Source organism: Dendrobates tinctorius, unplaced genomic scaffold (genome assembly GCF_039654945.1).
Source record: "Dendrobates tinctorius isolate UK_male_01 unplaced genomic scaffold, ASM3965494v1 ptg000181l, whole genome shotgun sequence".
Lineage (NCBI taxonomy): Eukaryota > Metazoa > Chordata > Amphibia > Anura > Dendrobatidae > Dendrobates > Dendrobates tinctorius.
In genome coordinates, this window is record NW_027361848.1 from 4,725,974 (window position 1) to 4,842,063 (window position 116,090).

The 116,090-nt window shown below is 45.7% G+C and overlaps 1 long non-coding RNA gene across 1 annotated transcript; it reads left to right on the forward strand.

Annotated features, from left to right (window-relative positions):
• Positions 1–4,146: 4,146 nt before the first annotated feature.
• Positions 4,147–53,708, forward strand: LOC141054943 (uncharacterized). The gene is made up of 2 exons (XR_012221439.1): positions 4,147–4,547; positions 52,391–53,708. It is a non-coding gene; the product is annotated as an uncharacterized lncRNA (long non-coding RNA).
• Positions 53,709–116,090: the final 62,382 nt, after the last annotated feature.

Genomic DNA, 116,090 nt, shown 5'->3' on the forward strand with positions numbered 1-116,090 from the left:
TTAAGATACATTCCATGTTGCCACGATCTCACAGCTATACGATCTCTTCATGTAGAGAGAAAATGTATATACAAAGCTGGCAATTCAACCAGTGTAGCACAGGATAGAGTATAGTGTCCCATTATTAAATCCATTAACATCCCAATAACAAAATAAACACAGAGCTGCGACAGAGATACTCATCTGTGTTTATCGCCACCAGCCATCAAATGGTTAATGCCTCAACGCGTTTCGCCTGAGTAGGCTCATCAGGAGGCCCGATAGTACAATATCTTGTGTCCCATAATGGTGCAGAAGCCAACCGATGCTCATCCCAGTTCCTCTTTTTAAACCCACCGCTAAGGCCGCATATGCTCCGCCCACTCACGTGACATAGCAACGCTAAGCGCCTATTACGGTGTCCCTACTACATTATCAAACAGCACTAGCCAGACCCAGGTGTTCCGATTGGCTGTCAGGACTAACATACAACGTCACTCATGGATAACCAATCAGGTCTCTTCAAGCATCACAGCACTATCCAATCACTGGAGCTGAGACAAATTGCAAGGTCTGACATGCGCAGCGTCACTCCTGGAGAACAAACAGGCAGTCTCACAGCTCTCTCCAATCGCTGCGGCTGAGACAAACTGCCAAGTCTGACGTGCAGCGCCCGCACATGCGATCCATAGAGAATGTTGCACTCCCCCATCTTGAAAAGATGCGCCACAAATGATACAGCATCAGGTGTACAGTTCACCATTATGTACATATATTATATTCAGTGGCCAAATTGCACTCTTCAGTAGCGCAGCAGTTGCATCTTATCACACAATGAATAAACACTGTGCACTAACAGTTCAGATGTGCATACAAATAAACCGCAGCTGACGCTGACTAGTGTGAACAAGCGTCAGAATGCGTCTTCATTGTCAAATACATATGATTAAAAGACGCTTTTTTGTATATATCAACTGGTATTATAAATTAACTGAGGTTGCTCAGAGTCCAGTGGGGAGTGAGTTAGCGTAGGGCAGTAAGAAGGGAACATTTATATATATAATGATCCATGACAATACATGGGAATCCCAAATATACGGGAAACAAAAGACAAAATCTAGAAGGTCAATATCCTCAAAAGAGGAGGTCACATTTTTCAATTATGGCTTATAAGAAACAGGCAAACGACAATTGGTCATTCAGCCCCCTCGGCTCCAGGGACTCCATCCTGAATATCCATTCACATTCTCTCTTGAGAATATTCTTATCCACATTCCCTCCTCTGGGGTTCACATTCACAACTTCTATAATACAGAATTTGATTTCACCGGGGTCACCTTTGTGACACATCCACATGTGTTTAGCAAGTGGGGTCTCTCTTTGATTTCTAATATCTCCCATGTGTTCCCCTACTCTCCTTCTGAATTCTCTCCTATTCTTCCCTATATAATTTTTAGGGCATGAGCAAGTGGCCATATAAATAACCCCTGTGGTCTTACAGTTAGAAAAGTCTCGTTGATAAAACGTCTTGCCAGTGCTTGCACTACAGAAGGACTTTCCCGGTCTCATATGGGTCTGGCTAGTGCTGTTTGATAATGTAGTAGGGACACCGTAATAGGCGCTTAGCGTTGCTATGTCACGTGAGTGGGCGGAGCATATGCGGCCTTAGCGGTGGGTTTAAAAAGAGGAACTGGGATGAGCATCGGTTGGCTTCTGCACCGTTATGGGACACAAGATATTGTACTATCGGGCCTCCTGATGAGCCTACTCAGGCGAAACGCGTTGAGGCATTAACCATTTGATGGCTGGTGGCGATAAACACAGATGAGTATCTCTGTCGCAGCTCTGTGTTTATTTTGTTATTGGGATGTTAATGGATTTAATAATGGGACACTATCCTCTATCCTGTGCTACACTGGTTGAATTGCCAGCTTTGTATATACATTTTCTCTCTATATGAAGAGATCGTATAGCTGTGAGATCGTGGCAACATGGAATGTATCTAAAGTGTCCGGTTTATGACTCCCATTAATGTGTATATGATACCTCACTGTTGATATTGGATGTGGGGCATCATTATGCAAATGAGTATCTAATTACACCACCTGATGCCATGTGTGTTCTCTATTTTTAACCTCTTTCTTTGGGACACTGGGCCCTCTTTAGAGCAGATTGGTCTATGTCTAGCAATAGAGGTTCCCTTTATTATCGGGTAGAGGTGACCACTAGTGGCTGTAGGGTATACTAGGGCCCCTAGGGATAGTCATCGTTGAGCAGGGGCGCCACAACGTTCCCCCTAGGGTGCCAACCTCCGCGGACAGGTAGACTCAAGCTCAGGATTACATCAGGGATTCCTAGGTGTCACCTTAGAGTGGTCTCTGCTTGAACACTTTTCTATTTTTGTTTATTTCGTGTCACTTTTTTCGGTGTGTTTACCACACTTGTGGTTTTTAACTAATAAAGTATCATTTTTAGGGGATATATATACATGAGATCCCCGGGTCATAACCTCAGGTAACTATACCATGTGTATACCTATGTTCACTATATGTTTTCCCTTGTGTTATGCTATGGCTCATATAACTATATACATCACCCTTATATGGGTTTGACTATATTATTCTGCTTTGCAACTAGACACACATCCTTATGCACTCCATATATAGATGCAACTTTGCCTTACAGGAGAGAGTGATTCATGTGTTTGGATGTGTTCTCTTCTTGCACAAGGACCCTTTCTTGTTGGTTACTACTTGGCATGCTGTTAGGCTATGTGCACACGTATTTTTTGGTGCTGCGGATTTGTCCCTGTGGATTTTGTAAAAATCCGCAGGTAAATTTCAGGTCAAAAGACCTGCGGTTTACCTGCGGATTAGCCTGCGGTTTTCCCCTGCGGTTTATCACCTCTACAATGGAGGAGATGGTAAACTGCAGCGGAATCCGCAGAAAAGAAGTGACATGTCATTTCTTTCTGCGGATTTGAAACCGCAGCAAAACCGCGTGGAAAATTCCACAGCATGTGCACTGCGGTTTCCATTTTACATAGAGTACAATGCAGCAGACTCTGCTGCGGACCCGCAGGGCCAGAAGCGCTGTGGATCCGCAGCAGAATCCGCAACATGTGCACATAGCCTTAACCTGCTATTTGTCTATGACTAATCGTGCTGATTTTTTTGTATGTGCATAACAGTATAAAACAATCAAATTTGTGTGAGGTTTATTGTCCTGGACATAACCACCTTTTTTGTATCTGTGGCAATTGTCTCATATATTACATTATTTTAGCAAATTTCCCAATAAAGATTACTATTTTTTAATTTATGAGTGTGTGTAAAACCTCTCTTTTGGTGTAAAATAGTGTCATGCACCCCCATAGGAGCATAATGCAGCCCCATATGAGCATAGTGCAGCCCATAGTATAATACAGCCCCATAATAGTGCAGGGTGGGCAATGTATATGGATACACCTAGATAAAATGGGAATGGTTGGTGATATCAACTTACCCTTTGTGGCACATTAGTATATGGGAGGGGGAAACTTTTCAAGATGGGTGGTGACCATGGTGGCCATTTTGAAGTTGGCCATATTGGATTGCATCTTTGTAAATGGCCCACCCTGTAGATTGTGATCCCCATCGGACACAGCAATGATAACGTGTGCAAAAACTGTAAAGCACTGCAGAATATATTAGCGCTATATAAAATTAAAGATTATTATTATTACAGGGACATTTGGTTTACTTCATCTACCATAGATAGATACAGTTGTGGCCAAAAGTATTGACACCCCTGCAATTTTGTCAGATAATACTCAGTTTCTTCCTGAAAATGATTGCAAACACAAATTCTTTGGTATTATTATCTTCATTTAATTTGTCTTAAATGAAAAACACAAAAGAGAAAAACATTGATCATTTCACACAAAACTCCAAAAATGGGCCAGAAAAAAGTATTGGCACCCTCAGCCTAATACTTGGTTGCACAACCTTTAGCCAAAATAACTGCGACCAACCGCTTCCGGTAACCATCAATGAGTTTCTTACAATGCTCTGCTGGAATTTTAGACCATTCTTCTTTGGCAAACTGCTCCAGGTTCCTGATATTTGAAGGGTGCCTTCTCCAAACTGCCATTTTTTAGATCTCTCCACAGGTGTTCTATGGGCTCATTGCTGGCCACCTAAGAAGTCTCCAGTGCTTTCTCTCAAACCATTTTCTAGTGCTTTTTGAAGTGTGTTTTGGGTCATTGTCCTGCTGGAAGACCCATGACCTCTGAGGGAGACCCAGCTTTCTCACACTGGGCCCTACATTATGCTGCAAAATTTGTTGGTAGTCTTCTGACTTCATAATGCCAAGCACACGGTCAAGCAGTCCAGTGCCAGAGGCAGCAACGCAACCCTAAAACATCAGGGAACCGCCGCCATGTTTGACTGTAGGGACCGTGTTCTTTTCTTTGAATGCCTCTTTTTTTTTTTCCTGTAAACTCTAGGTTGATGCCTTTGCCCAAAAAGCTCTACTTTTGTCTCATCTGACCAGAGAACATTCTTCTAAAACGTTTTAGGCTTTTTCAGGTAAGTTTTGGCAAACTCCAGCCTGGCTTTTTTATGTCTCGGGGTAAGAAGTTTGGTCTTCCTGGGTCTCCTGCCATACAGTCCCTTTTCATTCAGACACCGACGGATAGTACGGGTTGACACTGTTGTACCCTCGGACTGCAGGGCAGCTTGAACTTGTTTGGATGTTAGTCGAGGTTCCTTATCCAACATCCGCACAATCTTGCGTTGAAATCTCTTGTCAATTTTTCTTTTTCGTCCCCATCTAGGGAGGTTAGCCACATTGCCATGGGCTTTAAACTTCTTGATGACACTGCGCACGGTAGACACAGGAACATTCAGGTCTTTGGAAATGGACTTGTAGCCTTGAGATTGCTCATGCTTCCTCACAATTTGGTTTCTCAAGTCCTCAGACAGTTCTTTGGTCTTCTTTCTTTTCTCCATGCTCAATGTGGTACACACAAGGAGCAAAATCATCTTAATTAGATTTATACAACCAGCGACAGATAGCGGGAGTTTACTCCAAGATGCAAATTTAAGCTAGATCCAATAGTGGAAGAATATTAAGTTGTAAGTCAAGTTCACTATTTTTGGGGATATTAATTCCTAAGTATTTAAAATGTGACACTATAGGCAATGAAGACAGAGTACTAAGATGGGCTCCTGAGCTGTGAGAGAGGTTCAATAGGGCAGATTTCTCGCAGTTAATATATAGACCCGAGTATTTACTGAATTTATCAATAGTATCAATTACATATGGCAGCGTCTCCTCTGTTTTATCCATTAATATCACCATGTCATTAGCATAAAGGCTGATTAGTATCTAGGCGATCTGCTATATGTATGCCCTGATATTCAAAGAGGACCTTACATAGTAACATAGTTTTGAAGGCTGAAGGAAGACCTTATGTCCATCTAGTTCAGCCTATTTTTAGTGCAGCTGTTCTGCATTGTTGATCCTGGGGAAGGCAAAAAACCCACAGAGTAGAAGTCAATTTTCTCCATAGGGAAAAAAATTCCTTCCCCTAAGCTGGGTCAACCATCTACCTATAATATTCTGTTATTCGTAACCGTCTATACTGTTACTCACAAGAAAAGCATCCATTCCTTTCTTAAATTCATTCAGTGAGTTGGCCATCACCACTTCCTCAGGAAGAGAATTCAAGAGCCTCACTGCTCTTACCATGAAGAACCATCTTCTATGCTGGTGCAGAAATTGTCTTTTCTCCAAACGAAGAGAATGCCCCCTTGTTCTTGTCACAGTCCTTGGTACAAACAGTTCATTGGAGAGATCTCTGTATTGCCCTCTGATATACTTGTACATATATATATTAAGCTCCCCTAAGTCTTCTCTTTTCTAGAGTAAATAGACCTAATTTTGATAACCTTTCTGGGTATTGTAGTGAACCAACTCCATTTATCATTTTAGTAGCCCGCCTTTGAACCCTTTCAAGTTCAATAATGTCTTTCTTGAGCACTGGCGTCCAAAATTGCACACAATATTCCAAGTGTGGTCTGACGAGTGATTTGTACAGAGGGAGAATTATGTTTTCATCTCGTGTCCCCAGACCTCTTCTATTGCATCCCATGACCCTATTTGCTATGGTGGCAACTGCCTGACACTGGGCACTCCAATTTAGCTTCTTATTGACTAAGATGCCTAAGTCTTTTTCCATGTCTGATTTCCCCAGCAGTTTCCCATTTAGTAAGTAATTATAGCATCTGTTTCTCCTTCCCATGTGCATAATCTTACACTTATCTGTGTTAAACCTCATTTGCCATTTTTCAGCCCAATTCTCCAATTTACTCAAATCTGTCTGTAGTTGCAAACTGTCCTCCTTTGTGTTAACTACCTTACATAGTTTTGTATCATCTGCAAATACTGATATTTTACTGTGTAAGCCATCCACTAGATCATTAATAAATATATTAAATAGTAGGGGGCCCAATACAGAACCCTGTGGTACCCCACTAGTAACCCTGGCCTAATCTGAGAATGCACCATTAATAACCACTCTTAAGCGTATTGCCAAGGTCTCAATCGCGAGGGCAAAGAGGGCCAGGAAGAGGAGGCACCCCTGTCGCGTCCCCCTAGACAGAGAGAATGGTTCCGATATAGTTATTTATAATTATACGAGCCTTAGGATTTGCGTATATTGTGCTAATCCATTTTTGAAATCTATCACCAAAATCATATTTCTGCAAACACGCAAGTAGGAAAGGCCATTCAAGGAAGTCAAAGGCCTTGGCAGCGTCTAACGACGCCAAAGCCCAAGAATTATCCGACACAAAAGAACTCTACTGACCAGCCTAATATTAATGGAAGTGCTTTTGCCAGGCATGAAACCAGTTTGGTCAGGGTGTATGAGATCCAATATAACCGAGTTCAGTCTAGTGGCCAGAACCGTAGTGAAAATTTTATAATCTACATTCATCAGAGATAGGGGGCAGTACGACCCACATTCAAGGGGGTCCTTCCCTTTTTTAAGTACAATAATGTTTGCTTCATAAAAGGAACCACGCATACACCCCCCTCAAAATCCCCTGAAACACCTCTAAAAGAAGTGGCGTTAATACAGCTTTATACTTCCAGTATAGTTCAATAGGGAACCCATCCAGTCCAGGAGCCTTCCCAGAGGCCATGTCCATTATAGCACTTTCTATTTCTTCTATAGTGAAGTCAACGTCCAAAAGGGCTTGCTGAATAGAGTCCAAGGTGGGTAATTTTTTATCTAATAGTCCAGACATTCCAGGATACCAAGACCACCCCCAGAAGTATACAATGCATTATAATAGTCAGAGAAACACTGTAGTATATCCTCAGTTGAGGTTGCTATTGAATTATCTGGGTTTCGAATTTGAAGTATCGTGTTAGATGTGTTATGTTGGTGTACCAAGAAGGCCAAAAATTTACTTGCTTGGTTTCACAATTCAAAGTAAGACTGACTGGTAAAAAATAGTTTGCGTTTAGATTTGTTATCCATGTATTGGGAATATAACCTACGGGAAGTCAATCATGCAATCTATTCTCGATAGTTTGATTAGATATATAAGCTGCTTCTGAGTCCCTTAGTCGTCACTCCATTTCATCATCCTCCCGCAAGGTCAACCTTTTAATATGGGAGATTGTAGATGATAGGCATCCTCTCAAGTACGCCTTAAGGGCATCCCAAAATAGGTTAATATTTTTGGGTTCAGGATGGGATAAGACAAAACTATTTATTTGATCCACAGTTCTATCATTAAAGTCCATTAGCTTTAGCCAGAATGGATTTAATTTCCAGAATATAGTGTGGTTTAACTGACCAATGCTAAGGCTATTTACAGACTTGCGTTAGGAGGCGCAGCGCAGGGACGCCACTAAGCTCCACCCCCGGCTGCGCCTCCTCCGGTCAGCTCCTCCTATGGGCGCATGACGCTGCATGTGATCAGCATACCCTATATTTAGCGTTAGGTACGCTGGCCGTGAGCTGGTATGTTTTTGCCGGCGCATGCGCCTTTTTGCGCTGCGCCAACGTGCGCCAAACGCACTATGTTGCATTTTTGTGCACTCGGCGCAGCACAAAAAGGGCGCATGTTCTTTGTCACCCACCCACATCGCCAGACTGCTGGAGACAAATATGTAATCTATGCAAGATAATGTGCGTTTAGTAGATGAGTGACAAGTGTATTCCTGTGTCGTGGGGTGACGCATCCTCCACAGATCAAGCCAACCACTATCTTCCATGAACAGTGCTAATTGGGATGAAGACAAAGAGGGGGTCCCCCCGGAAATCCCCCCATCCAATCTAATTCTATCAAGGCCATTGTCCATAACCAGGTTAAAGTCTCCCATACATATAACGTGTGCATCTGGGAAATTTAAAGCAAAACTCAATGCCTTTTGAAGAAGGGACACATTAGCTGGGGGAGGATTATAAATACAAAGTATCACATAACCTCTAGAATTTATCAATGCGTATACAGATATGAAACGACCTTCAGGGTCCCTTCGAGCCTCTGACCTATCTGACGTCTCTGTGAATCAGGAGTGAAACTCCCCTTGAATAACTAGTATGGAATACATGAGCGAACCATTGTACCCATGACTTTTGTATATACCGAGCGGAATCTCTGGTTAAGTGTGTCTCAACTAGGGCTACAATATGAGGATAGTATCGTCTAATTTGGGAAAATACCTTGACGCTTTTACGAGGGGACTTAAGACCCCTCACATTCCAGGTCATACAGTTGTGGCCAAAAGTATTGACACCCCTGCAATTCTGTCAGATAATACTCAGTTTCTTCCTGAAAATGATTGCAAACACAAATTCTTTCGTATTATTATCTTCATTTAATTTGCCTTAAATGAAAAAATGCAAAAAGAATTGTCCTAAAGCCAAATTTGATATAATTCCACACCAAACATAAAAAAGAGGGTGGACAAAAGTAATGGCACTGTTCGAAAAATCATGTGATGGTTCTCTAATTTGTGTAATTAACAGCACCTGTAACTTACCTGTGGCACCTAACAGGTGTTGGCAATAACTAAATCACACTTGCAGCCAGTTGACATTGATTAAAGTTGACTCAACCTCTGTCCTGTGTCCTTGTGTGTACCACATTGAGCATGGAGAAAAGAAAGAAGACCAAAGAACTGTCTGAGGACTTGAGAAACCAAATTGTGAGGAAGCATGAGCAATCTCAAAGCTACAAGTCCATCTCCAAAGACCTGAATGTTCCTGTGTCTACCGTGCGCAGTGTCATCAAGAAGTTTAAAGCCCATAGCACTGTGGCTAACCTCCCTAGATGTGAACGGAAAAGAAAAATTGACAAGAGATTTCAACGCAAAATTGTGCGGATGTTGGATAAAGAACCTCGACTAACATCCAAACAAGTTCAAGCTGCCCTGCAGTCTGAGGGTACAACAGTGTCAACCCGTACTATCCGTCGGCGTCTGAATGAAAAGGGACTGTATGGTAGGAGACCCAGGAAGACCCCACTTCTTACCCCGAGACATAAAAAAGCCAGGCTGGAGTTTGCCAAAACTTACCTGAAAAAGCCAAAAACGTTTTGAAAGTATGTTCTCTGGTCAGATGAGGCAAAAGTAGAGCTTTTTGGGCAAAGTCATCACCATAGAGTTTACAGGAGAAAAAGAGGCATTCAAAGAAAAGAACACGGTCCCTACAGTCAAACATGGCGGAGGTTCCCTGATGTTTTGGGGTTGCTTTGCTGCCTCTGGCACTGGACTGCTTGACGGTGTGCATGGCATTATGAAGTCTGAAGACTACCAACAAATTTTGCAGCATAATGTAGGGCCCAGTGTGAGAAAGCTGGGTCTCCCTCAGAGGTTATGGGTCTTCCAGCAAGACAATGACCCAAAACACACTTCAAAAAGCACTAGGAAATGGTTTGAGAGAAAGCACTGGAGACTTCTAAGGTGGCCAGCAATCAGTCCAGACCTGAATCCCATAGAACAACTGTGGAGAGATCTAAAAATGGCAGTTTGGAGAAGGCACCCTTCAAATATCAGGAACCTGGAGCAGTTTGCCAAAGAAGAATGGTCTAAAATTCCAGCAGAGCATTGTAAGAAACTCATTGATGGTTACCGGAAGCGGTTGGTCGCAGTTATTTTGGCTAAAGGTTGTGCAACCAAGTATTAGGCTGAGGGTGCCAATACTTTTTTTCTGGCCCATTTTTGGAGTTTTGTGTGAAATGATCAATGTTTTGCTTTTTGCTTCATTCTCTTTTGTGTTTTTTCATTTAAGACAAATTAAATGAAGATAATACCAAAGAAATTGTGTTTGCAATCATTTTCAGGAAGAAACTGAGTATTATCTGACAGAATTGCATGGGTGTGACTACTTTTGGCCACAACTGTACATATAATATCAGAACCCATATCACCCATCTAGATATGATATACATTCCCACATTGGCAGAATTTATAGGCATCATGTAGTGATTCTTGGCAGTTACATCTACATAACATCAAACCGATTTAATACAAAAAAAGAAAAAACAAAGAAGAGTTAAAAAATAAAGGAGCAAAGTCCTATGCTCCTATCCTGAGTTAAACAAGGGGATACCCTCACTGAAAACAGCATCCGGTATTGTTGTCGATTTGGATGCTAGTGGAAAGAGCTCCATTCTTAAATCTAGTAGGAAAATTCCAAGTGACCGCACACATATCAGGACTTCTTTTCATGGGATCCCATGTGGGACTGTAGCCACTCAGGTGCCTCTGCCAGATCTGTAAAAAATACAGAAAAACCTTCATATACAAATTGGAGTCGGGCTGGATAAATCATGGAGTATAGAACATTCTTTTCTCTAAGCCGTTTCTTGATCTCTGTGAATTGTGCTCTCTGCTTCTGGAGTTCCACAGAAAAATCATGGCATATCAAAATCTTGGCATTGTTAAATTTGATGGGACTTTTTTGCCATGCCATGCACAGTATAGCATCTCTGTCCTTGCAAGTAAGGAGCCTCGCCAGAAAGGGTCTAGGTAGACCGCCCGGAGGAAGTGGTTTTGCAGGGACCCTATGAGCCCTCTCCACAGAAAATGTAGTGGAAAATTCATCTCCTAGAGTGTCTTTAAGACAGCTTTCAAGGAATTGCTCAGGGTGCTGGCCTTCAGAGCGCTCCGGCAACCCAATGATTCGGATGTTGTTTCGGTGCAGTCTATCTTCTAGATCACCCTCCTTCTGTTTCCAGGCATTTATAGAGCCAGACACTTTTGTTAGCTTAAAACTCCATAGGTGGAAGGTTATCCTCCAGGTGGGACACCCTTGATTCCACCTCTGTAAAGCGCCCCCTCATGGCCTGCATGTTCCGCCGGAGACGCCTCACCTCTTCGATTTTCCCGGTCAGAGATGTTCTAGTCAGGGAAATGCCCTGCATTAACTGCTCGGATGCCTGTCTAAGAGTTAGATCTCCCCTCTCACCACCCTCCTCACTATCAGAGGTACGGTTTTACGTTGATCCCCAGTCTTAGAATTATTCCTAAGATGTCGTGCACTATTGGATGGATCAATCCTTGTGATTTCTTTTAGCTTGTCTGTCACTTCTGACCCCCTTGAGCGATTCATAGTTAATAATGATGAAGTATGGAAAGTTTAACGACCATATAATGATAGAGTCCCCTCTTCCAGGAGCAGAAGCACTGTTGCAAAAGGGTATATATATATTTGCTCGACTCCGTAGTTTGCAGGAATATAGATGGCTATAGATAGCTTAATGAAAGTAAATATTAAGTGCTGCAGCAGGTTAAAAGTATCATACAAGTCCTGTGAGTCAGGCTAGGTTGTTGTGTCACAGCCCCTGCAGGGGCAGCGGTAAAAGATCATAGATCCTTAAGATGGCGGGGGGGGGCACAAGCACCAGGGGCAGCTAAAGTGTCAGTGAGGGAGCTCAGGACTCATTTTCCAGAGCTCACACCGCGTTTCCCCTTCCTGTACCTCCAGTGAATTAGTCGCGATGCTCCAGCAGTCCCCCCGAGACTGAGATCTTCAGCCCTGTGCCTCCTTCCTGTCGGAGCGCACAGCAAAAGATGGCCACCGCCTTCCTCAAGCCCCGCATTCCCGCCGGTGTCTCCTCAGCGTCCCACTCACAGGAGCCGCAAATCACGTCTCACGGGCACTGGATGACTCCCGGGGTCCAGTGGAGTATGCTATGTGCGGGTAAATGCCAGTTAAGGTAGAAGGGAGTCAGGATAAATGTCAGGATGCGGGGAGCTCTGTCTCAGCGCGGCTCTCTGGCTCCACTACATCGCCACCCCCCCCCCCCCGATCTGACCTTTTTATTGATACCATTTTGGTGTGTATACGATCTTTTGATCACCCGTTATTGCATTTTGTTGCAATGTTGCAGCGACCAAAAAAAGTAATACTGGCGTTTCGATTTTTTTTTTCGCTACGCCATTTACCGATTGGATTAATTCTTTTTATACACTGATCGGGTGATTCTGAACATGGCGATGCCAAATATGTGTATACTTGATTTTTTTTATTTTATTTTGAAAGGGGGTGATATTAACTTTTATATTTTTTAAAAACATTTTTTTTTTACTTTTTACTTGCTTCAATAGTCTTCTTGAAGCTGAAATTGTCCAAACGTCTCTGCTACATATAGCAGGGCTGCAGCCCTGCTCTATGTAGCAGAAATGCTCACTTGCTATGAGCGCTGACCACCAGACGGCGCTCATAGCGATCAAACAATGACAACCACAGGGGTCTTCTTCTGACCCTGGGTTGTCATGTCAACCCGTCGGCGACCTGCGGTCACGTGTCACGGGCGACGATGGGAGGAGGTAACGAGGTGCTTCCTAAGCGTGCATGTTAAATGCCGCTGTCAGAGTTTGACAGTGTCATTTAACATGTTAACAGCCGTGGGTGAATCGCGATTTTACCCGCAGCTGTTCCGGGCACATGTCAGCTGTCATGTCCCAGAAAAGGTGCGTGCTCATAACCAGAGCCTGCACCAAACAGAGGGGATGCGTCCAATGACGGAATGTTAGTCATTGGACGTTAAGGGGTTAAGCAGAATTATGATCAGCCGATTGATTTGGCCCTCACAACTGTCCCAATGTCTTATTTGGTCCCTTGGAAAAATGAACTGCCCATCATTACTCTTCGCTATTTCTCGCTTGCTCTCTGACTGCTCTGAAACCCAAGGTATTGAAAAGTACTACTTTTAAACCTGATATAGAAATAGCATAAGGCTTCTTTTACACTTGCCGTGTTTTTTGCGGGCTTTTTTGCCGTAATTTTCACGGTCTGCTGCAAAAACGCGCTGCAAAAATCTTCTCGGATTGCCGTTTTTATGGTTTGGAATAGGTTTTGAAAAGTAGGGGGATAAAAGGGAATTGTAAATAAAACTGAAAAAAAAAGCAGGAAATTGTCAATAATGGAACTCTGCAGGCCTTTGAAGTGATAAACAGGAAGTACATGGGAGTGTCCTAGTAAAAATATGACGTTCTGCAAATACGGTCATCACGGTGTACTGCAAAATCAACGCACTGGGCAAGCTTCCGTTCTTTCTGCGGCCCCATTGATTTCAATGGGGGCCGTGTCTGTAAGCCGTGAAAAATTTTGAGCAGGCTCGATATTTTTTCACGGCCGTAAATATGGCCCTCATGGCCATACGGCATACGGTGCTCTGACGAATTTTTGCGGCCCGTTTGTGAGGCCCCTTAGAAATCTGAGTTCAGTCCGCTAAATGAGTGTGATCGACAATATTGAAGTCGTTCAACACTTGCTTCCCGGCCTCTTTCCACCATCTGAGAAAGAATGATGGGGACAGAACAATCACTAATGGATCACTAGCAGATCACCATACAGTATCATGTTATCAGCAGCACATCTACAGTTAACACCCCATAGTCCTCCATATAATATAATGTGCCCCATAGTCCTCCATATAGTATAATGTGCCCCATAGTCCTCCATATAGTATAATACACTCCTCCATATATAAAAAAGAAACTCCAACATCATTAATTCATAATTGTGAATACAGGAATTATGCCTCAAAGTCTCAATCGATAGAGACGACTCACACTAAACTGAGAAAAACAAAAGAATGCTTGAGTCCAGATCTATCTTAAAAATGCAAATTTTTATTTGTAATAAACAGGCACATATAAGAGAAACACGACAATAATTGGTGAAGTAGGCAATAAGTTGATAGCCAGGAGCCTAAAGGCCCCGAGCAAGCTGGTTTCCAATGTAAACAGTGGGTATTTAAGAGCCGCGCAGCTCTTAGTTACCCGATGTTTACAATGGAAACCAGCGTCGCTAATCGCTGGTCTCTCGCTGCCACATGCAGCGATGTGCGCTGGCCAGCGGGAGACCAACAATCAAAAAATGGCCCAGGACGATCGTGCACGATCAGTGATACCCTGCAGGGGGGGCGGTCGCTGATCCCCGTCACACACAGCGATATTGCTGGAGAGATCGCTGATGCGTCACAAAATCAGCGATCTCGCTAGTGATCTCGCTATGTGCGATGGGCCCTAAGAAGAAACAAGCCAACAGCCACATAGATATCATATTACCACAAAGGACTGCTGTAGGGAAAACATTTGATGGTGCATATAAGTGATGGCAGGGAATGCCTGCTGAGGGTGATCAATCCTATAACATATTGCACTAAATCCAAATGCTGTAAATGAGAGGTGCTGTGGTGGAGAGTGCAGCCCCGACTGACAAAATCTATTACACAATTGTCTGTGAGTAAGGGCCCCGTCACACACAGAGATCGCTAGCGAGATCGCTGATTTTGTGACGCATCAGAGATATCGCTGTGTGAGACGGGGAATCAGTGGCTGGCCCCCCTGCTGGGTATCGCTGATTGTGCACGAACGTCCTGGGCCATTTTTTGATCGTTGGTCTCCCGCTGGCCAGCACACATCGCGTGTGGAAGCGAGAGACCAGCGATCAGCGACGCTGGTTTCCAACGTAAACATCGGGTAACTAAGAGCCACGCGGCTCTTGGATAACCGCTGTTTACCCTAGATACCAGTGCATGCTGGTATCTAGGGTAAACAGTAGGTATCCAAGAGCCGCGCTGCTCTTAGATATCCGCTGTTTACATTGGAAACCAGCTTGCTCGCTGGTCCTGATCGCTGGAGGGGCTGTCTAACGATGTCCCAGCGATCCCATCCATGTTGGATTGTGGGTGGAATCGCTGAGACATCGTTATGTGTAACGGGGCCTTAAGAGTCTGTCAGCTGAGGCAATAATAAACCAGCACAGGCCCAATGCTGTGAAATGCTAATTATAAGGTGCTAAGTAATCAAAGCAGAGACACTGCTGGCTCCACATGTAACATACATATTGCACAAAGCCCATTAGCAATGAAAAAGTGGGGGGGGTTATTTACATGTAAACATACCCATCATGTCCTGGTGTGGATAAGGTACTGGCTTGTTTACCCCAATGCTCGTTTCGCGGTGAAAATACCGCTTCCTCGGGGGCGCGGCTATAGTTGTGACCTAACCCAATTTAAATATCCGGCTAGTGGTGGCCACATGATCACGGTGAGCCAATCAAGGAAGAGGATATCGCGCATCTGCTCTGTAGATGAATGAAGACGCTCATCTGAGACTAAACTGAAGTGCGCTGATGTCACCTGGGGGCGGCCGGCGCCAGACCGTCACCCAGGCAACGACAGAACCACTGAGGAGGAGGCTGCAGTGAGCTGATGTCATGTGGGGGCGGCCGGCGCTAGACCGTCTCCCAGGTAACAACAGTACCCGCCCTCTAAACACAGTCACAGTATATCATGAGCGCACAGAGAATATAATCTCCCAGCAAAAGCGCAAATCGCCGCAAAAGCATGGAAGTCCCTCCAAGGCCAAAATAAATAGGTAAATAAGCATGAGAAAATCATCAAATAAGCTAATACACCCATCCTCTTATAAATATACACATCATAGAAAGAAGACAATATCTTCATAAGAAATCTTTAAAACAATATGCCATGATGTTAGAAGAAGGGGAGGGGAGTATATCAACCGCACCACAAAGTAAGATTAGTCTCAATATTATGATGTCTAGAAAGAACACAGAATCCATGTACATGAACATTTGGTTATGTAAATCATCAGTCCCGTTCACTCTTCTTCATAATCTTTCTTTTTCTCATCTTCCTGAGGTCTTGATAACTGACTCCCCCGAACATAAAATCATCACTTTTCGGATTTTGGCGCGCACGGCGCACCGTCAAAAGTGCGCAGCGCAGGTCAAAGCGCAACTAGCGCACGGCCTGCGCACGATCTGCGCACCCTATGCTAAAGATAGGGTGCGCCGATCGCAGGCGCCGCTGTCCGCTAGGAGGCGGCGCTACAAGCAAGGGGCGGGCACGCCGGGCAGAGAGCCGGCTCGGGGGCGGAGCTACCCCCGGCCGTGCGTGCGCTTAAAAAGCGCTAATGTGAAACCAGCCTTATATGGAAAAAGTTTTCTTGCTGTCAACCGATTGGAAAGATTATGTCTGTAGGACATTTCTGCATGCCACGCAGCCTCCACAGGGGAAACACCACAATGAAGGACCACGGGAATCAAAGAAGTTTTTAGTGGATGGAACATAATGAGAGCATACCAACATATCCCCCAAATTGGGGCTCCTCCGATATGTCATAAGAGGGCGTTCAGAGACCACATTAGCAAATGAGGGCTTTGTCCTCAAGATGTTCCAGTGTCAATTGAGGATATCCCTCATCGTATCCCATTCACTATTAACCCCTTCACTACCAAGGGTGGTTTGCACGTTAACTCCCAGCCAATTTTTACAATTCTGACCACTGTCCCTTTATGAGGTAATAACTCTGAAACGCTTCCATGGATCCCAGTGATTCTGACACTGTTTTCTCGTGACATATTGTACTTCATGTTAGTGGTAAAATTTCATTCAAATAACTTGCGTTTATTTGTGAAAAAAAACGGAAATTTGGCGAAAATTTTTAAAATTTCGCAATATTCCAAATTTGAATTTTTATGCCCTTAAATCACAGAGATATGGCACACAAAAAACTTGATAACTAACATTTCCCACATGTTTACTTTACATCAGCACAATTTTGGAACCAAAATTTTTTTTTTTGTTAGGAAGTTATAAGGGTTAAAAATTGACCAGCAATTTCTCATTTTTGCAACACCATTTTATTTTTACGGACCACATCACATTTGAAGCCACTTTGCGGGGTATATATATGATAGAAAATACCCAAAAGTGACACCATTCTAAAAACTGCACCCCATAAGGTGCTCAAAACCACATACAAGAAGTTTATTAACCCTTTAGGTGCGTCACAGGAATTTTTTGAATATTTAAAAAAAAAAATTACTTCAGGTTCAATTTTTTTTTATTTTACCAAGGGTAACAGGAGAAATTGGACTGCAAAAGTTATTGTGCAATTTGTCTTGAGTACACTGATACCCGATATGTGGGGGGAATCACTGTTTCGGCGCATGGCAGAGCTCAGAAGGGAAGGAGCGCCGTTTGACTTTTTCAAGGCAAAAGTGGCTGGAATTCAGATCGGACGCCATGTCGCGTTTGGAGAGCCCCTGATGTGCCTAAACAGTGGAAACCCCCCACAAGTGACCCCATTTTGGAAACTAGACCCCCAAAGGAACTTATCTAGATATGTGGTGAGAACTTTGAACCCACAAGGGCTTCACAGAAGTTTATAACGTACAGCGGTACAATTAAAAAATCATATTTTTTCCACAAAAATGATCTTTTCACCCCTAATTTTCATTTTACCAAGGGTAACAGGACCCTAAAAGCTATTGTGCAATTTGTCCTGAGTATGCTGATACCCCACATGTTGGGGAAAACCACTATTTGGGCGCAAGGCAGAGCTTGGAAGGGAAGGAGCGCCATTTGACGTTTTTGGCTGGAATTGAGATCGGACACCATGTCGCGATTGGAAAACCCCTGATGTACCAAAACAGTGGAAACCCCCCACAAATGACACCATTTTGGAAACTAGACCCCCAAAGGAACTTATCTAGATGTGTGGTGAGAACTTTGAACCCCCCAGTGCTTCACAGAAGTTTATAATGCCTGGGCGTGAAAATAAAAAAAATTGGATTTTTTCCACAAACATGATCTTTTAGTCACCAACTTTTTTATTTTCCCAATGGTACCAGGAGAAATTGGACCCCAAAAGTTGTTGTCCAATTTGTCCTGAGTACGCTGACACACCATATGTGGGAGAAAACTACTGTATGGGCACATGTCGGGGCTCGGAAGGGAAGTAGTGACGTTTTGGAATGCAGACTTTGATGGAATGGTCTGCGGGTGTCGTGTACGTTTGGAGAGCCCCTGATGTACCTAAACTATTGAAACTACCCACAAGTGACCCCATTTTGGAAACTAGATCCCCTAAGGAACTTATCTAGATGTGTGGTGAGCACTTTGAACCCCCAAGTGCTTCACAGAAGTTTATAACGCCCGGGCGTGAAAATAAAAAAATCATTTTTTTCCACAAAAATGATATTTTTGCCCCCAATTTTTTATTTTCCTAAGGGTAACAGGAGAAATTGGACCCCAAAAGTTGTTTTGCAATTTGTCCCGAGTAGGCTGTTACCCCATATGTGGGGGTAAAACACTGTTTGGGCGCATGGCAGAGTTTGGAAGGAGCACCATTTGACTTTTTCAATGCAGAATTGGCCGGAATTGAGATCAGACGCCATGTTGCATATGGAGAGCACCTGATGTGCCCAAACAGTGGAAACCCCTAATTCTAACTCCAACCTTAACCCCAACACACCCCTAACCCTAATCCTAGCCCTAATCCTAACCCTAGCTCTAACCCTAATGGGAAAATGGAAATAAATACATTTTCTTTTAATTTTATTATTTTTCCCTAACTAAGGGGGTGATAACGGGGGGTTTGATTTACTATTTACGGCGGTTTTTATGTTTGGCAGCTGTCACACGCTAAAAGACACTTTTTATTGTAAAAATAGTTTTTGCATCACCACATATTGAGAGCTATAATTTTTCCATATTTTGACCCACCGAGTCATGTGAGGTCTTATTTTTTGCGGGACAAGTTGACGTTTTTATTGGTACAATTTTCGGGCACGTGACATTTTTTGATCGCTTTTTATTTCGTTTTTTGGGACGCAGAATTTACATAAACCAGCGTTTCATGAATTTCTTTTGGGTGGTGCGTTTACGCTGTTCCGGGTGCGGTAAAATTTATAAGGCGGTTTTATTCTTCGGGTTAGTACGGTTACAGCGATACCTCATTTAGGTCTTTTTTATGTTTTGGCGCTTTTCTGCTATGAAAACAATTTTATATAAAAAATAATTATTTTTGCATCACTTTATTTTGCGAGCTATAACTTTTATTTTTTTGCTGATGATGCTGTGTGGCAGCTCGTTTTTTGCGGGACAAGATGACGTTTTCAGCGGTACCATGGATATTTATATGCGTCTTTTTGATCGCGCGTTATTGCGCTTTTTGTTCGGCGGTATGATAATAAATCATTATTTTTTGCTTCGTTTTTTATTTTTATTTTTTTAAGGGGTTCGCTTAAGGGGTTAACTATTGGGACAGTTTTATAGGGCGGGTCGTTACGGACACGGCGATACCAAATATGTGTACTTTTATTGTTTTGTTTTTTTTATTTCCAAAAAATGAATTTATTGGGGAATATTTTTTTTTTTTAAATTTATTTAGCGATTTTTAAAAAATTATTTTTACACTTTTTTTTTTTACTTTATTACAATGTCCCAGGGGGGACATAACTGTCCTGTGACAGATCGCTGATCTGTCACATCACAGATCACTGTGACAGATCAGTGATCTGTCACAGGCAGTCCAGAAGGCTTCCTCATGCCTGCGCTTTGCAGGCACTGAGGAAGCCAGCTTCCTGCAGGCCCCCGGAGGTCCCCGCCGCCATATTGGATCCGGGGACCTGCAGGAAAACAAGTACCCCACAGCAGCGCTGCACATTGCGCTGCCGTGGGGGGCTCAGGGAAGCACGGAGGGAGCCCCCTCCCTGCCGATGCTTCCCTTTAACCCCCGGTACACCGCGATCGTGTTTGATCGCGGTGTGCAAGGGGTTAACGTGTCGGGGACGGTCCGTGACCTCCCCTGACACATTGTGCCTGGTGTCAGCTGTGATAATCACCTGACACCTGGCCGCGATCAGCGGCGCTCACCACGTGGGCACCGCTGATCGCTGTGATGTAATATTCCGTCCATGGTAATTAGGTCCAGGGTCACATGGACGGAATATTACGTCCATTGTAGGTAAGGGGTTAAAGGTAGAAATAAATCTGACACTATTCTGCTGTTGTCTCTTTCTGGGGGTTGGCTGTAAGAGGGTTAATCGATTTGTCCTCCTCGCTATATTTAGACCCTTCTTCACACAGTGATGACTGTACCCCCGGCTAAGAAAGCGATCCCCAAGTTCTCCTGCCTGATGTTGAAAATTGGTTTCTAATGAGCAAATACGTCTGATGTGTAAAAATTGCCCAACTGGGATAGCCCTGATGGTTGTCCGTGGGTGGCAAGATTGGGCATGAAGGAGAGAATTAACCGAGGTGGGTTTTCTGTACACATCAGTCTGCAAGTTCAATTGTGAATCCACCTGTATTTTGATATCCAAAAAATCCACCTCGGTATCACTAAACATATATGTTAACTTGATATTGAATCTATTACGATTTAGACTCTCCATGAACTCATGTAGTTGTTGAGACTCCTGCCACACCACAAGCAAATCTTCAATGTACCGTAACCAGCTCTGCAATTGCTAATCGTTGTGCCGTTAAGTTGTCAAAGTTTCGTCTAGTAGAAACTTCCCGGAAATCCTCCATAACCAATTTGGTAAAGATTTCCACTGCTGGACAAAGGGACAAGGGAGGGAACCTAGTTGATTTGGGACGTATGGACTGGGGAAACATACCTGGGGAAGTGGCTTCCTGTTCCTTCAATAGTTCCTCAAGTGCGCATAGAGCCTCCTCCTCCAGCTGAATGTAACTGGGCTGGTCCTGATTATGAAGTTTTTTGAGGATCAATTTACAGGCAAACAAATGTAAGTCCTTTATGGCTGTAAATAAATCAAAAGCATGGGTAGGGGAAAAGGTTAGTCCCTTGGATAATACATCAATCTGTATAGGAGTCAACACACGAGTGGATAAATTAATTACCTGGAGTGCTTGGCTCTTAGGTTTATCAGTTTTCTTAGACGGAAAGGATTTAGTTCTATTGATCTGTGCCTCTCACTTAACACCCAAATGTGTCTCCAAAGGTTTTGAGTTAGATCTAATCGACCCCTCACTGGAGGCATAGGAGGTAATTGAGGCTGATCTTCCCCAATTGGGGTTTCTGAATGGTCTGGATCTATGATTCCATCTATATACCGTATCAGATTGGTAATCACCAAGATCTATGGAAAATTTTTTTGCTTTTACCTCACAAATCTCCTTCTCCCACTTAGTAAAATCAATATTCGGTTCACGATTGAACACCACCAATTCGTCACTTGACATGTCTTTTTTGATGGAATTCTGCAATTCTTCAATTTCATTATCAAGATTGGCAATTGTACTTCCACTCAGCTGGATAAGGAGCTTGATGGATCCTCTGGAACATATGCTGGCCAAATTCTCCCACTTTTGCTTGATATCAGAATCCTCAATGGGGAAAGAGGGGAAGACTTGGACCCTAAGTCCACGTGGAATGAGGCCCTTTTCAATATATTTTTGAAAGAATGCACGGTCCCATCAAGTTTTGGTTCGTCTGTTTAAAAGGGACCTAATTTTTCTGCCTGCCTCCTTAAGGTCTCTACCACTAACAGCCACAGAGGTTCCGGGTTGGTTATTAAAGACCTCGTCAATTTGGGTAAACCACGTCTGTTCTCGTGCCTTATAATCCATATGAGGCTTGGAGCGAGTTGCTGTGAATAACACAGAAGAAAAATATGAAAAAGAAACTCCAAAAAACATCATTAATCCATAATTGTGAATACAGGAATTATGCCTCAAAGTCTCAATTGATAGAGACGACTCACACTGAACTGAGAAATACAAGAGGATGCTTGAGTCCAGATCTATCTCAAAAAAAGCAAAATTTTTACTTGTAATAAACAGGCACATATAAAAGAAACACGACAATAATTGGTGAAGTAGGCAATAAGTTGATAGCCTGGAGCCTAAAGGCTCCGTTACACATAACAATGTCCCAGCGATCCCACCAACGATCCGACATGGATGGAATCACTGGGACATCGTTAAGGGGGTTTTACACTAAGCGATATCGCTAGCAATATCGCTAAAACGTCACTGATTTTGTGACGTTATAGCGATATTGCTAGCGATATCGCTATGTGTGATACTTACCAACGACCGGCTCCCCCGCTGTCCATCGCTGATCGCGCGAGAATGTCCGGCTCCATTTCTCGTCGGGCGCTTCCTGCTGAGACTTCCTGCTGTGACGACGAGCGACGCTGGACGCGGGCGGGAGGACGCAGGATCGCTGTGTGTGAATGGTAAGTATCGTGCGCTGCGTCGCTGCTGCATCGCTGTGAGATCTTTCTGTATGAAAGCTCACTAGCGATCATTTAGCGATGCACCAGCGATCCTGACCGGGTCGGATCGCTGGTTGGATCGCTGGTGCATCGCTAAATGTAAAAGGGCCTTTAGACAGCCCCTCCAGCAATCAGGACCAGCGAGCAAGCTGGTTTCCAATGTAAACAGCATTCAAGCTGGTATCCAACATAAACATCGGGTAACTAAGAGCCGCGCTGCACGAGAGAAACACGACAATAATTGGTGAAGTAGGCAATAAGTAGATAGCCCGGGGCCTAAGAAGAAACAAGCCAACAGCCAAATAGATTTCATATTACCACAAAGGACTGCTGCCTTGATTGGCTGATCATGTACCACTAGCTGGATATTTAAATTGGGTTAGGTCACAATAGCCACGCCCCCCCTCGAGGAAGCAGTATTTTCACCGCGAAATGTGCGTTGGGATATACAAGCCAGCGCCTTATCCACACCTGGACATGATGGGTATGTTTACATGTAAATAACCCCCCCTTTTGCATTGCTAATGGGCTTTGTGCAATATGTATGTTACATGTGGAGCCAGCGGTGTCTCTGCTTTGATTACTTAGCACCTTATAATTAGCATTTTCACGGCATTGGGCCTGTGGTGGTTTATTATTGCCTTAGCTGACAGAATGTTACACAGACAATTGTGTAATAAATTGCATTTTTTTGTCAGTCGGGGCTGCACTCTCTAGCACAGCACCTCTCATTTACAGCATTTGGAGTTAGTTCAATATGTTATGGGATTGATCACCCTCAGCAGGCATTCCCTGGCATCACTTATCTGCACCATCAAATGTTTTCCCTGCAGCAGTCCTTTGTGGTAATATGATATATATTTGGCTGTTGGCTTGTTTCTTAAGACCCCGTCAAACACAGCAATCTCGCTAGCGAGATCGCTGATTTTGTGACCCCAGCGAGATCCCTGTGTGTGGCGGGGATCAGCGACCGGCCCCCCTGCCGGGTATCGCTGATCGTGCTCGATCGTCCCGGGCCATTTTTTGATCGTTGGTCTCCCGCTGGCCGACGAGCATTGCTGCATGTGGCAGCGAGAGACCAGCGATCAGCGACGCTGGACGCTGGTTTCTAATGTAAACATTGGGTATCTAAGAGCCGCGCAGCTCTTGGATACCCGATGTTTACATTGGAAACCAGCTTGCTCGCTGGTCCTGATCGCTGGAGGGGCTGTCTGTGACAGCTCACCAGCGATCAGCCTAACGATGTCTCAGCGATCCCATCCATGTCGGATCGTTGGTGGGATCGCTGGGACATAGTTATGTGTAACGGGGCCTTAAGGCTCCGGGCTATCAACTTATTGCCTACTTCACCAATTATTGTCGTGTTTCTCTTATATGTGCCTGTTTATTACAAATAAAAATTTGCATTTTTAAGATAGATCTGGACTCAAGCATCCTCAGTCCTCCATATAGTATAATACACTCCTCATAGCCCTCCATATATTAAAATACACTGCTCAGTCCTCCATATAGTATAATACACTCCTCATTGTGCTCCATATAGTATAATAGACCGCCAGTTATCCATGTAGTACAATTCACTTCCCATAGTATAATGCACCCCATAGTTCTTCATATAGTATAATAGTATAATGTATTCCCCATAGTCCTTGATACAGTATAATGCAGCCCACATACAGTATAATTATACGGGATTTAGAAAGAGAATTGGAGGGATCCAATGGCTGGATATCCTTAAAGACAAAAATGTCCAGGAAGGATGGGAAATCTTGAATAATGAAATTCTCAAAGCACAGTTGTTAACAATTCCGAAAAGAGGGAAGAATAGGAAGCATTTAAGGAAACCAGGATGGATGAACACAGAACTTAAGCACATGCTAAAAAGGAAGAAAAAAATGTTTATAAAATGGAAAGAGGGAGGCATATCTAAAGAAGAATATAATGCTGTCTGCAGAACCTGCAGGGCACAAATCAGATTAGCTAAAGAGATGTCAAAAGCAATAATAAAGGATTTTGGGGATATGTCAAAAGTAAAAGAAAAGTCAAAGATGCTATAGGATTTTTACAGGATGAAAATGATGAAATGGTAAGACAGGATGTTGAGAAGGCTGAACTTTTAAATTCCTATTTTGCATCTGTTTTCTCTCAGAAAGGAAATGTAACATCAACTGTTATTCACTGTCCTGTTAAGGGAATAGAAGAATCCAGGATATCTATAAACAGAAAGATAGTGAGGAAACACTTAGCTAACCTAAATGAATTCAAATCTCCAGGTCCAGATGAATTACACCCCAGAGTACTGAAGGAGATAGCAGAAGAAATTTTTGAACCCCTCTCCATAATCTTTGAAAATTCTTGGAGAACAGGAGAAGTGCCAGAAGACTGGAGAAGAGCAAATGTTGTTCCTATCTTCAAAAAGGGGAAGAAGGTGGACCCAGGCAACTATAGGCCGGTGAGTCTGACTTCTATACCAGGAAAGATCTTTGAACAAATTATTAAACAACATGTATGTCAATACCTGGATAAGAATGAAGTGATTAAACAGAGTCAGCATGGGTTTGTAACTAATAAGTCATGTCAGACTAACTTAATTTCTTTCTATGACGGTATCACTGATTGGGTGGATCAAGGAAATGCTGTAGATATAGTATATCTTGACTTCAGCAAAGCATTTGACAAAGTCTCTCATACAATCCTTATTGAAAAAATGACTAAGTATGGAATGGACAAGGCAACTGTTAGGTGGATTCATAACTGGCTTAGTGATCGGACCCAAAGAGTGGTCGTAAATGGCTGCACATCCAGTTGGAAGAATGTCTCAAGTGGGGTACCACAGGGCTCTGTCCTGGGCCCTGTATTGTTCAACATCTTTATCAACGATTTAGATGAAGGAATTGAGGGTAAACTGATTAAATTTGCTGATGACACAAAGCTAGGAGGGATAGCTAATACTAGAGAAGAGAGAGAGAGGATTCAAAAAGATTTAAATAAACTGGAGAAGTGGGCAGCAACTAACAGAATGGTTTTTAACAGGGAGAAATGCAAAGTACTACATCTGGGCAATAAAAATGAAAAAAGCATATATAGAATGGGAGGAATAGGGCTAAGTGACAGCACATGTGAAAAAGACTTGGGTATACTAATAGATCACAGACTGAATATGAGTCAACAGTGTGATGCAGCAGCAAAAAAGGCAAATGCAATTCTAGGATGTATTAACAGAAGCATACAGTCTAGATCACGTGAAGTCATTATTTCCCTCTACTCCTCTTTGGTCAGACCTCATCTGGAATATTGTGTCCAGTTTTGGGCACCACATTTTAAAAAAGACATCAACAAACTGGAGCAAATTCAGAATAGAGCGACCAAAATGGTGACCGGTCTGCAAACCCTGTCTTATGAGGAAAGGTTGCAGGATTTGGGAATGTTTAGTTTGCAAAAGAGAAGACTGAGAGGAGACTTAATAGCTGTCTACAAATATCTAAAGGGCTGTCACATTGTAGAAGGATCAACTTTATTCTCATTTGCACAAGGAAAGACTAGAAGCAATGGGATGAAACTGAATGGGAGGAGACACAGATTAGATATTAGAAAAAACTTTTTGACAGTTAGAGTGATCAATGAGTGGAACAGGCTGCCACGAGAAGTGGTGAGTTCTCCTTCAGTGGAAGTCTTCAAACAGAGGCTGGACAGACATCTGACTGGGATGATTTAGCGAATCCTGCTTTGAGCAGGGGGTTGGACCAGATGGCCCAGGAGGTCCCTTCCAACTCTACGATTCTATGATTCTATGATTCTATGATAATGCAGCCACCCCACAGAGTATAATGCAGCCACCCCAGTTTATAATGCAGCCCCGCCATACAATATAATGTAACCCTCATAGAATATAATGCAGCCCCCCTCATAGTATAATGCAGCCACCCCTTAGAGCATAATGCAGCCACCCCACAGAATATAATGTAACCCTCCATAGAATATAATGCAGCCCCCCTCATATAGTATAATGCAGCCCCTCCATAGAATATATGGCAGCCCCCTCAGAGTATAATGCAGCCCTCCATAGAATATAAGGTGTTATGAATGGGTCACCGAGGAGGATAGCAGGAACAGGCTAAGCCACCAGAAAACCAGAGAGGTTGGTAACTAAGCAGATTGCAGACCCCTGATCCCATCCACACAACTAGCAGTAGCCGTGGAGCGTACCTACGATGCCCTAGATGCCTCGGCACAGCCGGAGAGCTAACTAAGCCGAAAGCAAGAAAGGTGAAATCTAAACTGCCCCGCAGCAGACCCCAAAAGGAATAGATAGCCTCCAAAGATATTGTCAGGAACACCGCACTGCACTTGCTCACTGAGCCAGAGCGCGTGTCCTGAGTACAAAGACTGTGCACAAAGATACCTGCGGAGCGGGCAGCAGTGGTGACCATGCATGCTCCAGGACCTGAATCATGTGACTACTGGGGACGTGGCCTAAGCTCCACGGAGCTAGGAGCTGCAGGGAAACTCCTAGAAAAGGTAACTACAGGACCATGTTACCAAGGGGCATAGACAGAGACAGAAACCAGATCAAGCCGAGGTCAAAGCACAAGATAGCAATACAGTACCAAAGGATTAGACAGAATGGATAGTCAGGACGTAGCAATAGATCAGAAAACCAGAACAGGCATTAGACGGTACAATAGGGGTAAACTGTAACGGAGTAACGATAGCCAAGCCAGGAGGTCAGAACCAGAAAAGACAATGGTACCAAAATGAGAAACGGAGTACAGAGTGAAGGAACAAGCCGGGTCATACACGGGAAGCAAACAAACAACGCAGAGTACACACACACCAGGGGTCAGACACACCAGAACAGCAGTATAACTGACAGAGAATGCTAGTTTGGAGTGAGTATAAATACCCCTCCCAGATCCAAAGAGAGGCCGGCAAAAGTTAACCCTGTGAGAACAGGACATTAACCATGTCCTAACCATGACAGTACCCCCCTCTTAATGGGGGGCCACTGGACCCCCAGGTTTCTCAGGGTACCTGGCATGAAAAGCCCGCACCAGTCGATCAGCGTGCATCGAACTGGCCGGAACCCATGACCGATCCTCAATGGAATATCCCTTCCAATAGATAAGGTACTGAAGTCTCCAGCGCACCCACCGCGAATCAACGATGCGCCCTACCTCGTACTCCAGTTGACCCTCTACCAACACTGGTGGAGCCACAGATGAGGGATCTTCTCTAACTGTCCCCACAGGTTTTAATAGGAACCTGTGGAAGACGTTAGAGATTTTGAAGGAGGTGGGCAACTGTAATCTGTATGCCACCGGGTTGATCACCTCTACAATCTTGTATGGGCCAATAAATTTGGGGCCCAACTTCATAGAGGGTATTTTAAGTTTGATGTTACGGGTGGACAACCAGACTTTTTCCCCCACTGTCAACGCAGGAACGACCCCCCTCCTCCTGTCTGCAAAATGTTTGAACTTCTTCTGGGCTTTGGAGATGTTCCCCTGTACCTCCTTCCAGAGGATTTTTAATTGTTGTACCATCCCCTCGGCACCAGGGCAATCCGAATTCATACGGGAAAATTCCCCAAACTGCGGAACAAACCCATAATTGACTAGAAAGGGAGACTTTCCGGTAGACTGATTAATCCGACAGTTGAATGCAAATTCTGCCATAGGTAATACCTCACACCACTCTTCCTGTCTGGAGGAGGCCAGGCATCTCAGAATCTGCTCCAATGACTGGTTGGTGCGTTCCGTTTGTCCATTGGATTCCGGGTGATAGGCAGACGAGAATGACAACGTGACCCCCAACTTCATACAAAACGCTCTCCAAAACCTGGCCACAAATTGCACACCCCTGTCCGACACCACGTTCACAGGCACTCCATGCAGTCGAACAGTGTGCTGTATAAACAAGCGGGCCAAGGTTGCAGCGGATGGTACTACAGGTAATGGCACAAAGTGGGCTTGCTTAGAAAATCTATCAACCACTACCCATACCACTGAGTTGCCCTTGGAAGGTGGAAGGTTAGTGATAAAGTCCATGGACAGGTGTGTCCATGGTTTATCCGGAATTTGCGAAGGCACCAATTCCCCGGCCGGCCGGACCTGAGAGCTTTTAGAGCGCGTGCACACCCCACAAGTATTCACAAACCTTTTTATATCAGTACCCATAGAGGGCCACCAAAAACCCCTAGCTACTGCCCCCCGGGTAGCTGCAGTACCAGGGTGTGCACTTAATACAGAGTCATGAAATTCTTGAATGAGTGTGGGACGGAGTTGTTCGAGTACAAACAATTTACCTGGGGGTTTATTCCTGGGAGCTTGCGCTTGTGCTTCCAGAATCTCTCTCTGTAACTCAGAGGAGATTTCGGCTACAACCACTCCCGGTTGAAGAATGGAGGAAGGGGGTTCTGGAGGGGACAGAATCAAAACTTCGGGATAAGGCATCTGCCTTTACATTTTTAGACCCTGGTCGGAACGTGATGGTAAAATGAAATCGAGAGAAAAAAAAGTGCCCACCGAGCCTGTCTGGGGGTCAATCTCTTAGCAGACTCGATATAGGCCAGGTTATTATGATCAGTGATGACCGTAATGGGATGAGCGGCCCCCTCCAAAAAATGCCTCCATTCTTCCAAGGCCAATTTAACTGCTAACAATTCCCTGTTACCGACATCATAGTTTCTCTCGGCCAAAGAGAACTTCTTAGCGAAAAAGGCACAGGGTTTGAGGTTAGTCAGGGTAGAGGGGCCCTGTGACAATACTGCCCCCACCCCCACCTCCGAAGCGTCGATCTCGACGATAAAAGGTCTTGACGAATCAGGTTGTACCAACACAGGGGCTGTAGTAAAACACTTCTTTAATGCCAGGAAGGAATTTTTTGCGGCCACGGACCAATTTTTTACATCTACCCCTTTAAGAGTGAGGTCCGTCAAGGGTTTTACCGCCTGCGAGAACCCTTTAATGAACTTCCTATAATAATTAGCGAAGCCCAGAAATCGCTGCAACCCCTTCAGGTCATGAGGCTGCACCCAATCTTTAATGGCCTGAACCTTCCCTGGATCCATGCGGAATCCCTCCCCGGATACAATTACACCCAGAAAAGACAGTTCTTGCATAAAATATGGGCACTTCTCCAGCTTAGTATACAAATGGTTCTCCCAGAGTCTCATAAGCACCATACGCAGATGATGCAAGTGTGACTGACTGTCCTCAGAGTAAATCAAGATGTCATCCAGGTAAATGACAACGTAACGTCCAATCAAGTCAGAAAAAACAACATTAATAAAGTTCTGAAAAACCGCAGGAGCGTTAGTGAGGCCAAAGGGCATAACCAGGTTTTCAAACAGCCCCTCAGTTGTCAGGAAAGCTGTTTTCCATTCGTCCCCCTCCCGGATCCTTATAAGGTTATAAGTAGAGTTGAGCGAAACGGGTAGAAAAATTTCAAAAGTCGCCGACTTTTGGCAAAGTCGGGTTTCATGAAACGAAACCCGACCCTAGAATGAGGTCGGCCACAAGGTCGGCGACTTACGCGCCAAAGTCGCGTTTCAAAAGTTTGTTTTGCGCTCTTTTTCAGCCAATCAGGATCCACGGACACTGTGGGCAACGTGATGACATAGGCAGGGGTCACCACCATCTTTCAGAAGGGCATGCAAGTGATTGGCTTGCTTTGGTGGGCGTCATAGGGGTTATAAAAGGGCGTGCACGCCGACCGCCATCTTAGGCTAGTTTCACACTTGCTTTTTTTTGCAGCGCGTTTTTCCCGCAAAAAAACGCATTGAAAAAACGCATACATAAGCATACAACTGCTGCGTTTTTTTCAAGCATTTTTATGAGCATGCATGAAAAAAACGCAGCGTTTTTATGCGTTTGTATGCGTTTTTAGCGCGTTTTTACCGCGTTTGCGTTTTTTTCCAACATTTTTAGGTGGCCCCTCACACTACCCAAACCATGACTTTACTAACCCTAACCCTAACCCTAACCCTGACCCTAACCCTAACCCTAACCCTTAACCAAATCATACTTAACCCTAACCCAAACCCTAAACCCTAACTAACCCTAACCCTAACCCTAACCCTTAACAAAACCATACTTAACCCTAACCCTGACCCTAACCCTAACCCTGACCCTAACCCTTAACAAAACCATACTTAACCCTAATCCTGACCCTAACCCTGACCCTAATCCTTAACAAAACCATACTTAACCCTAATCCTGACCCTAACCCTGACCCTAACCCTAACCCTAACCCTGACCCTAAACAAAACCATACTTAACCCTAATCCTGACCCTAACCATGACCCTAATCCTTAACAAAACCATACTTAACCCTAATCCTGACCCTAACCCTGACCCTAACCCTAACCCTAACCCTGACCCTAAACAAAACCATACTTAACCCTAATCCTGACCCTAACCATGACCCTAATCCTTAACAAAACCATACTTAACCCTAACCCTGACCCAAACCCCAACCCTGACCCTGACCATAACCCTAACCCTAAACCCCCTTAACTAACCCTAACTCTAACCCAAACCCCTAAATTCCATGGTTTAAAAAAAAAAACGCATATGCAAAAAAACGCATACATGAGCATGCCAGTGCGCACATATGCGCATCCATAGGCTATAATGGCCATTTTTAGCGCAAAACGTGCGCATATGTGCGCATGCGCTTTTTTGCAGGGCCAAAAAATGCAACATGCTGCGTCTGGAAAATCCCAACGCACACCCCAAAAAAACGCAGCGCATGAAAATCGCATACATGCGCTTACCAGCGCGCAGGTATGCGCACCCATGTTAAATATAGGGGAAAAACGCATGCGCAGGTGTGCGTTTTTTTCCAGCGCTAAAAAACGCAAATGTGAAACCAGCCTAACTTCTGCCGATCTTAGCATAGGGAGAGGTTGCTGCTGCTGATTCTTTAGGGAGAGCGTTAGGCAGGGAAGAAGAAAAAAAACTGCTTCTGCTGCTAGCGATTTTGCCTGTACAACACACCAGTCACTGTGTGTGCAGTGCAAGGGGAGGCTATATTGTGGTGGATCAGCGGTGTTGGTTGTTAGGCTGCCTTCTAAGGCTTCCTGACAGCTGCATTGCTGTTTACCCACTGCTCTGCAAACTGCTTTTTTAAAAGCAATCACAATTTTTTTTTTGTCCTGCTGAGGTACTGAGCATGCATTTTTTCACACCATACAGCGGTGTACGCTCCTCACACAGTACCGTGTAACGGCTGTTATCACAGCCACAGTGAAGCTGTGTGTCACTCTGTGAGAATAAGTCGAGGACATGTTCCGTTCTTACAGACCTGTACCTACTAGTTTTGTCTAGCTTTCAAACAGTTAAATATATTTGCTGTTTGATCACATTCAAAACTATAGAGAGACAGCGTGTGTCAGTCCGTATACTTAAAAAACACGGAGCTTGACAATTTTACGTACACCGGACAGCCGTGTACGTGCACGCTCCTCTCAGTACCGTGTAACGGCTGTTATCCTTCCACAGTGACACACAGATAGCTTCACTGTGGCCGTGATAAGTGGAGGACTTGTTCCGTTCTTACAGACCTACACTCTAGGGAGATTCCTATTCTGCCCAATTCTACATACACCTTGTAGTTTGTGATACACTAGCCAATTTCTGCCTGTGACATAGCGCTCTGATATTCAGTGGGCCTCACACAATCCAAAAGTGTCCAGTGTCCACTAGTGTGTGCAGAAATTCAAAATCTCCCTTATCCTGTAGTCACTTTTTTCACACCTGTGCCATCGAGCCTGTGACATAGCGCTCTGATATTCAGTGGGCCTCACACAATCCAAAAGTGTCCAGTGTCCACTAGTGTGTGCAGAAATTCAAAATCTCCCCTGTCCTATAGACACCTTGTACCTTGTTTTACACTACTATATAGTTTGTTGGATTTTGTCTACATTTCTACCAAAAATGAGGAAGGCTGGTGGAAGAGGCCGTGGAATTGGGCGGGGGTTGGCAGCTGGTAATGATGGTGTTGGTGGTGGATCTGATGGTAGTGGCAAAAGCAAAATAGGACCGAATGCAGGAGGTGTTGAGCCTGCGTCATCGTCTGGCTCCACAAGGCCTTGAAGGCTTAGTTTTCTAGGAGTTGGCAAACCGCTTTTAAAGCCAGAGCTTCAGGAAAAAGTTTTGTCTTACATTGCTGACTCAGCCTCCAGCTCTGTCGCCTCCTCTTCTGAAGTTGTAAAAAATAAAAGCACTGAGTCGTCATTGGAGGCTCATGTTCATGAACCACACCTTTCCTTGTGTCCTTCACCCCAACCAAGATTGAAGGATGACGCAGGCCATACTACTGATTACTCCATGGAGCTGTTTTCACATACCATGCCTGGATTATCAAGTGAAATGGTAAATTACCCAGGCCAAGATGAATCTGACATGGAGTGCACTGATGCACAGCCGCTGATAGATGATTCTGCTGGTACATTCACTCAGAGCACTACATTGTCCTCGCAGTGTACAGAGCCAGATTCTGACCCTGATGAGACTCAGGTGCCCCTTCCCGCACACTATACCACCATACACGGTGACACAGAGGAAGGTGCACATGACATTGAATAGGAGGTGATGGATGACCCAGTTGTTGACCCAGATTGGCATCCATTGGGGGGAGAGGGTGCTGCTTCCAATAGCTCAGATGAGGAGCATCCACAGCAGACATCGACATCGCAACAGCTGTTATCTGGCAGGCCCGGAGCACTCCAAAGACAGGTTCCAAAAATCAAAAGAGTTGCTGGACAGCTTGTCCAGAGGGTCAAAAGATCACAGCGTGCTAGGCCGCAAAATGTCTGCCAAAGTAGGAAGAGTGCAGTGTGGCACATTTTGAACAAAATCCTCATGATCAGGCCAAGGTTATCTGTAAGAAGTGCGCAAAGACCTTTAGCCGAGGGAAAAATCTGAAAAATTTGAATACCAGTTGCATGCTTAGACATTTAACCAGCATGCACTTGCAAGCGTGGACACAACACCAAACCTCAAGTGCCACATGTGCAACTGATCACAACGAAGGTAGTCAGCAACGCTACATTGTTTCCCCCACTGTAAGCCCACCGGTTAGCACAGCAGCAAATGTTGAGGTGTCGTTGCAAGGCCACAGCAGTCAGGGAATCCCACTGTTTCCATACGATAGTCCACTTGTAAGGTATCCACCTCTAAACAGGAATAAACTCCCCCCTTCCCTTTTTTTTTTTTTTTTGTTTAAATCGTAAATTTGACTTTATTATCTGTTTTGTAAACGAAAATTTAATCAAAAAATCTTTTAAAATACGTATTCTTTTGTAATATATCTTAGGTTAACTGTTAATCATGTGGTGTCATTGAACTTTGACACTGCACCATCTGACTTGTTGGCACTCCTTTTTTTTAAATCCAGCATCCTTTCAAACCTATTTATGTCTGTGATACCTGTATGTATTTGTGGTATTTCCTGATGAAGGGGGCATGAGACCCCTTAAACGCGTAGAATAAAACCACTGCAATCATACAGCATTCTCCTGGAATTTGTCTAAAGCGGCAGCGCGGAATATAGCTACAAACTCCCTTTGGATTCATGATTTCTTTGGTCGCTGAAGACCTGTGGATCTGCAGCAGCCGCTACCTACACGCTCTTATCTCATCCTAACCAGGTGAGCATATTTCATGATATACTGTCTTTTGTAACGTGGATAAGACCTTATTGCGCTTTTTTGTCTCCCCCTTTTTTTTGCAACTGTTATATCAACGAAATACTGAATCTAGGCCATCAGAAAGAACACCAACTCCATCACCATCATCAACCCTCTCTCAGTCCGCCCTGTCCACCGCTACTTCCACCATATGCAGCTCTCAAGTCCAGCTCACCCTCCTAGACACTATGAGTAGGTCAAGAAAGTACTCAGTCTCTCATCCGCGTACACTGGGTTTGAACGCCCACATTGCCAAACTAATCTCGTTTGAGATGATGCCCTATCGGTTGGTGGAAAGCGCAGCTTTCCGCGAACTCATGGCCTATGCAGTACCACGCTATGACCTACCCAGTCGCCACTTCTTCTCTCGCAAAGCCATCCCAGCCCTCCACCATCATGTAAAAGACCGCATTGTACATGCACTCAAGCAGTCAGTGAGTGGAAAGGTGCACCTCACAACTGATGCATGGTCCAGTCGGCATGGCCAGGGCCGTTACGTGTCCATCACTGCGCACTGGGTTAATGTGGTGGATGCAGGGTCCACAGGGGACAGCGGTGGTGGGACAGTGCTGCCTAGCCCACGGTATAGGAAACAGTTGGCTGTAGGCGTTCGACCCTCTTCCTCCTCCTCCTCCAGAAGCGAAAGCTCGTCCACAGAGCGCAGTCGTACGAGCACTCCATCTGCAGCTGCCACTGTTGCACACGAGGTGTCCCCCTATCGAGCAGCTAGTGGAAAGCGTCAGCAGGCTGTGTTGCAGATGATGTGTTTGGGCGACAGACACACCACCGAGGTGCTGGCCGAGTACTTGAAGCGACAAACTGAGTCATGGCTGGGCAGTGTACATCTTGAGGCAGGCAAGGTAGTTAGTGATAATGGCCCTAATTTTGTGGCAGCCATAGCCCTTTCAAAACTCAGCCACATACCTTGCTTGGCTCACACCTTGAACCTGGTGGTGCAGTGCTTCCTCAAAAATTATCCGGAGTTAACAGCCCTGCTCCAGAAGGTGCGAAGACTGTGCGCGCACATCCGCCGGTCGCCTGTACACTCCGTTCGTATGCAGAAGCTGCAGCGATTGCTCCACATTCCCAACCACCGCCTCATTATCGACATTGCAACAAGGTGGAACTCCACCCTGCACATGGTGGAGCGGCTGTGCGAGCAGAGGCAGGCCATAATGCATTTGTGGGAGGATACACGGCCAGGCACTTTGAGAGCAGACATGGAGTTGACAGGTGTGCAGTGGTCGAAGCTGAAAGACCTCTGTAAAGTCGTTCAGTGTTTTGAGGAATGCACACGGCTGGTAAGCGCAGACGACGCCATCCTAAGCATGAGCATCCCACTTATGTGTCTGCTCATGCAAACTTTGACGCACCTTAAGGAGCAGGCGTCTGCAGCCAATGTTGATGAGGAGGAAGAGGAGGAGGGAATCCTTGATGACATTCAGCCATTGTCTGCTCAGGGACCTCTCCTGGACGAGGTGGAGGAAGAAGAGGAGGATGATGATGGGGATGATTACTTAGGGGAGGAGGATGCATCTCGTGGGGCAAGTGAAAATGTTGGCGTGGCAAGGTCTGGTACAGGGTTTGTGCGTGACTGGAGGGATGTGGATTTGCCAGAAAGTGCTCCTCCACCCAGCACTCGCAGTGCATCATTGACACCGGGGACATTGGCCCACATGTCAGATTATGCCTTGCAGATCCTAAAAAGGGACCCCCGCATTGCCAAAATGATGAACGATGACGACTACTGGTTGGCCAGCATCCTGGATCCACGCTATAAAGGCAAATTGCAAAACATCATGCCACAGGAGAACCTTGACCTAATATTGGCTAATAAACAAGCAACTCTGGTAAATCGGTTGCTTGAGGCATTCCCAGCACACAGCAGCGGTGATGGTTCTCACACGAGCCGTACGGGCCGGGGGCAGCTTGGCAGAGGTGTTCATGGTGCACACAGCAGAAGTGGCGTTGGAGACAGGGGTTTCATGACAATGTTGTGGACTGATTTTTCAAGTACCGCTCACACAACTGGTAATACTGCATCGATGGAAAGTGACAGGAGACAGCAGTTGTCAACTATGGTTACAAACAACTTTTCCTCCCATATCGATGTTCTCCCACACAGGTCATTCCCCTTTGACTATTGGGCCGCTAAACTGGACACCTGGCCTGAATTGGCACAATATGCCTTAAAGGAGCTCGCTTGCCCAGCTGCAAGTGTGCTATCGGAAAGAGTCTTCAGTGCAGCTGGATCAATCCTGACAGAAAAAAGGACCCGTCTGTCAACCCAAAATGTGGATGATCTAACCTTCATTAAAATGAACCATGCATGGGTTTCCAAGGATTTTGTCCCACCTTCCCCTGATGACACATAGGGTGACAAAAAAATGGCTTGCTTTGGTCCACCTCTTCCTGGGACTTGACCTATTTCACCTTTTGCATCAGCTGAATGTCCAACATCAACATATGCCACTTTCTAAAACTCCCTAACTGTGCTTCCTCCCCCCCCCCCATGGCCGGGGTCACCACCTAGCGCCAGACACCATGCGAGTGCCGTTGCCCTGGACAGGTGGGTAGGCCGACTCTTGGGCGCGGGCACTGGCACAGGGTCCCTCATAGTGCAATCAAGTGTCTCTGACGGTGGTGGTGCACACCCGCCGTCAGACACACCGCCGTACTATGAGGGGCCCAGTGCCAGTACCGACGCCCACGAGTGGGCCCCCCTTGCTTGGGCAGGGCCCCAGCATTTGCAATCTTTACCTCTCCCTGCTCCTCCGCTGTGTAGTCTGGGCCGTCAAATCCATACTGTGCCTGACACCATCTGAGCCTGCCTCATGATGTATAGACATATATTTTGAATGTGTACGCTATCCATACCTGTTATCTGGGGATACGGTACCCTTTCTCACCTTTGTGCAATCACGTGCAAGCCATACTGGGCCTAACACCGTCTGAGCCTGCCTCCTGATGTATAGACATATATTTTGAATCTGTACGCTATCCATACATGTTATCCGGGGATACGGTACCCTTTCTCACCTTTGTGCAATCACGTGCAAGCCATACTGGGCCTAACACCGTCTGAGCCTGCCTCCTGATGTATAGACATATTTTGAATGTGTACGCTATCCATACATGTTATCCGGGGATACGGTACCCTTTCTCACCTTTGTGCAATCACGTGCAATCCATACTGGGCCTAACACCATCTGAGCCTGCCTCCTGATGTATAGACATATATTTTGAATGTGTATGCTATCCATACATGTTATCCGGGGATACGGTACCCTTTCTCACCTTTGTGCAATCCATACTGGGCCTAACACCGTCTGAGCCTGCCTCCTGATGTATAGACATATTTTGAATGTGTACGCTATCCATACATGTTATCCGGGGATACGGTACCCTTTCTCACCTTTGTGCAATCACGTGCAAGCCATACTGGGCCTAACACCGTCTGAGCCTGCCTCCTGATGTATAGACATATATTCTGAATGTGTACGCTATCCATACATGTTATCCGGGGATACGGTACCCTTTCTCACCTTTGTGCAATCACGTGCAAGCCATACTGGGCCTAACACCGTCTGAGCCTGCCTCATGATGTATAGACATATATTTTGAATGTGTACGCTATCCATACATGTTATCCGGGGATACGGTACCCTTTCTCACCTTTGTGCAATCACGTGCAAGCCATACTGGGCCTAACACCGTCTGAGCCTGCCTCCTGATGTATAGACATATATTTTGAATGTGTACGCTATCCATACATGTTATCCGGGGATACGGTACCCTTTCTCACCTTTGTGCAATCACGTGCAAGCCATACTGGGCCTAACACCGTCTGAGCCTGCCTCCTGATGTATAGACATATTTTGAATGTGTACGCTATCCATACATGTTATCCGGGGATACGGTACCCTTTCTCACCTTTGTGCAATCACGTGCAAGCCATACTGGGCCTAACACCGTCTGAGCCTGCCTCATGATGTATAGACATATATTTTGAATGTGTACGCTATCCATACATGTTATCCGGGGATACGGTACCCTTTCTCACCTTTGTGCAATCACGTGCAAGCCATACTGGGCCTAACACCGTCTGAGCCTGCCTCCTGATGTATAGACATATATTTTGAATGTGTACGCTATCCATACATGTTATCCGGGGATACGGTACCCTTTTTCACCTTTGTGCAATCACGTGCAAGCCAGACTGGGCCTAACACCGTCTGAGCCTTCCTCCTGATGTATAGACATATATTTTGAATGTGTACGCTATCCATACATGTTATCCGGGGATACGGTACCCTTTCTCACCTTTGTGCAATCACGTGCAAGCCATACTGGGCCTAACACCGTCTGAGCCTGCCTCCTGATGTATAGACATATATTTTGAATGTGTACGCTATCCATACATGTTATCCGGGGATACGGTACCCTTTCTCACCTTTGTGCAATCACGTGTAATCCATACTGGGCATGAGAACGGCTGGCGAGCTGTTAAGCAAGCTACAGCACCTGTGGTTTGCACACGTAAGTTTTTCATTTTTTCAGGAATGACGGTTAGGCCTAATTCCGAAACTGCGGTTGACCTGCACTTACTGGGAAATCATCGTTCGCGGGTAATAATTGTAATCAGTGATCCCCATCACTAACGTTGTTCAGTGGGTTATCTGCACCTGTAAGCGACAAACGCTGGCCTTTTCAGTGTAGCGCACATGCAGCCACGGACATGTAAGGGCATGACACACCAGTTATTGGCCAATCTCCTGTGCCAGAGCCTCACGTGTCCCTCTAGTAAGCCGGACTCGGACCGCGGGGCATGACGGAGTCTCGCTCGTTAACGGAATTAAGCTTGCAATGTGTGCATCTGTTCTGTAGCTGGCATGGTTGAGGTTTCCCAGGTGGAGTCGAATTTAACCGTAGGCTCCACTCCTGGTGGTGCCCTTCTGGACATTCCTTTAAGGTTCAGCTTTGCAACCATACTGCCCACGTAAAACAAACACTTTGCCTTCATGAACGCTGTTTGGAGGGTCATGACTCGTGGGAATAACGCCGCCCAATCAGTTAACCTGCTAGAGAGATCCTTCGTTGCTCCCAAGCATGACATCACACTCCCTAGGAGGAAGGTAATGCCACTGTGGCGACCGTACTCCTGGGGGCGACACAATTGCACTGATGCCCAGCCACTGCTCGATGAATCTGCTGGTACATTGACCCAGACCACTACATTCCCCTCGCACGCTACACGGCCTGAATCTGACCCTGATGAAACTCAGGTTACCCTTCCCATATACAGTTCCATCTTACACGGTGACAAAGAGGAAGCTGCAGATGAAAGTGCAGGTTCGGCCCACCCGCCATCAGACACACCACCGTACTATCAGGGGCCCTGTGCCAGTGCCATCGCCAATGAGTGGGCCCCCCCTGCTTGCTCAGGATCACAGCACTTACAAGGTTGAAATACTGTGCAGTGAGATGGAAGATGGGGACGACGAGGAGTCCAGACTAGTACAGGGATTCCCTAGCGAGGAGACTTATTTGATTGTTTTCAATGTTGGGACAGCAATTTTTGGGGAGCACTATACTCTGGAGAATGATAGATGGGGCCCACCATACACTGGAACATTCCAAAGGTGGACATCAGACACTGGAGCAGCATTTACAGGGCCCATTATACACTAGAGCATTAGAAATGGGGACCATTATGTTTGGAGCATTATTTGGGCCCATAAGACAGTGGAGCTTCATCCATGGGGACCAACATATACTGTAGCATTATGTGGAGCTCATCATATACTGTTTCAAACATTATATGGGACCAATGATTCTGTATGGAGAAATAGATGGGCCTCGTCATGAGATGTAAAAAGTGAAGTATTTTTCATTGTACTATACCGCTATTTCTCTGCCGTATCGGAGCATGATGAGTTGTGGTATGTGTTAAAGGGGCGCTCTTTCGCCCAGGGCACATGAAAACCTGGAGCCAGCCCTACCCCCCCACAACTTTAGCCAAATAACCCCCATTTTTCAGTGTGTAACTTGTATTATGAAGTTAATTAAGGTTGACAAGCTTAAGTAAGAAGAATTGATGCTTTTGGCATTCAAATGGGCACTGTAGGTGTGTTTCCTGTCCTCCTCTCACTGCCGACTTTTATTCCCCATTGACTTACATTGGGTTTCGTGACGACCCCGACTTTACCCTATAATCGGCCGATCTTGCGCGACCCGACTTTTGGAAAAGTCGGGTTTCACGAAACGAAACTCGACCCTAAAAAACCAAAAGTCGCTCAACTCTAGTTATAAGCCCCTCGTAGATCGAGCTTAGAAAACCATTTGGCCCCCGTGAGTTTATTGCATAGATCAGGAATCAACGGGAGAGGGTACGTGTTCTTAACTAATTTTGTTCAGCTCTCGAAAGTCGAGGCACGGTCACAACCCACCATCTTTTTTCTTTACAAAGAAAAACCCCTCTGCAACAGGTGAGACCGAGGGCCGAATATGCCCCTTACGAAGGCTTTCTTTAATGTACTCTTTCATAGCTTGGCGCTCAGGCCCGGATAAATTAAACAAACGAGCCTTGGGTAATTTGGCTCCATGTACTAAATCGATAGCACAATCATATGGTCTATGTGGTGGGAGCGCCTCAGCCTCGCTTTCGGAAAACACATCTTTAAAAAGTCTCTCAGGTACTCCAGAATACCCTCCAGACCGACAGATATACGGATTTTATCGGATTGACAAAAGGAACCGGGTTACAACACAGACGATTATCATTACATCCCCATCGGGTGATCTCCCCCTTCACCCAATCAATAAGAGGATTGTGGCGTTGCAACCAGGGAATTCCCAATACCAGTCCTGCAGGCAGATTATTCATAATGAAACTTAAATTTTCCACATGAGTGGAACCCACTTTCATAGAAAAAACTTCAGACATAAAACAAATTCCATCCCGGGTAAGAGGGGATGAATCCACAGCCACAATTTTATCAGGGTCATTTAACCTGACTGTCCCTATCTTATTAAGAGTCACAACTTGGGCATCAATCAGATTAAAGGAGGAACCACAGTCAAAGGCGGTGGTCATAACAGGACCGCCAGCAATTTCCAATTCAACCTGGAGCACCATTTTTGTATGTGAGAAAAAAAATGTACCTGGGAGTCTGGACAACCTCCTCGATTGTTGCCCAGACTCAGTCGTTTCTCTGATGGTTTTTCTGAAGAAGGGCAGGAGGGGCAATTCCTTTTCCAGTGTCCAGAGGCTCCACAGTAAAAGCATAGTACGTTGTCTCTACGGTGCCTTCTCTCTTTCTCCTTAACCGAGCGTTAGGAATCTGGTTTCTTACACGTTTATACAGAAACCCAGATTCTCACATGCTGCAGTCAAAGGGATTGCTGAGGAGATAGTCTCTGGAGACAATTGTTGTGAGACAAAGTCCTTTAGTCCATCTATTGGGCATGCTCACGGGACGAGTTCCTATTGGACTTCGGGAGTCAGGTGCTCAGGTCCCGCTCCGGATCCTATTGGCTCTTCCTGGACTCCTGGAGATTTCCGGAAGGTCCTGCGTGCTATAGAAAGTGCGCATGGCCGTTCCGCCATGCGCTAGTGTAGCGTATTATGCTGTGTGTGTGTATGGTGATGGATGCATGGACTGGTGACTGACTTATTATGAAACCCCTTCCCTCGGTTATTACGAATGGTGACAGTGTGTCGGTCTTAGTCAGTTACAGCGCCAGCGTGCCATTTGCATCCTTGCCTCAGCAGCCTAGCGTCCATATTGCGCTTGCCTGATAACAGCGTTTTCTTAGCGGTTGCGTTCCTGCCGCGCTGCTGTAGCAGCACAGTGTACTTTCGCAGTTGCGACGTCTCTGTCACAGACGTATACGGTAGGTCTAGACGGAGTTGGTGCCGTCAGCTCACGCCTCTCCTGTGACCAGTTACCGTATCTGTGTAGCTGAGCCTCTGTGAGTTAAACATGAAAAATGAGGATGATTGACCTCATGGAGATCAACATCCAACACTGCGGAGACACCATCATGTGTTTCTCAACGCAGTGATTCTAGAGTACTGCCCCCATCCCTTATGGGAAATATGCAAAAGCATGCAAAACAGAAGCCGCGGAGACACCATCACATGTTTCTCAACGCAAGCAATGACTAGCCAGGTCTTTCACCGGGAAGGAACAACCACGGGAAGGGCAGTCTCCAATGAAGGAAACCACCTATGCCAAAACATGGTATCCATCCACAGTCTTCTACTAGGCATTGCTCCTACTAGCCAGTTTTCTACTCCACACTGATGAGGGGCAAATACCCCGAAACAGCTGTCTGTGGATGGATACCATGTTTTGGCATAGGTGGTTTCCTGCATTGGAGACTGCCCTTCCCGTGGTTGTTCCTTCCCGGTGAAAGACCTGGCTAGTCATTGCTTGCGTTGAGAAACATGTGATGGTGTCTCCGCGGCTTCTGTTTTGCATGCTTCTGTGAGTTAAACAGACTCAGCACTTTTGCATTTCTGTTTATACTGGCAGCTCTGTGAGCTAAACAGAGCTTGCCCAGTGCACCAGGGTGACGTTAACCCCGTGCACTCTACTGCCTCATATTCTGCCATCTCCTAGCAGTGGTCTTACCATCTGCCGCACGGTGGACCCCAGGTGGCGAAGGCACTATATTTATAATTTTTATTTACTGCCTTCTGCCACTCCTAACACCGAGACTGACCCAACCTTCATGGGCTCAGATACAGGTGCTGTGTCGCACAATTTGGGGTACAAGGGAGACTCTTGTTGCATCATTCCTCTAGCACGGAGTCTCCGGTCCATACGGACCGCCTGCATCATGGCGTCCTCCAGGGTATCAGGAGGCGGATGTAATGCCAGAGCGTCCTGCAGACGGTCAGAAAGGCCCCTGCGAAACAACCCCCTCAGGGCGGCGTCATTCCAGGGTACTTCGGCGGTCCAACATCTAGACTCTGAGCAGAACCATTCAGTAGAGTGCCTCCCCTGTGTCACACTCATCACCATATCCTCAGCCAGACGCACTCTATCAGGCTCGTCATAGATGTGCCCCAGAGCCTCAAAGAACAAGTTCACTGACATACTGTACGTTGTGGAGCAGAGGAAGACAGAGAGAAAGCCCATGCTTGTAGAGCCCCCGAAGTAGGGAAATAATGACCCCCACCCTCTGGAACTCCTCCCCGGAGGAGCGGGGCCTTGGAGGAAAAAAAAAAGCTTGCATCCTTCTCTGAAAGACCTGAACTCCTTTTTATCCCCTGAGAAAGGGTTGGGCAATTTGACCGGAGATTCGGGGGACGCTAATGACACATCCCTACCCCCAGAACTAGAAGCCCCTGCATCGACAGCCCGCTGCACAGTAACCACCAACTGTTGCTGGGTATGGGCCATCGTGCGCTGTTCCACATTGAGTTTATGGAACATCTGATCAGCCAAGGCTTATATGGGATCCATGAGGATAACACACACTTTTTTTTCCTCTTCAGAGGAAAAAAAAATGAAACGGTCAGTAATAATGTCAGGAACACCACACTGCACTTGCTCACTGAGCCAGAGCGCGTGTCCTGCGTACAAAGACTGTATACAAAGATACCTGCGGAGCAGGCAGCAGTGGTGACCATGCATGCTCCAGGACCTGAATCACGTGACTGCTGGGGGTGTGGCCTAAGCTCCACAGAAACTCCTAGAAAAGGTAACTACAGGACAATGTTACCAAGGGGCATAGACAGAAACCAGATCAAGCCGAGGTCAAAGCACAAGATAGCAATACAGTACCAAAGGATTAGACAGAATGGATAGTCAGGACGTAGCAATAGATCAGAAAACCAGAACGGGCATTAGACGGTACAATAGGGGTAAACTAATGGAGTAACGATAGCCAAGCCAGGAGGTCAGAACCAGAAAAGACAATGGTACCAAAACGAGATACGGAGTACAGAGTGAAGGAACAAGCCGGGTCATACACGGGAAGCAAACAAACAACGCAGAGAATGCTAGTTTGGAGTGAGTATAAATACCCCTCCCAGATCCAAAGAGAGGCCGGCAAAAGTTAACCCTGTGAGAACAGGACATTAACCATGTCCTAACCATGACACATATATTGTCGGTGAGACAAGATGAAACACAAACGCAGGCAGAAAAATAGACTGAGCAAATGATGGGGCCCAAACTGACTAGACAGGAAAGGAAAGACACTGTCTGCAATCACGCAAAAACCCTGAAAAATCCAACACGTCTGATGTACAAAAAAAACACTGAAGTCACGCGACTTCGCCCCCACTATATCAGCACTCCCGTATGAACTGGAAGCAAAGCAAAAAAGACCAATATAACAGGGGACTGAACAAACTGACACAGGCTGTAACATATGGAGCGGTGGTACAGCACAGCCCCCAGAGGAGCAAGCTGAACCCGCACAACAAGCAGAGAGAGACAAAACCAGATCAGATGCAAAGGATTAGCAAATGAACCACTTAGCTGAACAATGCAGGATCAGGGCAGGAGACATCAGACCTCTGAATGCACAGGAAAGCAATCACCAGCAGGGATTGCAGGAAGTCTGCAGACTTAAATACTCCAATCAGTAACCCCAGATATCCAATCGTCATCATCATTATCAGGTGGCAGACCTCTGTCAATCTGGCCAGCTCCACTACCTCCGGTAACCAGCGGAGGAAGCAGGGGGGAGCTTCGGCTCAGAAGTCCGAGCCAGAGAATTCACAACAATAAGGCAGCCCCTTATATAGTACAGTGTAGCCCCTCCATAGAATACAATGTAGCCCTCCTCATATAGTATAATGTAGCCCCCTCAGAGTATGATGCAATCACCCCCATAGAATATAATAAATATAATACAGCCTCCCCATAAAATATAATGTAGCCCCGAATAGAATATAATACAGCCCACCTCCCCATAGAATATAATGGAGCCCCGCATATTATATAACACAGCCTCCCCATAGAATATAATGTACCTGTTAGGGCTGGCGGAATGCACTAAATAAAATAGTAAGGTGTGTTCGCAGCCCGGGGTCCACCATGCAGGGGTGGTAAACTGCTGCTTAGTAATGGCGGAAGTATAAAGCGGTATACAAAAGGTCACACGTGGGTTAACGTCACCCAGTGTGAACAGGGCAAACTCTGTTACCTCACAGAGCCGCACTTCCGCGGAACATAAATGCCGGAGCCTGTTTAACTCACAGAGCTCGGCAACAGAGCGCACAGAATGCGGTCACAGAACTCTGCCCCAAGGACACGGGGTCAGAGTCCCTTGTGGTGTAGTAACCACTATGTCCGCTAGGGGGTGCTGTGTGGAGGTTCCAAGGGAAAGGATGAGTGGCAGAATCCTGAGGGATGGTTGTGTATCTCAAAGGGGGTGGCTTTGAGATGGAAACTTAGTTATGCGTATTGATCAGCAATGGTATTGCTGAGGGGTTATTTCAAGGTAAGGGAGAAGTCTCTAGGTAACTTGGGAGTTGGGCGGGCCAGTTACCTACAAACCCACCCAGGGGTGTGTCTGAAAACGCCTGTTGTAAAAGGCTATGTGAATGCCTGAAGGACCTGTGATGAGGTCATAGTCACGTGACCCGGTGGGCGTGGCTATGGACCATATAATGTGGCCAGGGTAGGTCACATGTGGTGAATGCTGGGACCTGGTTGGTCCAGTGTGGAAGGTCCTGCAGAGATGGAGCTTCCTCCCAGACAGCACGTGTGAAGTGGCTGGGAGCAATGGCGATGTGTGCCTGAGAGTTCCCTGGAGGGATCGAACGTATGCGGAATGCTGAAGCCGCATGAGGAACCCTGACTTGGGTGAGACAGTTGTGAGGCTAAGAGAGCCTGTTTGCTGGACATTGAGCAACCTGTGTATGCTGGACATTGCTGACAGAGGGGAACTCTGTAATGAACGCTATGCTGGTAATGCTGATATGAACTGTATGCTGAACAATAAACCACATGGACTGTAATGATATATGGAAATCCTGGTGCCGGATGTGTTTTTTGTTCGCTGCAAGCGAGAATCCCCTAAGTAAATGACAGCACTACCTCACACCCTCTAGACCTTTTAAGCATGCGGCGTCGCACCTGCGGACACCACTATAGATTCTGACTATGGTGGAGTGTCGAGCACGTGCACCATGGCGTGCAGAGCCACTGGTAGACACTGATGCCAGTCTCAGACTCTACCTCTACCTCTACCTAAGCCTGGGCACTTAACAGGCTAGGCTGCACAACACATGCATACCAAGGGTAGGGGTTTCTTAATGAGTCATTCACCAGAGACATTCATACATGCATACAACACTCACTCCTCATAGTCTGGTAATACAGTCTATACTAGCGCATGGGCGAGCGGCCATGCAAACCTTTTATAGCAGCGTCCTTCCGGGACCTTCCTGATGGTCCAATCTGAGCTGGAGAAGGACCTGAGCATGTGACCTCTGATCTCCAATGAGAGATCGTCCCACGGGCATGCTCAGTGGACCGAAAGGAGGACTTAGTCCCTGGAGTAGCTTGCTGCTGACCAGCATGCGTTGCTATAGCTGGGCCAGAGGTGGCAACCAAACCCACAGAGCTGGTCTGAGCAGAGCGCCGGGATGGATGAGTCTGCTGAGCAGCCTCCTCTGCGGCCGAAGAGGAATGGGAGACTGCCGAATGCAAGGCTCGGGATTCCTGCTGTGCAGCGACAGGAACCCGATGCCTAACATTACCCCCCCCCTCCTAGGCCCCCCTCCTCTCTGAGCCTCACTACGCTCAAATGCCGCAATGAGAAGTGGAGCATGGACGTTCTCCACTGGCTCCCAGGTCCAAGCCTCTGGACCAATACCCTTCCAGTCCACCAAATAAAACTTTTTACCACGCACCACCCTGCATCCCACGATGGCATTAACCTCAAACCCGTCCGAGGACAGGTCTGATGTCCCAGCAGATGACTCGGAGAACCGGGACATGAGGACAGATTTAAGGAGGGACACGTGGAGATAGCCAAATGTGGTGGAAGGGCCAGACTGTAGACCTCATGGTTGATCTGCTCAAGGACCTTGAAGGGGCCAATGTAGCGAGGTGCAAATTTTGTGAACTTGACCCACAGCCTGATGTTACGAGCGGAGAGCTACACCAAGTTGCCAGGAGCAAAGGTCGGAGCGGGGCGCCGGTGCATGTCGGCAGAGGCCCTCATTCACTCCTTGGAGGCCCGGATAGCAACCTGAGTGCGATTCCAAATGTCATGTGCCTCAACCGCCCAGTCTGCCACCCTGGAATCAATGGATGACATGGGCACAGGGACGCGCGGATGCTGGCCGTAATTTTGGAGGAATGAGGTCTGGCCGGTGGAGTCGACCACAGCGTTGTTCAAAGCGAACTCCATCCATGGCAGCAAGGATGCACAGTCATCCTGCCTGGCCGAGACAAAATGTCATAGATATGTGACCAGGGTCTGGTTGGCTCTCTCTACCAACCCGTTCGTCTCGGGATGATAGGCTGAGAAGAGATTTAGCTCAATGCTGAGCAGGATACAGAGCTCTCTCCAGAACCGAGACGCAAACTGAGGACCACGGTCGCTGACAATCTTACCCGGCATGCCGTGCAGGTGGAAAACGTGCTTAATAAACAACGCTGCCAGGCCCCGTGCAGAAGGTAACCAGGAGAGAGGTACCAGGTGCACCATTTTGGAGAAGTGGTCGGTGACAACCCAAATGACCGTGCTGCCACTGGACTTGGGCAGCCCCACCACAAAGTCCATACCGACCATCTCCCAGGGCCTGTCCACTACCGGCAGGGGGTAAAGTAACCCAGCGGGCCGCTGCCAAGAGGACCTATTCTGGGCGCAAGAGGCGCACGCCTGAATATAGTCCCTGACGTCATGGGCCATATGCGGCCACCAGTACGTCCTCACCAGAAGCTCAGAGGTCTGTTTTGTCCCGAAATGTCCACCCAGCCTGGATGAATGCACCAAACAGGACCTCTGGTTGCAGACGGGCAGGGACAAATGTCTTGCCCGGAGGTACTGACTCAAGGGCGACCGGAGCCACAGTCCTCAGGCTCTCGGATGGGACGATCAGCTGAGGCTCCTCCTCCTCTTCCTCCGATGACACAACGGAGAGAGAGATCGCATCGGGCCGGACGTTCTTCTCCCCGGAGAGAAAATGGATGGTGAAGTGGAACTGGGAGAAGAACAAGGACCATCTTGCCTGGCGAGAATTTAGCCGCTGGGCTGTTTGCAAATACACCAAGTTCTTGTGGTCGGTGAACACCTGGAAAGGGTGGAGAGATCCCTCCAGGAGGTGTCTCCACTCCGAGAGGGCCAACTTCATCGCTAGCAACTCCCTGTCCCCGATGGAATAATTCCTCTCCACCGGTGTGAAGGTCTTGGAGAAAAAGAAGCATGGGTGCTTCCGACCTTGCGTGTCCTTCAGAAACAGGACCGCTCCAGCACCGACGGAAGAGGCATCCACCTCCAGAATTAAGGGTTTATCTACATCAGGGCAATGTAGAATGGGAGTGCTAGCGAAATGGCACTTAATGGAGGAGAAGGCCTTGGAGACAGGTTCCGACCACAACTTGGGTTTTGCACGCTTCTTGGTGAGGGCCACCAAGGTGGCTACCAACGTCGAAAAGTGGGGAATGAATTGGTGGTAATAATTTATGAACCCCATAAAGTGCTGCACCGCTTTGAGAGAATGGTGCTCCTGCCAATCCATCACCGCCTGTAGCTGCCACGGCCCCCGTGCCTCCAGCCATCCGCCGCGCCTCCCCCCGTCGCGAGCGCTCATTCTTACCCGGCGCCGCAGCCTCGCTCTCCCCTGCTCCAGCGTCGCTGTCCTCCTCTGACCGGCCCGCGGCCTGTGACATCATTGCGTGCTCTGCACATGCGCCATAGGCCGCGGCCGGCCCTCTGCCTATGATCTTATCGGCCGGCGGTGCCCTGACCCGGTAGCACCGCCGGACCAATGGGGGCACATCTGCAGCTATATCAGGCCGCCCTCCCTTAATGGAGGCACCTGATCGTTGTTGTTTCTGACATCCATCCAGGTCCTGTGGATTGCCTTGCAGCTTCCACTCCCTCTCACTACCTTGTGCTTCCTTGCAGTTCTGCATACCTGCAGTCCTACTCCGGTCCTGTCTGTCCGTGTCCGCACCTGCAGTCCTGTTCCAGTCCAACCTACCCGTGTTTGCATCTACTGTTCTACTCCAGACCTGCCTTCCCGTGTTAGTCCCCGCACTCCACTCCGAGCCGCCCCTCTTGGTTCCGGCTGCTGTGGCATTCGAACCCCTGGACCTGCTCCTAACGATCCCTGTATAGGGGTCGGTTCCACCTGGTTGCTCGTCCGAGGTCCCTCGGTGTCACGGTCCAGAGGTTCCACTCCGGGAAGTCCGCCTTGCCTAGTACAAAGCTAACAGTAGCTTGGCAGGATCCATGGCCAATCCCTGGGCGGAGATGATATAGCCCAGGAAAGGCAAGGACTCATGCTTAAACACACACTTCTCCAACTTGGCGTTGAGGGAGTTTGCCCGTAGAAGGTCGAAAACATCTCTCCAGTGAGAGTCAATATCTGGAGAGTAGATGAGGATATCATCCACATAGACTACAACTGAGGTGGTGAGCATACCCCGGAAGATGTTGTTTACAAAGTCTTGGAAGACAGCTGGAGCATTACAGAGCCCGAAGGGCATCACCAGGTATTCATAGTGCCCATCCCTGGTGTTATAAGCTGTCTTCCATTCGTCCCCCTCACGGATGCGAATCAGGTTGTAAGCCCCCCCGCAGATCAAGCTTAGTAAACACTCTCCCTCCCCGTAGCCTATCAAACAGTTCCGATATCAGGGGCAGAGGATACTTATTCTTAATGGTGATGGCGTTAAGACCCCTGTATTCGATGCAGGGACGTAATTCTCCATTCTTCTTCTGTACGAAGAAAAATCCCGCCCCCGCTGGTGACACTGACTTCCTAATGAATCCTCTTGCCAGATTCTCCCTGATATACTGAGACATGGCCTCTGTCTCCGGGAGAGATAGGGGATAGACTCGACCCCTGGGAGGCTCAGCACCAGGCAAGAGGTCAATAGGAAAGTCATAGGGGCGGTGAGGCGGAAGAGTCTCCGCTGCCTTCTTGGAGAATACGTCTGCATACTGTCGATGAAATAAAGTGAAAGGTGGGCACCACACTTAATATAAGACACTAGATTAGCCGGTGCTACTATGCGCCTAGATACTAGGAAAAGGAGATAGAGACAGAAACGCAATAAACAGTGCACACACAGCTGAAATAAGTATATCAAAAGGCTTTATTAGACACCAATGCCTGACAGACAGAAAATGCATGTTAAAAACACCATAAAAATCACAAAAAGCATGGACAATTCAAACTTGACAAGGTAGACTAGTAGAATAATATTCAATCAGGGTACAACGAGTAAAGAATCAGTGAGTGACTTACACATAAATCACCGTTGGGGTAGCATAAAGAATTAGTTCTATATACAAGACTTATAATCACATAGATCTATGCTGTAACATAGTAAAACTGATAGCAGCATTCAAATTCCCCATACAAATTTCAAGAATTTTTTTATCTCCTGGAGGTTCTTTCCAATATGATTATAGTTCTATGCCCAGTAAAAGCACCCTCAGCAATGATTTTGTGTTAAATGGCATATGCATGCAATGAAGGTTTGCAAATAAACTCACCATATACATCAGTGAATACATGCTAGAAAATGACTTACACATGGATCATAGTTAGATATGCTTGATTAGGCGCCTCCCTATGCCAACATCTATATGGCAGAATTTGAATTTGTCTATACCCACATCCTCTTCCAACAATATTCCATTCTTTGGAAGAGATATATAGATGACATATTTCTCATTTGGTCTGGTGATTTGAACTCTTTGGAGATATTTGTTTAAGATATTAACTCTAAGCTTGGGGGTTTATCTTTTACTATGCAATACAATGGGGAGTCTATTCCTTTTCTTGACACCAGGGTCATCAAAAATATTGATGGCTCTCTTTCCACTGATCTATTTGTCAAACCAACGGACAAAATTAGTCTTTTACATTTTACGAGTTGCCATCCCAAACACATTAAAAAATCTCTCCCCCGATCACAATTTCTACGGATTGAACGTATAGAGACAGATAATCACATTCGCACTATTCGTTATGCCGAAATGAAATCTAAATTTGAATCTCGGGGTTATCCAGATTCGGTATTGTCCCTTCCATCTTCGTCTACAGTCAAATCGATTACCAAAGTTAACAAGGTGGCCTTTGTCAATACATTTCATCCTTTTATGTATTTGTTCCATAAGATCATTCGCCAACATTGGCCCCTTCTCTCTGACTCCTACCCTCACATTTCGGAATTCCAAGTTCCTCCTTTGATTTGTTACAAGAAATCTCCTAATTTACGAGATTTGTTGGTTAGGGCAGATATTGGTAGTTTACGTGACTTCAATAGACAAAGGTTACTTAGACCACAGCGCAATGGGACTTTCCCTTGCTTACATTGTTTACAATGTTCTAACATTACGAAGGGGGACACATTCACCCATCCTAGATCTGGGAAGATTTTTTCTATCACATTACCATAGTTGTGATTCTACTTACGTAGTATATTTGATTAAATGTCCGTGCGGTCTCGGATATGTTGGGGAGACTACCCAGCATATCCGAGACCGCATTTCACAACATAAGTCAACCATTAGGTGCAAGAGAACCTTATTACCGATTCCAGCTCATTTTATTGCTTATAATCACCGTATCTCCCAACTACGCTACCAAATTATAGAAAGTGTACCGTTGGCTAGACGGGGGGCAACAGGGTACAGAAATTGAAAGAAAGAGAGGCATATTGGATATATATGCTTCAAACATTGGAACCTTTCGGTCTCAATCGTGAATATGAAGTCTTTCACTAATTTTTCTTAGCTTGGTGGAATTGATGTATCCCTTCTTTATTATTTTGAGATTTATTATCTTATGGTTATAATGTTGATCGGTGATGTATTTTCAATGTATTATTCTGAGTATGTTTTTTAATATTTTTTGCTTTTTTTACATAAAGTATTATGAATTTATTTTACTTTTGATAAATTTTTCCTTTTTGTTTCCACAGACCTAATCGCTGGAGTATGGTACTCACCTTTTGGTTCTAATTTTCATTATCAATGACTGGATATTAAATATGACTTGTTAAATGTGAATAAATAATAAAAAAATTCCAATTTTTTCCCCAAAAATTTTTTCAAAAAATGTTTTCCTTTATATCTTTTATTTTTTCAAAGATTATTTTCCTTTATTATTTCTCCTTCCTCTTTTTTTTCCTTTTGCATGTATACTCATCACTTTTATATATGCCCACATTGCTGCGCTGCTATGTATTTATAGTGGATGGTGCTCATTATGATACTTACTATCATCAGATTTTATTATCTGCCTCCCAGGCGCGTTTATAATATTTTTTCTATATAGTATGTTTATTCACATAGTGGACACGCATATTACTGCGTCTAATACGAACATTCCATAGATATTCTTTACAGACATTCTTTACAGATAATTGCTTTCAATATTTCGCTGGCTATCAAGCCTTTCTACTGGTCTGAACATGCCCCACTTCCGTCCTTAGTGCAGGACGACGCATGTGCACATACACAGATGTCTCTACATCGTTTACTTCTCTTTGCTTTTTCTGACATGCCACACTTCCATCCTGACTGATGGTCTGCTCACGCGCCTTTACCGCTAGCTTATCTTTTCAGCTGCTCCACATTTTCCTGATTAAAATGCTTTAAATAGTTTCATTCACTGCTGTTCTATTCACTTCTCCCTTGACTGCAGCGCTGTCCTGTTCTACCGCTTATCCTGCTTAGAGGTTTGTCATCTGGAATTGATTGCTTCACAATAATGGTGGTGTATATAATATGGTTTTTATGGACTTGGTCTCACTTGGCAAAAACTTTGTTTTTCCTCTTTTTCCTTTCCTTTTTCTAGACATCATCCTCACGGTTACACAGGTATATACATATTCTTATATATATTTTTCCTCTTTCTATACCACACTGGTGAAATACCAGAAACTGCCTTAGGTTCTAGTGAATTTCTTGACCTTTTTGTCAATATACTGTATTTTTTTTCTGCTCAATGTGAACTGCTTCCAATGATGGATATCAGAACTATCTATAACTTTGCTATTTGAGTGATATGTCTACAATATCATAGATTTAATATTTATATATAAATATGTATCAGTCAGCAATTCATTTATTTTGTATAATAATTCATATTTTGTATAATAATTCATATTTTGTGATTTGGTGTTTATTTTTTGTTTTACCTAGATAAGATACCCTTGAAAAAGGCTAGTAAAGCCGAAACGTTGGGTGATTTGTGTGACTGTTATTTTCAATAAATAATCAAGCATATCTAAAAAAGCTCTTTTCAGCCTCAGGTTATTATCTTCATTATCAGAATTCTGTTCTTCCTGACGGCTTGGTTGTATCTTTCCCATTTATCATCATATATGGATCATAGTTAGGGCAATATATAAGAGAATTTATATATGCTGCCAGTATTTTATGAATTCATCTATACCATAGAACACTAGTATCAATAATAGATTTTTAATATCATCTGGAACTAAGTCCAGTCCAGTAGTTAAACTGTGTGCATAGATGCCCTCAGCAATGACCATGTAACATACATATGCAATAGTGATTGCAAATAGATGCACTCTGATATAGCAAAATAACCCATTACCCCAGTCATACCGTCAGGTTGGTCCGGTCGGATGCATGTCGCTGTCCCCACGACAGTTTCATCAGGGAAGTAGTCTCTAAGTGTGCTCAGTCCCTTTTTATATCTTGCAAGTGCACTTGCTAATGCTCTGGGTCGTGCCGACACCTGTGTGCGGCACCTCCCAGGCATTTCTAATCTAGGTGAAAACGAAACTGCAGAGATCAAGACTGCGCATGCGCGCTAATGCGCTCCACTGGAAGGAAGTAGTAGTCATATAGTGCACAAACTAAGCATATATCAGACTCCAAGGATCAGACTGCGTATGTACCAAATGCGATTCACTTGATCTAAGAATAGCGCTGATGTGCCCCACTGGGAGAAAGTAATAGTATATAGTGCACTCCACGCATATCAGAAACAAGCCGTCATGTCAATCTAAGGTATCAATGCTCCTATTTGCAACGAGATTATGTACATATAAGGAAGGGGTTAGTAGTTGTATAGTACACTTCACACATATCAGAAATAAGCCATCATGTGAAACTACAGTATCAATGCGCCTATATGCAAGGAGATTATGTACAACATTGTTAAAATCCATCCTTTACTGCCCATTTCTTTGCAAGTTCTTTTTGTGATAGTTATAACACCAATATGTGGCCAATCACTCCCAGACAAAGATGAAACTTAGGCTACTTTCACACTTGCGTTTTTTTGCGCTGCGTTTTTGCACATAAATGCGCATGCATTTTTTTTTTCCTATACTTAACAAGGGTGCACATTGTCATGCGTTTGTACACGCATGTGTTTTTGTAGTGTGCGCCCGGGCGCACAAAATGCATCCTGTTGCATTTTTTGTGCATCCGACCTGTCTCAAAAAAACGCATGCTCACGCAATGCGCACGAAATTCACTCAAAAACACACTAAAGTCTATGGGAACGCTGGTTTACAAAAAAAACAAGAAAACGCATGATTCACTGCGCACGCATGTGACCCGATGGGCATAGCTACGGACCATATAAGGTGGCCAGGGTAGGTCACATGAGTGAATACTGGGACCCGGTTGGTTTGTTTGGAAGGTCTCGCTGGAGGATGTGTAAGCCTTCCTGAGTGCCTGTGTGAGTAATGGCTGCAAGCGTCTGACAGTTCCCACAGAGAGGGAATGAACGTCTGCAGTGAGCTGAAGCAGCCATGAGGTAAACCCTGACAGGGTGAGATATCTGGGAGGCTGAAGAGCCTGTGTACAGGACATTGCACAACCTGTGTGACCACAGGCTTAGCAAAGTGGAGCTCTGTCATGAACGCTATGCTGATTATATGAACTTTATGCTGCTGCTGTGGGTTTATGATGCCTGAATAAACCGCATGGATTGTTATTGTTTTATGGAAAACCCGTGCCGGATCGGATTATTTAGCTGCCAAGTGAGTATCCTCTACCCGAATGACAGCGCTACCTTACAAAGGGGAGAGTGATGATGCAATCAGGGGACCCCTAAGAGTACCTGGTCGATACCCTCGGGCATGACAAGGAGAGATAGCGTCTCCTGATGGGAAGGAGACAGCAAAAGTATCAGCGGGGTGGTCTGGTGGGTGATCTGAGAGGGTAGTGTCGCTCCATTCACCACTCTGATGGTGACTGGCTGAGGTAATAAAAACAGAGGAATTGCGTGCCATTTGGCGAAGGCAGATGACATGAAATTGCCCTCCGCCCCAGAATCCATGCAAACCTCCACCGTCAGAGTGGAAGAGCCAAACTCAAGCGTCCCCTCAAAGAACAGCTTGGAGGAAAACATTGCAGTATATAGTTGGCCTCCTCCAACAGCCACTAGATGCGAGCGTTTTCCTGGCCTCTGTGGGCACCTGTTGGCAGGGTGACCAGACTGCCGGCAAATGTGACAGACCACAGGTGCTCGCGCGGACCAGGACCTGGGTCCCGCGCAAGAATTCCCCATGGCCTCTTGGAGCTCGGACGCCCGATCGGGAGGTTCCGGAGGTTTAGTAAAACTGGGTGCCAGCCTAAACCTCTGCCTACACTGGGACCGCTCCAACCTTCGCTCCGAAAAACGAAGGTCTATGCGGGTGGAGATGGTGATGAGCTCCTCCAGTGTGGCGGGAATCTCCCTGGTGGCCAGGGCGTCCTTTACATGGCAAGTCAGACCTCTCCAGAACACCGGAATGAGGATCTTATCTGACCACTCCAGTTCTGAAGCCAGCGTCCGGAACTGGATGGCATAATGGCTGACCAGAGACGAGCCCTGCGATAATGCCATCAGCTGGAGCATGGTATCATGGGTGACTCGTAGTCCCAAAAAGACCTGCTTCAGAGTGCCCAAGAACCGTGAGGCACTCTGCACCACCTGATCACCATGCTCCCACAGCGGTGTGGCCAGCATGCATTGCTACAGCTGGACCAGAGGTGGCAGCAGCAACCAAATCCACAGAGCTGGTCTGAGCAGAGCACCGGGACCACCTCTGGTCCAGGTATAGCAACGCATGCTGGTCAGCAGCGAGCTACTCCAGGGTCTAAGTCCTCTTTTTCGTCTACTGAGCATGCCCGTGGGACAATCTCTCATTGGAGATCGGAGGTCACATGCTAAGGTCCTTCTCCAGTTCGGATTGGACCATCAGGAAGGTCCCAGAAGGATGCTGCTATAAAAGGATCGCATGGCCGCTTTATTATAACTGGGTGACACACCTTAATAGTGGAGGAGAACCTCAGCAGATGACTGCGCTGTTACTGAAAATAATTGCTATATAAAGACCAACATTGATATTACCGCCATATGGTCAGTGGTAGATGCCCGTCCTACAGAACATACTGTATAAGAGAGCACAGCACAGCTACAGATAATAACCTACCGCTGACGTTCTTTCTGAAGGAACCGTTCACTTTTCACGTCTTTTCCATCTGGCCCAGACCGACATGACAACTTCTCTAGCCAGGACTCAGCTACAGAGAATACAACAAAGACATGTTTCACTTCTCACATTTTCAGCACTGTCCAAAACGGGACTATCCCCAACCGGCACAAACTCCTCATCCTGCTGATGCCCCAATGCTGTTCCGCTGCTGTCGTATGTGACCCTATTAATGCACCTGCTGTGTGGCCCTGTGTGACCTCTAAATTTTAAAACAACCCTCTAGAAAATACTAAGGCCGGGTGCAAGTGCCCTAGAAAACAGTGCCCACATTTTGTCCCCTAGAACATAATAATGCTTTTTTTTTTTTTTTTTACTCTATTTTGTATAATGCACTCCCCATAGGCAGACTCTATACTGTACATAATGCACTCCCCATAGGCAGACTCTATAGTATAATGAATTCCACATAGGCAGCCTCTGTAGTGTAATGCACCCCTATAGGCAGCCTCTATAGTGTAATGCACTCCCCATAGACAGCCTCTGTAGTGTAATGCACCCCCATAGCCACCCTCTGTATATGCACCCCCATAGCCATCCTCTGTATATGCACCCCCATAGCCATCCTCTGTATATGCACCCCCATAGCTACCCTATGCATATGCACCCCCATAGCCACCCTCTGTATATGCACCCCCATAGCCACCCTCTGTATATGCACCCTCCATAGCCATCCTCTGTATATGCACCCCCATAGCCATTCTCTGTATATGCACCTTCATAGCCATCCTCTGTATATGCACCCCCCATAGCCATCCTCTGTATATGCGCCCCTCATAGCGATCCTCTGTATGTGCGCCCCCCATAGCGATCCTCTGTATATGCACCCCCATAGCCATCCTCTGTATTGCACCCCCATAGCTATCCTATGCATATGCACCCCCATAGCCATCCTCTGTATATGCACCCCAATAGCTACCCTATGCATATGCACCCCCATATCTACCCTATGCATATGCACCCCCATAGCCATCCTCTGTATATGCACCCCCCATAGCGATCCTCTGTATTGCACCACCAAGCTCTGTCAGAGCTACAAGGCAAGGAACGCTCTCCAGCTCCTTCCTCCACCAAGGATGGTTGAAATGAACACAATCAACAACACTGATTGCAACACCTGTGACTCTTTTATAGCAGAGCCAGCAATCACACCTGCATTATAATCATGTGCACTTAACTAAAGAAACTAGAGTGCAATGATGCTCACCACCAACTTAGAACAAACGACACCACAGTGCAATAATCCTAATGGCCACCGGGGGCAAAAACCAACAAAACCAACCAAAAAAAAGATTACCTGTGCTTTTTATATGTCCTGATCCAGCATGGATCATGACACATACAGTAGCTACCCTATGCATATGCACCCCCATAGCCACCCTCTGTAGGATAATGCACCACTCCCCCATAAACTAAATACTCACCTCTCTTCCTCCTGGTTCCTGCGCTGATCCCGCTCATCTCCGACTGCAGGCGCCGGGTACTGACGTCATCGCGCCCCCTGTCAGTGTCGGCGTCGGTGACGTCAGACGCTGACAGGGGGATGATGAGAGAAGGAGCGCTCGCTCCTTCTGTCATCAATGCGGTCAGCTGTGTCGGCATGTAGCCGACACCGCTGACCCTGCGATGTCGGGCGGGGGGCCCACTGCTGGCACCGGGCCCCCCCCACCTGCTCAGGGGCCCATAGCGGCCAGACTCTCCCTGCTCTGCTGCAAAGTGCATCTGTAGCGTAGCGTGGGGCCTGGGGCCACCGCCCTCTCTGCCCCCCTGGTAGCTGCACTACTGGCACAGCCCCATTGTATAGCACAGCCTCACATGGTATATAGCACAGCACCACATGGTATATAGCACAACACCACATGGTATATAGCACAGCGCCACAGAGTATATAGAACAGCACCACATGGTATATAGCACAGTACCATGGTATATAGCACAGCCCCACATGATATATAGCACAGTACCACATGGTATGTAGCACAACCCACATGGTATGTAGCACAGCACCACATGGTACAGTATATAGCACAGCACCACATGGTACATAGCACAGAACCACGTGGTATATAGCACAGCCCCACATGGTATATAGAACAGCCCCACATGGTATATAGCACAGTACCATGATATATAGCACAGCACCACACGGTATATAGCACAGCCCCACATGGTATATATTAAAAACACATGTGACATGCACAAAAGTGATCAGGTCAGTTGGACCGTGTTTACACCACCCAAAGACTGAAACACAAAGAAAAAATACAGTATGACAAAAATGCTCTGTTGTACAAAATATAACAGTAAACAGTAAGTGCTAATAAAAAATGATAACAAAAACAGGGTATTTAGTTGATATGTTTTTTGCAAAAAATGTACACTAAGCCACTTCACCAATGTCACGGTATACCCATCTCGGAGCAGTCCTATCTAATGTATTTAAAACCTGATCATGTGGACAGTACCTATATGAGCAGAATTCAGAAAGTCGCTTCCTGATGTGGGCACCCTGTGTAAGATGGCTCCTTATGTGCATGTCACAAAAGAGAGGGGCGGGGATCTCCCAAACCTTGCATAAGCAAGAAGCTGATAGATTAAAAACACATGTGACATGCACAAAAGTGAACAGGTCGGCTGGATCGTGTTCACACCACCCAAAGACTGAAACACAAAGAAAAAACACAGTATGACAAACGTGCAAAAATACTCTGTTGTAAAAAATATAACAATAAACAGCAAGTGCTAATAAAAAATGATAGCAAAAACAGAGTATTTAGTTGATACGTTTTTTTGCAAAAAATGTACACTTAGTTACTCCACCAACGTCACGGTATAACCACGGTAAACCAATTTCTGTCAGTAACCAAGGATAATTATCTGTCACAACTTGTGCAGGGCCCAACTAGAGGGACAGCCCTTCTGGACTTAATTTTAAGCAACAGGCCAGATAGAATAACAGAAGTACGAGTCGATGGGCACCTAGGGAACAGTGACCACAATATAATACAATTCCACTTGTCCTTCAGTAAGGTGCCGTGGAAGGGGGTTACGAAAACGCTGAATTTCAGGATAGCAAAGTTTGATCAGCTTAGGCTAGTTTCACATTAGCATTTACGGCAGCAGCGTCGGGCTTCGCACGGCCGCTGCTAAGTCCTGCCCCCTGCCGCGCCTCTGCCGGTAGCTCCGCCTACGGGCGCATGACGCTGCATGCGTCCTGCGTCCCCTATCTTTAGCACTGGGGACGCAGGCTGAGCGCAGGTATGTGTTTGGCGGCACATGCGTCCTTTTGACGGTGTGCCGACCAGCTCCAAACAACGCAACCTGTAGCCGGTATAGTTCAATGCGGCGGGGGGAGTCGGCATTGGTGGCAGGCGGGCCCCCCTGCCTCATGGGCTCCATAGCAGCTGTGTGATGTGCCGCTAGCTGGGGGCTCCTGTGGGAGCTGGGACCCTAGGCAACTGCCTGGTCTACCTGCCGCCAACGCCGGCCCTGATCCTGGTATACAGTGACAAGAAAAAGGATAACAATGTTTAGAACTTTTGACTTTCAGGCTCCATATCTCACTATCCATTACCGCTTCGAAAGTGAGACTATCATAATTTTAGAGAAAATCATTTTGGATATCTCATACATAAATTTGACTTGCAGTTATTTAGCATATGATTAGTTATGCAGATTCTTATCATGTCACTGCATTGTTACTGTTTTGCTCCTGCTGGTGGAAAAATCTTTTTTTTTCCAGTATACTGCAAATTACAACCTGTTCTCACATTCCCTAGTAGCTCAGTGTGTTATTAGGTTGATTTCCAAGTGAAAGGTCACTGATTCGAACCAAGAAGCAGCCATGAAGATTTCCCAAGAAAAGAGAAATGGCATAATCCATTTAATTGATAGCAGTCTCTATGACAAGAAAATTACCAAACTACATCATGTGAGTGCCATGAGTACAAAAGCCAAGAGGTGGATGTCCAGGTAAAATATTGGAGTCAACAAGTTGGCTCATGACAAGGTATATCAGTTCTGACACAACAAACAGGGCAGTGGAGGTGGCTTGTATGCTTCGCAATAGCGAGATCACAGATGTCCATTGTCATAGAATCATAGAATCGTAGAGTTGGAAGCGACCTCCTGGGCCATCTGGTCCAACCCCCTGCTCAAAGCAGGATTCGCTAAATCATCCCAGTCAGATGTCTGTCCAGCCTCTGTTTGAAGACTTCCATTGAAGGAGAACTCACCACTTCTCGTGGCAGCCTGTTCCACTCATTGATCACTCTAACTGTCAAAAAGTTTTTTCTAATATCTAATCTGTGTCTCCTCCCCGTCAGTTTCATCCCATTGCTTCTAGTCTTTCCTTGTGCAAATGAGAATAAAGTTGATCCTTCTACAATGTGACAGCCCTTTAGATATTTGTAGACAGCTATTAAGTCTCCTCTCAGTCTTCTCTTTTGCAAACTAAACATTCCCAAATCCTGCAACCTTTCCTCATAAGACAGGGTTTGCAGACCGGTCACCATTCTGGTCGCTCTTTTCTGAACTTGCTCCAGTTTGTTGATGTCTTTTTTAAAATGTGGTGCCCAAAACTAGACACAATATTCCAGATGAGGTCTGACCAAAGAGGAGTAGAGGGAAATAATGACTTCACGTGATCTAGACTGTATGCTTCTGTTAATACATCCTAGAATTGCATTTGCCTTTTTTTGCTGCAGCATCACACTGTTGACTCATATTCAGTCTGTGATCTATTAGTATACCCAAGTCTTTTTCACATGTGCTGTCACTTAGCCCTATTCCTCCCATTCTGTATATGCTTTTTTCATTTTTATTGCCCAGATGTAGTACTTTGCATTTCTCCCTGTTAAAAACCATTCTGTTAGTTGCTGCCCACTTCTCCAGTTCTCCATGATTCAGGACGGGGTTTCCTTCCCTGTCCTGGTTCTTTTGGGGTTAATGTTGTTTGGCCTCTCTTTGGTTTGGGGAGGGCTATTTAGTCCTGCTTTTGGCCAGGCTCTGCGTCAGTGATATTTTCGGTTACCCGGCTTGAGCAGCTGTTTGATACCATTGTTCCTCTGTGTGTTTGTGGACCCGTTTATGACTCGGCTTGACCCTCATTCTGCTTCTGCCTCGTGATTTTGCGGTACTTGTTACTCTCTGGTTTGACCCTCGGCTTCTCCCCTGACTTTCCCTATGTCTTCTCCCCCGGTTCCTACGTCCCTGTCTGGCTTCCGACCTCAGCTCATCCCAAACTATTCTCCGATCTCTTCATACGGCACTGACTCTGCTCTCCGGCTTCTGACCTCGGCTTTCCTGACTACGTCCTCGGCACATCGTGTACTCCCAGCTCCCTCCCGATCTCGTGGGTTGGCTCCACCCCAGTCACTCCCGCAGTGGTCACGTGCTCTGCAGGTCCTGCTCCGGGGTCCACTGCATGTAGTGGTGTCTGCACGCCTCCGGGCCGGACTACGGTCCTCGGCAGCACGCCCTTAGGTTTCATGCACCTAAAGACACACAGCCAGTGTGTCTTTACATCCATGCAAGCACTGTGCGATACAAGTTACAGAAGTCAAGAATGGTGGCCCGAAAAAAAGTGAGCAAGCCTTGTCTACAATACTGTCATAAGAAGTGCTTGTAGAATGTGTAGAGTTTGCAATAAAGTAGACAGTGCCAGATTGGAAATGGGTGATTTGGAGTGATGAGACGACAGTCAATAGACTAAGCTCTGATGGGTACAAACGGATCTGGAAGAAACAAGGGAAAAAGTGGCTACCGGATTGAGAAATTGAAGGATCAGTCAAGTTTGTTGGAGGAAGCCTGATGATATGAGCTGTTTCATAGCTAAAGGTGATGGTTACTTGTTCAGGATCAATGGTGGTCTCAAAGCTTAGCTATATGTGAGTATCCTATAAGACGAGTTACTTCGTACACCCCAGTACTATGGGTATAAAAAGGACGACAGAGTGTTCCAGTAGGGAAATGACCCAAAGCATATGTCGAGACTGGCGAATAAATGGTTTAATAACAATAAATTAGAGGTGCTGGATTGGCCCCCACAGTCCCCAGACCTCAACCCAATCAAACACTTGCTGGTAAAGTTAAGGAAAAAAATTGTATTCATACCCAAGTGAGTTGACCAGTATGCAATAACTTTGGGAATATTTCGGGTAAGTTTTTACCTGATAAACCACTACTAACGGCGAGAAGAAGTAATTTGAAAGACCTTTTGGTTAAGAGCCATTACATTGCTCAACCCTCTCTCCCTTTCTCCATGGGTCATCCTTGTCAAGGATGTTTTCCTTGTGGCTCCTGTTTAGCCTGTCGTAACATTGAGCGAATCGCCACTTTTGTTCATCAGATGGAAAACGGACACTCCAAATCAGGGAATATATTTCTTGTACCAGTGATTTTGTCGTCTACTACGCCACATGTCCCTGTGGCCTTAAATATGTGGGCCTTACGTTCCGGGAATTACGAGTTAGAATGAGGGAGCATGTCAGGGACATTAGGGCAGCCATATCCGCTGATGATATAGCGTTACTGAAAACAATCCCTCGTCATTTTAGGATGAAACATGCTTGTAACCCCGACCTACTTAGGGTGCGGGGCTTTGATCGTATTCATGGTGGGATCAGGGGTGGTGATCTCAAGCGCAGGCCTCTCAGCTTGAATGTAGATGGATAGTGAAACTAGGTACGATGACCCCTCTTGGTCTCAATGAAAAACTAAGTTTTTCATTTTTTTTTATAGTGTATTTGTGCTCTTCAACTATCTGGTCTTAATCAATACCCTTGGAGTCCATATTTGATTTTAATTGTGTTTTTTTTTTTTAGTTTGTAATAACGGAGGATGACCTTTTTTTGGACGTTATGCTTGTCTCCCAGACGTGCTGTTTCCCGGTCATGAACCACATGAGGAAGATCTTTAACACTGCCGGCTTGAATACATCTTTTACAATATTTTATTGTTTGGTCTGCATGTTTTATGATATTGTTTTAGTTGGATATGTCTTTTCATAATTGATATTCTTGTGTCATTTATGGAGGTATTTAATTTCCCCCTTTTTTTTTACCTCTCTATATACCCATAATCAATCTGGCCATTGGTGTGTGTTTTATATTTTCACATGCACATATATATATTGCTTGTTATACATGGTATTTGGGCTCTTTTTCTCTTTCTTTTTCCCCATTTTTTTTCCCTTATTTGTGCCCATAACCAACATGGCCACTAGCATGCACTTATGTGATGATGATGTTTATGCTTTTTTTTATGCATATACATTTAGGCTATTTGTTCCAGTAAATTACGCAAATACATGTACCGTGAAGTGTGCGTGCCATCGGCCTTTCCTGGTTGCCTCCACCCCAAATGTTGTCCTCACAGGGCGATGCATGTCATTGACGTCACTGGAACGCTTGTTTCTGACACGCATCGCACCCGGAACACCAGAAGTGACGGACCAGCGCTGGAAGCTCCGCCGCCATGCAGTGATCACTCGCAAGAAACTGTATCTTCCATTCAACTTCTGATTTGTGATACTTCCTCGTTGGGGGATATTTAAAGTCTCCATTTAGCACAGGAACACACCGCCCCCGAGAAAGCGAAATGTGCTTCGGGGCCTCGGCGTGACGCACAGGCAACCGAACATGGGTAAGAGATTCTGATGTTATCTCATGTCAGTGCTGACTGGTTTTCACATACACAGCTTTTTTGGACATACATTACTATATATATGGGCTCTTTGGTGTGACATGTAATTTTGGATACTTCTTGCTGCATATATATATTTTTGTATTGGCCGCGGATCATGAGAACAAGTGTATCTTGTAGGGCTTATTTTCCTCTTGTCCACGTGTTTGAGATCAGGGAACTAGACATGTGTGTTATGTTATTATACTATATTGTTCCCTGATGTAACCATCTTGGGCCTGCATGATCGCACCATGGTTGCAGTGTTATCCTTTGGCTTTTAATAGTGTTTTTTTCACTATATGTGTAGTGTAACTTGTATGTACATTTTTTTTTTTTTGCCCTGATTTTTTGTATTTAAATAAAGTCCTTTTTGCACTTTTGCATAAACAGGGTTTAGACTGAATTTTTTGTGATTTAACATGCACACATATGATTGATTGACCTTGTGGTTAGGGATGTAAGCTCCCACTTGTTCTTTATTGCTACTCAATTTTGGGATTGTGTAGAAGAGACCTGGAATCAAATTTTGCTTGAGACATGTTTGAATCTGATCAAGATAAGGGTCCATAGAAGAAAATGTTATTATGCAGTCTGCAAAACGTTTCGGCCTACATGGCCTTCATCAGTCCCGACTCCCGACTCCAAGACTTCTCCCGTGCTGCTCCTATCCTCTGGAATGCTCTTCCCCAAGAAATTAGGACTAACCACAATTTGCATAGTTTTAGGTGCTCCCTCAAAACACATTTGTTCAGAGCGACCTATCACGTTCACTAATCCAAAGTAATTCTATGTGTAAGTGTGCGTGTGTAGCCCATTCACTCTCTCCATCCATCCATCCATCCATCCATCACTCCCTTAAGATGGCTGGATCTTCATTGTAAATACGCAATTGTAAATACACACCTGTACTTTGTATCTCCCTCACCTCATTGTAGATTGTAAGCTCTCACGAGCAGGGTCGTCTTATTTTGTCTTATTTTGCTTTAATTATTGTATTGTTAACGTTGTTACTTATGACTTGTGTTTTGAAACTGTTAAACTGTAAAGCGCTGCGGAATATGTTGGTGCTATATAAATAAAGATTGTTGTTATTATTATCAGTCCCACTGCTTAAAAGTATTGTGGAGAAATGGGGAACAAGCGTGAGTTCCTACTGTAATGGAAAGCTTGTAGGTGAGCTGTCCAGCTCCCTAGTATCGTATATTAATTCAGAATAGTTGTAGGAAGAACCTGTTACGTTGAAAAGGAGGCTTGTTACCAGTTTCTCTGTAGTTATATTAGTTGCCGTGTGGTAGTATAGCAGGTCCTTATGAGGCATGGGAGGTCAGTGGTGATGGGCGTCAGGCTGGACGCGGTTTCCGCCGCTTGTCTCGTCACAGAGTACTCTGTGACTTCATTTCTCCACAATACTTTTAGCAGTCAGACTGATGAAGGCCATGTAGGCCGAAACGTTTTGCAGACTGCATAATAAAATTTTCTTCTATGGACCCTTAAGTTGAGTGCCAAGTTACTTTTCACTATTGAGCTTTGGTTTGGGTAACCTACTTGCGCACCCTGCAGTAGGGCCACGCTATATTATACATGAATCTAATCAAGAGCATGCCCACAAGGATTCAGGCAAGCGTTGAAAGCCAAAGGTGGATTTACAAAATACTAGCAAAATAATAAAAATTAATATTTATATCTTCAGGAACAATACAGTAAAAATACAGTAACAATGCAGTGACATGAGAGGAATCTGCATAGCTAATCATATGCTAAGTCATTGTAACTCAAATTTATGAGATAGCCAAGATGATTGTCTATAAAAGGATGGAAGTCTCGTGTTCAAAGCTGCAGTGGATGGTGAGATATGAAGCCTGAAAGTCAAAAGTTCAAAACATTATTATCATTTTGCTTGTCACTGTATTTGTGCCCCATCCAGGTATACATGTGCCCCAACCAGGCATAATCAGCACCATCCAGGTGCATGTTTGCCCCATCATGGTATGCTGTAGCCCATCCTGCAGGCTGCCACTAGGAATTTTGTAGCCCCATACTGGCAAAATTTTTGGGGCCCTCTTGAGACTCCTCCCAGGTTCCACCCAGCCCACCTCCACCCCTCGAACTGTCCACAGTCCCACTGCTCTTTCTTGGAAAAACTCCACTTCTCACCTATCACACATTAACAGCTCCCATCACCAGATCACACATATAGCCGGCAGGTTTTGCCAAAAGATTTTTTTTTAAGCCGCCACCATAACAGGGTAAACACTTTTGGCCAGGCCCTACTCTACTGTAACCTATTAAATATTTGTTAAAATATGCAATACAATTTAGGTATATTTTTATTTATTTTTCAATTTTTAAAATGACCAATAATGTCACATACAAGGAACAAATACCGCTACACCATGTCCAGACCACATATTACCACCACATAGTGACCTATAATACCACATACAAGGAGCAAGTACCTCCACACCATGACCAGACACATATTACTACCATAGTGACTGAATAATATCACATACAAGGAACAAATACCACCGCACCATGACCAGACCACATATTACCACCACAAAGTGACCAAATAATAGCACGTACACTACAAGGGACAAATACCAATGCACCATGACCAGACCACATATTACCACCACATGGTGACTGAATATTACACTACTAATCATTAATAAAAAAAATAATACTATCACCATAAGTGGCATTATACACAGGAGATCTGTACTTAGTATGCAGTGTCTGTGTACAGGTAATATAGTGATCACAGGAGCTCTGTATATAATCTACAGGTAACACAGTGATCACTGGTGATATTATACACACGACCGCTGTATATATTATACAGTGTATAGTGTCAGTGTATAGTTAACACTCTAACTCACCAGTGATGTCTCTAGGTGAAGTCCTTTATCCTTGCTTTTCATCTTTCATCAACACAGATCGCCATCACGTCTTCCAGCCAGGGCTCGTCTCTGCAGGAAATAACAGTTATCTAGAGCTCCGCTTGCAGAACACAGTACTTATTTTTTCCCAACTTCTACATTACACCACATGAAGAAAAAAAGGTGACATAGTGTCGCTCTGCACAGTAACAGGACCGCTCCCCCCATTTAGAACAGTATACTCAAAAAATTAAATACATCACTGCAGTAATAATATCCCTTAATTAGCCCCTATGGTAATAATAGCCCTCATCCTGACCCCCGTGTGTCTCATTCCTGGCTTCAGCCACATATTCTCCCATCCCACCCTCATGAGTATCCATTCTGCCCCATATGATCTCCCCATCCTGCCCCATCTGTCTCCATCATATCCATCCTGCCCCATGATCCTGTGCGACCTGTCTCCAACCCTGCCTCATCTGTATCCAATCATGCCCCGTATCTCCATTGGCGCTCCCGCCGGTGTCTCCTCAACGTCCCACTCACAGGAGCCGCAGCTCACTCCTCACAGGCACTAGATGACCCCAGGGGTCCAGTGGAGTATGCTATGTGCGGGTAAATGCCAGTTAAGGTAGAAGGGAGTCAGGATAAAGGTCAGGATGCGAGGAGCTCTGTCTCAGCGTGGCTCTCCGGCTCCACTACATCGCCACGCCCCCCCCCCCGATCTGACGTTTTTATTGATACCATTTTGTTGTGTATACGATTCATTGATCACCTGTTATTGCATTTTATTGCAATGTTGCAGCGACCAAAAAAAGTAATACTGGCGTTTCGATTTTTTTTACCGATTTTTTTTACCGATTGGATTAATTCTTTTTATACACTGATCGGGTGATTCTGAACGTGGCGATGCCAAATATGTGTATATTTGATTTTTTTTATTTTATTTTGAAAGGGGGGTGATTTTAACTTTTATATTTTTTATTTTTTTTATATTTTTAAAAACATTTTTTTTACTTGCTTCAATAGTCTTCTTGAAGCTGAAGTTTTCTGAACGTCTCTGCTACATACAGCAGGGCTGCAGCCCTGGTCTATGTAGCAGAAATGCTCATTTGCTATGAGCGCCAACCACCAGACGGCGCTCATAGCGATCCAGCAATGACAACCACAGGGGTCTTCTCCTGACCCTGGGTTGTCATGCCAACCCGTCGGCGACCTGCGGTCATGTGACACGGGCGTCGATGGGAGGAGTTAACTACATGCTTCCTAAGCGTGCATGTTAAATGCCGCTGTAAGAGTTTGACAGTGTCATTTAACATGTTAACAGCCGTGGGTGAATCGCGATTTAACCTGCAGCTGTTCCGGGCACATGTCAGCTGTGATGTCCCAGAAAAGGTGCATACTCATCACCAGAGCCTACACCAAACAGAGGGGAGGCGTCCAATGACGGACTATGTCAGTCATTGGACGTTAAAGGGTTAAGCAGAATTATGATCAGCCGATTGATTTGGCCCTCCTCAACAGTCCCATTGTCTTATTTGGCCCCTTGGAAAAATGAACTGCCCACCATTGCGCTTCCCTATTTCTCGCTTGCTCTCTGATTGCTCTGAAACCGAAGGTATTAAAAAATACTACTTTGAAACCTGATATAGAAATAGCGTAAGGCTTCTTTTACACTTGCCGTGTTTTTTGTGGGCCTTTTTTGCAGGCCGTATTGCCGTAATTTTCACGGTCTGCTGAAAAAACGGGCTGCAAAAATCTTCTCAGATCGCCGTTTTTATGGTTTGGAATAGGTTTTGAAAAGTAGGGTAAAATAAAGGAAATTGTAAATAAAATTGAAAATAAAGCAGGAAATTGTCCATAATGGAACTCTGCAGGCCTTTGAAGTGATAAACAGGAAGTACATGGGAGTGTCCTGGTAAAAATACAGCGTTCCGCAAATACGGTCATCACGGTGTACTGCAAAATCAGCGCACTGGGCAAGCTTCTATTGTTTTTGCAGCCCCACTGATTTCAATGGGGGCCGTGTCCGTAAGCCATGAAAAATGTCGAGCAGGCTCGATATTTTTTCACGGCCGTAAATATGGCCTTCATGGCCATACGGCATACGGTGCTCTGACGAATTTTTATGGCCCGTCTTTGAGGCCCCATTGAAATCTGTGTTCAGTCCGCTAAATGAGTGTGGTCGACAACATTGAAGTCGTTCAACACTTGTTTCCCGGCCTCTTTCCACCATCTGAGAAAGAATGATGCGGACAGAACAATCACTAATGGATCACTAACAGTTCACCTTACAGTATCATGCTACCAGCAGCACATCTACAGTTAATACCCCATAGTCCTCCATATAATATAATGTGCCCCATAGTCCTCCATATGTAGTATAATACTCTCCCTATAGTCCTCTATATAATATAATGTGCCCCATAGTCCTCCATATAGTATAATACACTCCTCAGTCTTCCATATAGTATAATATACTCCTCATAGCCCTCCATATATTAAAATTCACTGCTCAGTCCTCCATATAGTATAATACACTCCTCATAGTGCTCCATAAAGTATTATACACCGCCAGTCATCCATGTAGTGCAATTCACTTCCCATAGTATAATGCACCCCATAGTTCTTCATATAGTATAATGCATTCTCCATAGTCCTTGATACAGTATAATGCAGCCCACATACAGTATAATGAAGCCACCCCACAGAGTATAATGTAGCCACCCCAGATTATAATGCAGCCCCACCATACAATATAACGTAACCCCCATAGAATATAATGCAGCCCCCCTCTTATAGTATAATGCAGCCACCCCTTAGAGCATAATGCAGCCACCCCACAGAATATAATGTAACCCACCATAGTATATAATGCAGCCCCCCTCATATAGTATAATGCAGCCCCTCCATAGAATATATGGCAGCCCCCTCATAGAGTATAATGCAGTCCTCCATAGAATATAAGGCAGCCCCTTATATAGTACATTATACTAGCCCCTCCATAGAATACAATGTAGCCCCCTCATAGAGTATGATGCAATCACCCCCTTAGAATATAATAAAAATAACACAGCCCCCCATAAAATATAATGTAGCCCCAAATAGAATATAATACATCCCATCTCCCCATAGAACATAATGTACCCCCCCATTGTAAATAACACAGCCACATAGTATATAGCACAGCCCCACATGGTATATATGTTAGGCGTCGGGTTTCTGTCACTGCACAGCAGGAATCCCAAGCCTTGCCTTTGGCGGTCTCCCATTCCTCTTCGGCCACACAGGAGGCTGCTCAGCAGACTCGTCGATCCCGGCGCTCTGCTCAGACTAGCACAGTGGCTTTGGTTGCTGCTGCCACCTCTGGTCCAGTTATAGCAACGCATGCTGGTCAGCAGCGAGCTACTCCAGGGACTAAGTCTTCCTTTCGGTCTACTGAGCATGTAACATAAGAAAAAATAAAGAAAAAACTTACATATGAAATGTAGACTCACCAAACCCTGACTGATGCACTAGCAGGATGCAACAGGCCTCCATTTATAAAGGCTTAGGGCAACACAGGTGCAACCCACTGATGAAGACAGCCAGTATCCAAAGGAAAAAGAGGAGCTGGCTGACTAGTGGAAAAATGCACACAGATAAGGCTTGCACAGTGCGGTGCAAAGTGTCTGAACAGCCTATTGATCACGCCCATAGTATTAGCAGGTGGGCTGTTCTGTACTATATACATGCATAACACAGAAAAAACCAAGCCAACATAAAGAGGCCCAAATGCATCCTGCAAAAATGATAAAAAGTGCAAAAAGATAAAACATGGGGTATTAGTTACTATTTTGGCCAAGACAGATAAGCTCGCAATCCAAACGTCAAGGATCCCCAGATTTTGCGAGTCCCTAACACTAAATCTGAACAGCTAACATAAGAAAAAATGTAAAAAAACTTACATATGAAAGGTGAGTCTACCTTTCATATGTAAGATCTACTGAGCATGCCCTAAGGACGATCTATCATTGGAGATGGGAGGTCACATGCTCAGGTCCTTCTCCAGCTCGGATTGACCATCAGGAAGGTCCCAGAAGGATGCTGCTATAAAAGGCTCACATGGCCGCTCAACCATCCACTAGTATAGACAGTATTTTGTAGTTGTGTGTGTGAAGATGGATGTATGAGTTCTGGTGACTGACTCATTAAGACTCCCTCCCTCTGGTTGTGCATGTGTATAGGGTATTGGAGATAAGTAAGCGCCTACAGGTGGCATTTGCTATGTGCCACGGTGCATCCAGTCCTCTGCACCACACGTAGCATCTAACTGTGCCATCCAGCACAAGGCACTACTATACTGCGTCAAGCAGCAACTGCCAGTGCGGCGCCGTACGCAAACATTGCACTTTCAAGCCATAAGGTTAGGCTGGTTAGTGGCGTCCGCCAGTGCGGCACTGTCTGCACCTAGTGTGCTTAATCTTTAAATTGTGTATGTCCAGGCACCGCAGTAGCGGCGCCGAACGCTAGTGGGTCTAGAGGAACTCTAACCCCGTGTCCTTGGGCAGGGTCCTATGACCACAACAGTAGTGCTCACTCAAGCAACAGGGTCCACTTCCTATTAAACGGGTGAAGTTAACCCGTGTGTACTAGTTATACCACCAGTTATTGTCCACCATTACCGAGCAGCAGTTGTCATCTCTGCACGGTGGAGCCCGGACTGCGAACGCACCTCTTACCATCTCTTTATTATTTGGTACATTCCGCAAGCCCTAACAATATAGCACAACCACATGGTATATAGCACATCACCACATGGTATATAGCACACACCCACATGGTATATAGCACAGCCCCATTGTATATAGCACAGCATCACATGGTATATAGCAAAGCACCACATGGTATATAGCTCAGTACCATGGTATATAGCACAGCACCACATGGTATATAGCACTGCCTCCCATGGTATATAGAACAGTACCATGGTATATAGCACAGCACCACATGGTATATAGCACAGCCCGACATGGTATGTAGCATAGCCCCACATGGTATATATAACAGCGCCACATGGTATATAGCACAGTACCATGGTATATAGCACAGCCCCACATGGTATATAGCACAGCACTACATGGTATATAGCACAGCCCACATGATGGTATATAGCACAGCAACACATGGTATATAGCACAGCACCACATGGTATATAGCACAGCCCCACATGGTATATAGCACAACTCGCATGACATATAGAACAGCACCACATGGTATACAGCACAGCAACACATGGTATATAACACAAACACATGGTATATAGCACATGTGGTGTAGTAACCACTGTGTCCACTAGGGGGCGCTTGTGTGGATCAAGTAGAGAACAGATGAGTGGCAGAATCCTGAAGGATGGTTATGTTTCTCAAAGTGGGTGGCTTTGAGATGGAGACTTGTGTATGTGTGATCAGCAATATCTTTGCTGAGGTGTTGTTTCAAAGTGTAAGGGAGAAGTCTCCAGGTAACTAGAGAGATGGGCGGGTCTGGTTACCTATAAACCCACCCAGTGGTGGGTCTGAAAACGCCTGTATTAAAATGCTTTGTGAGTGTGTGAAGGACCTGTGATGAGGTCATAGTCATGTGACCCGGTGGGCGTGGCTATACACCACATAATGTGGCCAGGGTAGGTCCACATGTGGTGAATGCAGGGACCTGGTTGGTCCAGAGTGGAAGGTCCCGTGTGCAGGATTGTCTCCTGGCTAACAGCCGGTGTGTGGCTGTGTGTAATGGCTGCCAGAGCCTGAAAGTTCCCTGGAGGGATATGGACGTCTGCAGCATGAGTGACAGAACCATGTGGAGACCCTGACGTGGGTGAGATAAATGAGGCTAAGAGAGCCTGTATGCTGGACATTGAGCAAACCTGTGTGAACACTGGGTTTACAGAGGGAAGCTATAATAGACGCTCTGCTGTTTATGTGAAGTTTGGTTGATTGCTTCTATCGGTTTATGCTGCATAATAAACCACATGGACTGCTATGTTTGATGGAAAACCCATGCCAGATGTGTTTTGTTCGCTGCCAAGCGAGAATTCCCCAAGTAAATGACAGCGCTACCTCACATTTGGTGGAGAAAGCTATGGGCAATATTGTAGCCTTGTTGCTGGGAGCAACGGAAGAGGACTGCAAAGTTGGTTGCTAAGGGCAACGGTTTCCAAAAAGTGCATGTTGCAGTGCTGGCAATGCTGAGCCAGAAAAGCTGATGGTTGGGCAAGCCACTGTCCGGCTGTGGTTCTGAAACAGTGGGGCGGCCTAGTGAGTAAGGCACTGTCCGGATCGGTGAGCCCAGTGCGGCCGTTTCCTCAGGAGAAAGAGACTGGTGATTGCTATAGGGTGCCTCTAAGGAGAAGAGGTATCCGAGGACCTGTGTGGCCGACACAGGTAACGGACAGGTGTTCGTGTTGTATTGACCTGGGTCAGTGGGAAAGACTGTGTTCCTGGAGGGTTCAGTGAGCAAGGTCCTGGAGGGTCAGTGTTGGGAAGATCCCTGGAGCACATGGTATGTCCTTGGACCTGGTGAGGCATAAGTGTTGGGCAGTCTCAAGGAGAGACGGATGCCCTGAATAGCACCCGCTAAGCCCCTGGACCTGGTGAGGCCGGAGTGTTGGGAAACCCTAGAAAGAGGGTCGGCTCCCTGAATAGCACCCGGTGCGCCCTGTGTGTTGGACGGTCTCAGGCAGAGACGGTACATCCTGAAAAGCGCACAGACAGGACATGTGAGTTTTTGTGTTGGTGTGGCCGGTGTGTTGGGAAACCCTGGGAGGAGGGTCGCTCCCTGAATAGCACCCGGTGCACCCTGTGTGTTGGACGATCTCAGGCGGAGACGGTACGTCCTGAATAGCACACAGAAAGGATACGTTAGTTTTTTGAGTTTTTGTGTGGTGTTTTTCTTTTCTTCTTTTCTCAACTCAGCCTGCGGTGGCTCAGTGGGAGTCAAGAAGGTGACAAGCGGCTTGATGTGGCTCAGTGGGGTCACGAAGGCGACAAGCTGCTTCCGGTAACTCGGCGGGGTTACGAAGGGGACAAGCGGCTTCCGGTGGATCGGCGGGTCCACGAAGATGGCGCAGCAGGAGCTGCAGTGACTCCAGCCTCTGTGTGTGTGAACAGCAGCCGGTGGTGTCGGTGATCGGTGACAGCAGGATCTGTTGTGGTGCCAACAAGGACTTGTGTTAAGACATAAACTGTGGTGTGTGAACTGTGGTCTGAGAAGACCGGTATAACGGACATGGGGAGATACCGAAAGGGGGTGGAGTCCCAGAAGGGGGCGGTGACCCAAATCGGAGTGGAAATCCAAAAATGGGTGGTGTCCCGGGAGGGGGCGGTAACCCAAATTGGGGTGGTTCAGGAAATGACAGCACTGGTTGACTCAGTGGGTATGTTTGGAGTACCGCATTGTATGTGTATGTCTTGGGAGGAATGTGAGATATCCTTTCTGGGTAGTAATGACGGGCCACAGGTGTGTACCGTGATGCTGTACCAGGAAGGAGTCTCTGGTAGGCTGGACTCAAAGAGTGTGGTGACTCTGACAGGCACTCCGCTCGTTTTATCTCTGACCGAGAAAAACGTCAGAGTTCGCTGTGTCCACGGGGTCATCGTGAATTATAAGGTGGACAGAGTCCTGATTGAGATGAAAAAGGGGGAGTGCTAGGGGAGGGAGGTGTCGGACAACGGCCGTTTCGCGATTACTCGCTTCTACGGGAACCCCCCACGGCTACTGCTAGTTGTTGTGGATAGGTTCAGGGGTCTGCAATCTGATAGCTGCCAACCTCTCTGGGTTTTTCTGGACTTAGCTAGTATTTTGTTTTTTTCCTCCTTCGGTGACTCATCATAACAGAATCACCAGCCCTACCACAGATCCTAGGGTACTCAATAGCAGGAGAGAATTGTAAAAAAAAGAAAAAAAAAATTGTGTCAGAATTTTTTTTTTTTTTGGGCATATTTTTTCTTCTATATCTCTGAGGCCGTAGGGGGAATTTTTCGCTCAATGGAGATGAAGCAATTGTCTGATCGTGTGGAGCAGCTCGCTGCTGAAGTTTGGGGAAGTTCCGCCTATCTTGCTCATTCACATGCTGCTGAACCAAAGATTCCTACTCCTGATGTGTTTTTTGGGGATCGGTCTAAATTCTTGAATTTCAAGAATAATTGTAAATTATTTTTTGCCTTGAAACCTAACTCATCGGGGAACTCCGCGCAGCAGGTTAAGATTGTCATCTCTTTGCTGCGCGGCGATCCCCAGGATGGGGCGTTTTCTTTGAAACTTGATGATCCTATTCTGAATAATGTGAACGCATTTTTTCAAGCCTTGGGGTTGTTGTATGACGAACCTAATGCTATTGATCAGGCTGAAAAGACCCTGTTGGCATTAAGCCAGGGTCGGGATTCGGCAGAGTTGTACTGTCAAAAATTCCGAAAGTGGGCGGTCCTTACTACCTGGAATGATGGTGCCTTGGCAGCCCTCTTTCGGAAGGGTTTGTCAGAAACTGTAAAAGATACTATGGTGGGATTTCCTGTTCCCTCTGGTCTTGACGATTCGATGTCATTAGCCATTCAGGTGGATCGGCGTTTACGTGAACGCAAAACTACACGAGAGATGTTGCCACCTGTTGAACAAATGTCTGAACCTATGCAATGTGAGAGAGTTTTGTCTAGGGCGCAACGTCAGGAGTTCAGAAGGCGTAATAAGCTGTGGTTTTTTTTTTGTGGAGATGCCTCGCATATTATTTCTGTCTGCCCTAAACGAGAGAACGTTGTGCACACACGTTTTCTGTGGGTGGTGTTCAACCTTTGTTTCTTCTGGCAATTACTCTGATCTGCTCCCTGTCCACATTTTCCGCCAAGGCTTTTGTGGATTCGGGAGCAGCTCTGAACCTGATGGACTTGGATTTTGCTAAACGTTGTGGATTTCCTATGACACCTCTGCGGACGCCTATCCCTTTGAGGGGTATTGATGATACTCCTTTGGCGAAGAATAAACCTCAGTTTTGGACCCAGGTGGTAATGCGGGTCGCCCCAGACCATCAAGAAAATTGCAGATGTTTGGTGTTGCATAATTTGCATGATACCATTGTTCTGGGGTTTCCCTGGTTGCAAATCCATAATCCAGTTCTGGATTGGAAATCTTTGTCTGTGGTGAGTTGGGGTTGTCGGTGTGCCCTTAGTGAGGCTCCTGTTTTCTCCACCTCTCCCCAGTCGCATGATGTTCCTGACTATTTGGCTGACTTTTATGATGCATTTAGTGAGAATGAGTCTGCGTCTTTGCCTCCTCATAGGAGTTATGACTGTGCAATTGAGCTGAACCCGGGGTGTAAATTCCCCAAGGGTCGGCTTTTCAATTTATCTGTACCCCAAGCACGAGGCTATGCGATCCTATATTAAGGAGTCATTGGAGAAGGGTCATATTAGACCATCCTCTTCACCCTTAGGTGCTGTTTTTTTTTTCGTGGCTAAAAAGGATGGTTCATTAAGGCCTTGTATTGACTATCGTGCCCTCAACAAGATTACTGTTAAATATCAGTATCCGTTACCCCTGATTTCTGATCTATTCTCCAGAGTTAAAGGTGCTTGCTGGTTTACCAAGCTTGACCTCAGGGGGGCGTATAATCTTATTCGCATTAAGCATGGGGATGAATGGAAGACGGCGTTTAATACTCCGGAGGGACATTTTGAGTACCTGGTGATGCCTTTTGGGCTCACTAATGCCCCTTCTGTCTTCCAGTGCTTCATGAACGATATATTCCGAGACTTTGTGGACAAATTTTTGATTATCTATCTGGATGATATTTTGATCTTCTCCAAGAATTGGGACTCTCATGTGGAACATGTTCGGACTGTGTTCCGGATTTTGAGGGAGAATTCCCTGTATGTCAAGGGATCGAAATGCCTTTTTGGGGTACAGAGGATTTCATTTTTGGGATTTATTTTGTCTCCGTCAACTATTGAAATGGACCCGGCCAAGGTACAGGCCATTAATGATTGGGTTCAGCCCACTTCTTTGAAGGCCTTCCAGAAGTTTTTGGGTTTTGCTAATTTTTATCGGAAATTTATAGCTAATTTTTCTGGTATTGCCAAGCCATTGACGGATTTGACTAGGAAGGGTGCTGATGTGCTGAATTGGTCCCCGGAGGCTGTTTCTTCCTTTCAGGAGCTGAAGCGAAGATTCACTTCTGCTCCGGTTTTGATGTCTCACTCCCGTTTCAGGTGGAGGTGGACGCTTCTGAGATTGGTGCAGGAGCAGTGTTGTCCCAAAAAGATCCTGTGACATCTAAAATGAATCCTTGTGCTTTCTTTTCCCGAAAGTTCTCCCCATCCGAACGTAACTATGATGTGGGGAATCGGGAACTGTTGGCCATGAAATGGGCATTTGAGGAGTGGAGACATTGGATGGAGGGAGCCAAACACCAAGTCATGGTCCTTACTGACCACAAGAATTTGATTTACCTGGAGTCGGCCAAGTGCTTGAATCCTAGACAGGCTAGGTGGGCCTTGTTTTTCACACATTTTGATTTTGTGGTCTCTTTTCTTCCAGGCACTAAGAATGTCAAGGCAGACGCCCTCTCTAGGAGTCTCCTTGCTGATTCTCCTGTTGTGATTAAGCCTGCTACCATCTTAGGCGAGGGGGTAGTTCTTTCTGCCATCTCGCCCGATTTGAGACGTGCTCTGGAAGAGTTTCAGGAGGACAAACCTGAGCGTTGTCCCAGTGGAAAGTTGTATGTTCCTGACCAGTGGAGGAAGAGAGTGATGTCTGAAGTTCATTGCTCTGCATTGGCTGGTCATCCAGGTATTTTTGGTACTAGAGATCTGGTGAGTCGGTCTTTTTGGTGGCCCGCCTTGTCAGGAATTTTGTGCAGTCCTGTGGGACTTGCTCCCGGTCTAAACCTTGTTCTCGCTCTAGTGGCTTGTTGATGCTTTTGCCGGTGCCCAGGAGGCCATGGACCCATATTTCAATGGATTTTATCTCTGATATGCCTGTCTCTCAGAGAATGACTGTTATTTGGGTGATTTGTGATAGATTCTCTAAGATGGTCCATCTTGTACCACTTCCTAAGTTGCCATCTTCCTCTGAGTTGGTGCCCTTGTTTTTGCAACAGGTGGTTCGCTTGCACGGGATTCCTGAGAACATTGTATCTGACAGAGGAGTTCAGTTTGTGTCTAGATTTTGGAGGACGTTCTGTTCCAAGCTGGGATTTCAGTTGTCCTTCTCCTCTGTGTTTCACCCTCAGACCAATGGGCAGACGGAGAGAACAAACCAGACTTTGGAGTCGTATTTGAGATGTTTTATTTCTGCCGATCAGGATGATTGGGTTTCATTTTTGCCCTTGGCCGAATTTGCTTTAAGTAATAGAGCTAGTTCTGTGTTATGAATGAGTCACCGTAGGAGGCAAAAGCAGAAATACAAGCTAAGTCCAGAAAACCAGAGAAGTTGGCAACTATCAGATTGCAGACCCCTGAACCTATCAACAAAACTAGCAGTAGCCGTGGGGGGTTCCTACGAAGCCCTAGACCCCTCGATCACAGCCGGAGAATTACATAGGCCTAAAGAAAGAAAGGGGAAATCTAAACTGCCCCAGAGCAGACCCCAAAGCAATAGGCAGCCCCCAACATATAATGACGGTGAAGCAAGATGAAAATACTAACACAGACAGAAAGATAGACTGAGCAAAGACGGGGCCCGCAACTATCTAGATAGGAAAGGACAGGAAGGCTGCTGTCTGCAATCTGCCAAAACCCTATCAAAGACATAAGCCAACAAGCTGATATGAAAAAGGCCCTGAAGCAGCTAGGCTTCAAAACTAAATCAGCACTCAGGTATTTTCAGAAGACAGAGCTAAATGAATTCAGCAAACCCCAGCAGGGAATGGCAGAAATCCAGAAAAACAAAGTCAAAGCAAAAAAGCAAAAGGCCGAGCAGCAAACTTAGCTTTAGAGGATTAGGAATTCAGACTGGACTCCAAGGACCCCACAGAGAAATCACCCGCAGGGCAGAAGGGAGTCGGCAGCCTTATATCCAGTCCGTAACTCCACTCAGCCAGTCATCATCATCAGCCTCAGGTGTTTGATAATCAGGCTCACTACCTTTCTTTACCAGAAGAGGGAGTTCCTCAGGCCTCAGTAATGAAGGGGAAAATGAACTCACAACAGTTCTGCCACTTTGATGTCACCTTTTTTTTTGTAACTTTGGATTTCACCCTCGATTTTCTTCAGGGCAGGTGGAGCCTTCTGGTTGCCCAGGTGTTGACACTGTGGTGGAGAGAATGCACCAGATCTGGGACCAAGCAGTGGATAAGTTGTCTCTCTCCCAGGAAAAGGCCCAGCGGTTTTCTAACCAGCGTAGGACCGTTGGTCCCCAGTTTAAGGTGGGTGATATGGTTTGGTTGTCGTCAAAAAATATCGTTATGGAGGTGGCTTCTCCTAAGTTTAAGCCTAGATTTATTGGACCTTACAAGATTTTGGAGATTATTAATCCGGTCTCTTTTCGGTTGGCTCTTCCTGTCACATTTAAAATTCATAATGTGTTTCATAAGTCCTTGTTGAAGAGGTTTGTTGAACCAGTAGTTCCTGTGGTGGCACCTCCTGACCCTATATTGGTTGAAGGTAACATGGAATATGATGTAGAGAAGATACTGGATTCCCGTCTGTCTAGACGGAGACTCCAGTATTTCGTTAAGTGGAAGGGTTATGGTCAGGAGGATAATTCCTGGGTCTCTGCTTCTGATATTCATGCCGAAAGATTCGTTCGTGCCTTTCATCGGGCTCACCCGGATCGCCCTGGTGGCATGGATGAGGGTTCGGTGACCCCTCCTCAAGGGGGAGGTACTGTTGTGAGTTCATTTTTCCCTTCACCATTGAGGTCTGATGAACTCCCTCCTCTGGTGAAGGAAGGTAGTGAGGCTGATTACCAAACACCTGGGCAGCTAGATGATGACTGGGTGATTGGAATTGAGGACTGGATATAGGGCAGCCGACACCCTTCTGCCCTGCTGGTGATCCTGCTGGATTCTTGGAGACCAGTCTGATTCCTGCGTCTCAAAGCTGTTTTTCTGCTCTGCTTTGTACTCTTCAGTTTTGTTTTTGTTTTGCCTTGTTTTTTGGGAGTTCTGCCATCCCCGGCCGGGGGTGAGCTGAATTCCATTTTTGTCTCTGATCTGTTGATCTTTTGCTCTGTCTTCAGAATATACCTGAGTGCTGATATAGTCTTTTGAAGCCTAGCGACTTCAGGGCCTGTTTTTCCTATCAGTCGGTTGGCTCATTTTGGATAGGGTTTTTGCGGATGTCAGACAGCAGCTTTCCTATCCTGTCCTATTTAGTTAGCTTGGGCCCCATCATTTGCTCAACCTATCTTTCTATCTGTGTTAGTGTTTTCATCTTGCTTCACCGTCATTATATGTTGGGGGCTGCCTATTGCTTTGGGGTCTGCTCTGGGGCAGTTTAGTTTTTCCCCTTTCTGTCTTTAGGCTATGTAGTTCTCCGGCTGTGATCGAGGGGTCTAGGGCACCGTAGGAACCCCCCACGGCTACTGCTAGTTGTTGTGGATAGGTTCAGGGGTCTGCAATCTGATAGCTGCGAACCTCTCTGGTTTTTCTGGACTTAGCTAGTATTTTGTTTTTTTCCTCCTTCGGTGACTCATCATAACAGGTTAGAGTGAGGATCCCTCCTGATGATGATGACCAAGTATCCAGTGAGGTGGGTAGGATTCCCATCCTGGTGGTTGGCTCCGTGGAGAGCCAGAGAGATTTTCGGATGCTCTTGGAGTATCGAGTGGGGTACCTGCAAGAGATTGAGCAGTTGAGGCAGGACCGCCGGTGAATTAATAAAGAAGTACAGAATACCAGGTGGCGGCTGCCTGCAACCCAACAAGATGTAAGGACCCGAGGAGTTCCGCCAAGAAGTGACAGGGCAGATGGCCGAAGAATGTCAGCAAGTGGTAGTTCGACTGGCAGGATGACGTTGAGAGACCGTAGTTCCTGTGAGACCCTAAATGAGTCAGACTCAGGCCAGACAGTAGGCCTGTTTAAGACTGATGACCGTACCAACCGGGGGAGCTGGTCGGGGAATGGAACAAACAGAGAGAGGAAGGTGGTGACTAGACAGTGTCTGATGACGCAGACAGACTGTAACTGCAGGACCGATATTCTGACCGCTGGGGGCGGGGGAGGCCTAACGTAGAGAGGAGGCCATATGACAGTTTGAAAGGTTCTCTCGACCTGTGGGGCAAGGTGTGATGAGTGCCCGGTCTCGAGAGCCTGATGTAATGTTGTGTGTTCAACCCCACAAGTTTTAAACAGAGGGGCGAGGTATGTGGTGTAGTAACCACTGTGTCCGCTAGCGGGCGCTGTGTAGATGTCCCAAGAGAACGGATGAGTGGCAGAATCTCCATGAGTTCATGCATCCTCATTTTTCACAGTCTTTTACTAGGCATTGCTCCTACCAGCCAGTTTCCTACTCCACACTGATGAGGGGCAATACCCCGAAACAGCTGTCTGTGGATGGATACCATGTTTTGGCATAGGTGGTTTCCTTCATTGGAGACTGCCCTTCCCGTGGTTGTTCCTTCCTGGGGAAAGACCTGGCTAGTCATTGCTTGCGTTGAGAAACATGTGATGGTGTCTCCGCGGCTTCTGTTTTGCATGTTTTGCATATTTCCCATAAGGGATGGGGGCAGTGCTCTAGAATCACTGCGTTGAGAAACACGTGATGGTGTCTCCGCAGTGTTGGATGTTGATCTCCATGAGTTCATTCATCCTCATTTTTCACATGGTATATCAGTTATGACACAACAAACAGGGCAGTGGAGGTGGCTTGTATGCTTCGCAATAGCGAGATCACAGATGTCCATTGTCATGATTCAGGACGGGGTATCCTTCCCTGTCCTGGTTCTTTTGGGGTTAATGTTGTTTGGCCTCTCTTTGGTTTGTGGAAGGCTATTTAGTCCTGCTTTTGGCCAGGCTCTGTGTCAGTGATACTTTCGGTTACCTGTCTTGAGAAGCTGTTTGATACCATTGTTCCTCTGTGTGTTTGTGGACCCGTGTATGACTCGACTTGACCCTCATTCTGCTTCTGCCTCGTGATTTTGCTGTACTTGTTACTCTCTGGTTTGACCCTCGGCTTCACCCCTGACATTCCCTATGTCTTCTCCCCCGGTTCCTACGTCCCTGTCTGGCTTCCGACCTCAGCTCATCCCAAACTATTCTCCGATCTCTTCATACGGCACTGACTCTGCTCTCCGGCTTCTGACCTCGGCTTTCCTGACTATGTCCTCGACACATCGTGTAATCCCAGCTCCCTCCCGATCTCATGGGTTGGCTCCACCACAGTCACTCCCGCAGTGGTCACATGCTCCGCCAGGTCCTGCTCCGGGGTCCACTGCATGTAGTGGTGTCTGCACGCCTCCGGGCCGGACTACGGTCCTTGGCAGCACCCCCTTAGGTTTCGTGCACCTAAAGACACACAGCCAATGTGTCTTTACATCCATGCAAGCACTGTGCGATACATGTTACAGATGTCTGGAATGGTGGCCCGAAAAAAAGTGAGCAAGCCTTCTCTACAATTCTTACTGTCATAAGAAGTGCTTGTAGAATGTGTAGTTTGCAATAAAGTAGACAGTGCCAGATTGGAAATGGGTGATTTGGAGTGATGAGATGAAAGTCAATAGACTAAGCTCTGATGGGTACAAACGGATCTGGAAGAAACAAGGGAAAAAGTGGCTACCGGATTGAGAAATTGAAGGATCAGTCAAGTTTGCTGGAGGAAGCCTGATGATATGAGCTGTTTCATAGCTAAAGGCGATGGTTACTTGATCAGGATCAATGGTGGTCTCAAAGCTTAGCTATATGTGAGTATCCTATAAGACGAGTTACTTCGTACACCCCAGTACTATGGGTATAAAAAGGACGATAGAGTGTACCAGTAGGGAAATAACCCAAAGCGCATGTTGAGACTGGCGAATAAATGGTTTAATAACAATAAATTAGAGGTGCTGGATTGGCCCCCACAGTCCCCAGACCTCAACCCAATCAATCACTTGATGGTAAAGTTGAAGAAAAAAATTGTATTCATACCCAAGTGAGTTGACCAGTATGCAACAACTTTGGGAACGTTTTGGGTAAGTTTTTACCTGATAAGCCACTACTAATGGCGAGAAGAAGTAATTTGAAAGACCTTTTGGTTAAGAGCCATTACATTGCTCAACCCTCTTTCCCTTTCTCCATGGGTCGTCCTTGTCAAGGATGTTTCCCTTGTGGCTCCTGTTTAGCCTGTCGTAACATTGAGCGAATCGACACTTTTGTTCATCACATGGAAAACGGACACTCCAAATCAGGGAATATATTTCTTGTACCAGTGATTTTGTCATCTATTACGCCACATGTCCCTGTGGCCTTAAATATGTGGGCCTTACATTTCGGGAATTACGAGTTAGAACGAGGGAGCATGTCAGGGACATTAGGGCAGCCATATCCGCTGATGATATAGCGTTACTGAAAACAATCCCTCGTCATTTCAGGCTGAGACATGCTTGTAACCCCAACCTACTTAGGGTGCGGGGCTTTGATCGTATTCATGGTGGGATCAGGGGTGGTGGTGATCTCAAGCGCAGGCCTCTCAGCTTGAACGTAGATGGATAGTGAAACTAGGTACGATGACCCCTCTTGGTCTCAAAGAAAGACTAAGTTTTTCATTTTTTTTATAGTGTATTTGTGCTCTTCAACTTTCTGGTCTTAATCAATACCCTTGGAGTCCATATTTGATTTTAATTGTGTTTTTGTGGGGGTTTTTTTTTAGTTTGTAATAACGGAGGATGACCTTTTTATGGAAGTTGTGCTTGTCTCCCAGACGTGCTGTTTCCCGGTCATGAACCACATGAGGAAGATCTTTAACACTGCCAGCTTGAATACATCTTTTACAATATTTTATAGTTTGGTCTGCATGTTTTATGATACTGTTTTAGTTGTATACGTCTTTTCATAATTGATATTCTTGTGTCATTTATGGAGGTATTTAATTTCCCCTTTTTTTTTTTTACCTCTCTATATGCCCATAATCAATCTGGCCTTTGGTGTGTGTTGATTTATATCTTCACATGCGCATATATATATATATATATATATATATATATTTTGACATTTAGAGACACTTGTTAATTAATATAGGTGTGTAGTTATATATATATATATATTGCTTGTTATACATGGTTTTTGGGCTCTTTTTCTCTTTCTTTTTCCCTTTTTCCCCCTTTTTTTTGCCCTTACTTGTGCCCATAACCAACATGGCCACTCGCATGCACTTATGTGATGATGTTTATGCTTTTTTTTCTTTATGCATATACAATTAGGCAATTTCATCCAGTAAATGACACATATACATGTACCGTGAAGTGTGCGTGCCGTCATCCTTTCCTGGTTGCCTCCACCCCCAATGTTGTCCTCACTGGGCAATGCGTGTCATTGACGTCACTGGAACACTTTTTCTGACACGCATCGCACCCGGAACAACGAAAGTGACGGACCAGCGCCGGAATCGGAATCGCCACCGCCACGCGCTGATCACTCGCGGGAAACTGTATCTTCCTTTCAACTTCTGATTTGTGATACTTCCATGTTGGGGGATATTTAAAGCCTCCATTTAGCACAGGAACACACCACCCCCGAGGAAGCGAAAGCAAAATGTGCGTCGGGGCCTCGGCGTGACACACAGGCAACCGAACATGGGTAAGAGATTCTGATGTTATCTCGAGTCAGTGCTGACTGGTTTTCACATACACAGCTGTTTTGGACATACATTACTATATATATATATATATATATATATATGGGCTCCTTGGTGTGATATGTAATTTTGTTGCTGCATATGTATATTTCTGTATCAGCCCCGGATCATGAGAACAAGTGTATCTTGTAGGGCTTATTTTCCTCTTGTCCACGTGTTTCAGATCAGGGAACTAGACATGTGTGTTATGTTATTATACTATATTGTTCCCTGATGTAACCATCTTATGCATGCATGGTCGCACCATGGTTGCATTGTTATCCTTTGTTTTTTAATAGTGTTTTTTTCACTATGTGTGTGGTGTAACTTGTATGTCCATTTTTTTTTTGCCCTGATTTTTTGTATTTAAATAAAGTCCTTTTTGCACTTTTGTATAAACAGGGTTTAGACTGATTTTTTTGTGATTTAGCATGCACACTTATGATTGACCTTTTGGTTAGGAATGTAAGCTCACACATGTTCTTTATTGCTACTCAACTTTGGGAATGTGTAGAAGAGACCTGGAATCAAATTTTGGTTGAGACATGTTTGAATCTGATCAAGAGCATGCCCACAAGGATTCAGGAAGCATTGAAAGCCAAATGTGGATTTACAAAATACTAGCAAAATAATAAAAATTAATATTTATATCTTCAGGAACAATACAGTAAAAATACAGTAACAATGCAGTGACATGAGAGGAATCTGCATAGCTAATCATATGCTAAGTCATTGTAACTCAAATTTATGAGATAGCCAAGATGATTGTCTATAAAAGGATGGAAGTCTCGTGTTCAAAGCTGCAGTGGATGGTGAGATATGAAGCCTGAAAGTCAAAAGTTCAAAACATTATTATCATTTTGCTTGTCACTGTATTTGTGCCCCATCCAGGTATACATGTGCCCCAACCAGGCATAATCAGCACCATCCAGGTGCATGTTTGCCCCATCATGGTATGCTGTAGCCCATCCTGCAGGCTGCCACTAGGAATTTTGTAGCCCCATACTGGCAAAATTTTTTGGGGCCCTCTTGAGACTCCTCCCAGGTTCCACCCAGCCCACCTCCACCCCTCGAACTGTCCACAGTCCCACTGCTCTTTCTTGGAAAAACTCCACTTCTCACCTATCACACATTAACAGCTCCCATCACCAGATCACACATATAGCCGGCAGGTTTTGCCAAAAGATTTTTTTTTAAGCCGCCACCATAACAGGGTAAACACTTTTGGCCAGGCCCTACTCTACTGTAACCTATTAAATATTTGTTAAAATATGCAATACAATTTAGGTATATTTTTATTTAAATGTGGATTTACAAAATACTAGCAAAATAATAAAAATTAATATTTATATCTTCAGGAACAATACAGTAAAAATACAGTAACAATGCAGTGACATAAGAGGAATCTGCATAGCTAATCATATGCTAAGCCATTGTAAGTCAAATTTATGAGATATGAGATCGCCAAGATGATTGTCTATAAAAGGATGGAAGTCTCGCGTTCGAAGCTGTAGTGGATGGTGAGATATGGAGCCTGAAAGTCAGAAGTTCAAAACATTATTATCATAATTGTCACTGTATTTGTGCCCCATCCAGGTATATATGTGCCCCATTCAGGCATAATGAGCACCATCCAGGTGCATGTTTGCCCCATCATGTTATGCTGTACCCCATCCTGCAGGGCTGCCGCTAGGAATTTCGTGGCCCCATCCTTTTTCATTTAAGACAAATTAAATGAAGATAATACCAAAGAATTTGTGTTTGTAATCATTTTCAGGAAGAAACTGAGTATTATCTGACAGAATTGCAGGGGTGTCAATACTTTTGGCCACAACTGTAATGTACAGGTAACACAGTGATCACTGGTGACATTATACACAGGACCGCTGTATATAGTATACAGTGTATAGTGTCAGTGTATAGGTAACACTAACTCACCAGTGATGTCTCTAGGTGAAGTCCTTCATCCTTGCTTTTCATCTTTCATCCAGCACAGATCGCCATCACGTCTTCCAGCCAGGGCTAGTCTCTGCAGGAAATAGCACAGTTATCTAGAGCTCCGATTGCAGAACACATTACTTATTTTTTATCAACTTCTATATTACACCACATGAAGAAAAAAAGGCGACATAGTGTTGCTCTGCACAGTAACAGGACTGCCCCCCCCATTTAAAACAGTATACTCAAAAAATTAAATACCATCACTGCAGTAATAATATCCCTTAATTTGCCCCTATGGTAATAATATCCCTCATCCTGACCCCCGTGTGTCTCATTCCTGGCTTCAGCCATATATTCTCCCATCCCACCCTCATGAGTATCCATTCTGCCCCATATGATCTCCCCATCCTGCCCCATCTGTCTCCATCGTATCCATCCTGCCCCATAATCCTGTGCGATCTGTCTCCAACCCTGCCCCATCTGTCTCCAACCCTGCCCCGTATCTCCAATCATGTCCCGTGTCTCACATTCTGCCCCCTCCTGTGTCTCACTGTCACATTCTGCCCCCTCTTGTATCTCACTGTCACATTCTGCCCCCATGTCCAGCATTCTGCCCCAGCATCCAGCATTCTGCCCCAGCGTCCAGCATTCTGCCCCAGTGTCCAGCATTCTGCCCCAGCATCCTTCCCCCGTATCTTGCATTCTGCCCCAGTGTCCAGCATTTTGCCCCATGTCTGCATTCTGCCCCAGCGTCCAGCATTCTACCCCCGTGTCTGCATTCTGCCCCAGTGTCCAGAATTCTGCCCCCGTGTAAAGCATTCTGCCCCCATGTCTTGCATTCTGCCCCAGTGTCCAGCATTCTACTCCCGTGTCCAGCATTCTGCTCCCATGTCTTGCATTCTGCCCCCGTGTCTGCATTCTGCCCCAGCATCCAGCATTCTGCCCCAGTGTCCAGCATTCTGCCCCCATGTCTGCATTCTGCCCCAGCGTCCAGCATTCTACCCCGTGTCTGCATTCTGCCCCAGCGTCCAGCATTCTGCCCCCATCTCACAGTCTGCCCCGGGCCCCCCGGATCGCAGCTCTCAAAAAAAAAGTTCTTCTTACCTGGCTGCGCTCCAGCGGCGAGGCTCTGTCCCTCCACGCTGCTGAAACGCGCACTTGCCGGCGACTGACAGTGAAGTCAGACGCCGGCGATGTGCGTGCTGCGGCTGACGTCAGCCTCCGACTGGCTGGCGGCTGTTAACTATTGACGTGCGGGCCTGCGGGCCCGCATGTTAATAGAGTTTAGCTGCCACAGTGCCGCGCTAAGGGCCCGGTTTACCTGCCCGTAGGAGCCCGGTGAGCAGAGGAGACCTGGTCCGATGCGGGCCCCCTCTTCCTACCGGTCCCCATATGCCAGTCAGGGCAGTAATGCCCCGATGGCAGCCCTGCCATCCTGGTATAATGGGCCCCATCTAGGTAAATATGTGCCCATCCTGTTCTCCAATACGTAAAAAAGCAACACTGCTAACCTTCCCCCATGTTAGATCCTCTTCAACAGCCTGCACAGGAGCCAGCAGCTGACTTCAGCATCCCCACCATCGTGCATAACGTCACTACCATGCACCATCGGTCAGGCTATCAGCTCCGGTTAGCCTGCAGCGTGTATTGCAGTGTGGATTCCTGGGACACACATCCAGCTGAAATAGTCACTGGTGCCGGCATTCTGCCCTACTCCTCCGGGCGCCGATGTAGCTGCATGGTGGTATGCCCCCCTCTGCATTTTTCTAAATTTATTTGTGCCAAAGAGAATGTGAAACTTCAGTCAGTTGCAAGCTGTCCATTTTGGCTATTAACCATGCCCACGGTCGGAATGAAGCAGTGGGACACTGAATGATCCCCCATTGGGCCCAGGTCCTCTGCGGGCCTCCGAACAGGACATAGAGGCGGCCCGCTAGTTTCAACTGAATGTGCGTCCAGAAAGTCTGCACTGCATTAGTTAATGTGGCAGCTGGCTGACGTTAGTGCACCCATCGCAGGTGGCGCATGAAAGTGACCTCATCAAGCGCACTGACATCATCCACTGGACTCAGATAAGTCGACGGCCACATTTGAACATGACTGCGCCGGATCTGAAGGGAGAAGACGCCAGGAGCGCAGGCAGGTAAGAATTTTTTTCTTCTTCTGTGGATGCGGCAGGATGCGGGGCAAGGACCAGAGACATGGGTGACAATGACCAAGGACATGGGGGCCGGAGACATTGGGACCATGGACATGGGGACCAGGGACAAGGGGTCCAGGTACATAAAGGCCAAGGACAGGGGACATGGGGACCGCCCTACGCCTCCAGGCGTCGATGTAGCTGCATGGCGGTATGCCCCTCTCTGAATTTTTCTAAACGTAATTGTGCCAAAGAGAATGTGCAACTTCAGTCTGGTGCAAGCTGTCCATTTTGGGTAATAACCATGCCCACAGTCAGACTGAAGCAGCGGGACACTGAATGATCCCTGGTGGGCTCAGGTCCTCGGCGGGCCCCCGAACTCCTATCGAGGGGGCTCGCTAGTTTCAATTGAATGTGCGTCCAGAAAGTCTGCACCGCATTAGTTAATGTGGCAGCTGGCTGATGTCAGTGCACCCATCGCAGGCGGCGCATGAAAGTGACCTCGACACTGACATCATCCACTGGCCTCTGATAGGTCCGCGGCCACATTTGAACGTGACCATGCCAGAACTGAAGAGAGAAGACGCCAGGAGCGCAGGCAGGTTAGAATTTTTTTCTTCTTCTGTGGATGCGGCAGGATGCAGGGCCAGGACCAGGGACATGGGTGACACGGACTAAGGAAATGGGGGCCATGGACCAGGGACATGGGGTCCAGGCACATAAGGGCCAGGCACGGGGGACATGGGAACCAAAGATATGAGGGCCAGGAACATGGGGACCAGGGAAAATCAGACCAAGGACCAGAGAGACATGGGGGCCAGGGACATGAGGGCTAGGGACATGGGAACCAGGGACATGGGAGCAAGTGAATGGACATAATTACTATAGCGGCCAATCAGGGAACATTACTGCTGTAATATAATCTACTTTTTAGAATACTGTTTTTCATGGGGGTTAACAAAAGTGAGGTCCTGTTACTGTGGGTAACGGCATTATGTTGCTTTTTTTCTTCACCTGGCGTAGAGTATAAATCGGAATAATTGGGAACTGTGCTCTAGAAGCAATCAGCTATTGATGACTGTGTGTTATGTTCTGCAGAGATGAGTCCTGGCTGGAAGAAGTGATGGCGGACTGTGATGGATGAAGAAGAAAAGAGAAGATGAAGGATGTTAATTACAGAATAAGTAAGATGATTTGTTCTTTGATCATGCCAGTATGGAGAGAGAATGACAGCTGCACCAGATGTGAGAATTCACCTGTCTGCCCCAATACATATTCTTTGAGTTTATATAGAACAACAGAAGGGCATTCAAAATACAAACTTTGCAAAATAGTACATATGTTAGAATATGCTTAACTGTCAGCAATCTTTATCTACGTTACCAGAGAAGAGAAAGGGATGACACCTTATTTGCACATTAGACTAGGAAAGCCAACTAAGCATTCACAAAAGTTACACCCATTTCTTAACAATACGTCAGCTGAATAGAGTTTCCAAGTCAAGAAACTTAAATGTCATATATGCAATTATACATATACATATATATATACTGTATATACATACACATATACATATATATATATATATATATATATACACACACACACACACACACATACATATATGTTATGAATGAGTCACCGGAGGAGGAGAAAACAAAAATGCAAGCTAAGTCCAGAAAACCGGAGAGGTTGGTAGCTAACGGATTGCAGACCCCTGATCCTATTCACACAACTAACAGTAGCCGTGGAGTGTTCCTACGGTGATCCTAGACACCTCGTCACAGCCAGAGAGCTAAATAAGCCTAAAGAAAGAAAGGGGAAATCTAAACTGCCCCAGAGCAGACCCCAAAGCAATAGACAGCCCCCAACATGTATTGTCGGTGAAAACAGATGAAAACACAAACACAGACAGAAAGACAGGCAGAGCAAACGATGGGGCCCAACTAACTAGATAGGAAAGGACAGAAAAGATGCTAGCTGCAATCCGCAAAAACCCTACCAAAAATGTCCCAACACGTCTGATAAGAAAAACGGCCCTGAAGTCACTAGACTTCAAAATCCCTATATCAGCACTCCGATATATTCTGAAGACAGAGCAAAAGAGATTTAACCGATCAGGGACAAAATGGAAATTCAGCAAAGCCCCAACCGGGGCTGGCTGAACACAAAACTAAGCAAATCAGACAAAATCTCATGGAACAATAACAGTGCAAAACTTAGCTTTCAGAAGACAGGAACTGAACTGGAGGCCAGAGCTCAGAGCAGAGAAATCACCAGCAACCTTACAGGGTGTCGGCAGCCTTATATCCACTCAGAGATTCCGGATGTCCAATCGCAATCCACCTGTTCAGATGACAGGTTTCTCCCATCCAAATCAGTTTCACCACCTCCTTTCACCAGCAGTGGGAGTTCATCGGACATCAAAGGTGAACGAGAAAATGAGCTCACAACACATATACATAAAAGAAAGGACTTTATTACAATTATTATAACATTCCCTCATCTTGTAATAAAATCATTAATCTGTACACATCGGGGACAGATTTCTTTTGACAGATTTCACAGAAGATCTTGTAATCATATAATCTCGAGACAAAGTATTATGTTCAGAATATTTATCATTGAATCCTAAAATTTCCATTTCTTCATTGGATTTCAAAGTCTCCATTCCTTCTTGATACATAGTTTTTGTTATGGCAGAGTCAATTAGTCTTTGAACAAATCCTCTAATGCATGTAATAGCACAGTATCCACAAACGATCAGCACACTGGCCACGATGGTAAGAGATATAAGAGCAGAAGTGAGTAACACGGACCATTTCCCAAATCATCCTTCAGTGCAGGAAATAAATATGTCATCATATCCAGAGTTTTCAGATATTTCATTAGACAGGGCAGTCAGTCCATCAAGAGCTTTGGAGATACTCCCATCAGGATCTGCATTATTAGGGATAAATGTGCAACAAAATCCTCCAAACATTTTATACTGTATACACCTCCCTTTTCTGCTAAGAGCTTGTCTGATACCATCCTATTCTTGCAAGCCATGGGAGAAGTTGGTCCTAATTGCTCAGCTATCACTTTAAATGCCTCTCAGGTAAAATTAACAAATCTCTGCTGGTTATAGTATACAGTAAGTAGTTTATCTAATCTACATTCTTTTTTTTAGAATCACCCACCAAATTATGGATTCCCATCCGGCTGCTACCTGGTTCCTAGCCTTGTACTCATGGGGCATTCCCCTGGGAACTCCAATGTCATATGTTTCACACTTCTGTCTCTTCAGACTATGGACCTTTGGCCATATCCCGTTGACAACAGGTAGAACGGCATGATTAGCTGGACCACCGCACAATCCCCTCAGGAACCATGTAGTAATCTGGCTCTTATCCTTTTATCACCGCATAACCACCACATTTCCGCTCTCAGGGTAGTCTGGTCTGACCACATGGCTAAGTAGTTGGCGTTGTGGGAGACAAGGATCCAATCTCTACAAGACTCATCTTGGAACTCACCGAAGTTGTGCCCATGCCCTGGAAGACTGAAACAACTATAGTTACCAGGATAAGCAATCACCTGTGGTGGGATATCTGGTTTCTCAAGTGGGGGAAATTAAAGTGATAACGTTTTACGTTTTCCATCCCTTTCTGAGGGGACATAAGTTTTACTATATACCGTATATACTCGAGAATAAGCCGACCCAAGTATAAGCCGAGGCACCTAATTTTGCCACAGAAAACTGGGTAAGCTTATTGACTCGAGTATAAGCCAGGTATGCATTGTCCCCTCATCCCTGTCCTGGTATGTGTGGCTCCCCCTGTTGTATGCATGTCTCCTCCATCCTCCCCCTGTTGTATGCATGGCTCCTCCGTCCTCCCCCTGTTGTATGCATGGCATCTCTGTCCTCCCCGTTGTATGCATGGCACCTCATTCCTCCCCCTGTTGCATGCATAACGTCTCTGTCCTCCCCCTGTTGTATGCAATGCGCCTCCGTCCTCTCCCTGTTGTATGCATGGCATATCTGTCCTCCCCCTGCTGTATGCATGGCACCTCCATCCTCCCCCTGTTGTACGCATGGCTCCTCCGTCCTCCCCCAGTTATATGCGTGGCTTGGCTCGGCTCCCCTATTATACTCACTCACTCCTGGCGCGGTCACTGAAAGTCCTCCCTGCATCTTTCTGTTGTCCGAATGATGCAGCTTCTTCCTGTGGTCATCGGTCACGTGGTACCGCTCATTAAAGTAATGAATATGTGCTCCATGCCTATGGGAGTGGAGACTCGTGCATATTCACATATTCATTACTTTAATGAGCGATACCACATGACCACTGAACACAGGGAGAAGCTGCCTCGCCGACAACAGAGATGAAGGGAGAACTTGCAGCGATCGCGCGGAGTGGGTGAGTATGATGTGACAGCCAGTAGCTCCTGCCGCTCCCCCTCCCTCGCCGAACACCTGTGACAATGCGTGTATAAGCCAACAAAAATGTTCTGAAAATCTCGGCTTATACACGAGTATATACGGTAACTTAATTTTTTGAGCTTTTTGCAGTATATTAACCCCTTCATCCCCAAGGGTGGTTTGCACGCTCATGACCGGGCCAATTTTTACAATTCTGACCACTGTACCTTTATGAGATCATAACTCTGGAACGCTTCCATGGATCCCAGTGATTCTGACAATGTTTTCTCGTGACATATCGTACTTCATGTTAGTGGTCAAATTTCATTCAAATAACTTGCGTTTATTTGTGAGAAAAATGGAAAATTTGGCGAAAATTTTGAAAATTTCGCAATTTTCCAACTTTGAATTTTTATGCCCTTAAATCACAGAGATATGGCACACAAAAAACTTGATAACTAACATTTCCCACATGTTTACTTTACATCAGCGCAATTTTGGAACCAAAATTTTTTTTTGTTAGGAAGTTATAAGGGTTAAAAGTTGACCAGCGATTTCTCATTTTTACAACACCATTTTGTTTTTACGGACCACATCACATTTGAAGCCACTTTGAGGGGTCTATATGATAGAAAATACCCAAAAGTGACACCATTCTAAAAACTGCACCCCTTAAGGTGCTCAAAACCACATTCAAGAAGTTTATTAACCCTTTAGGTGCGTCACAGGAATTTTTTTGAATATTTAAAAAAAAAATGAACATCTAACTTTTTTTCACAAAAAAAATACTTCAGGTTCAATCTTTTTTATTTACCAAGGGTAACAGGAGAAATTGGACTGCAAAAGTTATTGTGCAATTTGTCCTGAGTACGCTGATACCTGATATGTGGGGGGGAACGACTGTTTCGGCGCATGGCAGAGCTCAGAATGGAAGGAGCTCCGTTTGACTTTTTCAATGCAAAATTGTCTGGAATTCAGATCGGACGCCATGTCACGTTTGGAGAGTCCCTGATGTACCTAAACAGTGGAAACCCCCTACAAGTGACCCCATTTTGGAAACTAGACCCCCCAAGGAACTTATCTAGATATGTGGTGAGAACTTTGAACCCACAAGGGCTTTACAGAAGTTTATAACGTACAGCGGTACAATTAAAAAATCATATTTTTTCCACAAAAATGATCTTTTCACCCCAATTTTTATTTTCCCAAGGGCAACAGGACCCTAAAAGTTATTGTGCAATTTGTCCTGAGTACGCTGATACCCCACATGTGGGGGTAAACCACTATTTGGGGCATGGCAGAGCTCGGAAGGGAAGCAGCGCCATTTGACGTTTTTGGCTGGAATTGAGATCGGACATCATGTCGCGATTGGAAAACCCCTGATGTACCAAAACAGTGGAAACCCCCCACAAATGACACCATTTTGGAAACTAGACCCCCTAAGGAACTTATCTAGATGTGTGGTGAGAACTTTGAACCACCAAGGGCTTCACAGAAGTTTATAACATAAAGTCATACAATTAAAAAATCATATTTTTTCCACAAAAATGATTGTTTCACCCTCAATTCTTATTTTTCCAAGGGTAACAGGACCCTAAAAGTTATTGTGCAATTTGTCCTGAGTATGCTGATACCCCACATGTGGGGGTAAACCACTATTTGGGCGCATGGCAGAGCTCGGAAGGGAAGCAGCGCCATTTGACGTTTTTGGCTGGAATTGAGATCGGACACCATGTCGCGATTGGAAAACCCCTGATGTACCAAAACAGTGGAAAACCCCCACAAATGACACCATTTTGGAAACTAGACCCCCTAAGGAACTTATCTAGATGTGTGGTGAGAACTTTGAACCCCCAAGGGCTTTACAGAAGTTTATAACATAAAGCCGTATAATTAAAAAATCATATTTTTTCCAAAAAAATGATCGTTTCACCCTCAATTCTTATTTTTCCAAGGGTAACAGGACCCTAAAAGTTATTGTGCAATTTGTCCTGAGTACGCTGATACCCCACATGTGGGGGTAAACCACTATTTGGGCGCATGGCAGAGCTCGGAAGGGAAGCAGCACCATTTGACGTTTTTGGCTGGAATTGAGATCGGACACCATGTCGCGATTGGAAAACCCCTGATGTACCAAAACAGTGGAAACCCCCACAAATGACACCATTTTATAAACTAGACCCCCCAAGGAACTTATCTAGATGTGTGGTGAGCACTTTGAACCCCCCAGTGCTTCACAGAAGTTTATAACGCCCGGGCGTGAAAATAAAAAATTCGTATTTTTTCCACAAACATGATCTTTTAGTCACCATTTTTTTTATTTTCCCAAGGGTAACAGGAGAAATTGGACCCCAAAAGTTGTTGTCCAATTTGTCTTGAGTATGCTGATACACCATATGTGGGAGAAAACTACTGTATGGGCACACGTTGGGGCTCGGAAGGGAAGTAGTGACGTTTTGGAATGCAGACTTTGATGGAATGGTCTGCGGGTGTTATGTTGCCTTTGGAGAGCCCCTAATGTACCTAAACAGTGTAAACCCCCCACAAATGACCCCATTTTGAAAACTAGACCCCCTAAGGAACTTATCTAGATGTGAGGTGAGCACTTTGAACCCCCAAGGGCTTCACAGAAGTTTATAATGCCCGGGCATGAAAATAAAAAAAATCATATTTTTTCCACAAACATGATCAATTAGTCCCCAATTTTTTTATTTTCCCAAGGGTAACAGGAGAAATTGAACCCCAAAAGTTGTTGTCCAATTTGTCCTGAGTACGTTGACGCCCCATATGTGGGAGAAAACTACTGTATGGACACACGTCGGGGCTCGGAAGGGAAGTAGTGACGTTTTGGAATGCAGACTTTGAGGGAATGTTCTGCGGGTGTCATATTGCCTTTGGAGAGCCCCTAATGTACCTAAACAGTGGAAACCCCCCACAAATGACCCCATTTTGGAAACGAGACTCCCTAAGGAACTTATCTAGATGTGTGGTGAGCACTTTGAACCCCCAAGGGCTTCACAGAAGTTTATAATGCCCGGGCATGAAAATAAAAAAAATCGTATTTTTTCCACAAACATGATCAATTAGTCCCCAATTTTTTCATTTTCCCAAGGGTAATTGGACCCCAAAAGTTGTTGTCCAATTTGTCATGACTACGCTGACACCCCATATGTGGGAGAAAACTACTGTATGGACACACGTCGGGGCTCGGAAGGCAAGCAGTGACGTTTTGGAATGCAGACTTTGATGGAATGGTCTGCGGGTGTCATGTGCGTTTGGAGAGCCCCTGATGTACCTAAACTATTGAAACTTCCCACAAGTGACCCCATTTTGGACACTAGACCCCCCACGGAACTTATCTAGATGTGTGGTGAGCACTTTGAACCCCCAAGTGCTTCACAGAAGTTTATAACGCTCGGACGTGAAAATAAAAAAATCATTTTTTTCCACAAAAATGATATTTTTGCCCCCAATTTTTTATTTTCCTAAGGGTAACGGGAGAAATTGGACCCCAAAAATTGTTTTGCAATTTGTCCTGAGTAGGCCGATACCCTACATGTGCGGGTAAAACACTGTTTGGGCGCATGTCAGAGCTTGGAAGGGAAGGAGCACCATTTGACTTTTTCAACTCAGAATTGGCTGGAATTGAAATCTGACGCCATGTTGCATTTGGAGAGCCCCTGATGTGCCCAAACAGTGGAAACCCCCAATTCTAACTCCAACCCGAACCCCAACACACCCCTAACCCTAATCTCAGCCCTAACCCTAGCCCTAACCCTAGCCCTAACCCTAGCCCAATGGAAAAATGGAAATAAATACATTTTTTTTATTTTATTATTTTTCCCTAACTAAGGGGGTGATAACGGGGGGTTTGATTTACTATTTATGGCGGTTTTTATGTTTGGCGGCTGTCGCACGCTAAAAGACGCTTTTTATTGTAAAAATAGTTCTTGCATCACCACATATTGAGAGCTATAATTTTTCCGTATTTTGACCCACCGAGTCATGTGAGGTCTTATTTTTTGCGGGACGAGTTGACGTTTTTATTGGTACCATTTTCAGGCACGTGACATTTTTTGATCGCTTTTTATTCCGATTTTTGGGACGCAGAATGAACAAAAACCAGCGTTTCATGAATTTCTTTTGGGGGGTGCGTTTACACCGTTCCGCATGCGGTAAAATTGATAAAGCGGTTTTATTCTTCGGGTCAGTACGGTTACAGCGATACCTCATTTAGGTCGTTTTTTTATGTTTTGTCGGTTTTATGCAATGAAAACTATTTTTTATAAAAAATAATTATTTTTGCATCGCTTTATTCTGCGAGCTATAACTTTTTTATTTTTTCGCTGATGATGCTGTGTGGCAGCTCGTTTTTTGTGGGACAAGATGACGTTTTCAGCGTTACCATGGATATTTATATGCGTCTTTTTGATCGCGCGTTATTACACTTTTTGTTTGGCGGTATGATAATAAATCATTATTTTTTGCTTCGTTTTTTATTTTTATTTTTTAAGGGGTTCGCTAAAGGGGTTAACTAATGGGACAGTTTTATAGGGCGGGTCGTTACGGACGCGGCGATACCTAATATGTGTACTTTTATTCTTTTTTTTTTTATTTTCAAAAAATGGATTTATTTGGGGATTTTTTTTTTTTTTTTTTTTGTAATTTATTTGGCGATTTTTTTTTTTTAAATTATTTTAACACTTTTTTTTTTTCATTTTTTTTTACTTTATTAAATAGTCCCAGGTGGGACATCACTGTTCTGTGACAGATCGCTGGTCTGTCACATCACAGATCACTATGACAGATCAGCGATCTGTCACAGGCAGTGCACAAGGCTTCCTCATGCCTGCGCTTTGCAGGCACTGAGGAAGCCAGCTTCCTGCAGGCCCCCGAAGGCCCCCGTCGCCATCTTGTGCAGCGCCCCCGGCAGCAGCGCTGCACATTGCGCTGCCGTGGGGGGCTCAGGGAAGCGCGGAGGGAGCCCCCTCCCTGCCGATGCTTCCCTTTAACTCCCGATACACCGCGATCATGTTTGATCGCGGTGTTTAAGGGGTTAACGTGTCGGGGGCGGTCCGTGACCGCCCCTGACACATTGTGCCGGGTGTCAGCTGTGATAATCAGCTGACACCCGGCCGCGATCAGCGGCGCTCACCACGTGGGCGCCGCTGATCGCGGTAGACGCACTATCCCGTCCATGGGCATAGGGGCCCGGGTCCCATGGACGGGATAGTACGTCTGATGTCAGGAAGGGGTTAGTCATTCTAGCAATTCATTCTTCTCCTCACAGCCTCTCTCTAGAGTTAGTTTATCTTCATAAGTTAGGTTAGACAATCTAACTATGGGCCCTACGGACTCTGTTATGGTTCTTTCTGACATACCTTCCTTGGGTCTTGGTTTGGTATTATTCTGAATTCTATGTAGAAATGTCCTATTGGGTCTGTTCCTGATACATCAGCTTCTATAACCTTTGATCCCTCATCTTAGGGTTTTTAAATTTATCAGTAGCTGGTTACAATTATCCTTATTTGTGCAAGGGGAGGTCTCCTGTTTCCTAATGGAGACTCTGGCTTTTAAATCTGTGTAGCCATAAAGCTTACACCTATAGTCTCGGGCCACAGTTATCCATGCTGCTTTACTCCAGTCACACACATTCATTCCCCTCTGCTATTAGAGCTTATAAAACAAACATACTTATCAGACAATGCTAGTGTGATAGCTTGTTCCCTATTTCTGCATCCTTTATACAACAGACAGAAATCCAATAACATGGTAACCTCCAGCCTGATATCAAAAGTAAAATTGAAGGTCTTAGGCTGAGTGCAGACGTACTTTTTGGCCCTGCGGATTTTTCCGCGCAGAATGGAAGAAATCCGCAGGTCAAATGACCTGCATTTTTCCTGCGGATTTCGTCCATTTTTCATGCGGTTTTCATGCGGTTTTTGTGCGGTTTTCCATCGCAGTTTTCGCCCTGCGGATTTGGTGACAGGGGAGATGGAAAACCGCACAAAAGAAGTAACGTGCTGTGGATTTTGTACCGCAGGAAAACCGAGCGGAAAAATCCGCAGCGTCTGCACAGTGTTTTTTTTTTTTAACATTGATTTTAAGGCTACTGTACATCACAATGCGGATATGCAACCTTTCTGTGCGGTAAAATCCGCTGCGGAACCGCTGCAAATCTGCATCGTGTGCATACAGCCTTAAATCTGAAACCATTCTACCACCCTGGACTTTCCTCTCCTGCTGGGTCAGTTACTTTCCAATCTCCCATCACCATGGTCACGAAGAATATACATGTGACTAAAGGGGGCTTCACACATAGCGATATTGCTAGCAATATCACTAAAGTGTAACCGATTTTGTGACGCAGCAGCGATATTGCTAGCGATATCGCTACATGTGACACTTACCTCCGACCGGCTCCCCCGCTGGCTATCGCTGATCGCGCGAGAACATCCTGGGCCATTTCTCGCCGGCGGCTTCCTGCTGGCGCCGACGAGCGACGCGTGGACGCGGGCGGAGGAAGTCATCATCCCCACGTCTGACAGATAAGTAACGACCACTGCTGCATCGCTGGTGAGATCTGCCTGTTTGGCAGCTCACTAGCGACAATTTAGCGATGCACCAGCGATCCTGACCGGGTCGTATCGTTGTCGGCATCGCTAAATGTAACGGGGCCCTAACCCTGATGTACACATTCTAGATCTGACCACTCTGCCAGGTAGGTGAATGAATGGGATTTTTCACTAGTTCGAGACAAGTTTTCCCTTTTGGAAAACCTCCCTTTGTAGCTGGACTTTGACAGTCAAGTCAGATCCTACTCTGTTCCTACCTGTCTGACAAGTTTACAGTGTGAGAAATGGATCCAGGAATCTTGACCGCAGTAGGAGTAGTCAACAGGACTTGGTAAGGACCTTCCCACTTAGGATGGTGTCAGTGTTTCTTCTTTATCACCTTCACCAGGACCCAGTCTGCCGGTTTCACAATCTCAGGTTTTGTTAGTGGGTTTCCTGTAACAAAATTAGGAGTAGGAGTTAATATCTTAGCCATATATTCTGCTAATGTACAATCAACTTCCTCATCTATACTTTTAAAGTGTTTCAGCTGAGGTAATGGAAAAGGTCTCCTGTATATGATTTCAGAGGGCGTCAACCTTACAGATGTTGGTGTGACATACTGTGCATGTTTAGTACAACCAATAATTTTCTTTATTTATATAGCGCCAACATATTCCATAGAGCTTTACAGTTTAACAGTTTCAAAACACAAGTCATAAGTAACATTAACAATACAATAATTAAAGCAAAATTAGACAACCCTGCTCGTAAGAGCTTACAATCTACAATGAGGTGGGGGAGATACAAAGTACAGGTGTGTATTTACAATGATGGTTCAGCAATCTTAAGGGAGTGGGGGATAGACAGAGATGGTGTATGGGCCACACACACACACACACACATAAAATGACTTTGATTAGTGAAAGTGATAAGCCGCTCTGAACAAATGTGTTTTGAGGGAGCGCCTAAAACTATGCAAATTATGGCTAGTCCTAATTTCTTGGGGTAGAGCATTCCAGAGGAATGGCACAGCGCGGGAGAAGTCTTGGAGTCGAGTGGGAGATATGGATTAGTGCAGAGGTTAATCAAAAGTCGTTTGCAGTGCGCAGCGGTAGGTTAGGCCGATAGACAGAAATGAGGGAGGAGATGTAGGGGGTGCTGCACTGTGGAGAGCTTTGTGGGTGAGAACAAGTACTTTGAATTGGATCCTATAATAAATGGGCAGCCAATGTAACGATGGGCGAAGAGCGGACGCGTATGAGTATCGATTAGCCAGTTGGATGACCCTGGTTGCTGCATTAAGAATGGACTGGAGAGAGGAAAGTCGAGTAACATGGAGGCCAATTATTAGAACGTTGCAGTAGTCCAGGCGGGAGTGGATCAAAGCGACAGTGAGGGTTTTTGTTGTTTCCATGGTGAGAAAAGGGCGGATTCTAGGGATGTTCTTTAGGTGTAAGCGTCAAGAGCGGGCAAGAGATTATATATGGGATGTGAAGGAGAGATTGGTGTCAAACATTATACCAACACATCGCGCCTGCTGCCAGGGTGTTATTATGGATGCCACCCATGGAGAGGGAAATGTCAGATTTAGAGACGTTAGTGGATGGCGGGAGCAGTAGAAGTTCAGTTTTGGAGAGGTTGAGTTTCAGATAGAGAGCGGACAAGATGTTGGAGACTGCGGACAGACAGTCACTGGTGTTCTGTAGTACAGCGGGGTTAAAGGTCGGGATGACGTGTATAGTTGTGTGTCATCAGCATAAAGATGGTACTGAAAGCCAAATCTGCTGATGCTCTGTCCAATTGGGGCCGTGTAGAAAGTGAAGAGAATGGGGCCAAGGACTAAGCCCTGAGGTACCCCAACAGCGAGAGGAATAGGAGATGAAGTGCAGCCAGCGAAAAAAACACTGAAGGAGTGGTCAGAAAGATAGAAACGGAACCAGAAGAGAGCAGTGTCCTTAATGCCTAGTGACTTGAGCCTAGAGAGTTGGAGACGGTGGTCAACAGGGTCAAAAGCTGCAGAAAGGTCGAGAAGAATGAGCAGAATGTAGGGGCGGAAGCTGGACTGTGAAGGGTCTAGGAGGGAGTGAGTGGATAGGTAATGGGTGAGGCAGATACAGTGGGAGTAGACTATGCGCTCAAAGAGTTTAGAGATGAAGGGGAGATTGGAGACTGGTTTGTAGTTGTTTGTGCGGGATGGTTTGAGAGCAGGTTTCTTTAATAATGGAGTAACGATAGAGTGTTTGAAGGTTGATGGGAAAATGCCTGAGGAGAGGGAGAGATTAAAGATTATAGTTAGGTGAGTTGTGATGACTGAAGAGAGAGACTGGAGGAGATGTGAGGGAATGGGGTGGGTAGTGCATGTATAGTAGTCGGACGATAAGAAGAGAGGAGCCTGAAGACTTCTTCTTCTGTGATGGGATCAAATGTGGAGAGTGAGCCAGGGGAAATGCATGGAGGGATGGGAGTCACAGCATTTAGTGGTTGGGAGCGGATTTCCTGACGATGTTATCTATTTTCTCTATAAAGTGGGAGGCCAGGTCATCAGCACAAATGTCTGTGATAGGGGCTTGTGCTTTTGGCCTGAGGAGGGAGTGAAAGGTGTCAAAAAGTTTGGGGTTGTTGGATAGTGAGGAGATCAGGGTGGTGAAGTAGGTCTGTTTGTCGAGGTGAAGGACAGAGTTATAGGTTCTTAACATAAATCTGAAGTGGATGAAGTCTTCTGGTGTGCCGGTTTTCTTCCATAAACGTTCAGCACTCCTACAGCATTGCTTGAGAAGTCGAGTTTATGATGTGAGCCAGGGCTGTTATACTCTGTGTTTGAAGTTTCTGAGGGTGAGGGGTGCTACTTGGTCGAGGGTGCTTCTGAGAGTGTCATTGTAGTGATAAACAGCCAGATCAGGACTGGAAAAAGGAGACTGGGGACAGTGATGAGTGTAGGGAGTCTGAAAGTGTATGAGTGTTAATGGCTTGTAGATTTCTGAATGTGTCGTAGATAGGAGTGTGCTGAGGTGGGCGAGGATTTGTGAGCATGAAGGACAGAATATTGTGGTCAGAGAGGGGAAGCGGTGAGTTATTTAGGTAGGAGATTGAACAGAGCCAAAGACCAGGTCAAGGGTGTTACCATCTTTGTGTATCTCAGAGGTTGAGAGCTGTTAGAGGCCAAGAGAAGTGGTTAGTGAGAATCTGGGATGCAGATGTGGAAGTGGAGCTGTTAATGGGGATGTTGAAGTCTCCCAGGATAAGGGTTGGGAGTTCTGAGGACATGAAGTGCGGCTGCCAGACCCAGAAGTGGTCAAGGAAGTGGGTGGGTGAGGCTGGGGGCCGGTATATGACCGCTACTCTGAGGAAAAGGGGACGGAAGAGCCTGATGATGTGGACCTCAAAAGAAGGGAATTAGAATGATGGAACTGGGGGAGATGATCTGGAAAGTGCATTGTGGGGAGAGGAGTATGCCGACTCCACCACCAAGACTGTTTGTGGGTCTCGGGGAAAGGGAGATTTGTAAGCCACCATGGGAAATGGTAACAGGGGAGACAATGTCAGAATCCTGGATCCAGGTTTCAGTGAGGGCCAACAGATTCAAAGAGTTGTTCAGAAAGTAATTGTGCAGGAAAGGAAGCTTGTTACATACAGACCGTGGATTCCAGAGGGCACAATTGAAAGAGGGAGATGAGGGATTGCAAGTAATATTAATAAGATTAGTGTGGTTTCGATATGAAGTAGGGTAGGGGTTGAGGTTGGGGGATGGTGGACCAGAGTTGGGGGAGATGTCACCCAAAATCAGTAGGAGTAAGAAGATAAAGAGCAAGTAGTTATTGGAATAGTTAGAAGTTTTTTCTGAGATGTGTATGGGCAAGATGGGCTGAGATTTTTAATGAAGGTGAAAAGTGCATGGGAGCTGTACATGGGAGAGGGAAGTATAGAGGGGCTGATGTGTATGAGTCATGATGGAAAGGGGATGGGGAGGTGAACGTGGATGGCAAGGGAACACAGGAAGACAGAAATAAAGCACATGGATAAAATGGAATACAAAGTGTGATTTACCTGACTCCTGCCCTGACTAACTTCCATGAAATATTTGCTTTTACTTGATGCTTAGCTAATGCGATTCTTTGCTGAATGCGTGCTACCCCACACATAGGTGCACCACTTAGAATGTTTCTAAATTTATAGGCCCCAATACAGGGACAAGATAGAGGGATTTTGGGAGCTGTTTGATATAAATTAGCAACAGCTGCTCAACACATCCTGGTGTGGAATAGATGATCAAAGACACTAGTCTTGATTCCAGCTCTATGCTATAGCACCTCTCCATGAAAACATCTACAGTAACCCCCACCCATGGATATACAACAGTAAGTACTGAGAACAACGTAACAGATGAATTATAGCAAAGGAGTTGAATGAAATGATTACCAGTACAAAATGCTTGCTGACATAGAGGGAACACATGCAAGCTGGATCATCAGTGCAGTAGTTGAATGAAATAATTACCTGTATGAAGAGAATAGAGATGCGTGTTAGATTCTGCCATGGAATAACTGCTTTTGCTTGATGCTTAGCTAATGTGATGCTTTGCTGAATGCGTGCTACACCACACGTGTGCCTGCAATGTACATGGCTGTCTTGTTATATAGAATTGAATGATATGTGCCTGCTTATGGGTGGCTATGAATAGTCCAATATGGGCCACATCTTAGGTTCATATTACCTGTTTTTTGGGGGTGTCTGGGTCATTGGTTCTTTGTCTGTATTTTGTCTGTATTTTAAATGTTTTTGGCTTATTGTATCCAATATGAAATAAAGGTTTTTTATTGTCTATTGGGATGTGCATACCATCATTAGCCTAGTCTTTTTCTCCCTTTTTTTGCCAATACAGGGACAAGAGAGAGGGATTTTGGGAGCGGTTTGATATAAATTAGCAACAGCTGCTCAACACATCCTGGTGTGGAATAGATGATCAAAGACGCTAGTCTTGATTCCAGCTCTATGCTATAGCACCTCTCCCATAACAACATCTACAGTAACCCCCACCCATGGATATACAACAGTAAGTACTGAGAACAATGTAACAGATGAATTACAGCAAAGGAGTTGAATGAAATGATTTCCAGTACAAAATGCATGCTGACATAGAATACACTGCGTGCAGAATTATTAGGCAAGTTGTATTTGAGAGGATTCTTTTTATTATTGAATAACTATGTTCTCAATCAACCCAAAAGACTCCTAAATATCAAAGCTTAATATTTTTGGAAGTTGGAGTGGGTTTTTTTTTTAGATTTGGCTATCTTAGGAGGATATCTGTTTTTTCAGGTAACTATTACTGTGCAGAATTATTAGGCAACTTAATAAAAACCAAATATATACCCATCTCACTTGTTTATTTTCACCAGGTAAACCAATAGAGCAACACAAAATTTAGAAGTAAACATTTCTGAGAGTCAAAAAAAACTCAGTGCCCAATATAGCCACCTTTCTTTACGATGACACTCAAAAGCCTTCCATCCATAGATTCTGTCAGTTGCTTGATCTGTTTATGATCAACATTGCGTGCAGCAGCCACCACAGCCTCCCAGACTATGTTCCGAGAGGTGTACTGTTTTCCCCCCTTGTAGATCTCACATTTTATGAGGGACCACAGGTTCTCTATGGGGTTCAGATCTGGTGAACAAGGGGGCCATGTCATTATTTTTTCTTCTTTTAGACCTTTACTGGCCAGCCACGCTGTGGAGTATTAGGATGCATGTGATGGAGCATTGTCCTGCATGAAAATCATGTTTTTCTTGAATGATACCGACTTCTTCCTGTACCACTGCTTGAAGAAGGTGTCTTCCAGAAACTGGCAGTAGGTCTGAGAGTTGAGCTTCACTCCATCCTCAACCCGAAAAGGTCCCACAAGTTCATCTTTGATGATACCAGCCCATACCAGTACCCCACCTCCACCTTGCTGGCGTCTGAGTCAGAGTGGAGTTCTCTGCCCTTTACTGATCCAGCCTCAGGCCCATCCATCTGGCCCATCAAGAGTCACTCTCATTTCATCAGTCCATAAAACCTTAGAAAAATCAGTCTTAAGATATTTATTGGCCCAGTCTTGACGCTTTATCTTATGTTTCTTGTTCAAAGGTGGTCATTTTTCAGCCTTCCTTACCTTGGCCATGTCCCTGAGTATGGCACACCTTGTGCTTTTTGATACTCCAGTAACGTTGCAGCTCTAAAATATGGCAAAACTGGTGGCAAATGGCATCTTGGCAGCTTGATGCTTGATTTTCCTCAATTCATGGAGTTATTTTGCGCCTCTTTTATCAACACGCTTCTTGCGACCCTGTTGGCTATTTGCCATGAAACGCTTGATTGTTCGGTGATCACGCTTCAAAAGTTTGGCAATATCAAGACTGCTGCATCCCTCTGCAAGACATCTCACAATTTTTGACTTTTCAGAGTCAGTCAAATCTTTCTTCAGACCAATTTTGCCAAAGGAAGCGAAGTTGCCTAATAATTAAGCACACCTTATATAGGGTTTTGATGTCATTAGACCACACCCCTCCTCATTACAGAGATGCAAATCACCTGATTTACATAATTGGCAGTTGGCTTTCAAGCCTATACAGCTTGCAGTAGGACAACATGTATAAAAAGGATGATGTGATCAAAATACTTATTTGCCTAATAATGCTGCACACAGTGTAGAGTGAACACATGCAGGATGGATCGTCAGTGCAGGAGTTGAATGAAATGATTACCAATATAAAATGCTTGCTGACGTAGAATAGAGTGAACACATGAAAGATGGATCGTCAGTGCAGGAATTGAATGAAATAATTACCTGTATGAAGAGAATAGAGATGCGTGTTAGATTTTGCCATGGAATAACTGCTTTTGCTTTATGCTTAGCTAATGCGATGCTTTGTTAAATGCGTGTTACCCCATACAACCAATGGGAGACAATACAACCAAATTTTTTGTGTTTCCTGCATGACTTTTCTCAACTTATTTTTCAAGATTCCATTGTGTCTCTCGACCAGTCCAGTGGACTGAGGATGATAGGCACAGTGTTTTTTTTTAATTCAGTTGACAATGTTTTAGCTAATAATGATATTACTTGGTTTACAAAGTGTGGACATTTGTCACTATATATTTTTTCTGGAACCCCAAATATGGGTATGATTTCCTTTAAAAGGGGCTTCATTACCATTAATGCATCAGGGTGGACAGCTGGAAAAATGTCAATCTACCTGCTGAAAGCATCTATAATAACAAGCCAGTACTTTTTCCCTCACACTTGTTCAGTTCAATAAAATCCATACAAATGTGTTGGAATAAGTATTCAGGGTGAGGAAATTAGGAAATTGTCCTCTCTTTAGTCTCAGGTTCCCTTAGGAATTACTTTTTGCACAAGTAATGTAGGTTACACAAAAAAATTTAATAGTAAAGCCATATATTGTAAATACACAAGATATGATCTCTACCTGTTAGGCGTCGGATTCCTGCAGCTGCACAGCAGGAATCCAGACCCATACACCATACATCCAGCGGTCTCCCATTCCTCTCCGACCGCTCAGGCACCTGCACAGCAATCTCGGCGATCCAGGCGCCCTGCTCAGACCAGCACTCCGGGTCTGGATGTTGCTGCCACCTCTGGACCAGCAATGGTAGCGCAGCCTGCTTTGCAGGAAACCACTCCAGAGGCTAAGTCCTCTCGCCGTGCTACTGGGCATGCCCACGAGACGATCTCCCAGTGGAGATCGGGGGTCACGTGTTCAGGTCCTTGTCTTAATCCGATTGGCCCATCTCAGAGGTCTGGAAGGTCCCGGAAGCGCATGGCTATAAAAGGCCCGCATGGCTGCTCGTATAGGCTATACTTCCTAGATGTGTGAATGGTGACAGATGTATGATTCTGGTGACTCATTTGAAACCCCTTCCCTCTGATATTACACATGTGGATAGGGAACTAGAGTTATAGTCAGCGCCAGTCAGTGGCAAACCATATGCCACAGTGCTTACCGCACCGCTACACTAGCGTCCGATAGTGTGATGCCTCACAGCACTGTCGTACAGCGGCAGCAGTTACCGCCGCGCTGCAATTAGCAGCAATTACTTGCATCCGTGGTAGCGACGCCGCACGCCTTGGGCCGTGTCCTGTGACCATATACCGTGTGTGCATGCCAGATGAGACCTGTGAAGCTAACAGGCTCGGGGTTTATGCTTTATTCATACTAAAGCGCCTCTGTGAGTTTAACAGAGTCCGCTCTGCGCACCTCGGGTGACGTTTAACCCGAGCGCAGTATAAGGTCATATAGCTAGTCTGCCATTACTCAGCAGCAGTTGTTATACCTACTGCACGGTGGACCCTGGGCGGCGAACGCACTTCCTATTATTTATATTTAGTGCGTTCCGCCGTCCCTAACACTACCATTCCTCCTGTTGAGACATGGCTTATGCCCCAATGTGAAGCTTACTGTTGCCACATGGGTTTTTTTTGCCTTCCTCTGGATCAACATGTTAGGGCAAGTTAGGATAGGATATGGGTTGAACTAGCTGGACTTAAAGTCTCCCTTCAACCTTAATAACTATGTTACTATGTTACTGACTCAATACTGTGGCATATCTTAGGAGGTTAATGGGCAGTTTATACATATACAGTAGGCTATCTTTGACGATCACCGCTTTTGTTACCTTTTTTTTTCAACTTTTAATGCCACTAGCATGTCATCCACATATAAGAGTATCTGGTTACCTTCTGGTGACTCATATTGAGCTAGGTTAGCCGACATTACCTGAGAAAAAATAATAGGTAATTCACAGTACCCTTGTGGGATTCTGGTGAATGTATACCTTTTCCCCTTATATGTGAATGCAAACCAAAACTGGCTATCTGGATGTACCAGGATGCTGAAGAAGACATTATTGATAGCTATCACTGTAAAGACCTTAAGCCCCCGTCACACACAGCAATCTCGCTAGCGAGATTGCTGCTGAGTCACAAGTTGTGACGCAACAGCGATCTCACCAGCACTGTGTGTGACACTTACCAGCGACCGCCCCCCCTGCAGGGTATCGCTGATCGTCCTGGAATGGCCAGGACATTTTTTGACTGCTGGTCTCCCGCTGGCCAGCACGCATCGCTGCGTGTTGCAGGCGGGAGACCTGGGATCAGCGAGCTGGAGCTGGTAACCAAGGTAAACATCGGGTTTCTAAGCATCACGCAGCACTTAGAAACCCGATGTGTACCTTAGTTACCAGCGCCCTGGTGCAGGGAGCTGGTAACCAAGGTACACATCGGGTTTCTAAGTGCTGCGTGCCGCTTAGAAACCCCATGTTTACCTTGCTTACCAGCTCCCTGCACCAGTGTGCTGCTAACTAAGGTACACAGTGCGTAACTAAGCGACGTGCGTCGCTTGTTACCTGCGTGTCGCTGACCTGATCGCTGGTGAAGCTGCCTGTTTGGCAGCTCACCAGCGATCATGTAGCGACACACCAGCGATCCTGACAAGTTCATATTGTTGTCGGGATCGCTGGTGAGTCGCTATGTGTGACGGGGCCCTTATTTTCCGGCCTCCAGCCATTTAGCAGAGTATGGGGGTCTGGTACTGTGGGAGCTCTTGGAATCACAGCATTGTTTACAGCCTGAAGGTCCTGCACCAAGAGCCATCTAACAGATGGGGGTGCCTACCTGACTGGAAACAAGGTTGTGTTACAAAGTGAGCTGGGACAGGGTATAATCACCCCTTTTATCAATCCCAGATCTATAGGTCATGTGGACCACAAAGATTCTGGGTATGTGGTCAATTCTTCCTATAATTCTGGCAGAGGATCAACATTTCTCACTCGTTCTCCTCCCTTGCTGCAGGTGGACACTGGGTTTAGAAATGGTGTTCTACTTTAGTACTTGTGATTATGCCTCACTCTGGCATTGTAAGATGAGCCATCACCCAAATTCTTTCATTGTTTACTTTCCCAACACTCTTCAACAAAATCACCAAGGAAATTCCATGATCTACATTTACATCTGGAGAGGGAAACATGTGGCACGGTACCTCTATAAAACAATCAAAAAAATTTGTTCTGACAGTTTACAACTGATGACAAAGTTCCCTTTCTAATCCCAGTATAGCGTGTCCAAGAACAATCTCGAGCAGGAAAATTTTCATAGGTTACATCAGGACCTCTAAAATACCTGTAGTACATGGTACAGTGTAGTTCTTCTAGTGTGTGAAAAATTACATTGTGTACCTTTATCTCTTGCTTCCTTGAATAAGGACTCAGTAATTGAGGATGGTCCTGCAGTTATTAGATCTAGACTGTAATAATATCTGAATTCCCCATACCCTTGGAGCACCATTGTCTCAGCCATTTAATTTTACCTATAGTCCTGCAGCAGTAGGAATTATTCTCAGGCTCAGGCCTTGCATCAAATCCCTCCCACACAGTTGATAATATAATTTGTGCAATTGCACTTTTACCTGTGTCGGGGTCCCGTATCTCCACAGGCATAGACAATGGTTCTCTGTGTGCCTTACCATGTGCTCCTTACCTACCACTATGAAGGCTGCAGACAGTCCAATAATGGGTATCTCTTCTGGATGTACTAAGGTTCCAGTGGTCCTGAATCAACAAGAAAAGTGACCTCATGGCTTCACACGAGTAGGATTATTTCTGGAAGTGAAGTGTTTTATAAATGAATTTCTACTTTAGCCAATTTTAAATTTTTCCTATCATTACACTTTTCCATGTCTTGTACCAAATTTTCACATTTTATCAAAGTAAGCTTACCATCAAATACAACCCTGTTATGCCATCTGTCAGGATACTTCACTCATATAGGGTCTATTTTATGCATATGCTCAATATTACCTTCTAGTTGTCCCTTCTTATCATAACACCACAGACAACCACATTCCAAAACATTTCTCATGTTCACAGCTTGTCTCACCACCTCAAGACTGTTTGCTTTGAGTGGTGCCTTCTCCTTGTTGTTCAAGATTAGAGACACCTAAATGGCCTATTTTTAGGGATGTACAATTTTTACTCTTTATTTGGTGTGAGAGTTAGGCCTATAACTTTATAAGCAATAAGGACATAATGCACATTTAATCTGAAGACTGTTGTCTCTGCGTACCTGATGAAAAAGGACTATATCCAGTTTCATTCAAGGGATACCCTCTTGGTACAACAACTTTCCAGCCTTCATATAAAATGGTCAATAACAATCCTGCCTGACAATGAGGACAAGACCTTAAAATATAGCTATGGGATAAGGTCATGGATCGTCCCCAGGGGCAGTGGGGTTACTCGGTACCGGGCCGGTGTCTCAGAGGAATGTGTCACGGTGGCGGTGACCCGGTCCGTGGCCCTGGGCATCCATGCAAAAGGGGTGAAACGTGGCTGAATAAAGTTTATAGGTAGATGATACGTGACACCACCTGTGGTGCTTGGCAATGAAGGGGTTAAGCCGATGCTGCAGTGCAGATCCTCTGGGACAGATTGTATAAGGCAGCAAAGATGTGATAGCTCCCCAGGTAGAGCTGTAGTCCCAGGGCAGTAGTAATAGATGTTGAGGAAGAGGGTGTAGTGTTAGGCACAGAGATGTAGTAGTGCTGAAGGGGTTGCAGGAAGAAGGCAATGACACAACAGGGGGCAGTTTCCTTTACCTTTACTTTGCTTTATAAGTGCAGTCCAGGATCCAGATTACAGATGGAACAGGAGTTAATCAGTCTGGAAACAACTTAGGAATCTCTCTATGCAGATGGGTTGTGTAGTCTCCTTTCTAGCGCTTATCTGAGGCACTTGCAGTTCTGAGTTACACTGAAGTTCCCCTTGCTTGCTCTCTTTTAGAACTCCCCTCGTATGGCAGGCAGCCGTAGCCTCCTTTTTCTGGCTCACACACATTACTGCTGTGCCTCCGAGACTTAGTGTTAGGTGTCGGGTTCCTGCAGCTGCACAGCAGGAATACAGAGCCATGCAGACAGCGGTCTCCCATTCCCCTCCAACCTCTCAGGGACCTGCACAGCAATCTCGGCAATCCAGACACCCTGCTCAGACCAGTTCTCTGGGTCTGGTTGTTGCTGCCACCTCTGGACCAGCAATAGTAGCGCAGCCTGCTCTGCAGCCAACCACTCCAGAGGCTAAGTCCTCTTGCCGCGCTACTGGGCATGCTCATGAGACGATCTCCCAGTGGAGATCGGGAGTCACGTGCTCAGGTCCTTCTGATCTGATTGGTTCATCTCAGAGATCTGGAAGGTCCCGGAAGCGCACGGCTATAAAAGGCCCGCATGGCCGCTCGGCCATGTGCTTGTATAGACTCTACTTGCTACCTGTGTGAATGATGATGGATGCATATGCCTGCGAATGACTCATTAAGACACCCCTCCCTCTGATATTACATGTGTGGATAGGGACTTAGTATTAGAGTCAGCGCCAGTCAGTGGCATGATACAGGCCACAGTGCATATCTTCACCTATCTAGCCTCCAACAGTGCGCCTCCTCTGGGCACTGACGTATAGCAGCTGAGTCAGTCGCCGCACTGCAATCAGCAGCATCTGTGGGCATCCGCGGTAGCGACGCCGCACACACACGGTAGGTCTAGACAGACCCTGACCCTCTGCCTTGCATTCAGCTCCTGTGACTATTTACCGTGCGTGCAGTTCTCTGAGACCTGTGAGTCCAACAGGCTCAGTATTTACGTTTAAGTTCTAAGCATCTCTGTGGAGATAACAGAGTACGCTCAGTGCACACCGGGTGTCGTTCAACCCGTGTGCAATATACCGCCATAATGTGCGTCTGCCATTATCTAGCAGCGGTGTAACACCTACTGCACGGTGGACCCCGGGCGGCGAATGCACTTATTATTTATTTATTAGTGCGTTCCGCTGTCTCTAACACTTAGTTGGGAACTGAGCATTTACAGCTTCTCGTTCCTCTGGTTTCTGCTGCAGGACCATCAGCATCCATACAACCTCGGATACCGGACTCCGAACCATGCGCTTACAGCTAGAAGTGAGCCTGAATTCTGCTCAATCCTCCAGCTCCTCTTTTCCACGTCCACACACTTCACCTCCACACGAACTCCCCTAACTTCCCTTTCCTGGCCCCAGAGAGCAGCTCCTCCCCCAGTTTGGTTCAGAGCTCCCTCTGCTGGCCTGGAGTGGGAACTGTGCTGTGTGCTGATTTACCTGATAGAGAGATCCTTCATTGCTTCCAAGCATGACATCACACTCCCTAGGAGGAAGGTAATGCCACTGTGGCGACCATACTCCTGGGGGCGCCACAGTCACATACATGAAATTCTTAAACATAAAAAGACACATAACAAGATGAAGACTATAAACAATATAAATCCTGGAGCACAATGAATTTCTACCCACTTGTAAGAAGACTGAAAAATATCAGTGAAATTCATATGTCAACAAGAAGATAAGAAACCAATAGCAACAATTCATTTACTGTTACTAATACTCAGGAACTAAATAATCCTCACTAGGGATGAGCGAGTAGTGAAGTATTCGGTCTTGCTGTACTCGTTACGAGTACCTCCTAATACTCGGGTACTCATAACGAGTAGCGAGTCCAATGTAAGTCTATGGGAAATTGGAGAAATGGTCTGTTTGTGTGTGCTGGGCTGGGCGGGGCCTGTGAGAAGACTGTGCCGGGCTGTGCGGGACGGTGCCGGACTGTGCTGGCCTGTGAGAAGACTGTGCAGAGCTGTACGGGACTGTGCTGGCCTGTGCGAAGACTGTGCCGGGCTGTGCGGGACTGTGCTGGCCTGTGAGAAGACTGTGCCGGGCTGTGCGGGATTGTGCGAAGACTGTGCCGGGCCGTGCAGGACTGTGCAGGCGTTTGCAGGTACTGTTTGGGGACTATGCCAGGCTGTGTGGGACTGTGCTGGCCTGTGCGGGACTGTGCTTTGCTGTGCAGGTACTGTGCGGGGACTATGCCGGGCTGTGCGGGACTGTGCTGGCGTTTGCAGCTACTGTGTGGGGACTATGCCAGGCTGTGTGGGACTGTGCTGGCCTGTGCTTTGCTGTGCAGGTACTGTGCGGGGACTATGCCGGTCTGTGTGGGACTGTGCTGGGCTTTGCAGGTACTGTGTGGGGACTATGCCGGGCTGTGTGGGACTGTGCTGGCCTGTGCGGGACTGTGCTGGGCTGTGCGGGAACTGTACCAGGCTGTGCGGGGACTCTGCTGGGCTGTGTGGGGACTATGCCCAGGGGCGCACCTATAATGAGGCGAGTTGAGCCTGTGGCTCAGGGGGCGGCATTATGCCCTCTGCTACCCGCAGCACCTATAATTTAGCCTCCACATGCTGGTGTTGCAGTAGCGTGCAGAGCCTTGTAATTGATGAGGTCACAGGAGGGAAGGAGTCATGTGACCCCTGACTCCTCCCCTCCTGTGACCTCAACACAGGTCCTGTGGCACAGCCCTCAGTGTGTGCAGGACTCTGCTGTGCTGGTTGTCATGGTGCTGGATGAATAAGTTTGTGTGGGGTCAGGGGGGGGTTTTACAGGGTGGATGTAGCTGAGCCGTGTGTGCGAGGTGTACGGAGCAGAGCCATGTGTGTACGAGGTGTACGGAGCAGAGCCACGTGTGCAAGGTGTGTGGAGCAGAGCCATGTGTGTACAAGGTGTACAGAGCAGAGCTGCTTGTGTGTGAGGTGTATGGAGCGAAGCTATGTGTGTACAAGGTGTACGGAGCAGAGCCACGTGTGTACAGGGTGTACGGAGCGAAGCCATGTATGGGAGTTGTACGGAGAAGTGTGAATACATCATAACACACTGCGGGACGGGATCTGGGGCCTCCACAATGCGCAGGCGCAATAGCCTGATGTCAGTTCTCGGGCAGCGCGCACTGCGCATGCCCGAGAACACTTGTTACAGTGCAGGCGCCGGGATTCAAATCAAGAGGAGGCAGCGACGCACGGGGCATCATGATGGACAGATCATGGGCGACGCCGAGGCCTCGGGCATGCATCATTGACGGATGGTTGGCTGCTGATACTGGGGGACACAACATACTGTACCTGTGGGACACATTACAGGTATGAGGAGCTAATTATAAAAGTCAATATTTTGGCATTACTGGGGGTCAGAAGAAGAGCCACCTTCACAGAATGCAGCCTTAGTGCTGCTGAAGGTGGCTCTTTAACTGAAAAACACCCGGGGGGGGGTGACAGGTTCCCTTTAAAATTAAGTATTCAGAGCACCACCGGTGCGGACTCTACTAACTCCTCAGTGATCATCAAGGACCCATTTGACCGTCACAAATCTGACTTTGTGTCCACTTTTTAAACAAGGAGGTTTCAGTCACTCTGTGTTATTAAAAGAAAAACCTATAACAATACAACATGAAATATTCTCTATTTGGGGTTCAGGTGGCATGTACCTAGGTGTTTTATACCACTATAATAACCTATGATTTGTCTCCAGTCCCACACATGACTGTCAACGACACCTAACTGGACTCCCTTATACACTAAGGAATTTATATTTTAATCCTTATACATTCACTCAAAAGATCATTCAAGGAGTCTAATATGTAACATAAAACTAGTCTCTCCCTCTAGATAAATTTAACGTGCACACGGAGTTTTTTATTCCACAGTAGCCTTCTCACACTGGCTTTGTACCAATTCTATGAAATATTTTACAGGAACTAACAAACCCCAATCACATCTATGGAGCTTCGCAACGTACAGGAGTTTTACAACCCCAATTGCATGTAAACAACTTCCAACTTACAGGAGTCTACAAACTCCAATTGAAAATGTTCACAATCA